Genomic DNA, 144,179 nt, shown 5'->3' with positions numbered 1-144,179 from the left:
AATCCACCTCTCAAGGGGAATAACAGCTCAAACATGCGACTTCCAAGGCTCCTTCGTAGGCGCAAAGAAATGATAACCAATCCTGAAATGCACAAACCTCGACCCGACATCAACAAATGGGGAAATGATCAAATAGACTCAAACTTCCCTCATCTGATTGAAGAAATGACCGAGTTGCTGGGGATCCGGGTTTAATATGGTGCAATCAAATTGTCATTCATCAGGAGAGAGCCTACTGAAGAAGAAATTGAAAATCCCAGGTACTTTATGAAAAAGTGGGGGTACAACAACTTCACCAGATATTTCTCTTAGCAATCTGTATGGACTAACTCCAATATACTTTTAAGAGAATCAACTAGACAGTCAGACTCAGTATTAACAAAAAGTATATCAAAGAGTTATATGTCAATTTCTCGATTCAATCCGAACTCAAGCAAATAGAAATCCGAGATCTGATTGAATACAAGAAAAATAACTTGAACGGTAACAAAGACCAATGTTCAAGGATCAATCAATTTCAATCAACAACCAAAGGTTGGATTTACCAATTGATCGATACAACGCACAACCTGTGATATTTCAATTATATAACAAAATATAATGCAAAAAAGAAATAACATAGACACCAGAAGTTTTATTAACGAGGAAACCGCAAATGCAGAAAAACCTCGGGACCTAGTCCAGATTGAACACACGCTGTATTAAGCCGCTACAGACACTAGCCTACTACAAACTAACTTCGGTCTGGACTGTAGTTGAACCCCAATCAATCTCACACTGATCCAAGGTACAGTTGCGCTCCATATGTATTTGATCCCAGCAGGATACTACGCACTTGGTTCCCTTAGATGATCTCACCCACAACTAAGAGTTGCTACGACCCAAAGTCGAAGACTTTAATAAACAAATCTGTATCAAACAGAAAAGTCTACAGGAATAGATAAATCTGTCTCCCACAGAAATACCTACGAGTTTTGTTTTGTCTTTTGATAAATCAAGGTGAATAGGAACCAATTGATATACTAGACTTATATTCCCGAAGAACAGCCTAGAAATATCAATCACCTCACGATAATCTTAATCGACTAGCGAAACAAGATATTGTGGAATCACAAACGATGACACGAAGATGTTTGTGACTACTTTTCTATCTTGCCTATCGGAGAAATTAATCTCGAGCCAATTTTACAACTGTACTCAATACGATAGAAACAACAAGATCAGGTCACGCAACTACAGAGAAAATAGTTGGGTCTGGCTTCACAATCCCAATGAAATCTTCAAGTCGTTAATCTACTGGGTCTCGATAGAAACCTAAGGTTAAAGGAGAATCGACTCTAGCTTACACAACTAGTATCACACAGGAGGGATGGGGATTAGGTTTCCTAGTTGCTAGAGTTTTTCTTTCTATAGTCTCAAAATCAGGGTTTGCAATCAATGCAACCTTGGTAACAAAGCAGTCAATATTCACCGTTAGATGAAAACCTGATTCAACCAAGCTAATATCTTTCAACCGTTAGATCGAACTTAGCTTGTTACACACAAATTAAATGTACCCTCATTTAGGTATATGTGACCGTACCTAAACGTGTACACCATGTTGGTTCACAAATAGTTAACCAAGGTTAGCCATATGATTACTCTCATATCAACCTTATTCATCTTAACCAGAACTAGTTCAAATGACTCAAATGAAACTAGTTAAAGAGTTGTTCAATTGATATATTCTCATGGATTTATACAAGAACACAATTGAATCAAAATCGGTTTGATTCACTCGAATCAATCATGAACATTATATCCACAGTTTGCAAAGATTGCATTCCTTATGATTAGATTCAAGCTAATATCTTTCAACCGTTAGATCGAACTTAGCTTGTTATAAAAACATGAAATGTAAATTCATTTAGGTTTGAGTAACCATACCTAAACGTGTACAAGTCGTTGGTTCAACAATAGTTAACCAATGGTTAGCCATATGAGCACTTTCATATCAACCTTATTCATCTTCACCATAACTAGTTCAAATGACTCAAAAGAACTAGTTAGAGAGTTGTTCAATTGCTGGATCCCATAGAAGTATACAAGACACAATCGAAGCAAAAACAGTTTTGGTTCACTCGAATCGATTCATGAACATTATAGCCACGGTTTGCAAAGATTGCATTCCTTAATTTATAAATGTCTTAGCTAAGGAATTAAAATGTTTTTATAAAATAACCCACTTAAGTACACATACCGGTACGCATACTTAAGTACCCGGACTGATCTTGTTTTCAGTTCACAAACTCCAACATAAATTCACGGGATGTGAACTTTCGACAATACGCGTACGGTTACACGGACTTAGCTCCGGTCATGCTGAACAAGCAAAGTACGCATACTTTGGTTCAAGGATTTTGGACTTACACAAGTATGAATACACATACAATGTTTATATCCAAACATGGTTATATATTCTAAACTCTCATTTCAATCATTGAAACATTCTTAGAGGAAGTGATATAGTGGTTATTCACACACTATTTTTCATCAAAGCGATTTTCAAGAGATTGAAATAACCATCATGACTTTCGTCACGAGTAAAGATGAACTTTGCCAAAGCGAAAGCTTACCAACGCATATTTAGAGAAATATATAAGCGAGATAAATTCGGATCGAAATAGTAAATGTGTATAATTGAAGTCTATATAGCAATACAACTTTTGTCTCAAGATAGTAGATAGACTTTTGAGCGATAGATAAGTTTAAGTCTCTACATACCTTTTTGTCGATGAAGGTCCACCAGTTCCTTGAGTAGTTCTTCGTCTTTGCATGATGAACGTCGTGGAGTCTAGAGCTCAACTATACTTTCTATCCTAGTCCGAGACTTATCTATAAGTAGACTAGAAATCAAGACTTATAGTTTTGGCAACTAAACTTGACAAACAAGCTTGAGATAACAACGCTTGCGAGTTCGACCGAGCAGTGCTCTAACAATCTCCCCCTTTGGAATACAAAATAAATAAACTTTGCAGCTTCTCATCCACATGCTTGATCTCCTTGGTTCTTCAACATTACTCGAAATCTTCGTCACTTCCAAGTACTCCAATGATTCCAAATATATTCAATGTAGCATCATCGTTGTTGAAGATCCGTAGCCATAACAATGAGAAAACAATAGCTCTCAATCATTGTTATACAGTGTCATAATATTATTACACAGCATCAAAGTTCAATTGTCTCACAACTTCGACAACAAAACTATGGTGATATGTATCACTCCCCCTTAGTCAATACTTCATCTAACATGAAAACAACTCCCCCTTACATAATGATCCGAAAACCATATGTATTTGTAGTGTGAACTACACATTAATTCTCCCATTTTTTGTCAATAAAATTGGCAAAGGTACAAAAAACTAGTGGGATCTTAATGAAATTTCCATAAAGACACTTCATGACGAAAAGAAAGTACATATAAACTTTTTTAGATGCAATCGTATAGTCGAAACTAAATGCATTCATCAAGGAGTTTATAAAGATACAAGACAACCCCTATAGTATTCCACATCCGCACTCCCCACAAATATTTGGAAATTAAGCACAAGTTCAATTAAGAACTCTCCTCCATAAAATATCATTCCCGAAAGAACAACAAGAGCGACCTTACTTTCACAAGAAAAGAAGGATTTCTTTGGACATTAACAAATCATATGAAACATGAATTTGTATCCAAAAATCTCAATTAAATTAACTACAAGAGAACCCATAAATAATTTAATCATCCTTTTCAAGACAAGTTCTCAAACAGATTCACATCCTTTAGATTCTTCATCCATCTCAAGATTCACAACTTCTTGAGCTCTTGAGGAGTTTTCCATACCTTATATATATATATATATATATATATATATTAGGGAAGGCAATAAAATATAAGATATATATATATATATATGTTTTTAAGTAAGAGAGTAACACCCTTGTTGTGGAAACCTTAAACTCCCAAGAGAGACCCGGACGTTCATGGACTGGTTGAAAATAACAAAATATAAGAGAAAAAAGAATAAAATACCTCTGTTTTCATATATCCCATATCCTCATGACTCAATAATTAAAAAATCAGAGTATAAGAGTGTTGATGGTGGATTTTCTACAAAGGATAAAATCGTAAAACCATAATCTTACATATTCGTGATCCAGCAATCAGATGAGTATTGGGGCTCATATCTCTCATTGAAGCATGAAAACTCATGCCACAAGAGTCTCTGACTGAGTATATTGTCTCTCAGAGCATATAAGAATATGCACTCTCAAATGAGGCAACGGCATATCTCATGAATACAGAGCGATTTCAGTAATCCTTGATTTCATGATATTTCCTTAAAATCATGAAAATAATATAAAATTAGGAAAAGTGTCATGGGACCGCCCTTATTGGTCGGACGACCATGCCTTAGCCGTAGCCGGTCCCACACTTTATGATTCCTTATTTTACTATTATTATTTTCTTCATCTTATGAAGTTCCTCAGTTTGAGCAAAACCTTGATTTCATCATATTTTCTCAAATGTTGCTCAAATGCGCATTTGAAAATATCAAAATTCTCAGGAATGAGACACGAACACTTTGGTGACATGGGCATATTACCGTGACCGACCAGGATTGGCCCTTTGGCTTGCAAGAAGCCGGTCCCACATATTTTCATAATTTGACCTAATTTGTTCACATTAGGTTGAAACTCTTCCAAACAACTTGGAATTTCATAAAACGATCGTCAGTCGGTCCCATGATCAACCAGGGCCGGTTCCATGACCCCTTGATCGGTCCCTCATCTCTTCATATTTAGGTTTTATTGCCTAACGCTCAGACGAGCATTATTTTACTAAAATGATTAAACCAGCATTTAATCATGTTTTCAGCAACAGGTCTTCAAGAGACTTTGGTATTTTCACAATCGAGCACTTGGGCGCTACATGGTCGACCCATCATCCCATGTAGCCAGTCCCTCCTTCATTCCTTGGTTGATTTTCAATAAATTACCAATTGATCAAAATTAGGGTTTCAAATCCAAGGTTCATAGTTCCATATTCAAACGCTAATAATTTTATGTTGATCCCGTAATCAACACTTTAATTATCATACTCGGTTCTGTGAGTATTTTAAATTAAATTTTTTTTTTGGTTTTGCTACCAATAATTCATCAAACGAGCAATATTTGCTCAGACTAAGGAATATTGGTTCAACTATCAATATTCAACAATTCATCAAATGAACAATATTTGTTCACCTTAACTATCAACATTTATTCGACAATGATACTTCTGTCTCAACATACACGTTCAATTCATGAGTTCCAGAACATTTGTTCGACTCAGAAATACAAAGACTCATCGTCTCATCAATACAACAACTGACTAATTAAAATCACGCGACATCAATCGTGTCGCATGGGGAGATATCAACTAGAGTTTTGGTCTGGCGGTCTATGACAAGTGTGTTCATACACACGATGAGAATGTGAGTAAGTCGTGCAAGCAGTTAGAGGAGTTATCAAAGTAGTGGGTAGAAAATCAACCAAGTCTTCGCACGATGAGCAACTGGTTTTAACACGATTTCTACTTTTCCACTCTTTGACTCCAGCAACTGTCACACTTCATGGGATCAAGGTGCCTACAATTCTTGCAATATAAATAAGTCTTTGAATCATGATTGAAACAACAGACAATCTTTCGTCAAACAGACAACAAGAGAACAAAAACTCAGCGTCTGAACAATTACTCTCAACAGAGCAAATTTAATCAATCAGAACTTATCTTATTTCTTCACGCAGAATACACAATACACCTGCAATTTTGATCACCATTGATCTTACACATTTCTCAGCTTTTCTCCTACAGATCAACCCATCCTCTCTTGTGATCGAATTGACTCTGGAATGGCCATTGTCTTGGTTTATGCCGGAGTCATACAGATTGATCTCTCGAATTCAAAGCATTCCCTTTTTGCAGTGCATCTGTGTGAGGTTAGACAGTTCGCTCGGTTCAAGGAGTTTCCTCCGCACGGTCGTCTCCTCAATTCTTTAAAAACCAGCAACTCGTTTTGCCCCATCTACAGATTGGCGACCACAGTGGGAGATTAATCTCTCGGTTGCAATCTCAATTTGTCGAGATGGTCGGTCTTAGGTCTGGTTCAGTTACCAATCCGGGTTCAACATCCAACTCTAACATTGCAAGTTCTAGTGGTACTGCCACTGCAAGTACTACTTCTCTCAACATTGCAGGCTCTAGTGGTACCGCTAACACCATTCTTCCGGCCAACAATGTCACGCCACATGTTACTACTACTCCTTCGAGTACTGGTGCTCCAGTGATCACTCCTGTCAATGCTGCAAGCAATGTTACTGGCACTATCAGCAATCCACCTCCTAGATGATCTCCTGAAGGAACCAAAAAAATCATCCTACCATAGTTGATCTCAAGAAGGTTCAGACCAACATGGCTTCAACGCAGAAGGAGTTGTGTGCTTATCTCAAAACTCTCAAGGACAAGCTTGTGTTTGAACAAACTCAGCCTCAGCGTGAGAAATGAAAAGCTAAAGAAACATCTTCAATTGTTGATCCTGAAATCTCTCCAATTTATGTTGTAGATGATGAAGAAGTCTGCAAAGCTGCAAATGACCCACCAATAAAGGAACCTGCAATTTTCATCACTCGAGAGGACCTGGAGCTATTTTTAGAAAATCGAGGAAAAGACAAGACATCATTTGTCCACCGTCACCAACCTCCATTCCCTTCTGCTACACAAAGGATTCCTCTTCCAAAGGGTTATACCTCTCCAACATTCACTCTCTATGATGGAACAGGAAATGTCGAGGACATGTTTCTCGATTTCTGGAATCACTGAACATGAGCACAACCATGTCGTCCGTTTGAAGGAATTCTCAAAGTCTCTAACACGCAGAGCATACACCTGGTACAACAACATTGCACCAGGAAGTATCACCAGTTGGGGAGAAATGGTTAATGCTTTCTACAGAAAATACTTCTTCGTGTCAGAGCAAGTCATTCTCTCTGATCTTGGAAGGATGTTTCAAAGGAGAAACAAACATCCTAATGATTAAGTGAAAAGGTTCAAAGTCCAAGCCCTGGAATATCATGATCCAAATGTCACAGAACAACAATTTGTAGACTTGTGCATCAACGGAATGATGCCGGTTTACAAAAATTTACTTTAATGGAAAATCTTTGGTTCCAGAGTTTCTCAGAATTTCATGAAGCATCTAAGAGATCAGTAATTACTACACCTGCATTAATAGAGAGAGCTAAAGCTACAAAAGCTGAAGAACCATGAGAAACTCGAGGTAACAGACGTTTCAACAAACAGTACTGCCTCCAACCTTCCACAAACGTTGCTGCAGAAGGCAGCAAACGAAAATCCGAGCCACAACGCAAGCATACTTCCTCAGCTCCTTCAAAAGCACAAAGGGAGGATAATCAAACCCCATACGCACAAGCTTCTACCCAATGCACGGGAACTGATCAAGAAGCACCCAATTTCCCTTTTTCTATCGAAGATGTGATTGAACGACTAGATGTATGGGTTCAGGACGGTGCAATCAAGTTACCGTATGTCAAGAAAGAACCAACTAAAGAGGAAATGGAAAATCCTCGTTACTGTCGCTTTCACAGATTCGTCAATCACCCCACAAAGGACTATAGAACTTTGAAGCGCATATTCCAAGAGAATGTCGAATCAGGAGAGCTTAACTTGGGGACTGAAGGATACCGATCAGAACCTTTACTCTCTCTGATCCACCTGTCAAAGAAACAAATCAATCTTTAATCGAACTTGTCTGTGAATTGTTGTACTTATCAAAGGCTCAAAGGAAGGATATGTTTGCTGTATTGAATCACATCGTGTCAGGGAAGCGTTTATCGATTCAGGAGACACTCCCTGAGCCTCCAGTAACAGAAAAGGAAATATATGACTGGGGACTTCTCACCACAGTCCATCTCAAAGGAAACGAGTTCAAACGAGCGTTGATTAATGTTGGCACTACTGTCAATGTTATCCCTCTGAAAACTCTCAGAACTGCTGGTATCACTCGGAAAAAAGCTATTCATGCTCCAATTTCAACCATAGATCATGAAGGGATGCCAGAGATGCTTATGGATATATTACCCTCAAGCTGAAAGTAAACTCGACCTGGACAGAAACCAAGTTCTACATAATCCGAGAAGATCCAGGATATGATATGATCCTTGGACGTACGTGGATTCATGTTGGAAAGGTAACTCCAACACCTTCAAATGCACATTTCTCTGTTGAGGAAAGCTCTGATTCGCAAGAAATAGAGAATACTCCATCGCTTGAGCATCTGAAGGAAGTCAAAACCTTGATGGAAATGACACAAAAACCTGGAAAAAAATGCGCATGCTTTCATCAAAAGGTTCCGCACTCAGGAAAGTTTTATTCATCTTCATACATCCATTTTATCAACTTTCAAATATGTTTCTTGGGTCTGAGGGCTTCACTCCACCAACAACTTAGCTATTTCAAAATTCTATGAATAGATAACCTCACCTCAACAATATTTCACCAAGTGGTTGGACGCGGAGCCTCTCCAAGTTGAGCATCTCGCGATACAGTCATTGCTGAAATAATGACTGAACACAACAAGCAATATCCTAGATATTCTACCTTGCACGAGTGCCATACGTACCGCAAGATTGGAAGGCTTCACAAACCTGGAATCACACTGCACGAGGACTAATGAACCAACAGAAGATACTCAGGGTCTCTAGCTTCGGCAAAAATATCTCAACGATGACACGCTGATTCAATGCCAAGATGGTCAAAGTGTGAACACCTCTGGGACGCACTGGGGACTTGATCTTATTGGAGAAATCGATTCTATTTCAATAAATTTTATCCACATAACAAGTTATTGCAACCTGATGTGATTCCACGAAACTTAATCGACGTGATCTCTCTACATCACAAGCGCCTGCACGACTGAGGAACTTCCTCTCTTCACCGATCACATCCAGAATGAAGACCGCTGCTGCTATCTTCCGCAACAATGTTGATTCACTGACGAAGCCAGTTCACAGTAAAGTCATACCTGTTCAGGAGAATTTGGGTTGAACTCCCGGTACATCATCTTAGGGATGCTCAACCCACCAAGTTCGTGAATGTAAAGGCTCACCGGATGGAGGATAATCATGGTTCTAACTTTTCGGTCTCTAAAGCAACTTCAACCATGGTATCAACATCAAAACTGATCTCTAGAGGAACTCCATCCATAGTCTCAACATCAACAAAGATCTATGGAGCATAATCATTCTGATCTTAGCATTTACAACGGTCTTACGAGCAACATTCTGCTCCATCAATTGTCCGTTCTCTACAACCTAAATCTTGAAGTGTTACTCGATGGATCATACTTCTCCAAGCACTAATGACTCATATCAAGACGTGTAGACATGAAAACATGTTAACATCAAAGTTTTCCCAAAGCCTGCACGATGGACGGGCACAAGACAAAGTCTTGTACAAGATGTTCTCATCACCTCTACAAATGAGATACAACACACTTCAGGCCATGGGTTTAAAGAAACGTACCAATGAGTGAGGAATGGGACAATACTTCCTTGATAAAATATGTTCGTCTATGTCTCTACTACAACATACCAAAAGGGCGCATCACTTAGACATACGAGCAGAAAGATATGGCTTCTACACTCAGTGTCTTAGTTTCGAAAGATGGCTCAATCATCGAATTCCGACATCGTATGAAGTTTTAATGGGTTTCAGAGCGGATGACATGCAAACAGAAATTTCTATACCGGATTCATAACACTCACAGTCGAGCGACGTCCCCCTAGGTATTTCCACAAAGTCTTTAAACCTCGCTATCTCTACCTTTCTGTAAATAAGAAAGAATAAAGAGAAGGAACGAAAGGAAGATCCCATCAATACTGGAGACTAACAGTCTACCACTGTAATACTGCAGTCCCTCCATGATGGCTCCATAAGTTTCGAAGACGCAAGCAAATGGATGTTTTTGCAGCAAGCTAGTCTATTGAAATTTTACATTGTCTTACGCAAAGCAGCATATTGGAGCAATTGATGAAGAATATAAAGGCAGGTCATTCTCTCCATACGGATGTCCATTACAACATATCCAAAATTCACAGTAATTGGATGAACCAGCTAAAATATTCTGAAGAAGAATTGTGATCTTCCACGCATACGGACTTTCGTCCACTTCATTCAATCAGAGTCAAAGAGACAAAAAAGTTTTCTGATATCCATGAAGAAAAAATTCTGAAATAATCAAGGGAACATCTACACCTACAAAAATCAAAAGGATGTTCAACTCCTACAGTAATTGATTGTCAGATTCGTCATCATCCTCGCGATCAGAATCTTCTTCAAGCCTATCATATTCGGAGTTTTCCTCAGAATCTATTCGAGATGAAATTCAGGATCATCATAGACTGCATCCAAATAGTGATTTTCCTTACATTCTGGAAATCGATCTTGACTAAACGTTCAACCTCCATACCGGGTGGATATATCTCAACTCTACAACTGATGGGTTCCTAGGTAGGTTCGACTTCATCTGAATAGGAGCTATGCCATCGACGAATGATCATGGCTCGTCCTCTGCCGCTAGTCTTGCTCCATGAATCAGACGTTGTTTCTGTCGATAAACATTCAACTTTTCTTCTTCTCCTCTCTTCTTCCTCAGCTGACCGAGAGGCGTACCACGAATCAACTCCCTTGTATTAGGACGATTCACCTCGGCATGAACATCTCCAAAAGCGCCATCTTTGATTTGGGGTTTCCATATTGTTTCCCAGAAGAAACAGAGACACAACTATAACCAGGGACTACCAGTATCTGTTACGAAAAGTGTGGAGTCAAACACATGGTAACAATATGCACAAAAATGGTAATTCTTAAATCTTACCTGTTTACGATTCCACTAACAGTAGTGATTGTGATATAAGAGTTAACACTTTAAAACTCGTTCGTTTCTTTAAAATTATAAAATGAGCAAAACTTTAGTTTCGAAAACCGAAACCTGATTTTTCATGAAATCATGAACATAACTTCCACTGTGTGAACATTCACCATTGAGTTATGAAAAACTCACACCAATACATTATTTTATCGCAAATAATTGTCTACTTTTAAAGATTACTCAAAATCAATTTTTGATTTTAACAAAATAATAAAATGTGAATTACTCACGTAAAATTTTCAAAAAAAAAAAAATTAACGTGAGAAAACTCACGTAAATAAAAAATATATATATGATATATTTTTCGTGAATATTCACATATTAAAAAAAATTCTCTTGTACGATCATACGTCTTTAAAACGAGGGTTTATTTCAATTTTGTGAAAACTCACACTTTTAAGGTAAAATTTTGGTTTTCACCAACGCTCATAAACAAAATTTTATCATTAGACACAGGTCTATAAGAAAAAAATTCTCTCTCCTAGGTTGGGGATTATTGCTCGTCTCTTAAACTAACGAACGAACGAACGTCCAAAACCTAATTCCACAAGGATTCCTTTTCTTGGGCCCGGACCCGTGAATCCTAAGTCGAGCAAGGTTCCATCACCAAATCAGTGGTGCTACACCAATTTACGCTCGTTAAACGATGCTCTATCGTGCCACTAGGATCTTCGTTTAATCCATGGCTCGCTCGTGCAATCGAAAATCCGGTAATATTCTTTCTTACGACTAAGTTCAATTACTTATTTCGTCTGTAACTAGAAAAATCACCATCTAGTGCTGACTGAGGAACATAAATGTCTCTCACTAAGCAGGGGACTTAATGTTGATGGTGAATTTTCGACAAAGGCTAAAATCGTAAAACTATAATCTTACATATTCCTGATCCAGCAATCAGATGAGTATTGAGGCTCATATCTCTCACTGAAGCATGAAAACTCATGCCACAAGAGTCTCTGACTGAGTATATTGCCTCTCAAAGCATACGAGAATATGCAGTCTCTCAACTGAGGCAATGACATATCTCATGAATACTGAGCAATTTCAGTAATCACTTATATATAGAATAGAACGATTGGACGGCTCCTAGACAACTTGCCTGCTAGTATAGAGCGATAACGTCTTCAGGATGTAACAACGGTTTCCCTGACTATACAAAAGACATGTGTATAGAATCTTAATGATTGGATGGCTCTTAGACAGCTTGCCTGCTAGTATAGAGCGATAACGTCTTTAGGATGCAACAACATTTTCCCAGACTATACTTAATAAATATGACGCTTCAACTAGCTCATATCGCTCAATTCTCGAATAATGAATGTTCCTAGATGACGTGCTAGTATAGAGACATCAATTAATTATTTCTAGTCACTAGATTCATTAACTGAATCCCTAGAAAATATTCTACGTTCTTCATAATATTTTATTACTTCAATTCATGGATTTTCCCAGCAGAATTCCATGGGTTAATAATAAATATTCAACGTACGGGCATCTGAGCCGCTATCGAGTAAGCCCCGACCAAAATGGTGCAAGTGTATTCAGCAATAATGCACTAACGAGCAGCTGAATGCACGAACGAGCATTCCCAAATACGAAGGAACGATGAACCTACGCAAAATAGGAAGAAAAATAATAATAATAAAATATTAGCTAAGGAACTAGGGACTGGGCCCACCGACTGTCCAGTCATGTCGTGGCAAGTCCCGCGCATAATTCTTTATTTTATTTTATTTTATATTTTTTTTTTCTTGATCTCATGAAAATCCCTTCATTTGAACAAAACTCTTTCGTTTGAGGAAACTCCTCAGTTTCATGGTGTTTCCTTCACACCAAGGAAATAATATAAAATTGGGAAAAGTGTCATGGGACCGGGTCTACTAGCTGCCCGGCTATGCCCTAGTTGTGGCCTGTCCCACACCTCATGATTCCTTATTATTTTATTATTATTATTTCCTTCATCTTATGAAACTCATGATATTTCCTTCAAATCATGAAAGTAATATAAAATTAAGAAAAGTTCATGGGACTGGGCCACTAGCCGGCCGACCATGCCCTAGCCATGGACGGTCCCACACGCATCTTATTTTATTATTATTATTATTATTATTGTTTCCTTCATCTCATGGAAACTCTTTCATTTCAAGGAAACTCCTTAGTTTTAATAAACTCCTTGATTTCATGATATTTCCTTAAAATCATGAAAATAATATAAAATTAGAAAAAGTGTCATGGGACCGGGCTTATTGGCCGGCCGACCATGCCTTAGCCATAGACGGTCCCACACTTTATGATTCCTTATTTTTTTAGTATTATTTTCTTTATCTTATGAAGTTCTTCAGTTTGAGAAAAACCTTGATTTTTTCATATTTTCTCAAATGTTGCTCAAACGCGCATCAGAAAATATCAAAATTCTCAGGACTGAGACACAAAAACTTTTGTGACATGGGCATATTACCTTGACCGACCAGGGTTGGCCCTTTGGTTTGTAAGAAGCCGGTCCCACATATTTTCATAATTTGACCTAATTTGTTCACATTAGGTTGAAACTCTTCCAAACAACTTGGAATTTCATAAAACGATCGTTAGTCGGTCCCATGACCAACCTGGGCCGGTTCCATGACCCCTTGGTCAGTCCATCATCTCTTCATAATTATGTTTTATTTCCTAACGCTCAGACGAGCATTATTTTACTAAAACGATTAAACCAGCATTTAATCATCTTTTCACCAACTGGTCTTCAAAAGACTTTGGTATTTTCTCACTCGAGCACCTGGGCGCTACATGGTCAACCCATCATCCCATGTAGCCGGTCCCTCCTTCACTCCGTGGTTGATTTTCAATAAATTATCAATTGATCAAATTAGGGTTTCGAATCCAAGGTTCATAGTTCCGTATTCAAACACTAATATTTTTATGTTCATCCCGTAATCAACACTTTAATTATCATACTGTTTGTGGGTGAAAACTGTTTCTGCTAGTTTTGGTAAATTTGGATGTGTGTGGATGAGAAACGAATCTAAACCCTAAACAAATGCACTACACGGGAGTATTTTAGATTCGAGAGATCAATCTGTACAATTCCGGCCTAAACCAAGAAATAGCCGTTCCAGACTTGCTTCAGTCACAAAGTGAAGGATATGGGGTTGATCTTAGGGAGGGAAGCGAAGAAGGTGTTGATATTGTGAAGGTGTTGGCTGTTTATGACTTGTATCAGAATGTTGAACTGGCTTGCATAATGTAAGCTATCAGTTCTGGGTGTTTTCTGGATACGTAGTTAAAAACACTTGGTTTTCTGTGTTGTGTTAAATTAGGTTGAAGAACCTATTTATACAAGTCATTTGAGCGCAACCTTCATCTCGTAGGAAGTGGAGGAAATTGAGTGATGGAGTAGTGGGGTCGTGTAGGTTATTGTCACGCGATCACGCCTTTACCCACCTCCCTCATTATTGTTAACAGTCCATGCCTCCTGACACGTTCTCGTAATGAGCGCGTTGCACGCCATACGTTTTAAACCGTCAGACCAATACCCCAGTAAGTATCCCCCAGTTTGTGACATGTTTGATGTCTCGAATGAGTGGGTCGAGTCGTGTGACCCGCCGCAAGAAATAACATACGGTGCTATCAGGTTAAATAACTAAATTATTTATGAAATTGATATTCATGAATTATCGTGTATGCTCGATGCATGTAATGCATCGCTTTTAAGCAAGAAGCTCGAACGATCGATATGTATGAAGCATCGTTGTTTTAAAGCTTGATTGAACAAGTCGCGGATTAAGCGTCTTAAAATGGCAGCACGTCCAACCATCTTCGAGTGATCGTTTGGAGGCTGCATGGGAGGGACACCATATGGTCGATCACTCCCTGTGCAGAGGGACAGACGTAATCATTGAGATGCTTCATTGATCGCCTAACTTTTAATCCAAGCCGTCCGACCAAGCTGGCAAAGTTTGACGGACGAGATGATTTACGACATATTTGCTGTCATTGATGGATTTTAGGGCTTTTTTTAGAGATGCGCAACATCCCCTCTTTGGCTTGATTGAATCCAAGCATACGTACTAATTTTGGAGGGACCGACCAGGCATTTGTGAAGACGGCACGCCGGCGTGCATGTCTACACCTCTCGGTCCCACAAAGATTCGATCTAGGCCACTTAATTCGACCGTCAAAGATGAGTGGTCGTGATTGATTTGCGACGAAATACATTGCCGCAAAGGTTTAAAAGCCGTGTGGCATGCCACCTTTGGGCGTGCGTTTCGAGGCGCCGGGCCCTAGTCTGCATATGCGGCTGATCACATGCAAAGGTGGGCCCACGGTGATCATGTTGACACCCTTGGGACCTCTTGAGTCTATATCTACACCCTACGTTTAGGCTGGCGAAGATGGATGGTCATGATCGAACTACGACAGATGTGCGTTTCCGCAAACCCTAATTAGAGTTTTGAATCAGTCACGCACACGTGACTTTGGCCAAGCTGTTTGGTACGTCGTGATCCTCCTTTGGAGAGATCGATTACGTGGGGCCCATGTTGGGCTGACGGTGAACGCATGTGCACCTTCCTGACGGTCCTAAATGCGATCTAAGTCATCCAAATAGGCTGGCTAAGTTGGATGGTTGTGATCGATTTTAGACACTAGTGGAATTGCGCGATCCTTAGAAGCATCACGCCTGCTATGGTTTGAGCAATCGTTTCATGGCTCCATGGCCTCGCCGTGAGAAAACCGATCGGGTGAAGGAGAAGTGAGACCGCCAACGTGTGCGTTAGCGCTTCCCTGATCATTCATGGCATGATCTAATCCGTCCAACCATGCTGGCGAAGTTGGACGGTCGCGATGGCTGTAAGACTGTCCTGAACAGTCTTGCTCGTTCGAGCCTCTCCCAAAACAGCGCTAGGGAATTATGTGTGGTGTTCGACCAGTTAGGGCATTAGTGGGCTCGCCAGTGGTCATCACGGTGATCTCGTATTCCTGCCAGGGTTTGGCTAGGCTAGTTAAATCATGCAGCCAACTTATGTGGTGGTGATCGTTTCTGAGACTGACATGTCTAGATTTCCCTTGAGGAATTTAAGCGCGTTCAATCGCGCAACTTTTAATTAAAGGGTGTGCGAACGCGCTGATCCCTTTGTCAGAGGGTGGTGTAGCCTATGTGAGTGTTTTCTTGCAGGTCTCAATACTGACACTTCGGGATATTCATACTACTCTGTTGCGAGCGAACATTTAATCATCATGTCATGCCAATATTGAGAGTTCGCTGGGGAACATATCATAGGAAAACACTAGGCAGGCCATGCATTAGTGAATAGTGCTGGGACAAGATAAAATTGATAGAATATTTGGGATTGTTGCTACATGCACCGTTCTGAGTAAATTTTATACACATAAATGTATTGAAATTCTCAATACATATATGAACGAAGAGGCTTACGCACTCAACACTTTTAAATGGCCCCATTTCATTAGTGAATAATGCAATTAGGAGCTTAAATACTTGTTAGGCTCTATACTAGTGAACAATTCATCTAGGAGCTTGAGTTTCAATACAATATGAAGAGCGACATAGGCACTCATCAGATTTTGATATATTCTTCTGGGTACATTAATTATATACCCCTAGTTTTCATGACCAACAAATATACCCCTACCACATAATAAATATACCCCTCACCTTATCTACTTAAAGATAGATTACAGTGATACACAAACATATTTCTTCATTTTAATTTTTTTTTCTCATTTCACAAGCAATCCACCACCACCACCACCACCGCCTCCACCAGTCCACCACCACTACCACCAGTCCACCACCGTCGCCACTAGTCCACCACCACCGACACCACCACCACCGCCACCACCACAACCATCATCGTCGCCGCCACCACCACCGTCACCACCACCGCGGGGGTGGTGTCAACAACCGAAGTTGATCAAAAACAAATCAGAAAATAATTAAAAAATAACATGGTGTCAACAACCAAAGTCGACCCCAAGAACAAAAATCAGAAAATAATAATTAAAAAAAAATGGTGTCAACAACCGAAGTTGATCCAAAAAAAATCAGAAAACAAGGGGAAAAAAATATACTGTCAACAATCAAAGTTGACTCCAAAAAAAAATCAGAAAATAAAATAATATGGTATCAACAATTGAAGTTGATCCAATCAAATTATATTTGGTGTAACAACCAAGGTTGATCCCAAAATCTGGTGTCGACAACCAAAGTTGATCCCAAAATGTGGTGTCGACAACCAAAGTTGATCCCAAAATTAACACTTCAGAAAATGTTCAGATTAGGTACGGTGTCAACAACCAAAGTTGATCCCAATATATGTATTAACAACTAAAGTTGATCCCAAAAAACTAGTGTCAACAATCAAAGTTGATCCCAAAAATTATTATACTAAAATTATTAGTGAACCTGGCGTGAATCGAACACGCATCTTCTGACATGGAGTCAGGTAGGTTATCATTACAACACAAGTTCATCAATCAAAGTTGACTCCAAAACAAATCAGAAAATAAAATAATATGGTATCAACAACCGAAGTTGATCCAATCAAATTATATTTGGTGTAACAACCAAGGTTGATCCCAAAATCTGGTGTCGACAACCAAAATTGATCCCAAAATGTGGTGTCGACAACCAAAGTTGATCCCAAAATTAACACTTCAGAAAATGTTCAGATTAGGTACGGTGTCAACAACCAAAGTTGATCCCAAAAAACTAGTGTCAACAACCAAAGTTGATCCCAAAAATTATTATACTAAAATTATTAGTGAATCTGGCGTGAATCGAACACGCATCTTCTGACATGGAGTCAGGTAGGTTATCATTACACCACAAGTTCATCAAATATAGCTACCTTAATGTTTCTGCAGTTCAATCGGAATGACTCTTCAGTAAGCATTTAGCTCCCTTAAAAGAAACTAAAACACGGAATTTTTTTTCGCACATGCGTTCTGAGTAGTAGGAGAGAGTATGAAACATCCCAGAAAATTAATTTACAAAAGAAAAACTAATGAGTGCTCTATAATCTAGTTTTACTGGAGGTGGAACATTACGTGAGTATATTGCAGATGGAACTACAACATATGAAGCTAACAAGTAAGAACAAGTTTCACTTACCCCAAAAACCAATAATTTCGTTTAGTTTCAAAGTAAAGTAGTTATATATGCGGTGAGTTAAGTAAGTTTTGTTTAGTTCTACTGTAGTAAACTAAATAAGTTGAAGATATTTGTTGTAAAGGCAAAAAATGGCCTCATATTGTGATCAACAAAACAGATGATACTCCAAAAATCATTAGTTAGCTTAATAAGATGCAACTATAACACAACCTATTAAAGATCTTAATTAAAATTGTTAGAAACATAATCGCTTCATTAAAAAAATAAAAGGAAGTATCTCTAGGTTGCTATGACAAAGCTACTTTCTCGACATACACTGAAAAGAAAAACTCCCCATGAGATTACAAAAAATAAATAGAAAAGAGACAATTAAAATGGTTTAGATTCTGTCCCTACTTTGCATTTCCACAATTGCCATTTTTTGTTCAATATGCTGCTCGACATATGGGCATGTCATTATTTTCCTCATGCATATGAGTTTCAGAAAAATCAAACCTTTCAAATCTCATTTCATTTTCTTATTGATTACACGACTGACTTGAGAGAACAACAAAATAGTTCACGTTGAGATTCGACTATTAAACCCGTTCATGTATCAGCCAGAACAAAAATCTGCTCCACAAAAAAAAAGGAAAATCTTAGCACAAAACACAGTAGGTTATTGGTGGAACAGTTGTACATTTTGGTTTTCCGCATCATAACTAAAAGAACAACAGCAGCAACAAGGGGTTTGGATATTAAAAGAAAATAAAAAAATCACCAGCCTTGACCAATGAGCTACATCCAATCAAGTGTTGCACCAAGAGTAATGCCTATAAGCAGGAATAGCGGAAACGATTTGAAAATGAACTAGCAGACCGGATGGTTTAAACGTTTACTCAACTAACTCATAACTAAACAAGTTGCTATCACCAACACCATCACTCTCATTACTGCAACAAAATCCATCACTGTTGCCTCCATTTGTTTGCACCAATTTTAGTTCTAAATTCAAATTTTCATCGCTCAAGTAACTAAACATTCAAGGAACTACACATTTTCATCACCCAAACAACACATATAGCACAAAGATTCGATGTTCACCCTGCATATAATGTATGAACCTAATGAGCATTCTTTAAACCCGAAATTTTAACTACTTCGATAAAATGTCAGCAATATAGAAGAAATTTGGAAAAATCTCAAATTGAATGGGGAATGAACCTGGAAAAGGATGGTGAGACGAGCAAAAGGAGTAGTATAAGTTTTACAAACAACATCAACAATGATACTAGCTATAGCAAGTGCGAAATAATTCTGATCCAAGAATGTTGTTGTTGATGATACTTTCTGACACCACCACTACCACCAGGATTTACAACACCACCTAGTCATCTTACTGGTTATATTTTGATACTCATTTTTACAAAACTAAAATGCATAAATCACTGAGACCCCTCCCTGCAGAAACACCACTATCATTAGTATCACCACCATATTATTATTCTGATTGACATCACCAATTCCAGATTCATATTACAACCACCATCTTCAACTATAGATCCAAATCTCTCAATAATCAATATCTTATGATCCTAATTTTTAGATATTAGTTGTTGTATCAAATGGAACTGAAATTCGAGTTTGTTGCTATATCAATTGAGAAGAAGAAGAACTCTTAATTGAGAAACTAAACCCATTAAATCTGTAACAGACATCAAAGATGGAGTAGAAATAGATTCCAATACATACCTCCTGCACCACCGCCGCCACCAACAAAACCACCATCACCATCACCATTAATTCCCCGTCTTCTATAATTCGAACAAGTTCACTTCTAATTTTACCAGAAATTGAAACTTCAAAATCAGATCTTGTATCTTCGAATCTGAATTTAATCGGTACAGTAAGAAGGTGTCTCAGAAAAAGAAGTCAAGAATCATCTTTGCTGGTAATAGTTTTCAACTGGAATAGCATATCAGTTGACGGCGGCGAAGGTGGTGGTAATGACAGAGGTAGTAATGGTGGCGGTGGTGATGGTTGCAGAGAGAGAGAGAAGAGAGACAGAATAGTTTTAGATTATATGTGAATTGATTAAAAAGAAGAAACAAGCAGCGACGGATAATATATGAAGGGCATCTGTGGGATTATTGATTAAATAGAATCCCTTCTAAAAAGGTAAGGGTATAATTATTGATAGATAAGGGTAATCGTGAAGCCCTTCAAAAGGAAGGTTATTTATATAATTTCCATTTCTTCAAATTTCTTGTGGAATATGAACATATCAAGGTCTATTACTTCCGATGTCGGGTCAGGTGGATAGACTTTTACAATTTTAGCCCTGAACTAAAATCCACCATCAACATTAAGTCACCTGCGTATCACATAATGGTTGCACTATTGTGGGGTAGGCATTAGATGGTGACAAATAAAGATAAAACTTATGAGACAAAGTTAGAAGTTACTAGGAGAGATGGGTCGTCCTTTCCTTGGAGCATGTCACGTTCAAGAGGCGTCCCGGTGAGCGTTCCCCTTGCATAATGTCGGTTGGCCCCAGGTAGATTAGGCATATGGTTGGTTGGATTCTCAAACTATTCATGACGATGTCGTAATCCTCGACTCTGATGAGGACGAGCCCTATCATGAGTAATATCCTTAAAAGGCTACTGAAGCAATTTCTGAAAAAAAATGTTGAAGCAGCTCCCAAAGAGAACGTTGATGTAGTTTCCAGAAAGCGTGTTGAAGCGGCTTCCGGAGAGCGCGTTGAAGCAGCTTCTGAAGTGAAGGTCGAAGCGGGTCCCGGAGAGAGCGTTGAAGCAGCTTCTGGAGTGAACGTCGAAGCGGGTCCCGGAGAGAGCGTTGAAGCAACTTCCTCTGGAGAGCGTTGAACTGCTGAAACGCCTTCTTCTGGAGAGAGAGCTGAAACACCTTCTTCTAGAGAGCGCTGAAACGCCTTCTTCTGGAGAGCGTTGAAGCGGCTTCTGTTGGAGAGAGCGTTGAAGCGGCTTCTTCTGGAGAGAGTGTTGAAGCGGCTTCTTCATCAGTTTGATTTCCCCTTGCGAATTACATGATTCTTGATTGACCATCTCTCTTGTGTTGAAGAAGTTCTTGACTGGCAGCGAAGGAATTTCATGCTGAGCCTCAGTCCCCAAGCTCAGTGGTCGGTGGGTTTACCATAAAGATATCACCATCTCGCCTCCATGACTCTATTACTTCTCCATGGGAAAATAAAATATGCAGAAGTTCGAATTACCTATGTCTGTAGCAGTTGTTTCTACGGTGAAGCTCGGGCTGGTATCAAAAAACGAGCAACAACCGTTCTTGGCAGCGGCTGTGATCAGAAAAGACCGGCAGGGAGAGGCGTGATAACTACGGGCACGAAGTTGGAAGTCTTCATATAGTGGTAGAGCTTGTCTCATTGTTATAGGGAGAAGCTAATGATGGAGCCGATAGCTTCCTTGATGTTTCCTCATGGAACGGAAAAGAAAGAGACAGTCCCCTGCCCACGAATATCCACTGAGCCTTTGGTTTGATAGATGTTGTCACGCTTGGTTCATGAGGTCGTGTTTACATCTGCGCTGCGTTTCATAGACGTCCAGGAATATCGCTGGTCTTTGACAATACGTCTGCTCTCTTGAGTATATCCTCGTCTTTGGACATCTTGGAATCATGATGATAGCGTGCTTGCATCTTTCTAAATTTAGCATCTTTGAGATAGGCAGTGCTAAGCAGTCCCCAGTAACACTCCTTTGCCATTATCATCTTTGGATCGTGTCTTTGGGGAGTAGGGAAGTTCCTTCACGCGAATGACTTAACTAATAGGCTCTGTAAATATGATGAAGCTCTTTTCATGGAGAATCTGTATGTACCTCTTAAGTCCCAGGTGCAATCTCCTTTGGTAACGCAACTACTTCTTCTACGGGAGACAAAATTCTGAAAGCGTCTCTCATTGATGTTGCAGACATCGCTATCTTCTTGAGGCTGCTCGCTCGAGGTGTCGGCTCTAGTAGATTTGAAGATGTCTCGGGCACTCTCTTGTCTGGGATGACATAATAGGCGAACTCTTTATGATGATTTGGAGATGACAATATTCGTTGAATCTTCCGAAACGCTTCCTTGCCCATGAAGCTTTGGGGTTCCTTCACAGTTCGCGGAGGCGGCATCGTGAGGATAGCTTGGGTCTTGGATGAGTCTACTTTGATTCCCTCAGCAGTCACCTAGAATCCCAAAAATTTGCCTGAAGAAACGCCGAAAGCGCATTTCAAAGGATTCATCTTCAACTTGTATTCAAGGCACTCGAACACTTGTCGTAAGACTCCTGTGTGGGCCGCCCGAGATTTTGATTTGACTACTATGTCATCCGCGTAGTCTTCAACTTGCTTATGCTTCATGTCTTGGAAGATTTCCGTCATAGCACGTTGATACATTGCACCAACATTCTTTAAACCAAATGGCATTACAGTATAATAAAAATTTCCGAGAGGAGTTTGAAAAGTTTTCTTACTCGCGTCATGCTCATACATCCTTATCTGATTGTAGCCGCTATATCCATCCATGAGGGAGAACACGCCGTGTCCGCTGGTGGCATCCACTAACATGTCGATGTTAGGTAGAGGAAAATCATTTTTGGGGAAGCATCTGTTCAAGTCTCTGAAATCCACGCAGCACCTGATCTGTCAATTTTCCTTTTTTACCGGAACCACGTTAGCCAACCAGGTTGGATGATGAATGGGTTTTATGAAGCCAGCAGCTAGCAACTTCTGAATCTCAGTCTTGATTTGCTCTTCTACCTCGTGTCTGAACTTCCTTGGAGACTGTTTAACCGGCTTGGATCCAGGTATGACATGTAGATGATGGGTGACCAATTTTTCATCTAAACTGGGCATTTCTTCATACGTCCAAGCGAATATGTCTTGGTACTCTTTGAGAATTTCCACGAGCTTCGTGCGTTCATCCGTACACAAGGTTGAGCTGGCGGAGATAGGCCTAGGAGATTCCTCATTCCCGATGTTAACGATTTCGAGCTCATCACTTGTGGAGTTGGTGCCATCTTGCATCTGTCGTGGAGTATCTAGCACTTTTTCTTGTGTCTCCTCGTTATTGTAGCATTCCATTGCGGGGAGAGACTGGGTAACAGTCTCCCCTGCTAATTTATAACAGCGGCGTCGGTACACGGTTTTCCCCTTCTGGTCACGACTTGCTACAAAAGTTTGTTCCCTCTTAGTGTGAGCGTGGGTCGCGGCTTCACATGATGATGAAGAATTGGGACATCTTGTCAGCAAAGATGCATCATGGGGCTTATCCTTCAATGATGCAAGTCGGTCCTCCTTCTGTATTGACGCCCACGTGGGGAGTGGGATGCAATGAACTTTGTCTGATTCTTCGCGTGGAGCTTCTCTTGGTTCAAACAATTACACTCCACATATTGGTGTGTAAGGAGACAATGATGCAGGAATACGAACGACTTCTTTATTCAACATAGTCTTCAGGCATTGGTGATACGTCGAGGAGACGATCCTATTGTCATGAAGCCATGGTCTCCCCAGTATCATATGGTAGTCCGACTCCTTTTCCATGACTTCGAATTTCACCTTTGATTGGACGGGACCTATAGATAAATTCATATTGACATACTCGTACGTGTTGGTTTGGTTTCCTTCAAAGTCTGTCATCGTGGTAGGCTGTCGCACAATCTTACTTGGGAGAACCTTGGACGTCCTGAGTGTCTTGAGAGTAATCACATTCGAAGACACTCCCGTGTCGATGAGGTCCCTCTTGAACTCTGAATCCTTGATGTGTGCAGTAACGTGTAGGGCCCGGTTGTGACCTTATTCCGCCATCATGTCTACTTCTGTAAATGTAACATTATTCACAGACATCTCTGGTGTTTTTGAGGCTTCTGGGCGCAAAGGAGTTAAATGCACGTCCAGGGCAATCTGGTTGATTGCAGCAAACGTCTCCGCCCGCTGATTCTTCGAGAGGTGTAAAAGTTCGTATAAACTTTCCACTAGAGAAAACGCTTACTGATCCACTGACCTCTGGTTCATAGTGAAACTATTAACTTGAGGAGGATCGTTGCGAGGATCAGTCCCCAGTGTAGAAATCTCCGTGACAGGAGAACCACTCATATCTGATGTCATCTTGATGAGGAGATCGAGTATTCCATCTATTGTTTCTTTGATCAGGTTCATGTTCTTCGTGTGAATCTTCTGTACCCGTGCTAACTCGATCAATGTTGGGATTCTTTCGGTTACACAATAGGATACACCGTTGGGAAGAGGGGTATCTTCATTGGAGGAACTTCGACCGGGATTTGAAATTGGTGGGGGATTCCTAAGACCAACCATATTGAAATTATCCAAATGGGATTGGGTATTGAAGAAATTGACTCCACAACCGAGAGATAAATATCCCACTGTGGTCGCCAGTTGTTTGTAGGTGAAAACTGTTTCTGCTGGTTTTGGTAAATTTGGATGTGTGTGGATGAGAAACGAATCTAAACCCTAAACAAATGCACTGCACGGGAGTACTTTAGATTCGAGAGATCAGTCTGTACAATTATGGCCTAAACCAAGAAATGGCCGTTCCAGACTTGCTTCTGTCACAAAGTGAAGGAGATGGGGTTTATCTTAGGGAGGGAAGCGAAGAAGGTGTTGAAATTGTGAAGGTGTTGGATGTTTATGACTTGTATCAGAATGTTAAACTGGCTTGAATAATGTAAGCTATCAGTTCTGGGTGTTTTCTGGATACGTAGTTAACAACACTTGGTTTTCTGTGTTGTGTTAAAATAGGTTGAAGAACCTATTTATACAAGTCATTTGAGCGCAACCCTCATCTCGTATGAAGTGGAGGAAGTTGAGTGATAGAGTAGTGAGGTCGTGTAGGTGATTGTCACGCGATCACACCTTTACCCACCTCCCTCATCATTATTAACCGTCCATGCCTCCTGACACGTTCTCGTAATGAGCGCGTTGCACGCCGCACTATGTAAACCGCCAGACAAATATCCCAATAAGTATCCCCCAGTTTGTGACATGTTTGATGTCTCGAATGAGTGGGTCGAGTCGTGGGACCCGCCGCAAGAAATAACATACGGTGCTATCAAGTTAAATAACTAAATTATTTATGAAATTGATATTCATGAATTATCGTGTATGCTCGATGCATGTAATGCATCGCTTTTAAGAAAGCAGCTCGAAACAATCGATATGTATGAAGCATCGTTGTTCTAAAGCTTGATTGAACAAGTCGCTGATTAAGCGTCTTAAAATGGCAGCACATCCAACTATCTTCAAGTGATCGTTTTGAGGCCGCATGGGAGGGCCACAATCTGGTCGATCACTCCCTGTGGAAGAGTGGCGGACGGTAATCATTGAGACGCTTCATTGATTGCCTAACTTTTAATCCAAGCCGTCCAACTAAGCTGGCAAAGTTGGACGGACGAGATGATTTACGACGTATTTGCTACCATTGATGGATTTTAGGGTTTTTTTTAGAGGTGCGCAACATCCCCTCTTTGTCTTGATCAAATCCAAGCATGGGAACTAATTTTGGAGGGACCGACCAGGCATGCATGAAGATGCCTGCCGGCGTGCATGTCTACACCTCTCGGTCCCACAAAGATTCCATCTAGGCCACTCAATTCGACCGGCAAAGATGAGTGGTTGTGATTGATTTGCGACGGAAATACATTGTCGCAAAGGTTTAAAAGTCGTGTGGCATGCCACCTTTGGGCGTGCGTTTCGAGGCGTCGGGCCCTAGTCTGCATAGGCTGGCCGATAAAAACTTGGTAGGTTGGGAAACCTACAATAAAATACTGCAAGTGCACAATGTCTAACTAGTAGAACAATGGCAAGTACAGGTCGTTCCCACGAGGAGTGTGAAATACTCTACCAACTAATACCAAAACTAAATAATCAAATAGATGATGTTTTAACGGTTTTCAGAAATTCGGAACAAAATGAAATAACAAATAATCGTAATAATAAACAAAGTAGGAGTGGGTTATTAGGGTCTTCGATTTCCACCAATTCAATCATATAAAACTCTACTAATCCCTATTTATTGCTCAAGGAAATTTCGAAATCAATCTCATCTCTCGGAAGATGGTATATTAAATTCTAAAATACAGTTTCTCCGTTGTAATTTCCTTCGCTTCATAGGTAGTGATTCTAAAGCATTACATATCAATCCTAAAGCATACCACGTCAAAGAACTTAACCCAAGCACGAAATATCAATTGAAAAGCATAAATAATCAAGAAAATCACATGAACTATTAAATGTCAAGCCATATTTGAAGAGAAATCACTAGTCGATGAATTATTATTAGAAATATCATCATACAGTTTATAAAATTAAATTGGCTTCCATCTAAACCCTAACATGGCTCTAGCTAGACATGGCTTTCTCAAAAGCCATAAACAAATTAAAATCAAAAATTCTAGCTAAGCGAAAATGGAATTGAAGAAATGCTGTGTAGCCATCTCCTCTGTAGCCTGGTCGGCTTCCTCCCTCTTCTGTTTCTTCTCGATTCCCATATAAGGTGTCGTTGGAACTCCACCTAAGACCTAGCAGAATTGCTGAGGCTCGGTACAATACCCACCATATTTAGGCCCATTGTCAAGTCCAACTTCTGTTTAGCCATCAGCCGCAACTTCTCTGGCCATCTCAATTTCGTCAACCACCGGCGTAATCAATTACTCCAGCTCCTTCCTTGACTGCCCACAACACAAGATTCCACTTCACACACCAGTTTCGAACCATGTAGGAACCCGAGTACCGATCTCTACCCTCTGATCCTTATCAGCCAAGAACATGGCCATTCCTACAAAGACCAGCGTCTCAAGTCTTTGTTTGCTGCAATTCGTTCTCCTACACACCAACTTTCATTCCCTGCTTATCTGACATCACCTCCACTACGAATTCAACTCATTCAACATAAAATCCATCTCAAAACCCATCATTTACAGCCACGAGTCAATGGCAGCAACACTCGTATCATCACCTTCTTATTCTCGTATCAACTCAGCCACACCCATCTTCTTCGCTTCAACTCCATTCCAGACCGACCACCTTCCGACTAATCAAACCATATTGCACTGCCATCTTCCAACAATATCAACAGCTCATACAAACTGTCCTCCTGAGAGACTTATTGACTTGGTTTCAAACAAATCTAACACAGCACTAAAGAATCAACGACAAAACCATTCTTCTTCATGCCTGCACGGCCATAACAACCACCGCCAGTAAGAGAGCTGCAGCCAACTGATGTTCCATGATCATCTAAGCCTCTTCCCGTTCTCATTTCCTTCTCGAGCTTCCATTTCTTCAGAACTTTCGCCAACAACATACATTTCATCTATCACAGAATGCAACCATCTCGATCACAAACCCAAGAGATTCAGTTGATCTAGTGCTTACAGTCCATCTTCATTCCAATCCAATCTGTGGATAAGAGAGATCACCACCATTTTTGTCCATCTCATGCTGACACAAAACCGTTCGAAGTAATAGAGAAACACTACCATTGTAATCATTTTTTCGACTCCAGCAGCTCAACTATCTACTCAATTTAGCTCCATCTTCTTTGAACAAAACACAAGCTGCAAAGTCCATCCATACCACCTCCGTGTACCGATGACAGCAACTCAACCATCTCTGCCGGTTCATTCTCGTTGCTGCAGTGTCTTCCCTTTGTAATCTTCCATCGCCAATTTCTCTGTAGATTACTATTTATCACCAGGAAGAAAATGTGATACCAGCTGCTTGGAAGAGAGTATAGGAAATGCATATTCTGCCTCGTAAGGAAATGAGGCAGTTGGGAAACTAGACACGTCTCCCAGATTCCCACTTCTTTAATCCTTCTCGGTTAAAAAATGCCACCTGCATGAGAATTCCTTTTGTCTCATATAAGAAATATGAAATATGATGTTGTGGTGGACACGTCACTTGCTTGAATTAAAGAATGCACTTCTCTGTTTCACCATTTACTATCCATGAAAATTGTTAGTGGTGCTAAAACATATTTTACTTGATAGCTCGTAATTAATTAAGTTGTCTCCCTCTGGTGCCTTGAGACGCTCCGGTCATTTTTGTTGCAAACGCGCTCAAGCTTGTAAATTTATCCGTTTATTTTTGGATGACGGTATTCGCTCGTACTTTTTACAAAAGCACTAAAATAGTGTTATTAGCCAAAATATCGAGTCCTAGTTAATATAAATATGGGTATAAAATGTAGCACATATGTGCTTATCAGCATGTCTACACCTCTCGGTCCCACAAAGATTCCATCTTGGCCACTCAATTCGACCGGCAAAGATGAGTGGTCGTGATTGATTTGCGACGGAAATACATTGCCGCAAAGGTTTAAAAGTCGTGTCGCATGCCACCTTTGGGTGTGCGTTTCGAGGCACCGGGCCCTAGTCTGCATAGGCTAGCCGATCACATGCAAAGGTGGGCTCACAGTGATCAAGTTGATATCCTTGGGACCTCTTGAGTCTATATCTACACCCTCCATTTAGGCTGGAGAAGATGGATGGTCATCATCGAACTACGACATATGTGCATTGCCGCAAACCCTAATTAGGGTTTTGAATCAGTCACGCACACATGACTTTGGCCAAGCGGTTTAGCACGCCGTGATCCTCCTTTGGAGAGATCGATCACGTGGGGACCATGTTGGGCTGAAGGTGAACGCATGTGCACCTTCCTGACTGTCCTAAATGCGATCTAAGTCATCCAAATAGGCTGGCTAAGTTGGATAGTTGTGATCGTTTTAAGACACTAGTGGAATTCCGCGATCCTTAGAAGCATCACGCTTGCCATGGTTTGAGCAATCGTTTCATTTCTCCATGACCTCGACGTGAGAAAATCGATCGAGCAAATGAGAAGTGGGCCCGCCAACGTGTGCGTTAGCGCTTCCCTGATCATTCATAGGATGATCTAATCCGTCCAACCAGGTTGGCGAAGTTGGACGGTCGCGATGGCTTTAAGACTGTCCTGAACAGTCTTGCTCGTTCGAGCCTTTCCCAAAATAGCGCGGCCACCCCTCTTTAGGTTGGCGTTTTGACGGCGCTGGGGAATTATGTGTGGTGTTCGACCAGTTGCGGAATTAGTGGGCCCGCCAGTTGTCATCACGGTGATCGCCTATTCTTGCCAGGGTTTGGCTAGGCTGGTTAAATCATGCGGCCAACTTGTGTGGTCGTGGTCGTTCTAGAGACTGACATGTCTAGATTTCCCTTGAGGAATTTAAGCGCGTTCAATGGCGCAACTTTTTATTAAAGGGTGTGCGAACGCGCTGATCTCTTTGTCAGAGGGTGGTGTAGCCTATGTGAGTGTTTTCATGCAGGTATCAATACTGACACTTCGGGAGATTCATGCTACTCTATTGCGAGCGAATATTTAATCGTCATGTCATGGCAATATTGAGAGTTCGCTAGGGAACATAGCATAGGAAAACACTAGGCAGGCCATGCATTAGTGAATAATGCTGGTGTAAGATAAAATTTATAGAATATTTGGGATTGTTGCTACATGCACCACTCTGAGTAAATTTTATACACATAAATATACTGAAATTCTCAATACATATATGAGCAAAGAGGCTTAGGCACTCAGCACTTTTAAATGACTCCATTTTATTAGTGAATAATGCAACTAGGAGATTAAATACTCGTTAGAATCTATACCAGTGAACAATTCATCTAAGAGCTTGAGTTTCAATACAATATGAAGAGCGACATAGGCACTCATCAGATTTTGATATATTCTTCAAATTTCTTGCAGAATATGGACATATTAAGGTCAATTACTTCCGATGTCGGGTCAGGTAGATATACTTTTACAATTTTATCCCCGAACTAAAATCCACCATGAACACATACTCGATTCTGCGAGTATTCTTTTTAAATTAATATTTTTATTTGGTTCTGCTACCAATAATTCATCAAACGAGCAATATTTGCTCAGATGAGCAATATCTCAGACTAAGGAATATTGGTTCAACTATCAATGTCAACAATTCATCAAATGAACAATATTTTTTCACCTTAACTATCAATATTTATTTGACAATGATACTTCTGCCTCAACAGACACGTTCAATTTTTGAGTCCCAAAACATTTGTTTGACTCAGCAATACAAAGACTCATCGTCTCATCAAGTCAACAACTGACTAATTAAAATCACGAGACATCAATCGTGTCACATGGGGGGATATCAACTAGGGTTTTGTTCCGGCGGTCTACAACACATGTGTTCATACACACGATGAAAATGTGAGCAAGTCGTGCAAGCATTTAGAGGTGTTAGTAAAGTAGTGGGTAGAAAATCAACCAAGTCTCCGCGCGATAAGCAATTGTTTTAACACGATTTCCACTTCCACACTCTTTGACTGCAGCAAATGTCACATTTCATGGGATCAAGGCGTCTACAATTCTTGCAATATAAATAAGTCTCTGAATCATGATTGAAACAACAAACAATCTTTCATCAAACAGACAAAAAGAGAACAAAAACTCAGCGTCTGAAAAATTAATCTCAACAGAGCAAATTCAACCAATCAGAACTTATCTTATTTATTCACGCAGAATACATAACACACCTACAATTTTGATCACCATTGATCTCACACATTTCTCAGCTTCCCTCCTAGAGATCGACCCATCCTCTCTTGTGACCGAATTGATTCTGTAACGGCCATTTTCTTGGTTTAGGCCGGAGTCCTACAGATTTATCTCTCGAATTCAAAGCACTCCATTTTTGCAGTGCATCTGTGTGAGGTTAGACAGTTCGCTCGGTTCAAGGAGTTTCCTCCGCACGGTCGTCTCCTCAATTCCTTAAAAACCAGCAACTAGTTTTGCCTCATCTACAAAGAGTGACATACATAGCAAAAAGGAGTCAAGTGACTCTACTTTCTCATCAAAAGAAAACAACATAGTCAAATATAATACAAATGGAAAAACTACAGTAGACTTGAGTATCTCCCAAAAGTCATTCTTGCATCTTTCAAGTTAGATACAAGAATAGAGATACCTAAGATTAGGCAGTCAAGTGAGATGTTATCCCACTATGATTTTTGAGAAACGAGTTGTAAATTCCATCTGAAGGTTTGAACCTTGTATTCCTTACCTTCTTTCGGTTATTTTATTCCATAAGAATTCAACATAACCTTGTCAGGTGATCCATCAGAAATATTTTTCTGAGGATTAAGTCTAGGACCTCTAGAAATTGGTTCCAGAGGATTAGAAGAGACATGTCTCCACCATCTAGGCTTAGATTTACCTGACTTATTCTCATAAATACTGGGAATGTATATTTTTGTGGTGTAAGAATTTGCACCATTCGAAGGAACACGATTCTTGTGGGGATTTCGAGATGAGTGATCATTGAAATCTATTTTATGAGAATCCTATATTTTTGCAGGGATGAAATCCATTGTAGTGGTCATTAGAGAATTTACTCTGTCGACAGTGAAAAGAAGTAGATTCTGAAGATCAGAAATCTGTTTCTTTCTAGCAAAACAATGATGAACATAGTGATTCTTTTTCTCATAGAAGGAACAGGTTCGTGGAGGAGAAACATTAACAGAAACCTGTTTTAAATTCATAGCCCTATTAGAAGATTGCAAGTCATGTAAACACTTCTTAGCAAAAACTTCCTTTTGAGAACATCTCTTCATGTACTGTAATTCTGTTTGAGAATTGATCATCGGTACAGAAGAATTTCTCATTAAAACACAGTTTTCCTTTTTCAAGGATTTGCACTGTTCTTGGTTAGAATAAAAGATGCACCAAGTTTCTATTTTTCAATACGAAGTCTGTTAAGATCAGATGAATACGTCTCGATCAAGTGTTTTTCTCTAACTGGGTCTTCTTTAACAATATTCTCAAGAACAGTAATCTTTCCACGCTGAACGGTAGTTTCTTGAATAAGTTTTTCGATATTTTTGGAGAAGGATTCAATGATACTATAGAGTTCTCGTTCTCGACCAAGAGACTTTTCAAATTCATCTATGAGCTGAGCATGATTATGAAAATCAATAGCCACAGTAGATTTTTTTTGAGATTCTAGTAAGATCCATTTCAGCTTTTGACAGAGTGTCAAATGTCTCATTTGAGGAAATGTATCAAAATTTGACAAAACATCCTTTATACCTCGGGATTCAGAAGAATCAGCTAAGGAATTATCCTTTGAGGCAATTCCAAGACATTTGGCATAATTGAAAGTTTTGGAAGACATTTTGCTGTGCTCAACAACAAGAGATAATCTTCTGTCCACAAATTCAGATTGCTACAAATACAGACATATGAGGTCTTTAAATGTGTTTGCCTGCTCTGATACCAATTGAAAAAATGGGAGTACAACAACCTCACCCAATATTTCTCTTAGAAATCTATATGGACTAACTCCAATATAATTTTAAGAGAATCAACTAGACAGTCAAACTCAATCTTAATAAAAAGTATATCAAAGAGTTATATGTCAATGTCTCGGTTCAATCCCAACTCAATCAAATAGAAATCTGCGAGTCTGATTGAATACAAGAGAAATAACTTGAACTGTACCAAAGACCAATGTTCAATCATCAATCAACAACCAAAGGTTTGATTTACCAATTGATCGATACAACGCACAACCTGTGATATATCAATTATATAAAAAATATAACGCGGAAAAGAAATAACACAGACACCAGAATTTTTGTTAACGAGGAAACCACAAATGCAGAAAAACCCCGGGACCTAGTCCAGATTGAAGATACACTGTATTAAGCAGCTACAAACACTATCCTACTACAAACTAACTTTGGTCTAGACTGTAGTTGAACCCCAATCAATCTCACACTGATCCAAGGTACAATTGCGCTCCTTATGTCTCTGATCCCAGTAGGATACTACGCACTTGATTCCCTTATATGATCTCACCCACAACGCTACGACCCAAAGTCGAAGACTTTAATAAACAAATCTGTTAGAGCATTGCTCGGTCGAACTCGCATGCATTGCTATCTCAAGCATGTTTGTCTATGTTAGTGATCAAAACTATAAGTCTTGGTTTCTAGTCTACTATAACTAAATCTTGGACTAGGATAGAAAGTGTAGTTGAGCTCAAGGACTTCATGGAGATTCATCATACAAGAAGAAGAACTACTAAAGGAACCGGTGGAACTTCTCGACAAAAAGGTATGTGAAGACTTGAACTTATCTGTCACTCAAAAGTCTATCTACTCTATCTCTTACTTCTTGAGACAAAAAGTCGTATGTTATATATAGATTTAGATTATACACATTTGGTATTTTGAGCCGAGTATACCTCGCCTATCTATATCTCGAAATATGTGTTGGTAACCGTTTCTCTTAGACCATGTTTATCTTTACCTAGTGGTGAAAGTCATGATATGTTTCAATTACTTTGAAAATTGCTTTGACGAGAAAATGGTGTAACAACTATATAACGTTCTCTAAGAATGTTTCAATGGTTGGAATGATAGTTTATATTACATAACCAATGATGGACATAAGTATTGTTGTGGAAACACATATGTGCATAAGTCCTATTCCTTGAACCAAAGTTTGCAAACTTTGTAGATCAAGAGAAACCAGAAGAATGGCTTGTTGCCAAGTACGCGAACTCAGTCCGCGAACTGCCAAACTTTTCATCCCGATAAATTATACTGGAGTTGACAAACTTGTTACGTCAGTACCAGTCCGCGAACCGACGGAAAGTCTTTGCCGATATTTTCTGCTGGAGTTTGTAAACTCTGCCCGGTTGCTTAAGTCCGCGAACCTAGTGTGCGAACTTAAGAAGGTTATATATCTGAAGATGATTTCTGAACTTAAACTTATAAATCCTAAGGAATGCAAATTGCAAACCGTGGCTATAAAGTTCATGAACCGATTCAAGTGAATCAAATCATCTTTGCTTCAATTGTGTCTTGTGTAGTACATATGATTTCCTTGCAATTGAACAACTCTCTAACTAGTTCATTTGAGTCACTTGAACTAGTGATGGTGAAGAAGAATACGGTTGGCGTGAAATGCTCATATGGCTAACCTTTTGGTTAACTATTGTTGAACCAATAATGTACACGTTCGGGTACGGTTAACAAACCTAGAAGCGTACATTTCATTTGTGTATAACAAGCTAAGTTTTCGATCTAACGGTTGAGAAATATTAGCTTGAATCTGAATTAGGTTTTCATCTAACGGTGGATATTGTTTGCTTTGTGACCAAGGCGAAACCCTGATTTGAAAGACTATATAAGGGGACATCTAGCAACTCTGCAAAACTAATCCCCACACCTCACTAGTTTGCGTGCTAGAGTCGTGTCTCCTTTAACCTTTGGTTTTCTTCTTCTAAAACCAGGTTAACGACTTAAAGACTTCATTGGGATTGTGAAGCCAGACTGATACTACTTTTATCGTAGTTGTGTGATCTGAGCTTGCATCTTCTATCGTACGAGTACAATCAGATTGATTGGCTTGAGATTAATATCTCTGATAGGCAAGATATGAAAAGTAGTCACAAACATCTTCGTCCCATTGTTTGTGATTCCGCAACATCTTGTTTCGCTACCATACGATTAAGATTGTTGTGAGGTGATTGATAACTCTAGGTTGTTCTTCGGGAATATAAGACCGGATTATCAATTGGTTCCTGTTCACTTTGATTATTATCAACAGACGGAACAAAAACTTTAGGTTTTTTCTGTGGAAGACAGATTGATCCTTTGATAGACTTGTCTGTGTGAGACAGATTTGTTTATTGTCAAAGCATGCGATTTTGGGTCGTAGCAACTCTTAGTTGTGGGTGTGATCAGCTAAGGGAATCAAGTGCGCAGTATCCTGCTGGGATTAGAGGCGTAGGGATCAGTGGGAGACTGGTTGGGGTTCAACTACAGTCCAGTCCGAAGTTAGCTTGGAGTAGGCTAGTGTCTGTAGCGGCTTAATACAGTGTGTGTTCAGTCTGGACTAAGTCCCGGGGTTTTTCTACATTTGCGGTTTCCTCGTTAACAAAATTTATGGTGTCTGTGTTATTTCAGTTTCCGCATTATATTGTTTTATCTTTATAATTGAAATAATACAGGTTGTCCGTTAGATCATCAATTAGAGTAATCCAACCTTTGGTTGTTGATTGTCATTGATTGATCCTTGGATATTGGTCTTTGGTACCATCCAATTTATTCCTTGTGTTTGATTAAAGACTCGTTCATTTCTATTAGCTCGAGTAAATCAAAACAAGAGAGAGATATTAACTCCTTGAGATACTTTTACCTAGATTGATTCTGACTGTCTTTTTCATTCTCTAGAAAGTATTTCAGAGTTAGTCCATACAGATTGCTAAGCGAAATATTGGGTGGTGTTGTTAGACCCCCGCTTTTTCAAAATCTGTATCACACAGAAAAATCTACAAGACTAGATAAATCTGTCTCCCACAGAAATACTTACGAGTTTTGTTCCGCCTTTATATAAATCAAGGTGAATAGGAACCAATTGATATACCAGACTTATATTCCCGAAGAACAGCCTAGAAATATCAATCACCTCACAATAATCTTAATCGACTAGCGAAACAAGATATTGTGGAATCACAAACGATGAGACGAAGATGTTTGTGACTACTTTTCTATCTTGCCTATCGGAGAAATTAATCTCGAGCCAATTTTACAACTGTAATCAATACGATAGAAACAAGAAGATCAGATCACGCAACTACAGAGAAAATAGTTGGGTCTGGCTTCACAATCCCAATGAAGTCTTCAAGTCGTTAACTTAAAGGGTCTAGATAGAAACCTAAGGTTAAAGGATAATCGACTCTAGCTTACATAACTAGTATCACACATGAGGTGTGGGGATTAGGTTTCCAGTTGCTAGAGTTCTCCTTTATATAGTCTCCAAATCAGGGTTTGCAATCAATGCTACCTTGGTAACAAAGCATTCAATATTCACCGTTAGATGAAAACCTGATTAGATTCAAGCTAATATCCTTCAACCGTTAGATCGAACTTAGCTTATTATACACACATGAAATATAGCTTCATTTAGGTTTGAGTAACCGTACCTGAACGTGTACAAGTCGTTGATTCAACAGTAGTTAACCAATGGTTAGCCATATGGGCACTTTCATATCAACCTTATTCAACTTCACCATAACTAACTCAAATGACTCAAAAGAACTAGTTAGAGAGTTTTCCAATTGCTTAGATCTCATAGAAGTATACAAGACACAATCGAAGCAAAAACAGTTTTGGTTCACTCGAATCGATTACCCAGTAGTTAACCAATGGTTAGCCATATGGGCACTTTCCGTTGCGTGTACTTAAGTACCCGTATTGAGCTTGTTTTCAGTTCACAAACTCCAACAGCAATTCACGGGATGTGAACTTCAGACAGTACGCGTACGGGTACGCGGATTTAGCTCCGGTCATCCTAAACAAGCAAAGTACGCATACTTTGGTTCAAGGATTTTGGACTTACACAAGTATGAATACACATACAATGTTTATATCCAAACATGGTTATATATTCTAAACTCTCATTTCAATCATTGAAACATTCTTAGAGGATGTGATATGGTGGTTATTCACACACTATTTTTCATCAAAGCGATTTTCAAGAGATTGAAATAACCATCATGACTTTCGTCACGAGTAAAGATGAACTTGGCCAAAGCAAAATCTTACCAACGCATATTTAGAGAAATATATAAAGCGAGATAAATTCGGATCGAAATAGTAAATGTGTATAATCGAAGTTTATATAGCAATACAACTTTTGTCTCAAGATAGTAGATAGACTTTTGAGCGATAGATAAGTTTAAGTCTCTACATACCTTTTTGTCGATGAAGGTCCACCAGTTCCTTGAGTAGTTCTTCGTCTTTGCATGATGAACGTCGTGGAGTCTAGAGCTCAACTATACTTTCTATCCTAGTCCGAGACTTATCTATAAGTAGACTAGAAATCAAGACTTATAGTTTTGGCAACTAAACTTGACAAACAAGCTTGAGATAACAACGCTTGCGAGTTCGACCGAGCAGTGCTCTAACAATCTCCCCCTTTGGAATACAAAATAAATAAACTTTGCAGCTTCTCATCCACATGCTTGATCTCCTTGGTTCTTCAACATTACTCGAAATCTTCGTCACTTCCAAGTACTCCAATGATTCCAAATATATTCAATGTAGCATCATCGTTGTTGAAGATCCGTAGCCATAACAATGAGAAAACAATAGCTCTTAATCATTGTTATACAGTGTCATAATATTATTACACATCATCAAAGTTCAATTGTCTCACAACTTCGACAACAAAACTATGGTGATATGTATCACTCCCCCTTAGTCAATACTTCATCTAACATGAAAACAACTCCCCCTTACATAATGATCCGAAAACCATATGTATTTGTAGTGTGAACTATACATTAATTCTCCCATTTTTTGTGAATAAAATTGGCAAAGGTACGAAAACTAGTGGTTTCCTAATGAAATTTCCATAGAGACACTTCATGACGAAAATAAAGTACATATCAACTTTTTTAGATGCAATCATATAGTCGAAAATAAATGCATTCATCAAGGAGTTTATAAAGATACAAGATAACCCCTATAATATTCCACAGCCGCACTCCCCACAAAGATTTGGCAATTAAGCACAAGTTCAATTAAGAACTCTCCCCATAAAATGCCATTCCCGAAAGAACAACAAGAGCGACCTTACTTTCACAAGAAAAGAAGGATTTCTTTGGACATTAAAAAATCATATGAAACATGAATTTGTATCCAAAAATCTCAATTAAATTAACCACAAGAGAACCCATGAATAATTTAATCGGAAATGCTCACATAAGAGAACTTACGCAGCCGCACAATATTTACATAAAATATATGGATCAGAGAAGATCCATACTGCGGAATAAACAAAGATTCATTTTATTTCTCATCACCATTTGCACAATGACATATAATATACTTAATCTTTGTAAACAAAAGCTCATCCTATCTTCCATCAATATTTGCATAATGACATAATAGGATTATCTTTTGTTTGTCAAAAATTCATTCAATCTTTTATCAATACTTTCATATCGACATATGAAGGACTTAACTTTTGACCACGTATGGGACACTCATAGTCCACGGACGCAAACACACATATCCCATAACAAGTTGCAATATATGAAACCATAAAGATTAATACTACAAAATCATCTTCCAAACAAACTTTAGAATTTAAATAAATAAATCTAAAAAGATTGAATATGAAAACCATTGGGCATATCTATGTGTAATCACAATAAAGGCTATTCCAAACCCTAGTTATCCATCTTAAAACACAAGAATAAATTCTCATAAGAAGTTTCCTAGACATAAAAGAATCAAGTTTCTTTGATAACATCATACCTTTGAAAGGATCCATCATAAAAGGTATCACTGATATCCTTGATTCTTTTGACCGTAGAAACCCCATGTTCATGTGTGAGAACACTGACTTTCCGATCAACAATGTGGGAAAGATGCCTAGGTTTGACACGGTCCATGATGAGCTTCTTCTGATTCCTGATCAAGGTGTTTTGATTATCAAGGATTTTGGCCTGACCATCAATAAGCTGATTTATTTGCAGTTGAAGATTTGCAAACTCGACCCTAGAGCCATTCTAAAAAATAATTAAATCCTTGAAAGATTCTCCAACCCATGAGTTGTACTCTTTCCTTTCAATCATCCTTTTCAAGACCTTCTTGAACAGAGTCGCATCCTTTAGAGTCTTCATCCATCTTAAGATTCACAACTTCTTGAGGTATTGAGGAGTTTTTCATACGTTATATATATATATATATATTAGGGAAGGCAATATATATGTATGTATATTTTAAGCAAGAGAGTAACACCCTTGTTTTGGAAACCCTAAACTCCCAAGAGAGACCCGGACGTTCATGGACTGGATGAAAATAATAGAACAGAAGAGAAAATAGAATAACATACCTCTGTTTTCATATATCCCACATCCTCATGATTCAATAATTAAAAAAATCAGAGTATAAGAGTGTTGATGGTGGAATTTTGACAAAGGCTAAAATCGTAAAACCATAATCTTACATATTCCTGATCCAGCAATCAGATGAGTATTGAGGCTCATATCTCTCATTGAAGCATGTAAACTCATGCCACAAGAGTCTCTGACTGAGTATATTGTTTTTCGGAGCATACGAGAATATGCAGTCTCTCAACTAAGGCAACGACAAAAATATTGCAACCTGATATGATTCCATGAAACTTCATCGACATGATCTCTCTACATCACAAGCCCCTGCACGACTGAGGAATTTCCTCTCTTCACCGATCACATCCAGAATGAAGACCGCTGCTGCTATCTGCCGCAACAATGTCGATTCACTGATGAAGCCAGTTCACAGTAAAGTCATACCTGTTCAGGAGAATTTGGGTTGAACTCCCGATATATCATCTTAGGGATGCTCAACCCACCAAGTTCGTGAATGTAAAGGCTCGTCGGATGGATGATAATCATGGTTCTAACTTTTCGGTCTCTAAAGCAACTTCAACCATGGTATCAATATCAAAACTGATCTCTAGAGGAACTCCATCCATAGTCTCAACATCAACAAAGATCTCTGGAGCGTAATCATTCTGATCTCAGCATTTACAACGGTCTTACGAGCAACATTCTGCTCCATCAACTGTCCGTTCTCTACAACCTAAGTCTGGAAGTGTTACTCGATGGATCATACTTCTCCAAGTACTAATGACTCATATCAATATGTGTAGACATGAAAACATGTTAACATCAAAGTTTTCCCAAAGCCTGCACGACGGACGGGAACAAGCCAAAGTCTTCTATAAGATGTTCCAATCACGTCTACAAATGAGATACAACACACTTCAGGCCATGGGTTTACAAAAACGTACCAATGAATGAGGAATGGGACAATACTTCCTTGACAAAAGATGTTCGTCTATGTCTCTACTACAACATACCAAAGGGCGCATCAATTATACATACGAGCAGAAAGATATGGATTCTACACTCAATCTCTTAGTTTCGAAAGATGGCTCAATCATCGAATTCCGACATCGTATGAAGTTTTATGGCTTTCAGAGTGGATGACATGCAATCAAAAATTTCTATACCGGATTCATAACACTCACAGTCGAGCGACGTCCCCCTAGGTATTTCCACAAAGTCTTTAAACCTCGATATCTCTACCTTTCTGTAAATAGGAAAGAATAAAGAGAAGGAACGAAGGGAAGATCCCACCAATACTGGGGACTAACAGTCTGCCACTGTAATGCTGCAGTCCCTCCATGATGGCTCCATAAGTTTCAAAGACGCAAGCAAATGGATGTTTTTGCAGCAAGCTCGTCTATTGAAATTTTACGTTGTCTTACGCAATGCAGCAGATTGGAGCAATTGATGAAGATTCTAAAGGCAGGTCATTCTCTCCATACGGATGTCCATTACAACATATCCAAAATTCACAGTAATTGGATGAACCAGCTAAACTATTCAGAAGAGTAATCATAATCTTCCACGCATACGGACGTTTGTCCACTTCATTCAATCAGAGTCAAAGAGACAAGAAAGGTTTCTGATATCCATGAAGCAAAAATTCTGAAATAATCAAGGGAACATCTACACCTACAAAAATAAAAAGGATGTTCAACTGCTACAGTAATTGATCGTCAGATTCGTCATCATCCTCACGATCAGAATCTTCTTCAAGATTATCATATTCAGAGTTTTCCTCAGAAGTCTATTCGATATGAAATTTAGGATCATCATAGACTGCATCCAAATAGTCATTTTCCTTACATTCTGGAAATCGATCTTGACTAACGTTCAACCTGTATACCAGGTGGATACAGCTCAACTCTACAACTGATGGGTTCCTAGGAAGGTTCGACTTCATCTGGATAGGAGCTACGCCATCAACGAATGATCATGGATCGTCCTCAGCCGCCAGTCTTGCTCCCTGAATCAGACGCTGTTTCTGTCGATAAACATCCAGCTTTTGATCTTCGGCTCTCTTCTTCCTCAGCTGATCGAGAGGCGTACCACGAATAAACTCCCTCGTATCAGGAAGATTCACCTCGGCATGAACATCTGCAAAAGCGCCATCTTTGGTTTGGGGTTTATAGATTGTTTCCCAGAAGAAACAAAGACACAGTTATAATCAGGGACTACCATTATTTGTTATAAAAAGTGTGGAGTCAAACACATGGTAACAATACGCACAAAAATGGTAATTCTTAACTCTTACCTGTTTACAACTCCACTAACAGTAGTGATTGTGATACAAGAGTTAACACTTCAAAACTCGCTCGTTTCTTTAAACCTATAAAATGAGCAAAACTTTAGTTTTCGAAAATCGAAACCTGATTTTTCATGAAATCATGAACATAATTTCCACTGTGTGAACATTCACTATTGAGTTATGAAAAACTCACACCAAGACAATATTTTATCACAAATAATTGTCTACTTTTAAAGATTACTCAAAATCAATTTTTCATTCTAACAAAATAATAAAACGTGAATTACTCACGTAAAATTTTCAAAAAAAAAAAATTAACGTGAGCAAACTCACGTAAATAAAAAATATATATATGATATATTTTTCGTGAATATTCACGTATTAAAAAAAATTCCCTCGTACGATCGTACGTCTTTGAAACGAGGGTTTATTTCAATTTTATGAAAACTCACACTTTTAAGGTAAAATTTTGGTTTTCACTAAAGCTCATAAACAAAATTTTATCACTAGACACTGGTCTATAACAAAAAAATTCTCTCTCCTAAGTTGGGGATTATTGCTCGTCTCTTAAACTAACGAACGAACGAACGTCCAAAACCTAATTCCACAAGGATTGCTTTTTTTTGGGCCCAGACCCGTGAATCCTAAATCGACCAAGGTCCATCACCAAATCAGTGGTGCTACACCAATTTACGCTCGTTAGACGATGCTCTATCGTGCCACTGGGATCTTCGTTCAAGCCATGGCTCGCTCGTGCAATCGAAAATCCGGTAACATTCTTTCTTACGACTAAGTTCAATTACTTATTTCGTCTGTAACTAGAAAAATCACCATCTAGTGCTGACTGAGGAACATGACTGTCCCTCACTAAGCAGCGGACTTAATGTTGATGGTGGATTTTCGACAAAGGCTAAAATCGTAAAACAATAATCTTACATATTCCTGATCCAGCAATCAGAGGAGTATTTAGGCTCATATCTCTCATTGAAGCATGAAAACTCATGCCACAAGAGTCTCTGACTGAGTATATTGTCTCTCAGAGCATACGAGAATATGCAGTCTCTCAACTGAGGCAACGACATATCTCATGAATACTGAGCAATTTTAGTAATCACTTTTATATAGAATCGAACGATTGTACGGCTCCTAGATAGCTTGCCTGCTAGTATAGAGCGATAACGTCTTCAGGATGTAACAACTTTTTCCCTGACTATATAAAATACATGTTTATAAAATCTTAATGATTGGACGGCTCCTAGACATCTTTCCTGCTAGTATAGAGTGATAACGTCTTCAGGATGTAACAACGTTTTCCCTGATTATACTTAATAAATATGACGCTTCAACTAGCTCATATCGCTCAATTCTCGAATAATTAATGTTCCTAGATGACGTGCTAGTATAAAGCCATCAATTAATTATTTCTAGTCACTAGATTCATTAAATGAATCCCTAGAAAAGATTTTACGTTCTTTATAATATTTCATTACTTCAATTCATGGCTTTTCCCAGCAGAATTCCATGGGTTAGTAATAAATATACAACGTTCGGGCATCTGAGCCGCTATCGAGTAAGCCTCGACCAAAATAGTGCAAGTGTATTCAACAATAATGCACTAACGAGCACTTGAATGCACGAACGAGCATTCCCAAATACGAATGAACGATGAACCTATGCAAAATAGGAAGAAAAATAATAATAATAAAATATTAGCTAAGGCGCTAGGGGACTGGGCCCACCGACCGACCATTCATGCCATGGCCAGTCGCACGCCTAATTCTTTATTTTATCATATTTTTATTATTTTTCCTTGATCTCATGAAAATCCCTTCATTTGAAGAAAACTCCTTAGTTCCATGGAGTTTCCTTCACACCAAGTAAATAATATAAAATTAGGAAAATGTCATGGGACCGGGTCTACTAGCCGGCCGGCTATGCCCTAGTTGTGGCCGGTCCCACACCTCATGATTCCTTATTATTTTATTATTATTATTTCCTTCATCTTATGAAACTCCTTAATTTCATGATTTTCCTTCAAATCATGAAAATAATATAAAATTAGGAAAGGTTCAGGGGACCAGGCCACTAGCCGGCAGACCATGCCCTAGCCATGGTCGGTCCCACACTCCCCTTATTATTATTATTATTATTATTATTATTATTATTATGAAAGGAGCCACTTAGGGCATTTTATTAGCAAAAAGAAAATATGTTCATTACACGGAGGTAGAAGGCAACCGAGCGACGAGCTGGGCGTCAACACCTTTTTGGATTGCCACTCCTATTCTATGAAATAAAAATCGTCCAGAGTTACAATCTGCATCATTTTTTGCAAGACAATTCTTGAGACGTTTTAGGAAAACCACAGTATCTTCACCTAACTCTCTCAATGTAGTGAAAGCTAGAACACCAAAGCCATATCCATGAGATTCGCATATAGCTAAGTATTTTTTGCGCTTGCGGAGAACATCTTTGGCAATAGCCTGGCCGGGAACAAGAGCGCGGATATCACTTGTAAATGGGGACACCCCTGTAACATCCATGCAAGTATCTCTCCAATTCTCCCAATTGTACACTAATAAATCAGCTGGAAGCAAAGTCCTGTTTCCATCGGAGCTAGTATCACTTATTATTATTATTATTATTATTATTATTATTATTATTATTATTATTATTATTATGAGAGGGGCCATGAAGGCTTTTATTAAAAGAGGAAATATACGGAAATTTACAATGATTTGGCAGGGAGACGCGCAACAAGTTGCTCCCCGATTCCTTTTTGGATAATGATGCCTAATCCGCGGAAAAGAAAACTACCTAAGTTATTATTGACATCATGATTCGCCATACAATTCTTCAATCTTTTTAGAAGGACTGTAATGTCATCACTCAATTCACCTAATTTTTTAAGTTATTATTATTATTATTTTTATTATTGTTTCCTTCATCTCATGGAAACTCCTTCACTTCAAGGAAACTCCTTAGTTTCAACAAACTCCTTGATTTCATGATATTTCCTTAAAATCATGAAAATAATATAAAATTAGGAAAAGTGACATGGGACCGGGCTTATTGGCCGGTCGGCCATGCCTTAGCCATAGCCGGTCCCCCAATTTATGATTCCTTATTTTATTATTATTATTTCCTTCATCTTATGAAGTTCCTCAGTTTGAGCAAAACCTTGATTTCTTCATATTTTCTCAAATGTTGCTCAAACGCGCATCAGAAAATATCAAAATTCTCAGGACTGAGACACGAACACTTTGGTGACATGGGCGTATTACCTTGACCGACCAGGGTTGTCCCTTTGGCTTGCAAGAATCTGTAAACTTTTCCAAACAACTTGGAATTCATAAAACGATCGTCAGTAGGTCCCATGACCAACCAGGGCCGGTTCCATGACCCCTTGGTCGGTCCCTCATCTCTTCATAATTAGGTTTTATTGCCTAACGCTCAGACGAGCATTATTTTACAAAAATGATTAAACCAGCATTTAATCATCTTTTCACCATCTGGTCTTCAAGAGACTTTGGTATTTTCTCACTCGAGCACCTGGGTGCTACATGGTCGACCCATCATCCCATGTAGCCGGTCCCTCCTTCACTCCGTGGTTGATTTTCAATAAATTATCAGTTGATCAAAATTAGGGTTTCGAATCCAAGGTTCATAGTTCCAGATTCAAACACTAATAATTTTATGTTGATCCCGTAATCAACACTTTAATTATCATACTCGGTTCTGCGAGTATTTTAAATTAATATTTATTTGGTTCTGCTACCAATAATTCATCAAACGAGCAATATTTGCTCAGACTAAGAAATATTGGTTCAACTATAAATATTCAATAATTCATCAAATAAACAATATTTGTTCACCTTAACTATCAACATTTATTCGGAAATGATACTTTTGTTTCAACATACATGTTCAATTATTGAGTCCTAGAACATTTGTTCGACTCAGCAATACAAAGACTTATCGTGTCATCAAGTCAACAACTGACTAATTAAAATCATGAGACATCAATCGTGTCACATGGGGGGATATTAACTAGGGTTTTAGTCTGGCGGTCTACGACACATGTGTTCATACACACGATGAGAATGTGAGCAAGTTGTGCAAGCAGTTAGAGGAGTTAGCAAAGTAGTGGCTAGAAAATCAGCCAAGTCTCTGCACGATGAGAAACTGGTTTTAACACGATTTCCACTTCCCCACTCTTTGACTCCAGCAACTGTCACACTTCATGGGATCAAGGTGTCTACAATTCTTGCAATATAAATAAGTCTCTGAATCATGATGGAAACAACAGACAATCTTTCGTCAAACAGACAACAAGAGAACAAAAACTCAGCGTCTGAACAATTACTCTCAACAGAGCAAATTCAATCAATCAGAACTTATCTTATTTCTTCACGCAGAATACACAACAAACCTATAATTTCGATCACCATTGATCTCACACATTTCTCAGCTTCCCTCATACAGATCGACCCATCCTCTCTTGTGACGGAATTGACTCTGGAAAGGCCATTGTCTTGGTTTAGGCCGGAGTATGACAGATTGATCTCTCGAATTCAATGCAATCCCTTTTTGCAGTGCATCTGTGTGAGGTTAGACAGTTCGCTCTGTTCAAGGAGTTTCCTCCGCACGATTGTCTCCTCAATTCCATAAAAACCAGCAACTCGTTTTGCCCCATATACAAAGAGTGAGATACATAGAAACAAGGAGTCAAGTGACTCTACTTTCTCATCAAAATAAAACAGCATAGTCAAACATAATACAAATGGAAAAACTACAGTAGACTTGAGTATCTCCCTAAAGTCATTCTTGCATCTCTCAAGTTAGATACAGAATAGAGATGCCTAAGATTAGGAAGTCAAGTGAGATGTAATCCCACTACGAGTTTCAAGAAACGAGATGTAAATTCTATCTGAAGGTTTGAACCTGGTATTCCTTACCTTCTTTCGGTTATTTTTTATTTCATAAGAATTCAACATAACCTTGTCAGTTGATCCATCAGAAATATTTTTCTGAGGATTAAGTCTAGGACCTCTAGAAATTGGTTCTAGAGGATTACAAGAGACATGTTTCCACCATCTAGACTTAGATTTACCTGACTTATTTTCATAGATACTGGGAATGTGCATTTTTGTGGTGTAAGAATTTGCACCATTCGAAGGAACACGATTCCTGTAGGGATTTCGAGATGAGCGACCATTGAAATCTATTTAATGAGAATCATGTTTTTCTGCAAGGATGAAATCCATTGTAGTGGTCATTAGAGAGTTTACTTTGTCGACAGTGAAAAGAAGTGGATTTTGAAGATCAGAAATCTATTTCTTTCTAGCAAAACAATGATGAACATAGTGATTCTTTTTCCCACAGAAGGAACAAGTTCGTGGAGAAGAAACATTAACAGAAACCTGTTTAAATTCATAGCCATGTTAGAAGATTGCAAGTTATGTAAACACTTCTTAGCAGAAACTTCCTTTGGAGAACATCTCTTCATGTACTGTAATTCTGTTTGAGAATTGATCATCGGTACAGAAGAATTTCTCATTAAAACACAGTTTTCCTTTTTCAAGGATTTGCACTGTTCTTGGCTAGAATAAGAGACGCACCAAGCTTCTATTTTTCAACACGAAGTCTTAAGATCAGATGAATGCGTCTCGATCAAACGTTTTTCTCTAATTGAGTCGTCTTTAACAATATTCTCAAGAACATTAATCTTTTCATGCTTAAGGTTAGTTTCTTGAATAAGTTTTTCGATATTTGGTTGGAGAAGGATTCAATGATACTATAGGGTTCTCATTCTCGACCAAGAGACTTTTCAAATTTATCTATGAGCGGAGCATGATTATGAAAATCAATAGCCACAGTAGATTTTTTTGAGATTCTGGTGAGATCCATTTCAGATTTTGACAGAGTGTCGAAAGTCTCATTTGAGGAAATGTATCAAAATTTAACAAAACATCCTTTCTACCTCGGGATTCAGAAGAATCATCTAAGGAGTTATCCTTTGAGGAAATCCCAAGACATTTGGCATAATTGAAAGCTTTGGAAGACATTTTGGCGTGCGCAAATGCAAGAGATAATATTCCGTCCACAGAGTCAGATTGCTACACACACAGACTTATGAGGTCTTTAAACGTGTTTGCTTGCTCTGATACCAATTGAAAAAGTGGGGGGTACAACAACCTCACCTAATATTTCGCTTAGAAATATGTATGGACTAACTCCAATATACTTTTAAGAGAATCAACTAGACAATCATACTCAATATTAATAAAAAGTATATCAAAGAGTTATATGTCAATTTCTTGATTCAATCCCAACTCAAGCAAATAGAAATCTGCGAGCTGATTGAATACAAGAGAAATAACTTGAATGGTACCAAAGACCAATGTTCAAGGATCAATCAATTTCAATCAACAACCAAATTTTGGATTTACCAATTGATCGATACAACGCACAACCTGTGATATTTCAATTATATAACAAAATATAATGCGGAAAAGAAATAACACATACACCAGAATTTTTGTTAACAAGGAAACCGCAAATGCAGAAAAACTCCGGGACCTAGTCCAGATTGAACACACACTGTATTAAGCCACTACGGATACTATCCTACTACAAACTAACTTCGGTCTGGACTGTATTTGAACTCAATCAATCTCACACTGATCCAAGGTATAGTTTCGATCCTTACGTCTCTGATCCCAGCAGGATACTAAGCATTTGATTCCCTTAGCTGATCTCACCCACAACTAAGAGTTGCTACGAACCAAAGTCGAAGACTTTAATAAACAAATCTGTATCACACATAAAAGTCTACATGAATAGATAAATATGTCTCTCACAGAAATACCTACGAGTTTTGTTCCGTCTTTTGATAAATCAAGGTGAACATGAACCAATTGATATATCAGACTTCTATTTCCGAAGAACAGCCTAGAAATATCAATCACCTCACAATAATCTTAATCGACTAGTGAAACAAGATATTTTGGAGTCACAAACGATGAGATGAAGATGTTTGTGACTACTTTTCTATCTTGCCTATCAGAGAAATTAATCTCGAGCCAATTTTAGAATTGTACTCAATACGATAGAAACAGTAAGATCAGATCATGCAACTAGAGAGAAAATAGTTGGGTCTGGCTTTAAAATCCCAATGAAGTCTTCAAGTCGTTAACTTAAAGGGTCTAGATAGAAACCTAAGGTTAACGGAGAATCGACTCTAGCTTACATAACTAGTATCACACATGAGGTGTGGGGATTAGGTTTCAAGTTGCTAGAGTTCTCCTTTATATAGTCTCCAAATCAGGGTTTGCAGTCAACGCTATCTTGGTAACAAAGCATTCAATATTCACCATTAGATGAAAACCTGATTAGATTCAAGCTAATATCTTTCAACCGTTAGATCGAACTTAGCTTGTTATACACACATGAAATGTAACATCATTTAGGTTTGAGTAACCGTACCTAAACGTGTACAAGTCGTTGGTGTCAACAGTATTTAACCAATGGTTAGCCATATGAGCACTTTCATATCAACCTTATTCATCTTCACCATAACTAGTTCAAATGACTCAAAAGAACTAGTTAGATAGTTGTTCAATTGCTTAGATCTCATAGAAGTATACAAGACACAATTGAAGCAAAAAAAGTTTTGATTCACTCGAATCGATTCATGAACATTATAACCACGGTTTGCAAAGATTTCATTCCTTAATTTAAAGATGTCTTAGTTCACGAATTAAACTGTTTTTAGAAAATAACCCACTTAAGTACGTATATCGGTACGCATACTTAAATACCTGGACTAAGCTTGTATTCAGTTTACAAACTCCAGAAGAAATTCACGGGATGTGAACTTCAGACGGTACGCGTGCGGGTACGTGGACGTAGCTCCGGTCATCCTGAACAAGCAAAGTACCCATACTTTGGTTCAAGTATTTTGGACTTACACAAGTATGAACACACATACAATGTTTATATCCAAACATGGTTAAATATTCTAAACTCTCATTACAATCATTGAAACATTCTTAGAGGATGTTATATAGTGGTAATTCACAAACTATTTTTCATCAAAGCGATTTTCAAGAGATTGAAATAACCATCATGACTTTCGTCACGAGTAAAGATGAACTTGGCCAAAGCGAAATCTTACCAACACATATTTCAAGAAATAGATAAGTGAGATAAACTCGGCTCGAAATAGCAAATGTGTATAATCGAAGTCTATGTAGCAATACGACTTTTGTCTTAAGATAGGAGATAGAGTAGATAGACTTTCGAGTGATAGATAAGTTCAAGTCTCCACATACCTTTTTGTCGATGAAGATCCACCAGTTCCTTGAGTAGTTCTTCGTCTTTGCATGATGAATGCCGTAGAGTCTAGAGATCAACTACACTTTCTATCCTAGTCCGAGACTTAGCTATACGTATACTAGAAATCAAGAATTATAGTTTTGGCAACTAAACTTGACAAAAAAACTTGAGATAGAAACGCTTGCGAGTTCGACCGAGCAGTGCTCTAACACTGTCACCTTCATAGGTTCATCAATCATCCAACAAGTGTCTGCAATATTGAAGCACATCTTCAAAGAGAAGGTTGATCCAGAATAGCTTCAACTGGGGACTGAAGGAGTGCACATGGACCCTCTCCCAATCAGGACATCAATCTCTCCGAGTGACCTTTCGACGAAGCAGTTTAACCCTTGGTCGAACATATATGTGAATTGCTCTATCTGTCTATGTCACAAAGGAGAGAAATGTTCACAGCACTGAATCACATCGTTTCTAGAAGTCCATTCGGGAAATACTTCCTGAGCCTCCAGCCATAGACAAAGAGATGAACTTTCGGGGACTGCATACCACAGTCAATCTCAAAGGAAATGAATTTGGGAGAACGTTGATCGATGCTGGCACCGCTATCAATATTATTCCATTGAAAACCCTCATAGCCGCAGATATCACTCTACAAGAAGTTACTCATGATCCTATCTCAATCAAGGACCTTGAAGGAACACTCGGCAATACTTATGGCTACATCACTTTCAAAGTAAACATAAGTTCATCATTACTCGTTTCTTAAAACGAACGTACGTTCGTTCCCAGAGCAAAACTTTTGTCAAATCACACATATTAAAAAAAAAAACAGGGTTATTTTCTGTTACTGGGCAGACGTCCATCTTAAAAAAAAAACTTTTTCTCTCGTATGAGCATCCACCTTTGAAACGAGAGTTTATTCCATTTTGTGAAATCTCACATATTTAAAAAATAAAATTTTAGTTTTCGTGAAAATTCATAGACAATATTTTTATCATTAGACGCAGGTCTATTAAAAAAAATCTCTCTTATGCTAGGGATTATTGTTTGTTTTTTAAACTAACGAACAAATGAACACCCATTCCTAAAACAAGGATTTCCTTTTTGGGCCCGGGCCCGTAAATGCTAAACCAACCAAAACTGGACGTCTGATCGTCCAAATCAGTAGTGCTTCATCTCTCCATGCTCACTATATAACACTCTATCATATACTGCCATAGTCCTTGTCCAGGCATTTGCTTGTACATGACATCATTGAAGCAAATCGGGGATTCTAGAAATGCCTTTGTACGAATAAGTTCAACTACTTATCTCGTCTACTGGAAAATCACCATCCAGTGCTTACCGCGGAACATGACTGTCCCTCACTAAGCAGGGGACTTAATATTGATGGTGGATTTTCGGGAAGGGAAAAATCGTAAAATCATGATACTGCATGTTTCTGGCCCTGGTTCAGGAATGTATGTGACAATTCATATTTTATGATTTGTGAACCATTTCACGATCTCTAAGTGAGCGAACGTTCCTCTCTAAGCTTGATGAATACGTTTCTCGAAGGTCCTCTCAGCTGAGCTTTCGATGCTTCACACATTTCATCGTCACCTCTATATAGAATCAAAATGATTGGGCGGATCCTAGACATCTTGCATGCTATCATAGAGCCTAATGCTTTCAGGACGTCACACTGCTCGTTGTTCCATGACTACTTAGAGAGACCGTGTATCGAATCTCTTAATGATTGGGCAGCTCCTAGACATATTGTATGCTAGTATAGATCCTAACTCCTTCAGGACGTCACACTATTCGTTGTTCCCTGACTATACACCCCCCTCAGAACGAGTATGATGCTTCAATTATCTCATATCTCAATTCTGCAAATAGGTTAATTCTAGCGTGTCATTCATCGACTGAATTCCTAAGAGATAATCCATCCATCTCCTTACTCTGTTTTATGCTGATCCTCAGCTGGATTCCGTGGATTAGTAATAGGTACTCAACTCATTTTATTACTCCATTTCATTAATCATTCTCAGCTGAATTAGTAATAAATAGTCAAATGATTTTATTACTCCCTTTCATGAATCATTCTCAGCTGAATTTCATGAATTAGCAATTAATATTCACCGATCGGGCATCTGGGCCACCACCGAGTAAGCCCCGAGGAAATGGTGCGAGTGTACTTAGGAATAATGCACAGACAAGCACCCGAACGCACGAACGATCATTCAAAAATATGGACAAACGAGGAAAACGGTGCAAAATAGGGAGAAAAAATAATATCAATAAAATAATAAAGAGGCGCCTAAGGGGACCGGGCCCACCGGCCAGCCGGTCATGCCGTCATGGCCGGTCCTACACCTCTTTCCATTATTTTATATTATTTTCCTCATCCCATGAAGACTCCTTCATTTGAGCAAACTCCCTCGTTTAAGAAAAACTCTTAGTTTCTCCATATTTTCCTTCAAACGATGAAAAATAGAAAAAAATAGGGAAAGGTGTCATGGGACCGGGCCACCTAGCCGTGACCGGTCCCACACCTTACAATTCCTTATTTTCTCATATTATTATTTCCTTCATCTCATGAAACTCCTTCGTTTGAGCAAAACCCCTAGTTTTTCAATATTTTCTCAAATATTGCTCAAACCATGATAAAGCCAAAAAATCAAATGGTCACATGACCGACTAGGCTTCTCACGTCAAAAATTAAAATATTATTATTTTAATATTCTCAAAATATTGGTCACACAAGCAAAGTTTTGCTTGCTCATTCGAGCAAAATTGAGAGTTTCAGTCAAGATCAAACTCTTCTGAAAATCCCAAATATTGCTCAAACGCGCACCAGAAAATACCAAAACTCCTAGGACTGAGACATGGGCATGCCACCTTGACCGACCATGGTCTGCCCTTAGTCTTGCAAGGAGCCAGTCCCACACTCTTTCATAATTTTGACCTAATTAGCTCTCAACAGTTCATAGTGGGTCCAAACTCTTTCCAACCAACTTGGAATTTTCTCAATCGACCACCAGCTGGTCCCACGACCACCAAGGACCGGTCCCATGACCCTTTGGTCGGTCCATCATCTCTCCATAATTAGGTTTTATTACCTAACGCTTAAACGAGCACTATTTTAATAAATGATTGAACCAACATTTGATCATCCTTTCACCAACTGGTCAACAAAGGAATTTGGTGCATGCTCACTCGAGCACCTGGGCGCTACATGGTCAGCCATATCCCATGTAGCCGGTCCCTCCTTCACATAGTGACTTATTTTCAGTTTGGCAATCGATCAAAATTAGGGTTTCGAACTGAATGATCTGCAAATCATAATTCTCAGCACGTTCAAACACTAATAATTTTATGTTGATCCAGCAATCAACATCTTGATTAATTATATAATATTTGGTCCAACTACCAATATATTAATTAATATTTTATTTGGTCATTCTACCAATAATTCATCACATGAGCAATGTTTGCTCATACGAGGAATATTGATTCAACTATCAATATTTAGTTATTCATCAAATGAGTAATGTTTACTCAGACGAGCAATATTTTCTCATACGAGGAATATTGATTCAACTATCAATATTCAGATTCATCAAATGAGCAATATTTGCTCAGACGACCAATATTTGCTCGAATATTGATTCAACTATCAATATTCAGTAATTCCTCAAATGAGCAATATTTGCTCCGAGAAATATTGATTCAACTATCAATATTCAGTAATTCATCAAATGAGAAATATTTGCTCAGACGAGGAATATTGATTCAACTATCAATATTCAGTAATTCAACAATTCATCAGACGAGCAATAGTTGCTCAGACTATCAATATTCATCATGCTCATCCAATTATCAACATTTATTCGAGAACTATACGTCCCAGCAGACATGTTCAATCCATGAATCATAGAGCATTCAACAATCATGCTCGACTGAATGATACTTAGACTCATCGTCTAATTAGGGCAACAACCGACTAATTAAATACACGTCTGCCTTGCAGACTCCACAAATCATGAGACATCAATCATGTCACATGGGGGGATATTAATTAGTGTTTTTGGTCTAGCGGCCTACGACGCGTGTGTTCATCCACGATGAGAAATATCAGTAAGTCGTGCAAGCAGTTGAGGGAGTTAGCAAAGTAGTGGGTGGACAATGAACCAAGTCTGCGCACGACTTGGAACTGGTTAAACCACGATTTACCACTTTCCCACTCTATCACTCGAGCACTGTCACACTTACTGGAGATCAATGTGTCTACATTCTAGCAATATAAATAAGTTTCTGAATCCACGATTGAGGACAAGATTGGTCGAATAGACAACATCCATTTTCTAACCAATATTCATCGTGTGAGCAACAATCTCTCTCAATTGAGCAGAATTCAAACTTATTCTTCATTTGCAGAAACCCACAACACATTCACAATCCTTGATCATCATTGATCTCACACACTTCTCAGATTCCCTCCTACAGATCAACCCTCTTTGTGACCGAATTGACTCTGGAACAAACATTTCTTGGTTTATGCCGGAGTCCTACAGATTGATCTTTCGAACTCAAAGCACTCCCGCAGTGCATCTGTTTGAGGTTAGGAAGTTTGCTCGGTTGAGGAGTCTTCGTCCACATGGTCGTCTCTCCACTTCCTGAAAAACCAGCAAGTCGTTTTTCCCCATCAACGGGACTAATGTCAGTATCCTCAACAGCCTCCATGTCCTAAGAATCCTCAGGTTCCTCTTCAATAGCTTTTGGATCCTCTTCAGACTCTTCTACATCAATCACAGCTTTCAACTTTCCCTTTTTCTTGGAAGACTGTAAAAGAGCACATGCACAATCTAAGGATCATGGACAAAATACCTAGGTACCTACATATACTAAGGTAGGGTAATAATCTTTACCTATGCATGTGTGTACTTCGTAGCTTTAATTGAAGCTTTCCTCTTCCTCGTACGAGTAGCTACGGAGTTACCAACGGAACCAGAAGTAGTCACATCAGAAGAAGCATGGGAAGGCTGCAAATAAAAGCATCAAAATTCGATGCAAAAGGCTCAACACAATGAAGATTGAAAAATAAAGAAATTTACTCAAAAGATACCTCGTCAGGAGCAGTAGGGTTGAAAACCCAAGGATGTTATCCATCATACTTAGAGGGAAAAAAAGAAGCACGACGAGGAACATTGGGATCTGCGGTAGTAAACCCGCGGGCCCAAGGACCAACCAAACAAAGAGGAGTACGTCCCCAACGCTTACCATGATCAAGACGAATACGATCAGACAGAGGAAGAAATAGCTTAGCTGAATAAGGGATAACAGTCATCCTCGTCCTGTCAATCTCCTCTAGCAAACGAAGGGTGTTACCTTCCTAATTTTCTTAGCAGTAACATGAATACGGCGCGGACCAACACACCTAGGAAGAAGGTTTCTCTTTAGAATTGCATCAACGTACATAGCTTATATACGAGGAAGGACTACATCTCCGTGCCAAGGCATGCCAACCATGCCAGCCGCACCACCGTGCCAATGACAAACCATGCCAGCCACGTCTTCGCGCCAAGGCATGCCGACCATGCCATCCGCACCACCGTGCCAATGGAAAACCATGACAGCCACGTCTCCGTGCCAAGGCATGCCAACCATGCCAGTCGCACCACCGTGGCAATGGAAAACTATGCCAGCCACGTCTTCACGCCAAGGCATGCCAACCATGCTAGCCACACCACCGTGCCAATGGAAAACCATGCCAGCCACGTCTTCGCGCCAAGGCATGCCAACCATGATAGCCACGTCTCTGTGCCAAGTCATGCCAACCATGCCATCTGCACCACCGTGCCAATGGAAAACCATGCCAGCCACGTCCCCGCGCCAAGGCATGCCAACCATGCCAGCTGCACCACTGTGCCATTGGCATGTCGTTCCAGCCAAATCTTCGCGCTAAGGAATGCCAACCATGCCAGCTGCACCACAAGTGCCAATGGCATGCCGTGCAACCTTTCCACTCCAAGGCATGCCAACCACACCACATGTGCCAATGGCATGTCGTGCCAGCCACATCTCCGCGTAAAGGCATGCCAACCGTGTCAGCTGCACCACCGTGTCAATGGAAAACCATGCCAGTCGCACCACATGTGCCAATGACATGCCGTGTCAGCCACATCTCCGCGCCAAGGCATGCCAATCATGCTAGCCGCACCACCATGCCGATGGAAAACCATGCCAGCCACGTCTCTGCACCAAGGCATGCCAACCATGCCAGCCGCACCACATGTGCCAATGGAATGTCGTGCCAGCCACATCTCCGCGCCAAGGCATGCCAACCATGCCAGCGGCACCACCGTGCCAATGGAATACCATGCCATCCACGTCTCCACGCCAAAGAATTCCAACCATGCCAGCCACACCATATGTGCCAATGGCATGCCGTGCCAGCAGCATCTCCTCGCCGAGGCATGCCGACCGTCCTAGCCGTCCTAACTTGCCATGCACAACGCAGGCTTTCAAAATGAAGAGTTGCAACAATCAACCACCACCCTTCCACCTGAGATGAAGATCCTAGCCGTCCAAGGTCGCCAACTAATGCGTGGTAATCTTTGGCCCAAGCCAGGCCCTAAATTTGGCCGCGCCCATACTTCACCAAAACCCTAGTTTTTACCCGTGCCTAAACTATGCAAAAATCCTAGCTTGTCCATGCCTAAACCATGCCAGCCTTTCCTTCACGGCTGCCAAAACAAAGGGTTGCAACAATCGACGGCTATCCTTCCATCTGAGATGCAGATCTTAGTCTTCCAAGGTCGCCAACTAACGCGTGGTAACCTTTGGACCAACTCCAAGCCCTAATTTTGGCCGCGCCCAAACTATGCCAAAACCCTAGTTTTTGGCCGTGCCTAAACTATGCCAAAACCCTAGCTTGACCACGCCTAAACCATGCCGGCCTTTCCTTCACGGCTGCCAAAACAAAGGGTTGCAACAATCAACGGCCAACCTTCCATCTGAGATGCAGATCTTAGCCATCCAAGGTCGCCAGCTAACGCGTGGTAACCTATGGCCCAATGCCAAGTCCTAATTTTGGTCGCGCCCAAACTATGCCAAAACCCTAGTTTTGGCCGCACCTAAACTATGCCAAAATCCTAGCTTGTCCACGCCTAAACCATGTCGGCCTTTCCTTCACGGCTGCCAAAACGAAGGGTTGAAACAATAAACGGCCACCCTTCCATCTGAGATGCATATCTAAACCATCCAAGATCGCCGCGACAAGACATGTCAACCATGCTAGCCGCGCCACATGTGCCAATGGCATGCCGTGCCAGCCGCATCTCCATGCCAAGACATGCCAACCATGCCACATGTGCGAATGGCATACCATGCAACCTTTCCGCGCTAAGGCATGCCAACCATGTCGCATGTGCCATTGGAATGCCGCGCCACATCTCCGCGCCCAAAGAATACCAACCATGCCAGCGCTCCACATGTGCCAATGGTATGGCATCTACATCTCCGCGCCAAGGAATGCCAACCATGCGAGCCGCACCGTTGTGCCAAAACAATGCCAGCCTTTCTTCCACGCCGTTGGCCGCCAAAATGAAGGGTTGCGATAATCAACGGCCACTCTTCCATCTAAGATACAGATCTTAGACGTCCAAGGTCACCAGCTAATGCGTGGCAACCTTTTGCCCAATGCCAAGCCCTAAATTTGGTCGCGCCCAAACTATGCCAAAACCCTAGTTCTTGGCCGCGCCTAAACTATGCCAAAATCCGAGCTTGGCCACGCCTAACCATGTCAAAGCCATGTCGGCCATGTTTTCATGCCGCTGGCTACCAAATGAAGGGTTGCAATAATCAACGGCTGCCCTTCCTCTTAAGATGCAAATCTCGACCGTCGAGGGTCACCACCGAGCCGACAAGTCTCCCAAGCTCAACTTACCAAACATCAGCAACATGCTACACGTTTTCTACGAAAACACTCGAGACATCAACACATGTCACAAACTGGGGGATGCTCATTAGGGTATTGGTTTGGCGGTTTACAGCGTGCGGCGTACACTACGCCCGTTACAAGACAGTGTCATAAGAATGAGGCGGTTAGTAAATACAGTGAGTAATGGTGAAACGCTTTCCTTCATTATGGAACATCAATTCCAGGCATTACCGGTTACCACCTCCTCCCATTTACTCATCCGTTTCTATTTCTTACGAGACCAGAGTACGTTTCACTTGGACTTGTATAAATAGGCATTACCTATTACCACCGAACAACAAGTTTTGGGTCAGGAGCATACAACACTAAGAAATCACTTGTTAGCTTTCCCATGTGTTAGCTTTCACTTTCTGATACAAGTCAAACAACTACTCTTCCAGAATCAACTATTCTGGTCTCAACAATCTGTTCGCTTCCCTCCCCAAACCAACCCTTATCCTTCACTTTGTGACAGAAGCAAGTCTAGAACGGCCATTTCTTGGTTTAGGCCGGATTTGTACAGATTGATCTCTCGAATCTAAAGTACTCCCTTGCAGTACATTGTTTAGGATTTAGACTCGTTTCTCACCCACAACACACGAAATTACCGAAACCAGCAGAAACTATTTTCACCTTCAAACAATTGGCGACCACAATGGGAGATTAATATCTCGGTTACAATATCGATTTCCAACTCCCAATCTCATACTTCAACCCAGACATCATGGTGGTAAAAGCAAACGATCCGCTCAGGGATTTGTGACACAGTTACCAGGCGACTCAGTTACCAGTCATAACACCACAAGAGGTGACTGGGGACTTTCATGGTGGTAGAAGCAAACGATCCTCTCAGGGATCGGCGACTCAGTTACCAGGCGACTCAGTTACCAGTCATAACACGATAAGAAGTAACTGGGGACTTCCAAGATGGTAGGAGCAAACGACCCGCCCAGGGATCGACGACTCGGTTATCAGGTGGCTCAGGGACGATTGGGGACTTTCCACAATCATGCGGTGCTTCCTACAAAACTCGGACTTACACCCGAAAGATTCATTTTTCGTCAAGAGATCCAAAAAAACCGAGTAAGTCTTGCCTAGACAAAATACATGGTTTACTACTTCAAGATTTCAAGGGAATGATAAAATCGATAGCCATGTTACGTTTCATCCCATGCTCTCTACCGACACGCAACACTCACGATTCCATGGTTTTCCTGGGATGTCTGCGTCACTTACAATCGTAATAAAGACAAATTATTCTAAAACAATTCATTCCAAAATAATAATCCAAAACCCTCGTAGATTACAGTTATCTATCAATTCAAATAAAATCATAAACCAGGCGCTTTGTTTGCCTTTCAAAAAAAAAAAAAAGAGGAGAGCCAACCCCTTTTATAGGCATAACAATTTTGGAATTTGAATAAGGAAAGGATTTCCTGTTAGAGTTACGTATGGAAAGAGACAACTGGTCCCGCAAGAACAAGCCTCACGGTGCCCAACAGTCCGCGCCATGCCAAGCCAGCGTCGTGCCAAGCCAACAATCCGCGCAACGCCAAGCCAGCGTCGTGCCAAGCCAGCGCCGTGCCAAGCCAACAGTCTGCACCATAGTCAGCGTCGTACCAAATCCAAGCTAGCGCCCACGCCAATCCAGCGCCCATTCCAAGCCGATCCAGCGCTAACAACTTGCATCCTTCCAGCGCCGACAACTTGCATCCTTCCAGCGTTAACAACTTGCATCCTTCCAGCACTAACAACTTGCATCTTTCCAGCGCCAGCAACTTGGATCCTTCCAGCGCCATCAGCTTGCATCCTTTCCAGCGTTAAAAACTTGCACCCTTCCAGCCCCATCTTCTCCACTCCACAACCAGCCAAAACAGCGCCATCCTCACCCTTCGAAACAACGCCATGGCTCCAACACTCCGTGATCAAAACTGCGCCATCTCTGCACGATACACCTATGATCACCAGAACCAGAGCCGCTCCCACCACCCCAACGTTTCTTCAAGTATGACCTCTCCAACTGTCACCAGATACGCCGCTACTCCACCATCAGGGCAAGAGACTGGAAGATCCGGAAGAAGCCGACCTCCTTTTACCACTGTTGATTTGATGGAAAGGCAAAAGGTTCTCGTAAGACTCAGACAGACGTATTTATAACTCATAAAGAGATACCTATTTCCTCAAGACACTGACGGAGCGGCCAACATAAGAGTCACGTCAAACCAAGAGGGAGCTGACAAGGAATACTTTTAACATCCGCCGCAGGCACTTCAGCTGGACGTGCGTTTATAAATGAAGGGGCTCGCGTTGCTCTTGAACGCCCAGTAGAAGGGAATCAGCAATCCAATTTCATCACACATAAAGATCAGGAACGACTTCTCCAAAATCGAGGAAAAGGAAATCAACAACCATCCTGAATTCATAGAGACCCTCTTCCCGTCAAGAGATGCATGATTTCTGGGACTTCGCCCACAAAATCGTGCATTCTATGACGAAACAGTTATGTGAGATTCTATATTTCTCCAAGGCATAGCGTCAAGTCATATTTGCATCCCTCAACCGCACTGCATCAAGAAAGCAGTTGTTTCTAGCCAGGGAAGCCGTTCCCAAACCTCAACCTCTCCTGGAAAGCACGATCGATATATGGAACTGGGGACTCCTAACCACTGTTCACTTGAGGGATGTCTAGTTTGACAGAACGTTGAGTGACGCAATCTCCGGCTTCAACATTGTAACCGTCAAGGCTCTGAGAGTTTCAAGGCGCCGTTTCGACGTTCTCTCCAGAAGTGGCTCCGCTTCAACGTTCTCCAGCAGCTGCTCCGCTTCAATGTTCGCTTCAGCAGCCGCTCCGCTTCAGCGATATCTCCATAAGCTGCTTCAGTATCCGAAACAGCATTTGGCTCCTTAAGTTTCAACGTCCTCTCCAAGAGCAGAAGCCGCTTCAACACCACTCTTTCCTGCAAAGGGTCGTGCCACCATAGTCCCCATGTCAAGGATCATGATCGCAGCCAGCCAATCTTCATAGTCATGGCCACCTTTTGATCCATCCCGCCAAAACTCGTGACCATGGACAGTTTGCTCGCTTACGCATCCAACCAATCCTTTTACTTCCATGGATGCCCGTAAAATTCTAGACAACCTACTTTTTTCCCACAACAATGTAGTCTCTTCTGATTACATCTGCTACCAAGAACTGTTGATGCTCATTTTTTGATACCATCCAGAGCTTCACCACAACATCAATCACTACAAAGGTAACCCGTACTCCTCCATATTTTAGTTTCACGTGGAAGAAGTAACAAAATCACCAGTGCCAACGCACGATGGTGATGTCTTTATCATGGTCAACCCACTGACCATACAAGATGGAAACATGTAAAACCATACTTGGAGACTGAGGATCTACACGGAATCCTTTCACTGTCAAAGTTCAGAAGACACAGTCAACCAAAAGGCCACAACCGCAACAAAGTCACCTACTCTTCAAGGGTGTAGCGCAAGAATATTATCACCTCTCTGTCTACAAGAAGCTTTCAACACTTTACGAGGCCGCGACGGATCCCAAGCCTTCTCAGAGGAAAACAACTTCAGAAACTAAAGAAAAATGTGACTGGGGACTGCTCATCGCAGTCCATCCCGACGACCATCAAAGACTCATGAGATAACTCCAGAGACGTGGATGAAACATTTTCTTGAAGAAACAAAGGGAGCCACGATAAACAACATAACTCTCTCATTCCTGCCTCTTTACTATCCAGAATATTTCGTCCATGTGCATCCCAGCGTCACATCCAGAATAGTATAATAAGCTTGTATCAAATCCCGTGGACATGGATTCAAGGCGATGCAATGAAAGTAGGCTACACGTCGGGACTGCCAGCATGAGACGCTTTCACTCCCCTCAACCTGGTTATTTCTGATTTCAACATCATCACTGCCGAAATTTTATGAGCCGCGGGAACTTCTAAACATGAAGCCGTACATGTGCATCGAAAACTCCAAAAGCACGCCACAAAGATACATTCACATATTCGGACATGCCATCGGATCTAACATAAATACAATTGGGGACTGCTCACCGCATACCATTCCATACGATAGTCCAAGATTCAGAAGCTGGTTCGAAGGATGTCTCTTGAAACAAGGCATGCCAACCATGACAGCCGCACCACATGTGCCAATGGAATGTCGTGCCAGCCACATCTCCGCGCCAAGGCATGCCAACCATGCCATCCACGTCTCCGCGCCAAAGAATGCCAACCATGCCAGCCGCACCATATGTGCCAATGGCATGCCGTGCCAGCAGCATCTCCTCGCCGAGGCATGTCGACTGTCCTAGCCGTCCTAACTTGCCATGCACAACGCAGGCTTTCAAAATGAAGGGTTGCAACAATAAACTACCACCCTTCCACCTGAGATGAAGATCCTAGCCGTCCAAGGTCGCCAACTAATGCGTGGTAATCTTTGGCCCAAGCCAGGCCCTAAATTTGGCCGCGCCCATACTTCACCAAAACCCTAGTTTTTAGCCGTGCCTAAACTATGCCAAAATCCTAGCTTGGCCATGCCTAAACCATGCCAGCCTTTCCTTCACGGCTGCCAAAACAAAGGGTTGCAACAATCGACGGCTATCCTTCCATTTGAGATGCAGATCTTAGTCTTCCAAGGTCGCCAACTAACGCGTGGTAACCTTTGGCCCAACTCCAAGCCCTAATTTTGGCCGCGCCCAAACTATGCCAAAACCCTAGTTTTTGGCCGTGCCTAAACTATGCCAAAACCCTAGCTTGGCCACGCCTAAACCATGCCGGCCTTTCCTTCAAGGCTGCCAAAACAAAGGGTTGAAACAATAAACGGCCACCCTTCCATCTGAGATGCATATCTAAACCATCCAAGATCGCCGCGACAAGACATGTCAACCATGCTAGCCGCGCCACATGTGCCAATGGCATGCCGTGCCAGCCGCATCTCCATGCCAAGACATGCCAACCATGCCACATGTGCGAATGACATACCATGCAACCTTTCCGCGCTAAGGCATGCCAACCATGTCGCATGTGCCAATGGAATGCCGCGCCACATCTCCGCGCCCAAAGCATACCAACCATGCCAGCGCTCTACATGTGCCAATGGTATGGCAGCTACGTCTCCGCGCCAAGGAATGCCAACCATGCGAGCCGCACCGTTGTGCCAAAACAATGCCAGCCTTTCTTCCACGCCGTTGGCCGCCAAAACGAAGGGTTGCGATAATCAACGACCACTCTTCCATCTAAGATACAGATCTTAGACGTCCAAGGTCACCAGCTAATGCGTGGAAACCTTTGGCCCAATGCCAAGCCCTAAATTTGGTCGCGCCCAAACTATGCCAAAACCGTAGTTCTTGGCCGCGCCTAAACTGTGCCAAAATCCGAGCTTGGCCACGCCTAACCATGTCAAAGCCATGTCGGCCATGCTTTCATGTCGCTGGCTACCAAATGAAGGGTTGCAATAATCAACGGCTGCCCTTCCTCTTAAGATGCAAATCTCGACCGTCGAGGGTCACCACCGAGCCGACAAGTCTCCCAAGCTCAACTTACCAAACATCAGCAACATGCTACACGTTTTCTACGAAAACACTCGAGACATCAACACATGTCACAAACTGTGGGATGCTCATTAGGGTATTGGTTTGGCGGTTTACAGCGTGCGGCGTACACTACGCCCGTTACAAGACAGTGTCATAAGAATGAGGCGGTTAGTAAATACAGGGATTAATGGTGAAACGCTTTCCTTCATTATGGAACATCAATTCCAGGCATTACCGGTTACCACCTCCTCCCATTTACTCATTTGTTTCTATTTCTTACGAGACCAGAGTACGTTTCACTTGGACTTGTATAAATAGGTATTACCTATTACCACCGAACAACAAGTTTTGGGTCAGGAGCATACAACACTCAGAAATCACTTGTTAGCTTTCCATGTGTTAGCTTTCACTTTCTGATACAAGTCAAACAACTACTCTTCCAGAACCAACTATTCTGGTCTCAACAATCTCTTCGCTTCCCTCCCCAAACCAACCCTTATCCTTCACTTTGTGACAGAAGCAAGTCTAGAACGACCATTTCTTGGTTTAGGCAGGATTTGTACAGATTGATCTCTCGAATCTAAAGTACTCCCTTGCAGTACATTGTTTAGGATTTAGACTCGTTTCTCACCCACAACACACGAAATTACCGAAACCAGCAGAAACTATTTTCACCTTCAAACAATTGGCGACCATAATGGGAGATTAATATCTCGGTTACAATATCGATTTCCAACTCCCAATCTCATACTTCAACCCAGACATCATGGTGGTAGAAGCAAACGATCCGCTCAGGGATCAGTGACTCAGTTACCAGTCGACTCAGTTACCAGTCATAACACGACAAGAGGTGACTGGGGACTTTCATGGTGGTAGAAGCAAACGATCCGCTCAGGGATCGGCGACTCAGTTACCAGGCGACTCAGTTACCAGTCATAACACGACAAGAAGTGACTGGGGACTTCCAAGATGGTAGGAGCAAACGATCCGCCCAGGGATCGACGACTCGGTTATCAGGTGGCTCAAGGACGATTGGGGACTTTCCACAATCATGGCGGTGCTTCCTACAAAACTCGGACTTACACCCGGAAGATTCATTTTTCGTCAAGAGATCCAAAAAAACCGAGTAAGTCTTGCCTAGACAAAATACATGGTTTACTACTTCAAGATTTCAAGGGAATGATAAAATCGATAGCCATGTTACGTTTCATCCCATGCTCTCTACCGACACGCAACACTCACGATTCCATGGTTTTCCTGGGATGTCTGCGTCACTTACAATAGTAATAAAGACAAATTATTCTAAAAAACTTCATTCCAAAATAATAATCCAAAACCCTCGTAGATTACAGTTATCTATCAATTCAAATAAAATCATAAACCAGGCGCTTTGTTTGCCTTTCAAAAAAAAAAAAGAGGAGAGCCAACCCCTTTTATAGGCATAACAATTTTGGAATTTGAATAAGGAAAGGATTTCCTGTTAGAGTTACGTATGGAAAGAGACAACTGGGCCCGCAAGAACAAGCCTCACGGTGCCCAACAGTCCGCGCCATGCCAAGCCAGCGTCGTGCCAAGCCAACAATCCGCGCAACGCCAAGCCAGCGCCGTGCCAAGCCAACAGTCTGCACCATAGTCCGCGTCGTACCAAATCCAAGCTAGCGCCCACGCCAATCCAGCGCCCATTCCAAGCCGATCCAACGCTAACAACTTGCATCCTTCCAGCGCCGACAACTTGCATCCTTCCAGCGTTAGCAACTTGCATCCTTCCAGCACTAACAACTTGCATCTTTCCAGCGCCAGCAACTTGGAAGATCTGGAAGAAGCCGACCTCTTTTTACCACTGTTGATTTGATGGAAAGGCAAAAGGTTCTCGTAAGACTCAGACAGACGTATTTATAACTCGTAAAGAGATACCTATTTCCTCAAGACACTGACGGAACGGCCAACATAAGAGTCACGTCAAACCAAGAGGGAGCTGACAAGGAATACTTTTAACATCCGCCGCAGGCACTTAAGCATGACGTGCGTTTATAGATGAAGGGGCTCGCGTTGCTCTTGAACGCCCAGTAGAAGGGAATCAGCAATCCAATTTCATCACACATAAAGATCAGGAACGACTTCTCCAAAATCGAGGAAAAGAAAATCAGCAACCATCCTGAATTCACATAGACCCTCTTCCCGTCAAGAGATCCATGATTTCTGGGACTTCGCCCACAAAATCGTGCAGTCTATGATGAAACAGTTATGTGAGATTCTATATTTCTCCAAGGAGTAGCATCAAGTCATATTTGCATCCCTCAACCGCACTGCATCAAGAAAGCAGTTGTTTCTAGCCAGGGAAGCCGTTTCCAATCCTCAACCTCTCCTGGAAAGCACGATCGATAGATGGAACTGGGGAATCCTAACCACTGTTCACTTGAGGGATGTCTAGTTTGACAGAACGCTGAGTGACGCAATCTCCGGCTTCAACATTGTAACCGTCAAGGATCTGAGAGTTTCAAGGCGCCGTTTCGACGTTCTCTCCAGAAGTGGCTCCGCTTCAACGTTCTCCAGCAGCGGCTCCGCTTCAATGCTCGCTTCAGCAGCCGCTCCGCTTCAGTGATATCTCCATAAGATGCTTCAGTATCCGAAACAACATTTGGCTCCTTAAGTTTCAACGTCCTCTCCAAGAGCCGAAGCCGCTTCAACACCACTCTTTCCTGCAAAGGGTCGTGCCACCACACTCCCCATGTCAAAGATCATGATCGCAGCCAGCCAATCTTCTTAGTCATGGCCACCTTTTGATCCATCCCACCAAAACTCGTGACCATGTACAGTTTGCTCGCTTACGCATCCAACCAATCCTTTTACTTCCATGGATGCCCGTAAAATTCTAGCCAACCTACTTTGTTCCCACAACAATGTAGTCTCTTTTGATTACATCTGCTACCAAGAACTGTTGCTGCTCATTTTTTGATACCAGCCAGAGCTTCACCGCAACAGCAATCACTACAAAGGTAACCCGTACTCCTCCATATTTTAGTTTCACATGGAAGAAGTAAAAAAATCACCAGTGCCAACGCACGATGGTGATGTCTTTATCATGGTCAACCTACTGACCATACAAGATGGGAACATGTAAACCATACTTGGAGACCGAGGATCTACACGGAATCCTTTCACTGTCAAAGTTCAGAAGACACAGTCAACCAAAAGGCCACAACCACAACAAAGTCACCTACTCTTCAAGGGTGTAGCGCAAGAATATTATCACCTCTCTGTCTACAAGAAGCTTTCAACACTTTACGAGGCCGCGACGGATCCCAAGCCTTCTCAGAGGAAAACAACTTCAGAAACTAAAGAAAAATGCGACTGGGGACTGCTCATCGCAGTCCATCCCGACGACCATCAAAGACTCATGAGATAACTCCAGAGACGTGGCTGAAACATTTTCTTGAAGAAACAAAGGGAGCCACGATAAACAACATAACTCTCTCATTCCTGCCTCTTTGCTATCCAGAATATTTCGTCTATGTGCATCCCAGCATCACATCCAGAAGAGTACAATAAGCTTGTATCAAATCCCGTGGACATGGATTCAAGGCGATGCAATGAAAGTAGGATACACGTCGGGACTACCAGCATGAGACGCTTTCACTCCCCTCAACCTGGTTATTTCACTCCCCTCAACCTGGTTATTTCTCCGCGCCAAGGCATGCCAACCATGCCAGCCACACCACCGTGCCAATGGAAAACCATGCCAGCCACGTCTCCGTGCCAAGGCAGGCCGACCATGCCAGCCGCACCACCGTGCCAATGGGAAACCATGCCAGCCACGTCTCCGCGCCAAGGCATGCCAGCCGCACCACCGTGCCAATGGCAAACCATGCCAGCCACGTCTCCGCGCCAAGGCATGCCAACCATGCCAGCCGCACCACCGTGCCAACGGCAAACCATTCCAGCCACGTCCACGCGCCAAGGCATGTCAACCATGCCAGCCGCACCACTGTGTCAATGGCATGTCGTGCCAACCACATCTCCGCGCCAAGGCATGCCAACCATGCCATCCGCACCACATGTTCCAATGGCATGCCGTGAAACCTTTCCACGCCAAGGCATGCCAACCACGCCACATGTGCCAATGGCATGCCATGCCAGACACATCTCCGCACCAAGGCATGCCAACCATGCCAGCTGCACCACCGTGCCAATGACAAACCATTACATCCACGTCTCCGCGCCAAGGCATGCCAATCATGCCATCCGCACCACATGTGCGAATGGCATGCCGTGCCAGCCACATCTCCGCGCCAAGGCATGCCAATCATGCCAGCCGCACCACCGTGCCGATGGCAAACCATGCCAGCCACGTCTCCGCGCCAAGGCATGCCAACCATGCCAGACGCACCATATGTGCCAATGGCATGCCGTGTCAGCCACATCTCCGCGCCAAGGCATGCCAACCATGCCAGCCGCACCACCGTTCCAATGGCAAACCATGCCAGCCACGTCTCCGTGCCAAGGCATGCCAACCATGCCAGCCGCACCATATGTGCCAATGGCATGCCGTGCCAGCCGCACCATATGTGCCAATGGCATGCCGTGCCAGCCACATCTCCGCGCCGAGGCATGCCAGCCACACCACATGTGCCAATGCCATGTCGTGCCATCCCATCTTCTCGCCGAGGCATGCCGACCATGCCAGTCGTCCCAACTTGACATGCACAACGCAGGCTGCCAAAACGAAGGTTTGCAACAATCAACGGCCACACTTCCACCTGAGATGAAGATCCTAGCCGTCCAAGGTCGCCATCTAACACGTGGTGACCTTTGGCCCAACGCCAAGCCCTAATTTTGGACGCGCCCAAACTATGCCAAAACCCTAGTTTTTGGCCGCGCCTAAACTATGACAAAACCCTAGCTTGGCCACGCCTAAACCCTTGCGGCCTTCCCTTCACGGATGCCAAAACAAAGAGTTGCAACAATCGACGGCCACCCTTCCATCTGAGATGCATATCTTAGCCGTCCAAGGTCGCCAGCTAACGCGTGGTAACCTTTGGCCCAACGCCAAACCCTAATTTTGTCCGCACCCAAACTATGCCAAAACCCTAGTTTTTGGCCGCGCCTAAACTATGCCAAAACCCTAGCTTGGCCACACCTAAACCGTGCCGTCCTTTCGTTCACGGCTGCCAAAACAAAGGGTTGCAACAATCGACGGCCACCCTTCCATCTAAGATGCATATCTTAGCCGTCCAAGGTCGCCAGCTAACACGTGGTAACCTTTGGCCCAACGCCAAGTCCTAGTTTTGGCCGCGCAAAAACAATGCCTAAATCCTAGCTTGACCACGCCTAAACAATGCTGGCCTTTCCTGCACGGCTGCCAAAATGAAGGGTTGCAACAATCAACGGCCACCCTTCCATCTGATATGCAGATCTCAACCGTCCAAGATCGCCGCGCCAAGACATGTCAACCATGCCAGCCGCGCCATATGTGCCAATGGCATGCCGTACAACCTTTCCGCGCCAAGGCATGCTAACCACGCCACATGTGCCAATGGCATGCCATGCCAGCCGCATATCCACGCCAAGACATGCCAACCATGCCACATGTGCGAATGGCATACCATGCAACCTTTCCGCGCCAAGGCATGCCAACCATGTCGCATGTGCCAATGGCATGCCGATCCATATCTCCGCGCCCAAAGCATACCAACCATGCCAGCGCTCCACATGTGCCAATGGCATGCCAGCCACATCTCCGTGCCAAGTCATGCCAACCATGCGAGCCGCACCGCTATTCCAAAACCATGCCAGCCTTTCTTCCACGCCGTTGGCTGCCGAAACGAAGGGTTGCGACAATAAACGACCACCCTTCCATCTAAGATACATATCTTAGCCGTCCAAGGTCACCAGCTAATGCTTGGAAACCTTTGGCCCGACGCCAAGCCCTAATTTTGGTCGCGCCCAAACTATGCCAAAACCTTAATTCTTGGCCGCGCCTAAACTATGCCAAAATCCGAGCTTGGCCACGCCTAACCATGTCAAAGCCATGCCGGCCATGCTTTCATGCCGCTGGATACCAAACGAAGGGATACAATAATCAACGGTTGCCTTCCTCTTAAGATGCAAATCTCGACCGTCGAAGGTCACCACCGAGTCGGCAAGTCTCCCAAGCTCAATTTTCCAAACATCAGCAACATGCTACACGTTTTCGACGAAAACACTCGAGACATCAACACATGTCACAAACTAGGGGATGCTCATTAGCGTATTGGTTTGGCGGTTTACAACGTGCGGCGCACACTACGCCGTTACAAGACAGTGTCATAAGAATGAGGCGGTTAGTAAATAAAGGGAGTAATGGTGAAACGCTTTCCTTCATTATGGAACATCAATTCCAGGCGTTACCGGTTACCACCTCCTCCCATTTAGTCATCCGTTTTTATTTCTTACGAGACCAGACTACGCTTCACTTGGACTTGTATAAATAGGTCTTACCTATTACCACCGAACAACAAGTTTTGGGTCAGGAGCATACAACACTCAGAAATCACTTGTTAGCTTTCACTTTCTGATACAAGTCAAACAACTACTCTTCCAGAATCAACTATTCTGGTCTTAACACTCTCTTCGCTTCCCTCCCCAAAACCAACCCTTCTCCTTCACTTTGTGACCGAAGCAAGTCTGGAACGGACATTTCTTGGTTTAGACCGAATTTGTACAGATTGATCTCTCAAATCTAAAGTACTCCCTTGCAGTATATTTTTTAGGGTTTAGACTCGTTTCTCACTCACAACACACAAAATTACTGAAACCAGCAGAAACTGTTTTCACCCTCAAACACCAGTATACTGTATCACCCATTGAACCTGAGTCTTGTTCATTGGATCATCCCTAGCGTACAAGACATTATAATAAAAGGGATCCTTTCTGCTATAAAAAGGAAGAAGCATGCATGCGGCTAACTGACCGACACTAACCAATAAATTGTTCTCGTCATAAGAAAAACTCATGATCAAAGACTCAATAAGAACGTCAGGACCATTAACGAAGTAAATCTCGAACTTGTTTAGTCGAAAAGACTTAGAGATCTCAGTAAGGGACCATTTGGAGAAGCTATCTTTTTCGTGCAGCTGCAACCTCTGTAGATCATAGTGGGGCGAAGGTGGGGGAGATTTTCAATAGCAACCTCCTCTACCTCAGGCACCTCAGCGATCTCAGGTATCTCAATATCCTCACCAGCTTCAGGAAGAGAAGAAGGCGTAACATCAGGACGATCCATGTGTGGAGGTGGCTCAACAGAAGATTTAGGCCTGAAATCTTTGCGCGCAGGTTTCTTCGGAATCCTCATAATCACTAACATCAGCAGAAAATAGAGTTCATCAAAAATGGTAGGAAAAACTTGCAGTTGACCCAAAACTCGATTGGGGCAAAACCAAACGGACTTTGGGCTTGGGTTTTACTTAACCAACCAAAGGGAATCAAACGACGAAGCATTTAACGAGTTCTGATGGAGCGACGGAGATTAGTTGATCCTCAGATCAAACTTGCAGTCAGAAATCATCATGGTGAAAATCATAGGTAAAACCACAAATGAGGAGTAACCCATGTTCTAAAATAGCATGAAGAAGAAAGTAAATATCAAAATTCATACATGCAAGCGCCATAACAACTTCAATGACAATCAAGGATAGAAAAACCGAACCAAACATGGAGAATACTCAAGCAAGGGTAAAGAAAAACAAAAGATTACTAACCTGTTGATGAAGATCGAGTGAAGACAAGAGCTTTTTGGAATCGATGGGAAGACCAACAGTTGGAAATGGAAAAGAAGAAATTTCTGTGAAAGAGACAGAGATGGAGAGCAACAGTAAAAGAAGAAAAAGGAAGTTAATGAATATCCTTCCTTAAATTTATTCTTACAGGTGGCTGGAGAACCCAAAAATCTAGTTGTCGCGAAATTCAAGGGGCCGTTATTGCAGGAAAGGATACATGGGGACCATCGAATCCGTGCGTGCAAAAATGGCAGCGTTATGCAAGGTTTTTCTTCCAATCTTACTGATTGGTAGAATATGAAAGAAAAAGGACAAACGGTGAATACCAATATTTTCTTGGGCACGTGTCATGGTTCTCTCGGTCGCGTGCAAGTTAACAAAGTATCCCCAGCGATGCATGGGTATCTGAGAAGAAACAGGTCCCTTCCTGATCTACTTTATCTCAACTCGAGGAAGCATACCTCGACGTCTTAGATGGTAAAGTAGACTCTAGCATAGGAAGGTGGAAGTTGTCCAAGGGACAAAGACAGCTGACATATCTAATCAACATTTAATGCAGCGATCCCTTATCTACACGCTTGGTCAAAGCACGTCAAAGAAAGTAAGATGGCATTGCCTGACTGGCGAAGGCTCACGGTGAACGAAGGTACAACCTGTACCAAGGTTAGGTAGTTCTCGAGGGAACGCGGGCAAGCTGAGGTTGCAGATATCGACTGGAGAAAGCGTGCGGCCAACAAAGTTACTATTTGTACGGAAGATACATCAGTATACGACAGTCCCAAAGACAGCGAATATGTTTGGAGCAGAGGGGAATTTAAATACCAAGCTTCACCAACAAAGAAGGGCATTCAATACCCGAAGGAAGATGTAGTCTTAAGCTTATACCTCTTTAATGTTTAAAACTTAAGTATTTACTACAACTTGAATTTTCTCTTTATTACTTTGGGAAGCATTTAAGATCTTTGTAACAACCACACTAAATAGAAACAACCATTCATTCCCTCGTGGACGTAGATGAAAGTCGAACCACGTAATCTCTTGTATCTCACGATAACTTAGTATCATTTACATTACCTCAATATTGTTCGTTATTATTGTCTTTATATCATTACCACTTAGTATTGGATTCTCTGAGCTGTTTACATTACGTAGACTATGGGTAAAATAGTAGTCACACTTTATTTTACCGCATTATAATTGTTTTATTATAATTAAAGTAAATTGCACTTTACGTTAACTCTGTAATACTTGATAGTGATCCTATAGAGTTTGGTTATTACCGAACCTATTATCAAGTAACACACTTTGTTGTCATATTGTCTCGATCTTGTATCCGTAGTAAATCACACAAGTTATCTTGTAGTTGTATTGTCTCGATCTCGTATCCATAGACAATCACACGAAGTATGAATCGAATTGTCGTATTGTCTCGACTATATCCATAGATGATCACATTCGGTAGAGGAATTATAGGTTGAAACAAAAAAGATTGTGGTGTATTTGGGTACCTTCATCTTTTCAGTGTTCTTTAATGACATCTTGATCTACATCCCTAGTCATGAAGAGCATGAGAAACACTTAAACATTGTATTGTCACTACTAAGACAACATCAACTCTATGCCAAGAAATCAAAATATTGCTTTGCTCAAGAGGAGTTGGAGTACTTAGAACATCTTATCACATTCAAGGGTTAGTTGCAGACCTCACAAAGATTTATTGTATGAAGCAATGGCTAGTACCAAGAAATGTCCAAGAATTAAGAGGGTTTTTGGGGATGACAGGCTATTATAGGAAGTTTGTGAAGGGGTATGGAAAAATCAGCAAGTCACTTACAGAATTGCTTAAGAATAATTCATTTCAGTAGTATCCTACAGCCTTGTAAGCTTTTAATGCACTCAAGGAAGCAATGTGCCATACACCAGTTCTAGCCCTCCCAAACTTCAACAAGGAATTCATAGTTGAAACTGATGCTTGTGCCAAGGGGATTGGTGCAATCCTTATGCAAGAAAGAAGACTCATTCCTTACTTTAGTAAAGCTCTGGGAACCAAATATATGGGACTATCCACTTATGAGAAGGAGTTCCACTTTATCTGAGAGTTGTTTGTAACGCGTTGGAGTGTGTAGACTGCGAAAAGACGCGTGAAGGAGTTAATAAGGGAAGTTGTTCCCGTTAGCTGCAGAGAGAATAATACGATTTTTTGTTTTGTATTAAACTCGTAAGATTTCAGCGTTGTTGAGTATAAAAGGAGTTGGGTGAAGTCATAGAATGACGATGGAGAGTTAAGGGAGATTATAGAGCAAAAACTTGGAAGTTACAACGTAATTCTGCACCAGAAGAGAGAAGAAGAACATACCACATGTTTGGTTTGTCGTTTATAAACTGTCACAACTTCTTCTCTTTACGACTATTTTTCTGCGACAATTTCGAGCTATAGTTTTTTGTAACAGTCATTCTACAACGTATATTTTTAATTTAAGACATTTGGTTTGTAATAGTGAGTCTGTAGCGGCTATAAACCTTTGTAAATTCTATGTGTTATATTTTTCTTCAATAAAAACACCTTTTGAGCTATGAATTATATTTTTGAGCATGTTTTCACCATAAGGAGCTAAATCCTATCACTGTGACGACGGAAGAAGCCTGTTTCACATTGATTGGTAAATATATTTGATTCTTTTGACTATTTGCATTGTTATTAACCGATTTATGATTTTAATTAATTAGTTGTAATTTAGTTTGATGGGTCACGCTTGGCTTAAGTGTTTTGATGGTCTATGCTTACCATTTACAATTAACCTTTTGAAAATCTATCTTTGGCTAAGAAATATAGTCGAAATTCTCACTGAATGAGTAAATAAAAAATCTATAATTGTTTAAGAATTATTGCATGCATCACTCAATATGAATAATGTTGAAATCCTGAGTCCAGTAATCTCTTCATCCTGTTACCATCATTTGTATATATTTTCTGCTAGCTAAATTAGAATTTAATACTTGATCAACCTTTACCAGTCTGAGTTGAACAAAATTTTCTTACCACTATAAATATCACATCAATAATCTCTCATACCTGAATTGAACGATGCACTTCTTCTTAGATGGGAGAGCGATATTGAATTCTTGTTTCAGAGTCCTTGTGACATCTAGTTTGACCCGTGGTTTAGAAAATTTTCCAATTTTGCTTGTTTATTTGCAGGAATCAGGTATGAGTTCCAATTTTCGATATTATAAACTCCACAATTTTTTATTTTTGAGCACTCAATAGAAGCTCATGAAATTACACTGTGAAATCAACATATTTGAACTCGTACTCATAGGGTAGTTTATTGGGATCACACGCCTCCATGAGAACGAGATATTCATTGATATCCCATAAGGACCTGGTAATGAATATGTTGAAATCACATCCCAACTCAACTTGATTTTGTATATTGTGGGTCCAAAAACATAGGGAAAGAAAGACAACTGAGAGACACAAATGAAAGAAGAAAAAAAAAGGAAAGAAAAACAGAAACTTGAGGTGATTGAAAAACACACTAAGAAATCTTAGATCTGATAAAGAGAAGAAAAGAATCATCCTTCTAACGAAAAACAAATCATCCTATAGATGAAAGAGAAAATTGTCTTATTGACGAAAGAAACTTGGTTTTCAAAAATTCATAAAGTTGGTATTGGAAATTTTGGGAAATTTAATCATCGTAAAAGAAACCTTTCTGCCATCGTAATAGGGGTAACAAGACTTTGTTAATAATATTTCATACCCTTTATTTCCAATCAAATGACTTTATCGTTTGTGATCATTAAAAACCAATATGATCACAATTGACATCACAGATACACATAAATCCCAATTTATGCGAGTGTCGTACCAAATAATAAAGTAAAAACTTATACTTATCAATTATTGTTGAATATCTTGTTCAAATAAAAACAAAACTAGTTTTATAAAAATAAAATTTAATTTTTGTTTTAAAAGAAAAAGTTGGGATAAAATATAACAAATTAACTCCATAGGAATTAGGTATTGAATTAGTAAAAATAATTAATAACAAGTTGATCGAATATACAGGGAGATGTATCTAGCATCTATGTATTCTACTTATCTCATTGTAGTAGAATCTACGTGGTGATAACGTGTTATAAACTAAAGAACTGGAAGATGATAAAGATAAACAAGTGTAGAGAAAAGATAAGAGACCATTTTATATTTATATATATATATGAGTTGTCTGTATTACAAGAACAATAACACCTATTTACAAGATTACAAGAGAATGGGTGTTAAATGTAACTTTTAGGAGAGAATTAAGTACATGCACCCATTAGTATATGTTAGAGCATTTCTCGGTTGAACCCACTAGCATTGGCATGTCAAGTTAGTTTTAAATTTTAATTGCCAAAATGCATTCTTGATTTAGTATACTATAGATAGTTTCAGACTAAATTAAGTCTAAGAAGTAGAATCGAAGCTATCCTTGACGGATGAAGTTTGAAGACTACAAGAACACATCAACAAGGACTTCATAAAAAAAGGTATGTGATATTTGATTTCATGTGTATTCTTGTTAAATTCTACCTTTCTAATCTATCGAAACAAATGCTTGCTCTATGGAACAATTCCTATGACGGTAAATGTACACTTATGCATATACAATTGAGGTTATTTGAGACACGACTTTTGTGACAATAACCTTTATCCCTGGAAAGGTTCTCATGTTATAGTGAATGAGCTTACGAATTCAAGGATCCAAGAATCACTCAATTACGAGTTATAACGATGAAGTTATGAGTGATTTATTAAAGTAACAGTTATAAGTGTTGATGTAACTGCTACGGTTCGTTAGTAGGAAACAATCCATGGACTGCTTGTAACGGTTAACGGACTTGGGCCCAATTACATGACTAGAAGTCTTTTTTAGTCAAATTGGTGATGTTTCCTTATCTAGGCAAGATGGCTATTAATCCAAACATATTTGATTACCATATTAAAGTGTTTGTGATAACTCTTAATTCTTGCCTAAGTTAAAATGTGATTTATTCACATAAATATAATATTTGCTAATTAATTATTTATTTAATTATTTTGGCAAGAGTTGTAACTTAGGAAAGACTCCTAAAATTAGGAGAGTCTTGAAAAAGGAAAATAGCTTTCTTTAGCTTTCAAGCTACCTTTCACTATAAATAAAGGGTTCGTGAATTCTACACATTTTTTATCCCCATTGGAAAATTGGTGTAAGCTCATAAGGTTGTTTTACATGTCTTCTGTTCTTCGTGAACAAGAGTGAGATAAAAGTATTTGTTTTGGGGATCACAAAGCCAAGTTGGGTTTAATCTTCGTGATTGATTATACAACTTGTAATCTAGGTTTTTCACCTCTTGTATATTCTAATGTTTTCTCTTCTGATATAAAACCATTCAAGAGTTGTTGATCATAAATCCTAGGTTTTGATAGATTTCAGTTTCCGATCATATACCAACAATTGTTAGTCGAAATCGGAAGCCAGAAAGAAAAAATCAATTAAGGTATCTCGTAAAAATTCTTAGTAAGTTTTAAACAAGATATCTCTAGATTTATTCTAGTTGTTCTTGTTGTAGAATAACTAGGTTTCTCTTCCTTTATTGAAGAGTATAATAATCCCTAATCTGCAAGTTTGTTTTGATATTACTTTTACCTAGTAATTGTTTTTATCAAAATAAACACAAGATTTCCAAAACCTTGATTCATATCTAAAGGGAAATCAAACCGGTGTTTTGTGCAAACAAAAGATCGGATCGTACCAATCGTGTTGTTGTATCTTCTAAAGAGAGCCTTGGCTTCTGCTATAAGATTTACAAGAAGAATTCCTAAAGACAATTGGTGTTGTGCTAGGAGTTTTATAAGTTCTTGAATACAACTGAAGTAAGTATTACATCTAGTCTGAATAGGTAGTAGGAAATTGGTGTAACAATTTATTATCACTGTGTGTTTATTCTGGACTAGGTCCCGGGGTTTTTCTGCATTTTCGGTTTCCTCGTTAACAAAATTTCTGTTGTCTATGTTATTTCTTTACCACATTATATTTTATTTATATAATTGAAATAATACAGATTGTACGTTAATCAATCATAGTTGTTAAATCCGACCTTGTTTGTTGGATACGACTTGATTGATCTTGAACAATTGATTTTGTTATTTTCACATTGTTAGACCTGTCTAGACTAACCCTGTTTCAAGTGGACACTGTGTTGAAATATTCCTTTAGTGATTGCTTAAAGAGGTTTATACACAGTGGATATTGAATAGGTTGTGATTAACACAAAAGATTTTGTTTCAAGAGCTTCACACTAAAATCAGGTTTACGGACTTGTTTCTGTTTAATTCTGATTGTGTTGAAATAGAGATATACCTATTTGATATACTTTCCCATAGATTGAGTATAACTGTCTAGTTGATTCTCTTGAAAGTATATTGGATTAAGTCCTTTCATATTTCCAAACGAATTGTTGGGTGTGGTTGTTAGACCCCCACATTTTCAATTGGTATCAGAGCAGGCAAACACGTTAAAGACCTTATAAGTTTGTGTTTGTAGCGATCTGATATGGACAAAAATGCTATCTCTATAAACGTACCGCCAGCCTGCAATGGAACGAACTATTTATGGTGGAAAATTTCTATGCGTGCTTTTATTCAAGCGCGAGATTTTCAATCATGGGTTCTTATTGTTAATGGCTATAATCCTCCATTAGTTACACTAGACGGTGTAACTGTTGAAAAGGATATTGGTGATTATAATGATCTTGAGATTCTTGCTGCAAAGCACAATTCTGAAGGATTAAATGCTATCATCCATGCGATTACCCCAGATCTTCAGCACCACGTTACTACGTGTTGTAAGTCTAAAGATGCTTGGGATATCTTAGAAATCGTATTCGAAGGGAATGCCGCAGAGAAAGAAGCAAGGCTTCAAAATCTAGCTTCTGGCTGGGAAAACCTTCGCATGTCTGATGATGAAACCTTTGATGAGTTTAACCATACACTTTATCAAATAGCTAACTCCTCTTATTCATTAGGAAGAACTATTCCAGAGAAATTTATTGTGTGCAAAATTCTCAGGTCTCTACCATCAAGATACGAGTCTAAGAAACATGTCATTGAAGAAGCAAACGATCTTTCTACACTCTCCAGAAATACTCTTGTTGGAAATTTAAAGATCTTTGATAATGAACACGTATTTAGAAAAGAGGTGATTTCTCTTAAAGCTGCAAACAATTCTGAATCCTCTAAGGATAAATATGGTTCGTCAGATACTAAGGATGTTACTCCATGATAATTTAGAAAACTCTTGAGAGACGGGAAAAAGAGTTTTTCTAAAGTTACAATATCTCCTAATGATGATGTAAAATGCTATAACTGTCGTGGTTTCGGGCACTTGTCTTCAGCATGTCCTAGCTGGAGCCGTAGACAATCGGCATGTGTAGTAGCTTTGCCTACTCTTGATGATGGACCTGATTATGATCACCAAGAGTACAAAGGCGAGGTTGCATTAGCTTCTGGAAAAATTCCTTTGGATACTGATTCTGATTTAGACGAAGAAGTGTTCCATATAGATCCAGTTGCTAATAATCTTCTTAAAGAATGTCATCAGAAACTCTCAGAAGCTGAAAACACTATTTTCAGTGAGAAAGTTAAATATGACAAACTTCATAGTTGGAATAAAGACTTGAAAGACCAACTTGGTCCTAGTGGTGCAAGAGATTATCGCAACGAAATACGAAAGCTTAAAGAAGAAACTACCGGAGGTCGAGATCAGGAAATTACTCTTCAAGCAAAGCTAGATAACTTGGAGAACATTGAGATGAACTAGTTATTTGATTCGAAACGAGAAGATCTCAAAGTTCAATATGAAACATTCAAGATGATCTAGTTATTGCGCTTGAAAAGGTCAAAATTTTGGAAGAAGAGAACTCGAGCTTAAAAGAGAGCTTGTTTAGAAATAACAGCTCAGATAAATTAACCTCAATATTTGGGAGCATGTAGAATTCATCGTGATACACGAAAATTGGGTTACGAAGGAATAGACGCTCCTGGTATTTGCAAAGAGGTAAAATTTGTCAGAGCTAAAGTTTCTTCTCAACCAAAACCTTCCAAGGTTGACAAAAGTGAAGTATCTCTACCAACTGCCAATGACGAAAAGAGGAAATTATGGCAAGCTCCAAAGCAAGCACATACACATTCAGGTAACACTAAACGTAACTTTTTCCATTATACTAAACATTGCTTTTATTGTGGAAAACCAGGTCACTTGCAAAGAAATTGCAGATATCTTAAACGAGATACAACCAGGTCTGATTCTGTTAAGATGACAAGATATGATGTTCCAAACTGGAGAAAAACTGAGTCTAATAATATCAGTTCTTCTAGTATTCCTCTAAGAAATTTCATAATTATATTGGGGAGAAAAAGAAATACGTTGCTCAAAAAGCTACTCAGAAATGGGTACCAAAGAAGATCAATAAAGCAACGAGTACTCTAAAGAATGATCTCTCAGAAAAGAGTTCGACAAGGGATAACATCTTAAAAAGGTATGGAACAGTTATTGAAAGTTTCAAGGAAGTTGTTAAATTCCTAGAGTCCATGCATGATTTTGTTTCGAATACCTGTGGTGAGCAAGATTTTGTTCACCTCAACACAACCTGATTGTGTTGAAAGTGCATCCTCACCAAGAAGCCCTTAAATGTGGTGAGGATTGCAAAAGAATTGGGCACACATATTCTGTTGGGTATTGTTGTGTGGAAGCTTTTTGCTTTATCCAAGTTCATCTTTACTCGTGACGAAAGTCATGGTGATTATTTCAATATCTTGAAAATTGCTTTGATGAAAAATAGTGTGTGGATAACCTTTATATAACATCCTCTAAGAATGTTTCAATGATTGAAATAAAGAGTTTATAATCGTGTAACCTTCTTTGGATATAAGCATATATAGTGTGTTCGCACGTTAGTGTATAAATCCATAAACCGGGAGCCAAGTGTATGCATATGTGTGTATACGAAATTGGTGAAGGAGACAAGTTAAGTATGCGTACTCGTACGCATACTGGCGGAAGTTCACGTCCGTGAATTTCTGCTGAGTTTTGGAATTGAAAAACTCTTAACTAGTCAACTTAAGTATGCGTACCCGTACGCATACTGGCGGAAGTTCTCGAACCAAAAATTTCTGCTGAGTTTGGAAACTAAACAAACTCAAATCCGGTTGCTTAAGTACGTATACCCGTACGCATACTTAAGTGGTTACTTTATAAAATCGGTAGTGTACATGAACCTAAACATTTATTAATAAGGAATGCAATCTTTGCAAACCGTGGCTATAATGCTCATGTATTGATTCGAGTGAATAAAACCGACTTTGCTTCAATTGTGTTCTTGTATAAATCTATGAGAATATAGCAATTGAACAACTCTCTAACTAGTTTCATTTGAGTCATTTGAACTAGTTGTGGTGAAGATGAATATGGCTAAAATACCACGTGTATAATTCTTAATTACCTAACTTGATTTGTGATTGAAATACTTAAATATAACAGGTTAGAAGCAATAATCAAAGCCATTGGATGTTGGTTTTTATTGTCAAAGAAACTTTTTCATACACTTATGGTAACCATTCTTCGTGTAAATCCTTGTGGAAAAAGTTATTCTTCCTTCTAAGCATATCAATTCTTATTTATACAAGTTTGTATCTTGGAAAAGATGATCACAATACTTGATCTTCATGATTACATATTGTGTATTGTTTACCATGAGATAGTTCTATTTTTTTTTTATTTTTTTTTGTAACATGATCTCATGAGAAACTTTCAATGATTGGTCCTTAGCTTGTATGTCCTTATGGGATGTCTAAAATCCAATATATAAATCTTTCTCTATGGAATAAGGTCACTCTTGTTGTTCTTTAGGGAATGACATTTTATGGGGGAGAGTTCTTTTTGAACTTGTGCTTAATTGCTACATATTTGAGGGGAGAAGCGATTGTGGAACATGTAGGAGTTTTCTTGTATCTTCATTAACTCCTTGATGAATGCATTTAGTTTCGGCTCTATGATTGCATCTAAACAAAGTTGATATGTTGTTCTCTTTTGGTCATGAAGTATCTCCATGAGAATTTCATTAGGATCCCACTAGTTTTCATATCTTTTCCAACTTATATTGACAACAAGGGGGAGAATTATTTTGTATTCACACTACATATACATATGGTTTAAGAATCATTATGTAAAGGGGGGTAGTTTTCATGTTGAGATGAAGTATTAACTAAGGGGGAGTGATACATATCACCGTAGTATTATTGTCAAAGTTATGATACAATTGAACTTTGATGCCGCGTAATAATACTATGATGGATCTTCAACAATTACATGATGAACACACGCATAGTTGAAGAATCAAGGCAATCAAACATTTCGGATTTTGGAGTTGCAATGATTTTAACAAGTATAATCCATATGTAAAATGGTTTTGTCACTAAAATTAACAAATGGGGAGATTGTTAGAGCATTGCTCGGTTGAACCCATGTCAAGTTAGTTGTCAATTTTAGTTTCCAAAATGCATTCTTGATTTAGTATACTATAGACAGTTTCGGACTAGATTAAGTCTAAGAAGTAGAATCGAAGCTATCCTTGACGGATGAAGTTTGAAGACTACAAGAAGACATCAACAAGGACTTCATAAAAAAGGTATGTGGTATTTTATTTCATTTGGATTCTTATTAAATTCTACCTTTCTAATCTATCGAAACAAATGCTCGCTCTATGGAACAATTCCTATGACGGTAAATGTACACTTATGCATATATAATTGAGGTTATTTGAGACACGACTTTTGTAACAATAACCTTTATACCTTGAAAGGTTCTCATGTTATAGTGAATGAGCTTACGAATTCAAGGATCCAAGAATCACTCAATTACGAGTTATAACGATGAAGTTATGAGTGATTTATTAAAGTAACAGTTATAAGTGTTAATGTAACTGTTATAGTTCATTAGTAGGAAACAATCCATGGACTGCTTGTAACGGTTCACGGACTTGAGCCCAATTACGTGACTAGAAGTCTCTTTTAGTCAAATTGGTGATGTTTCCTTATCTAGGCAAGATGGCTATTAATCCAAACATATTTGATTACCATATTAAAGTGTTTGTGATAACTCTTAATTCCTTCCTAAGTTAAAATGTGATTTATTCACATAAATAAAATATTTGCTAATTAATTATTTATTGTTATAGGACCCATGGCCCATGGATGTGCGGACCATTAGATGATTAGGTTTTCCCTTACATGTATATAAAGAACATTATGTGTATGTAATATCCTGATGCCCTTTTATCAATAAGAAGTTCTTCTCCTTCTCTATCTTTTCCTCTAACCTAATTGTTACTCCAACATGTTATCATGTCCGATGCTATACCACAAAGCGATTGATTTTTTTTTCTTCTAAATGGATGATAAACAAAAATTGTTTGAATCAAAAGTTGGATTTGGATATACATCGAGAAAATTATGGAATCATCATTAAGCTAAGTGTCCGTCTTCTTTTTCGATTTGATTTAGTTTAACGAAGAAAATGAAATCTGTTGATTTGGTTTGATTTGTACTGATACGATTGATTTTATTTCATTTTATTTTAGCATAATCAAATTGATTTGATCATTATCCAATTTGATAATTATTTATGCAAATCCCATCCCGTAATTACTGATTACATTTCATATTATATTTTTTTCTTTCCGCCTTTGATTGCACTAAATTTTAATGAGTCGTTGGATCTGTATCTCTGCTTTATTCTCGACCAAGAGCAGTACTTTGCAGCACGAGCTCATCCCCTTTTTCCGACGGTTTGCCCATTCCCTTTTGGATCTTTTTCTTTTGGTCAAATACATCACGTGAAGAGGTATGCCTAAACGATTCTATAATTACATCCTATAATTACACAATGGAAGATTTGAAAATGTATTTGTCTTTACCAAGTCGTGATTGGTTGAATATTTTATTATTATTGTATTATTTTATTTTTGATTTGATATAGAGTATGCTAACTGTGATGTCACCCTGTTTTTGTTTTGATTATAAACCAATAAATAATAATAATATGAATATTTTTTTATCTGTTATGAAAACTGTTTTGTTTTGTTCTACCTTAGGTATATAAATGGTCACAGGGCGTCTGTTCATAGGCAAAAGTTCCTCTTATATTTTATTTTATTTGTTTTAGTCCACTTTTGTCTGCTTATACATGTCATGATGATTGTAATAATGATTACCTAGTTTTATATATATTTTTGTTTTAAAATCAGTATGCACTGTGTGAACGTGATGATGGTTAACCTCTTTTGAAAAAGAAAGATGAGAATAATTTGATGCATTGTATACCATATATTATTAGTATTTAATATATGTTAGCATAGATTAGTACTATTGTGCATAGTAAAAACATGATCTAAAAATTTGGTAGCATCGTGTACTCTGTTTATTTCTCTTTTTCCTATATATATCCTCAACATCATTCGGTAACGCCTTTTCAAATAATAATAAAATAAAAATCATTTTGTAACGTATGCTTTCTGACATTACACATTTGCGTACTATCTGTTTGTGAACTTTGAATCATTGATGACCTTTTATGGGTTGTAATCTTGACGTTATTAACTTGATGAGATTCTCTTGACCAATTGAGATAAAGAAATTTCTCAAATTAAACTAAATGTAACAAAATTGAAAATGGAAAGAATCCCAAAGTGATAAGGGCTAGACGTAATGACTCATGTAAAGCATAGGGAAATATATATCATGAGATGTAAATGTATTTTTTTTCCCAGTAGTAATGACACCAAAGTACCGGTATCAGCTGAATATGGGATGAAGCTAAGATATAATTCTAGCTCCCATCATAAATGAAATAGTTGGAAATGCACCTGGTCATAGGTGTTGATATATACAATGTAATGTGTATCATAGTAGCAACCAATTTTCACATCAACTTTAATGGCAACAAGAACTTTGCCTGGCCAATTGACTATTTAATTGAACTAGATCATATGTCTTCCCTTACAGTGAGAATGGATTTGATTGCATCTATAAATTATTTCTAATGAATGTGGAAGGAAACATATTCTTAGAAAATTAATGTGTCAATCTAGTGAATTGTAAATCACTTGAACTTGAATTACTGAATCCTTATTAACCCCAAAAATGAAATGATTGGGATTGATTCATAAAGACTTTTACATTACCTAAGGCACATTGGTTGTGACACGATGTTCCGTTTTGAAAGTACTAACACGAGCATCACTTAATTTGAGTGTATAAGAAAATGAACTAATAGAATGCGAAGTTACGACGTCTATCATAATCAGTGATTTCTAAAGTTACTAGATTTGCACTATCTGTCCCCATTATGCTTTAGAGTAACTCATCTTACAAAGTCTCTCTTTAGTGAAACATGATTGAGACCATCTTGTTTTACTTAGATGCAAATGCTAAATAACTCATTCTCCAAAGAAACAATAAAGTGTTGTTAGTAAACATATATACACGCAGAATGCGGACCATTCAAAGTGATTTATGGCTCTGGTGGATGATTCGACGCATTGAATCAGTTATTGTTCCTAACAAACGATGCGTTTAATATTTGTAGAATTCCTAACTCATATTACACAAAGCAAAGTGGAAAGGCTCACCACCCTTGTCAATGCTAGAGAATTTACATCAAAAGGACTTGATGAATATTGCATGTTTAATAAGATCAATATAGAACATCTTATACTCAATGGTCTCGCAGAGGCTACCATCAAAGGTTACAGATGGTGTCTAAGGAATAGGTTATGCGTACCAACCTAATTTTTATTGCTTTGGGGATATGCAATATTACGCGCATCTTTACTTAATTCGTTTTAGAACCCAATATTAGTCAACTTTTTCTGCGTACCAGTTGGTAACTGAATTTAAGCCTGACATTTGTGTTATTATGCATTTTTGGTTGAACTATATATGTGCCATTACGAGTCCACATCGTCCTATGATGGGTCACGAAAATGATTAAGTAATTTTGCTGGATATTTACTCTCAACAATTTTCCGCATTTTAAAAACCTTTGGCAGAAGATCTTTTACTGATAGATTTGCAGGTTATCACTTTAATGAGACAGTCTTCCCGTCGTTAGGAGGAGATAAGAAAAAGTATTTTTTAAGGTAACGACATGAATTTTTGTGGTGTGTTCCCACCGTGTGTCATATTGATTCTTGTACTCCATAAATGTAAATATGAAGTGACAACGAATAATCAATTTTTAGAATGTACACTGATGTCGCTAAAGTGACAAGATCACACATACCAACTGCAAATATTCCTGCAAGGTTAGAAATCCTCGGTATGGGGTACACCATAGACTAAGGTGTTACAACTACACTTGGTGGAAGTGTAGTTGAGGCCGTGTCTCCATAAAGGAAGATGGAGAGACCATCAGGTTCGATCAATGCTCACCTAGAAAGGAATTATATGAGTAAGGCACAACCTAATTTGTATCATCAATGAAATCATATCATTTGATTGTCTCTGACTATGTTCATGAATCAATACTGGAGGACGCTCCGAAGTTTTAAATGATTCTAGAGAACAATGAAATCCTGACGGATTATGAGAATGCACATGAGTCAATGGAAGGATCATGCGTGCACAATGATGATATAATCTATAAATAGCTGCTCCAGAAGTAGAGCACAATGAGATCGAACCATGCTTTATTTTGATTAATTTCAAATAAATTGCATATTTGGCTTACACAATCTAGGTAGAACTTAGTTCTTTGGCAAATATACAAGTATTTGGTGTGGTAGTGCTAACCAACCAAGTGTAAGGCCTATTGGACATACATAATTAATTTGTCATAAAGCATAATGAGAAGAAAGTAGTCTTAAAGTAAAAAGACTCGCCTTGTGGCACGAGGTTTTTCACAAAGCCCTGGAATTGTTCTCTTGTAACGAACGTTATAGAGTTCCGCTACCTAGTTAGCTTGGTAATTTCAAAAGGACTTGAAATGCAGCATATGTATGTGGTTGTTACATATCTCTGAAAGAATCATGAGATAGAAGATATTTACAGAAGTACTTGATAGACTTTTGTTGCCCAAATCAAATGACTCTAAACCACGGAGTGCGTTTACAGTTAGATAGAACGCTCACTTATAGATTCAAGCAATCAGACGGATGTGGTATACCCTTCTAAGTGACTATTTGATTTGGAGGGGATAGACAAGTAAGTTATTTTTCCTTGCGTCTTCATAAAAAAGTTCCTGATTTGAAATTGTAGCTATTTATGTTGATGGTACAGACATGATGTGTACTCTTGATGTGATAAGATACCTTAAAATCTATTTAAAATCCGAATTTGAGATGAAAAATCTAGGGAAAGCTCGATCGAATATTGAGATTGTGGTATATTATTCCACCAGTTTGCATATGTCTAAAGTTGTCAGGCAATTTAACAAAGACATGCATTCTGATAGCACTGCCATGATTAGTCGAGGTTCAAATGTAAGTAAGTAACAATTTCGTCTAAAGGAATATGACGAAGCTGTGTCGGGAGATGAAATTCCCATATCTAAGTACAATAGATGCATTGTTGTACTTAGTATAATAATGTACTCGATTAAATTTTACATCCTTAGGGAACTTGTTAGCTACATATAGCTTCGCGCCAATGAAACGTCATTGGAATGGTATAGTGAATGTAATCATTTACTTAAAGTAACCATTGACATAAATTTGTTTTATCCCTGTAAAGACATAAAAACAAATGCTAATGAAAGTGCAATCCAAAAGTTGTTGATTATGAAGGAACAATAATCTCTTATCCAATGAAAGTAATCACAGGGAGATATGGTAGATTATTTTCTAGGTTATTACCGATATTCAGTTTCGAAAAGTACATGACTAAAGGAACCGTGTGGAACAACTCTGAAAGTAATCAGTGGGAGATGCCGACATCAGGGGGAGGATCCAAGGATATGATGTCGACATATTTTACTTCGAAATTGAAGTTGTGTTGTACTCTTTTTCCCTTCGATCGAGAATAGTTTTTCCGAAAAGGGTTTTGTCACTCGACAAGGTTTTTAGCGAGACAACACTAAAAACATAAAGTATGTTGAACGTTGAAGACATAAAGATCGTGTTGATATTACTGAAAATATCTGATCAAAGAAATGAAACGCGATAGTCGGTTAAGCAACGTAACTTCCAGAATCAACAACAAGGTCTTATAAACATTCAACTCACTAAAGTAATGTGTGATAAACTCCTTTTGACCGCATTAGACTAATGAAAATTGTCTAACATCAGGGGGGGAATCTAATGGTGTGTTGAATTCTTTTCCTTCATCGAGGTTACTTTTTCCCACAGGGTTTTTTTGCTCGGCAAGGTTTTTAATGAGACAACAACAAATACCGGGAATGTGATTTCCCAGCTAAGGCTATTGTCTTTCCCACGAGGATTTTCTTCCTTAGGAGTTGTGAAGCAACTAGTCAACTTCAACGGAGAAAAGTGATCATCTGCAATAGATCACCTTTACTTGCATTTGTCACATTATACTCTTTACTCTTCATCAAGGTTTTATCCCACTGGGTTTTTTCTTGTCAAGGTTTTAATGAGGCAATGTATATGCATCCAACTATGTTCTAAGTTTTATTAATATTGTACTTTTTTTCTTTAATTCAGGTTTTGTCCCTATGGGTTTTCCTGACGAAGTTTTAATGAGGCAATTAACTTAGACTCGTCAATCTTTGAAAATTGTATTACATGTGATGAACTATATGTAAAGTACGAGACAACATGTGAAGAGTTGTACCAAGGTTTTATCCCACCGGGTTTTTTCTTGTCAAAGTTTTAGTAAGGAAATTGTTTTTGGCACAACTCATCAAGGAGACAACGACATTTGAAGAACTACATTCGAAGCACTATATGTGAAGCACTACATCTAGAGTTCCATTGTTGAACCGCACAAAGGGGAGTGTTATAGGGCCCATGGCCCATGGATGTGCGGTCCATTAGATGATTAGGTTTTCCCTTACATGTATATAAAGAACATTATGTGTATGTAATATCCTGATGCCCTTTTATCAATAAGAAGTTCTTCTCCTCTCTATCTTTTCATCTAACCTAACTATTACTCCAACATTTATTTAATTATTTTTGCAAGAGTTGTAACTTAGGAAAGACTCCCAAAATTAGGAGAGTCTTGAAAAAGGAAAATAGCTTTGCTTAGCTTTCAAGCTACCTTTCACTATAAATAAAGGGTTCGTGAGTGCTACACGTTTTTTATTCCCTTTGGAAAATTTGTGTAAGTTCATAAGGTTGTTTTCCATGTCTTTTGTTCTCCGTGAACAAGAGTGAGATAAAAGTATTTGTTTTGGGGATCACAAATCCAAGTTGGGTTTAATCTTCGTGATTGATTATACAACTTGTAATCTAGGTTTTTCACCTCTTGTCTATTCTAAGGTTTTCTCTTCTGCTATAAAACCATTCAAGAGTTGTTGATCATAAACCCTAGGTTTTGATAGATTTCAGTTTCTGATCGTATACCAATAATTGTTAGTCGAAATTGGAAGCTAGAAAGAAAACTTCAAGTAAGGTATCTCGTAAAAATCCTTAAGAAGTTTTAAACAAGATATCTCTAGATTTATTCTAGTTGTTCTTGTTGTAGGATAATTAGGTTTCTCTTCCTTTATTGAAGAGTATAATAATCCCCAATCTACAAGTTTGTTTTGATATTACTTTTACCTAGTAACTGTTTTTATCAAAATAAACACAAGATTTCCAAAACCTTGATTCACATCTAAAGGGAAATAAAAGCGGTGTTTTGTGCAAACAAAAGATCGAATCGTACCAATCGTGTTGTTGTATCTTCTAAAGAGAGCCTTGGGTTATGCTAGAAGATTTACGAGAATAATTCCTAAAGACAATCGGTACTGTGCTAGGAGTTCTATAAGTGCTTGAATACAACTGAAGCAATAATTACATCTAGTCCGAATAGGTATCAAGAAATCGGAGTAACAACTTATTATCAGTGTGTGTTTATTCTGGACTAGGTCCCGGAGTTTTTCTGCATTTGCGGTTTCCTCGTTAACAAAATTTCTGGTGTCTGTGTTATTTCTTTTCCGTATTATATTTTATTTATATAATTGAAATAATACAGGTTGTACGTTAATCAATCATAGTTGTTAAATCCTACCTTGTTTGTTGGATAAGACTTGATTGATCTTGAACAATTGATTTTGTTATTTTCACATTGTCAGACCAGTCTGGACTAACCCTGTTTCAAGTGAACACTGTGTTGAAATATTCCTTTAGTGATTGTTGCTTAAAGAAGTTTATACACGGCTGATATTGAATAGGTTGTGATTAATACAAAAGATTTTGTATCAAGAGCTTCACAGTAAAATCAGATTTACGGACTTGTTTCTGTTTAATTCTGATTATGTTGATATAGAGATCTAGCTCTTTGATATACTTTCATATAGATTGAGTCTGACTGTCTAGTTGATTCTCTTGAATGTATATTGGAGTAACTCCTCTCAGATTGCCAAACGAATTATTGAGTGTGGTTGTTAGACCCCCGCATTTTCAGTATAGAAATTACAAGAAGGTGTAAAGGTTGTGAGGGATATGTAAAGATTGGGGGTGTAAGTGAGGTGTAAGTGTGGTGGATATCCATTATGGTTTTATTTACAACAAAGATTAATTTTTTCAGGGTAATATAAACCGAGAAATAAATGCAAAACCATCATAAATTTCATCAGAAATTGTTGTGGTCCCTTATGAAAAGGATGTGTCGCGTAGATTGATGTTGGTGCATACTCCAAGTGTGCGAACCATTCCCATCGTATCCGCACTGGTAGCAAATTCTATGGCCCATCCCGGAAAAAAAAAGAAACAGCCCCTAGTGTCTCTCCTATTACAACATCTGACAATCCGACCAAATATAGGATGGTAGCAAGTTCTATGGCCCGTCTAGGCTCATCTGCATATGCAGGTATTCCTTGTTTTTCATTGTATTTTGGTGCTTCTACGAAAGAAGAAGAAGACAATTACAACTTTTTCCTTAACAAAAAACAAAAAACAAAAAGCCTCTCAATGGACCAAATCCGAGCGAGGATATTATTTTTTTTCTATGGGTGTTTTGTTTTCGTCTTTTTGTTATTGCTACTGCTGATGATAGCCATGGATCCTTTTTTATTCACCCCCAATTGATTTTCCAAACCCTTTAGTTTATGTAGTCAATAACAACAGTTTCTCTTTGAAATCTTTCATTTTGAGCTTATTTGCGATGGTTCTTATGGCTTTGCTTCTGCTATACTTGGATTTTTATAGGATATTTTAGAAGAAAAAAACATTAGGCGGTTTTCGACGAACCCTATATCTTCTCCTCGAGTGTCTGGTTTGATTCAAGTTGTAGTTTGTTGAGAATCCATTTCAATGGGGTTGTTTCAATTTATGGAATTTTTTTTACAGATTCAAAGTTATGATACTCGGTTGGGATTCATTTCAACTGTTATTTCCATGTTTCAAGGGCTTGGTCGTTTGCTAATGTTGATCTAGTTTTTGGTGGCTTTCATGGGTGGAGAAACGACAGCGGTGGTGGTATCAGTCAATGGTGGGAGACATCAATAAGTGGTGGTGGTCTTGGTGGATACCTCTCTATGACTGTTGATTTTAGGGTTTTGGTTTGAAAACGGGTTGTGGACTTGGGTGTGTAGGCTTACATAGACAATGTTGTAATGTTGGGTAATTGGTCTGAGTATCTTTTGTGTGGATTTTATCTATTTAAAAAACTTTTTTTGGGCTATTAGTATGGTTTTACCTATTTCCGATCCTTATTTTCCGTAAATCCCATCCAAATCATATAAATCATTTTTTGTTTAACTCTTCTAGGTATGGTGAACAGAACTTATCCATTTATTTTCTACGGGTAATTTTTATCTTTATCCACTACCGTCTCCCTTCTTCCCCCCTCACTCAAATCTAACTCTAAATCTGTGATAGGTGTCTAAAATACCTTGATATTTATCTATTGTTGATGCTTTCTTTGCTAAGTTTTCTTGTAAATTATTTATTTTATGTTTAATTTTGAGTATTAAGTACTTTTGAGCAAAATAAGAAGAAACGTCGCTTAAAAGGGCTCAAGTGTCATTTCATGTGCAACTGCTGTTGGAGGCCAATTATCTCTCATTATTTGCTTTTATTTCTTCATCTCTATCTGAAAGGCATGTCGGCTTTAGTGATGCAAGTTATGTCTGAAAAGCATGGCAGCCTCAGTGATGTATAAAAATTAAAGAAAAGAAGTGGATATGAGAGGTAAAGATGGCTGCTTGAGAAACTACTAAAGGCACCCCCAGAAATGACTCGGAGGAGTTGATAAAGGAACCCAAGGAGTTTTCACTATTCACATCCCAAAATTACTCCTTATACCCCACAAATTGCTATTCGTGCCCCTGGAATTGCTAAATGTACCCCAAATTGCTAAAGGGACGCCGCTATTGGATAAGGGGAGGTCATCTTCAGTCTTTTGAATTTAAATTTTCGCGGGAAAACTGGTAACAGATTTAGGGTTTGGATTTTGGGTGAGTTCTAATGAGACTAAAGTGCTGAGATTCAATGGGTTTGCTCTAGTATGATATACAGGTATAGATGGTGGATTTTCGACAAGGGCTAAAATCGTAAAACCATAATTATACATGCTCCTGATCCAGCAATCAAATGAGTATTGAGGCTCATGTCTCTCATCGAAGCATGAAAGCTCATGCCACAAGAATCTCTGACTGAGAATACTGTCTCTCAGAGTATATGTAGATGTGTAGTCTCTCAGCTGAGGCAACGGCATATCTCATGAGTACTGAGCAATTTCAGTAATTACTTCTATATAGAATCGAACGATTGGACGGCTGATAGAAACATTTTTGTGTCTAAGTTTTTCTCAAGTTTCTCTATGTTGGTACTCGATTTTGTACTTATTATGGTGTTTTGTGTGTTTGTAGGTATTTTTGGGAAATAAACATTTTTGGAAAATTCGGCTTGAAAAACTGCTAAAGGCACCCCGGAGGACATTTTCTATACGGACCCCAGATTTGGCTAAGGGGCACCCAAGGTTATGCTTAAGCCCAAATTCATCCTCAGCACCCACGTCTATGTATAGCCCAAATTCATCCTTAACACCCATCTTCTTCTTTTGAATTTCATTTTGGCGGGAAAATGAAGAACAGAACTGTGTGATTTTCGATCGAAGTTTGAAGGAGTTCTGGGTAGACTAAATGGCTGAAATTTGTTGGGTAGTTGTGATATGTCCCAACAAAACTATCATGAGTGATTTGATCGATTAAAATTGGCTGAATTCTCGCCTAGAAGTAAACAGAGCAGCACTTTCTCAGGAAGAATATTTCACGGGTTTTGGAGAGTTTGAACATGTTCTGATGACTCGATCAACATTCGGGAACGTGTATTGACCTGTTCAGAGTGTGCTGGAAGAGAATCAACGCGTGAGGAGGTAAAATAGGGAAGAAAATATTCCCGAGAATATGTTTTTCACTGGGGAGTTATGAAGAGATCTTCGGAGTTAATGCAGAGATTAGATGACCCTGTTGAGTATAAAATAGGTGCTCGGGCACCAGAAAGGGGTACAGAGAGTTTGGGGAGAGTTTAGAACACCATAGTGCAAAGAAAGATCGAGTTGCAGAGCTACCATTTCTGCTGCTGCATAGCTGAAGAACACGAAGAACAACCAAGACACTCGTTTATCAACAATGTTAACGACACAGAGGCATGGGTCTTAGAAGCTACAGTAACAACGACAATTTCCTTTTATCGTTCTCTGTAACAATGTTTTGCAACAATTAAAAACGTTGCAAACACCCGATTTTCATCATTTTCTCTCTATTTCATCTTTGTAAAAAAATTTTGAAGCAATGAACAAATATTTTGAGCATGTTTACACAATGATGAGCTAAACCCATCCTCTGTGGCGAAGGAGGAAGCTATTTCACCAATGGAAAGTGGTATTCTCTAATTTATGCAATTATTATATGATTATTTTCCTAGATAAATAAATTGATAAAATGGTTTTTGTTAAACAATTGTCATTTCAACTGATGGAGCATGCTAGCCTAGGGTTTTGATGTCCCATACTTTCGATCTACAATTGTTATTTCTCAAAAATCAACTATTGCAATATTAAGAATCAATTTGAATGCATGATTTGCGTGATTATAATTAGAGAATGTAAATCACTTTGATATTGGTAAATAGTGGATTCCATAGCCCCAGTCTTCTCCATGTTTTTCATATCACTTTTATTTAAGTTTCCTTTTAATTTTTAGTCTCAAAATTAAATCTAGAATCTTTTGCTTTCACAAGTATCAACGAACCTATTACTATAACAACTCAATTGAAAATACCATCAACTTTTAGTGCCGCCGACGCGGACTTGTCTTTAGGCTAGAGTTTTTATATTTTGTTTTTAGGTTTTGATTTGTTCTTCTTTACGTTTTTGGGTTTTTGTCTTTTCCTTATAGATTTTGGAATTTGGAGCGAAGGAAAAATTTTCCAAAGCTTTTGGTGAATATTTAAAGATTTGGAGTAAAAGCAAAGCGAAAGGAGCGAAGAGAAGAAGAAGAAAAATTAATTAAAAAAAGAGAGAGAGACATTTTATTTTGTTTTTATTCTTTAGAGTTATTTTATTTTATTTTATTTTTTTAGACTTTCCTTTTCTTTTGCACTATATTTTTGGACTGTGGACTGTGGACCTTGGGACTTTATTTTTATTTTATTTTTTTAAAACCCTACGGAAGGGTAATTTAAATGTAAACTGTTTGCATAGAAGGACGGCGATTACGATACATCCTCGGCCCCTCGAGTTCGTACATGACATATGAGTCGTGGCCCGAGTTGACTTCAGCGGTTCATCCCCCGTCTGGAACGGGATGTAAGTTTATCTAAACACCCGCGAATCCCCTGTCAGCGGGTTTACTGTATTCCTTCGTTTGCATATATGCTGAGGAATTGAAAACAACTGCTTTAAATTCCTAGTAAAGGGCAAGGACTGGCCATACAAGATAAGGGTTCAGATTTCATCACCGTTCTCTTCTTGCCCACCTTAGGAAAACGAAACCAAATGCGAACCTAAGCCTAAAATTTTGACTAGAACGAGAACTATAGGGTAACGAGCTTAATAGGAAAGTCGTTCGAAAAATATTGGTTACTCTTTTGAGCATACTTTGAAGTTCATGATGGTTTCTGTTGAATACGCCGCCTTGTAATGCCGGTGAGGCCTTGGGTATCAAAGCTCCACTGAGATTCCCTCGTCTCTATTCAACTTACTTTAACTCAGACTGATTCCAGAGGAATAAATTGTAACGAATTCCCTTTCGAAGGATTAGAAGCTGGTCCAGAAACAATCTAAGTGGAGCCATCATGCTTTTTGTTTGCTAGAAATCAGTAGGTTTGCTTTGGTGGAGTCATCCTTGTTTGTGTTTGCATAGAAATTCCCTTCCTTTTAGGACTTTTCTTTTTGTTTTTATTTTTTCTAGTGTATGACAGAGGTCATTAGAGAGCAGGTTTGGAAAATAAACACTCTAGGTCGTTTGATTAGCGACAAACCTAGTAGTTCTTCTTGTGAAGACGGGGAGATCGAAGACTCTTCTTTTGAGAGCCATGTCTTTGGAAATTTCTGCTTTGAAAACTTGACAATTAGTGAAGAAAGTACTCCTAGTCCTTTGGCAGTGCCAGAAATGGCAACTTTGAAAGCTTTATTAAACCCAACTAAGACATCTCGTCCGTCTTGTATCAAGTTAGATGAAACCGAGGCAAATTATGAACTCAAACCAGCCGCGCCACCGTGCCAATGACAAACCATGTCAGCCACGTCTTCGCGCCAAGGCATGCTAACCATGGAAGCCGCACCACCGTGCCAATGGAAAACCATGCCATCCACGTTTCCGCGCCAAGGCATGCCAACCATGCCAGCTGCACCACCATGCCAGCCACGTCTCCGTGCCAAGGCATCCCAACCATGCCAGCCGCACCACCGTGCCAATGGAAAACCATGAAAGCCACGTTTTCGCGCCAAGGAATGCCAACCATGCCAGCCGCGCCACCGTGCGAACGGCAAACCATGCCATCCACGTCTCCACGCCAAGGCGTGCCTAAGCCATGCCGGTCTTTCCTTCACGGCTACCAAAACGAAGGGTTGCAACAATCAACGGCCACCCTTCCATCTGAGGTGCAAATCTTAGCCGTCCAAGATCGCCAGGTAATGCGTGGTAGCCTTTGGCCCAAATTTTAGCCGCGCCCAAACTATGCCAAAACCCTAGTTTTTGGCCGCGCCTAAACTATGCCAAAATCCTAGCTTGGCCACGCCTAAACCATGCCATACCGACCTTTCCTTCACGACTGCCAAAACGAAGGGTTACAACAATCAACGACCACCCTTCCATCTGAGATGCAAATCTTAGCCGTCCAAGGTCTCCAAGTAACGTGTCGTAGCCTTTGGCCCAAATTTGGCCGCGCCCAAACTATGTCAAAACCCTAGTTTTTGGCCGCGCCTAAACTATGCAAAATCCTAGCTTTGCCACGCCTAAACCATGCCATACCGGCCTTTCCTTCACGGCTACCAAAACGAAGGGTTGCAACAATCAACGACCACCCTTCCATCTGAGATACAAATTTTAGCCGTCCAAGGTCTCCAAGTAACGCGTGGTAGCCTTTGGCCCAAATTTTGGCCGCGCCCAAACTATGCCAAAACCCTAGTTTTGGCCGCGCCTAAACTATGCAAAAATCCTAGCTTGGCCACGCCTAAACCATGCCAGCCGCACCACATGTGCCAATGACATGCCGTGCAACCTTTCCGCGCTAAGGCACGCCAACCGTGCCACATGTGCCAATGGCATGCCGTGCAACCTTTCCGCTCCAAGGCATGCCAACCATGCCGCATGTGCCAATGGCATGCCACGCCACATCTCCGTTCCCAAAGCATACCAACCATGCCAGCGCTCCACATGTGCCAATGGCATGCCGTACCAGCCACATCTACGCGCCAGGGAATGCCCACCATGCAAGCCGCACCGCTGTGCGAAAACCATGCCAGCCTTTCCTCCACGCCGTTGGCTGGAAAAACGAAGGGTCGCGACGATCAACGGCCACCCTTCCATTTAAGATGCAGATCTTAGCCGTCCAAGGTGACCATCTAATGCGTGGCAACCTTTGGCCCAACGCCAAGCCCTAATTTTGGTCGCGCCCAAACTATGCCAAAACCTAGTTCTTGGCCACGCCTAAACTATGCCAAAATCCAAGCTTGGCCACGCCTAACCATGTCAAAGCCATGCCGACCATGATTTCATGCCGCTGGCTACCAAACAAAGGGTTGCAATAATCAACAGCTACCCTTCCTATCAAGATGCAAATCTCGACCGTCGAGAGTCACTACCGAGCCGGAAAGTCTCACAAGCTCAACTTGCCAAACAGAAGCAACATGCTACATGTTTTCCACGAAAACACTCGAGACATCAACACATGTCACAAACTAGGGGATGTTCATTAGGGTACTGTTTTGGAGGTTTACAGCGTGCGGCGTACACTACGCCCGTTACAAGACAGTGTCATAAGAATGAGGCGGTTAGTAAATACCGAGAGTAATGGTGAAACGCTTTCCTTCATTATGGAACATCAATTCCAGGCGTTACCGGGTACCACCTCCTCCCATTTACTCATCCGTTTCCATTTTTTACGAGATCAGAGTACGTTTGACTTCGACTTGTATAAATAGGTCTTACCTATTACCACCGAACGACAAGTTTTGGTCAGGAGCATACAACACTCAGAAATCACTTGTTAGCTTTCCCAGCTGTTAGCTTACGCTTTCTGATACAAGTCAAAACAACTACTCTTCCAGAATCAACTATTCTGGTCTCAACACTCTCTTCGCTTCCCTCCCAAAACCAACCCTTCTCCTTCACTTTGTGACTGAAGCAAGTCTGGAATGACCATTTCTTGGTTCAGGCCAGATTTGTACAGATTTATCACTCGAATCTAAAGTACTCCCTTGCAGTACATTGTTTAGGGTTTAGACTCGTTTCTCACCCACAACACACGAAATTACCGAAACCAGCAGAAATTGTTCTCACTCTCAAACAATTGGCGACCATAGTGAGAGATTAATCTCTCGGTTATAATATCAATTTCCAATTCCCGATTTCATTCTTCAACCCAGATTCTAAGATGGTGAAAGCAAACGATCCGCTCGGGGATCAATGGCTCAGTCACCAAGCGACTCAGTTACCAGACGGCCCAGTTACCAGTCATAACACGACAAGGGGTGACTGGGGGACTTCCAAGATGATAGAAGCAAATGATCCGCCCAGGGATCCACGACTCAATTATTAGACGACTCAGGGACGACTGAGGACTTTCCACGATCACAGCGGCGCTTGATAGGTTCGGAAACCTACAATAAAATACTGCAAGTGCACAGTGTCTAACTAGTAGACAATGGAAAGTACAGGTCATTCCCACGAGGAGTGTGAAATACTCTACTAACTAATACCAAATCAAAATAATCAGATAGATAATGTTTTGACGATTTTCAGAAATTCGGAACAAAATGAAATAATAAATATATTTAACGATAAACAAAATGGATAACAGGTTGTTAGGGTTTTCGACGTCCACCAATTCAATTCTATAAACTCGACTAATCTCTATTTATTACTCAAGACAAATTTTGAACTCAATCTCATGTCTCGAAAGATGGTATGTTAAATTCTAAAATATAGTTTCTCTGCTGTAATCTCCTTCGCTTCATGGGTAGTGATTCTAAAGTATTACATATCAATCCTAAAGCATATTGCGTCAAAGAATTTAACCAAGCACGCTATATCAATTGAAAAGCATAAGTAATCAAGAAAATCACATAATCGATTAAACACCAAGCTATATGAAGAGAAATCACTAATCAATGAATCATTATTAGAAATATCATCGTAGAGTTTATATAAATAAATGGTTTCAATCTAAACTCTAATAAATAACTTACCAAACCATGGAGAAAAGAAAATCAAAACAGCAAACCCCTGTGGCTTCTTCTCTCTATATGGCTCTGCGACCGCTTCCTCCAAAGAACCCCAGTCCGCCCCCCCCCCCCCCCCCCCCCCCCCCCCGTTCTCTTTTATGTTCGTTTTCTTTTATATCCGTGTTGCGGCGAATAAGAGACCTAGCGAATACTAATTGGGCCCGGTCAAAAAACTGACCACAATTTCAAAAATCAGGTCCATGTGTTGTTGACCACACCTCCAGTTTCTGTCTCGCTGACCAACTGAATCCCGTCACCGATCAGCTGCCATCTAGCCATCACCACTGGCCCGTGCAAATTTCTTATTCCTTGAGCTGCAAACTCGCGTCCATTACCTTGTTCCACAAGCAGCACAGCTCCAAACAAATCAAACCATTTCATCTTCTAACCAATAACGACAACAACAGCATCATCGAAACAATAATGCACACCAGCTTGAGAATATAAACTCCTCCATTGCCTATGCTTGACCAGATGAGAACCCCACACAGAGAATTTTTCTCCCAACTCCGGCCACAACACCAATCTCGTGAACTTCCCAGCCACCATTTCCTATTCTCGATCCAAGCCAAACACACTGACCCTAACTTAGCTGCTGCCATTTCTCTGACCATCTCGCTGTATCATCACTTCCTTTGTGTCCTTCATTGTCTTATCTCCACGAACCAACAACACATCTCTTCAGTCATCCTTTCGCCGTATAAATCAATCTAAACACCATCAACCAACTAGTCCCATGTAATCCGTGTTGCGTCTCAGTCATCACCAGCCACAACTGCACTTCTTTGCTCCATCAACACCTTCATAACCAGCACCACGTTCTCTACTCATCTCTGCAATTGCAAGATTATCATCTGTCTTTGAACCAGCACAAAAATTCCAAGACTCCATACATCCACCAGTCGACAAGCTCCTTGTCACGCTGCCATCTCATCCAACTACCATGTCCATCTCAGAAATGAGCTTGTGCTCATTGTAAGTGTTCATAGTACTAACCATCATCACCACTTCCCATTATGTATGCTCCTGACCAGCTAGAACATCACCGGCAGTAAGACCACATCATTCGGTCCATCTCAGAACCGAGCTCCATAACACAGCCAGCCATACGACAACAATTTTTCACAATTCAAACCCATTAGAGATAACACCCTTGCCGGCAGACGAAACCCATCATCACCTGCATAAATCCCCATAAATCAATCCCATTTTCATTTTTGCAGGCGTCTTTACTTTCCATGTTCTCTTCATGGTACTCTAGCCACGGAAATTGTCTCCACCATCAGCACCATCGACGAAACCCAGTTCACTTCTAAGTCCCAACTCGGGCACGACCAACTACAGAAATCGTGCCAGCAACACCTGTTCACACACCTTTACGAATTCATACCGTTCATCTCAGAACTTAGACCCATCGGCATCGGCATCGGCATCGGCAGAGAGATTGCCATCTCTATTATTTAACAGTTAAACTAAAAACCTCTCTTGAAAGAACACATGTTGCTGCTTGGATATAAAATGCAAACGAGACTTTCTTCAGTTGATAAATATAAGATATTCTTCCTTTCATAATCAAAATTCCTCTGTAAAGCTTTCATCTCCACCGTGAAGAATTGATGACAGCACTATCGGAATGTGATGGAGAGAGTGCCACGTAGTCAACTTGTTACACGAGTCATGAGCTTGGCAAACAGAAGAATTTGTTAGCCCACTATGATGAAATGTCTACTTAACATTTCAATGCTGTTGATATATAAATACCAGGCCAGCCACATTTTATCATTTTTGTCACAAATATTTCCGCTTAATCTGCTTATACACCAATGATCGAATTCACTCGTACTTCCTATAAAAGCATTAAAATAGTATTATTAGTCAGAATATCAAGTCTTAACTAATGTAAATATGGGTATATAATATAAGACTTACGTGTTTATCAACACCCCCACACTTATATTTTGCTAGTCCTCGAGCAAAACAAAAAACTGACCCGCTGCACAGCTGGTCATATCATAAGAGAGAGTTAGACCCCCTACACAGCTGGTCATAAAATGAAAATTTTAAATACCATACCAAGAACCGCTACACAGCTGGTCATAAACCTAAAAATCATAATGATAATAATAATTTATTTTTTTTAAGACCTGCTACACAACTAATCATCTTTTTTTTTTTTTTTAGACCCGCTACACAGCTGGTCATAAATTTTTTTTATTTTATAAATCATAATTCCTAAAGAAAACGCCACTCCCCGCACTTAAACATTACATTGTCCTCAATGTAATTGAGTCATCCAACGTAGAAATTAAAGTGGGAATTCTAAAATATGATATGCAAAAACTACATAAATAAAAATAAAAGATAGAGTGAAGGGAACAAATCTGATGGGTTGACTCCCATGAAGCGAAATGTATTTGTTTCCCGACATGCCAGTAGCACGTTCTTAAACAATATGGGGTTGGTACCCCAAGGTAAGCTGCGAATTATATATATAAAGCCTGAAGAATTGGGGATCAAACCAAATAATCTGATTAGTTGAAAACATGAACCTACAGTAAGAAAGATTAATACCCAGAGAGATAAAACTGAATTCAATCTTATTTAAAGCATAATTTGAACCTTTATTATGAAGTAAATCAGGTTCGCAGATGATTACTAAAGATTGTCTAAAGAATTGAACAGTTATTGTACTCCCTAAATCTGGTTCTAAGTCAGCGGAAATAACTTCCACGACTGATATTTTTTCAAATTCACTCGCTAAACAAGGCCTCAATAGAACAATAATATCACGACTCTTAGACCCATTATCATTTAAAACGGTTTCATTATGAATATCATCAAGACGAAAAAATTCAGAACTTAATGGCTTATGGGTCAAGGTAGGAGCATTCTCGACTGAAAGAACTAGTCGAGACTCGGGCATAACAAGAGGTTCTAATTTGGGCTTCCATTTATTAGTGTCTAACAGCGGTGTGGAGTCTAATAAGGCATTGACTTCACAAATAACACTCTCATCATCAAAATCAAACCCAAAATGAGCTAAGCAAACTCTAGTGGATCTTCCAAGTAGCTCTTGCAAAAACTTTGCGAGTGCATCTTTTCGCCTGTAGCACTTCAGACTAAGGTACCTGGAAAATATTCAAACAAATCTAAAAGAAAAGAAAAATAAATATATACAAAAAATAAAAATAAGCTATATACAAAAATTGATATCAATAAGAGGGTATTATGCAACCACTCCCCGGCAGCGGCGCCAAAAACTTGATAGGTTCGGAAACCTACAATAAAATACTGCAAGTGCACAGTGTCTAACTAGTAGACAATGGCAAGTACAGGTCGTTCCCACGAGGAGTGTGAAATACTCTACTAACTAATACCAAATCAAAATAATCAGATAGATAATGTTTTGAAGATTTTCAGAAATTCGGAAAAAAATGAAATAATAAATATATTTAACGATAAACAAAATGGGTAACAGGTTGTTAGGGTTTTCGACGTCCACCAATTCAATTCTATAAACTCGACTAATCTCTATTTATTACTCACAAATTTTGAACTCAATCTCATGTCTCGGAAGATGGTATGTTAAATTCTAAAATATAGTTTCTCTGCTGTAATCTCCTTCGCTTCATGGGTAGTGATTTTACAGTATTACATATCAATCCTAAAGCATATTGTGTCAAGGAATTAATCAAGCACGCTATATCAATTGAAAAGCATAAGTAATCAAGAAAATCACATAATCAATTAAACACCAAACTGTATGAAGAGAAATCACTAATCAATGAATCATTATTAGAAATATCATCATAGAGTTTATATAAATAAATGGTTTCAATCTAAACTCTAACAAATAACTTAGCAAACCATGGAGAAAAGAAATTCAAAACAACAAACCCTTGTGGCTTCTTCTCTCTAATGGCTCTGCGGCCCCTCCTCCAAAGAACCCCAGTCCGGCCTCTGGCTCCCCCCTTCTCTTTTCTGTTCGTTTTCTTTTATATCCGTGTTGCGGCGAAGAAGAGACCTAGCGAATACTAATTGGGCCCGGTCAAAAAACTGACCACAATTTCCAAAATCAGGTCCATGTGCTGTTGACCACACCTCCAGTTTCTGTCTCGCTGACCAACTGAATCCCGTCGCCGATCAGCTGACATCTATCCATCACCACTGGCCCGTGCAAATTTCTTATTCCTTGGGCTGCAAACTCGCATCCCTTACCTTGTTCCACCAGTAGCACAGCTCCAAACGAATCAAACCAGTTCATCTTCTAACCAATAACGACAACAACAACATCATCGAAACAATAATGCACACCAGCTTGAGAATATAAACTCCTTCATTGCCTATGCTTGACCAGATGAGAACCCCACACAGAGAATTCTTCTCCCAACTCCGGCCACAACACCAATCTCGTGAACTTCCCAGCCACCATTTCCTATTCTCGATCCATTCCAAACACACTGACCCTAACTTAGGTTCTTCCGTTTCTCTGACCATCTCGATGTAGCATCACTTCCTTTCTTTCCTTCATTCTCTTATCTCCACGAACCAACAACACATCTCTTCAGTCATCCTTTCGCCGTATAAATCAATGTAAACACCATCAACCAACTAGTCCCATATAATCCGTGTTGCGTCTCAGTCATCACCAGCCACAACTGCACTTCTTTACTCCATCAACACCTTCATAACCAGCACCACGTTCTCTACTGATCTCTGCAATTGCAAGATTATCATCTGTCTTTGAACCAGCACAAAAATTCCAAGACTCCATACATCCACCAGTCGACCAGCTCCTTGTCACGCTGCCATCTCATCCAACTACCCTGTCTATCTCAGAACTGAGCTTGTGCTCATTTTAAGTGTTCATAGTACTAGCCATCATCACCACTTCCCATTATGCATGCTCCTAACCAGCTAGAACATCACCGGCAGTAACAGCCACATCATTCGGTCCATCTCAGAACCGAGCTGCATAATACAACCAGCCATACGACAACAATTTTTCACAATCCAAACCCATTAGAGATAACACCCTTGCCGGCAGACGAAACCCATCATCACCTGCATAAAGCCCCAGAAATCAATCCCATCTTCATTGTTGCAGGCGTCTTCACTTTCCATGTTCTCTCCATGGTATTATAGCCATGGAAATTGTCTCCACCATCAGCACCATCGGCCAAACCCAGTTCACTTCTAAGTCCCAACTCGGGCACAACCAACTACAGAAATCGTGCCAGCAACACCAGTTCACACACCTTTACGAATTCATACCGTTCATCTCAGAACTCAGACCCATCGGCATCGGCAGAGAGATTGCCATCTCTATTATTTAACAGAAACGAAAAACCTCTCTTGAAAAGAACACATGCTGCTGCTTGGATATAAAATGCAAACGAGACTTTCTTAAGTTGATAAATATGAGATATTCTTCCTTTCATAATCAAAATTTCTCTGTAAAGCTTTAATATCCACCGTGAAGAGTTGATGACAGCACTATCGGAATGTGATGGAGAGAGTGCCACGTAGTCCACTTGTTACAGAGTCATGAGCTTGGCAGACAGAAGAATTTGTTATCCCACTATGATGAAATGTCTATGTAACACTTCAATGCTGCTGATATATAAATACCAGGTCAGCCACATTTTATCATTTTTGTCATAAATGTTTCCGATTAATCTGTTTATTCACCAATGATTGAATTCACTCGTACTTTCTACAAAAGCACTAAAATAGTATTATTAGTCAAAATATCGAGTCCTAACTAATATAAATATGGGTATATAATATAGTACTTACGTGCTTATCAGCGCTTCTCACAAAAACTCGGACTTACACCCGAAAAATTCATTTTTCATCAAGAAATCCGAAAAAACCGAGTAAGTCTTGCCTAGACAAAATGCATGGTTTACTACTTCAAGTTTTCACGGGAATGATAAAACCGATAGCCATGTTATGTTTCATCCCATGCTCTCTACCGACACGCAATGCTCACGGTTCCGTGGTTTTCCTGGGATGTTTGCGCCACTTGCAATCGTAACCAAGACAACATTATTTTAAAACAATTCATTCCAAAAGAATAATCCAAAAACCTCGTAGATAACAGTTATCTATCAATTCAAGTAAAACCATAAACCAGGCGCTTTGTTTGCCTTTCAAAAAAAAAAGGAGAGCCAACCCCTTTTATAGGCATAACACTTTTGGAATTTGAATAAGAAAAGGATTTCCTATTTGAGCTACGTATGGAAATACACAACTGAGCCCGCAAGAACAAGCCTCACGGTGCTCAACAGTCCACGCCACGCCAAGCCAGTGCCATGCCAAGCCAACAATCCGCGCTAGGCCAAACCAGCGCAGTGCCAAGCCAGCGCCGTGCCAAGCCAACAGTCGGCACCATGCCCAGCTAACAGTCCGCGCCATACCAAATCCAAGCCAGCGCCCACGCCAAGCCAGCTCCATTCCAAGCCGATCTAGCGCTAACAACTTGCGTCCTTCCAGCGCTAACGGATTGCATCCTTCCAGCCCTAACAACTTGCATCTTTCTAGCGCCAGCAGCTTGCATCCTTCCAGCGCTAACGGCTTGCATCCTTCTATCACTAACAACTTGCATCTTTCCAGCGCCAGCAACTTGCATCCTTCCAGCGCCAGTAGCTTGCATCTTTCAAGCGCCAACAGCTTGCATCCTTTCCAGCGCTAACAACTTGCATCCTTCCAGCGCCGTCTTCTCCGCTCTACAACCAGCCAAAGCAGCGCATCCTCACCCTTCGAAACAATGCCATGGCTCCAACACTCCGTGATCAAAACCGCGCCATCTCTGCACGATACACCTACGATCAGCAGAACCAGAGCCGCTTCTGCCACCCCAACGTTTCTTCAAGTATGACAGCTCCAACCGTCACCAGAGACGCTACTACTCCACCATCGGGGCAAGATACTGGAAGAGCCGGAAGAAGCCGACCTCCTTTTACCACTGTTGATTTGATGGAAAGACAAAAGGTTCTTGTAAGGCTCAGACAGACCTGTTTATAACTCGGAAAGAGATACCTATTTCCTCAAGACACTGACGGAGCGGCCACCATAAGAGTCACGTCGACCCAAGAGGGAGATGCCAAGGAATACTTTTAACATTCGGCGCAGGCACTTCAGCAGGACGTGAGTTTATAGATGAAGGGGCTCGTGTTTCTATTGAACGCCCAGTAGAAGAGAATCAACAATCCAATTTCATCACACGTAAAGATCAGGAACGACCTCTCCAAAATCGAGGCAAAGGAAATCAGCAACCCTCCTGAATTCACAGAGACCCTCTTCCCGTCAGGAGATACATGATTTCTGGGGACCTCGCTCACAAAATCGTGCAGTCTATGATGAAAAAATTATGTGAGATTCTATATTTCTCCAAGGCGTAGCGTCAAGACATATTTGCATCCCTCAACCGCACTGCATCAGGAAAGCATCTGTTTCCAGCCAGGGAAGCCGTTCCCAAACCCCAACCTCTCCTGGAAAGCACGATCAATAGATGGAACTGGGGACTCCTAACCACTGTTCACTTGAGGGATGTCTAGTTTGAAAGAACGCTGAGTGACGCAGTCTCCGGCTTCAACATTGTAACCATCAAGGATCTGAGAGTTTCAAGGCGCCGTTTCGACTTTCTCTGCATAAGTGGCTCCGCTTCAACGTTCTCCAGCAACGGCTCTGCTTCAACGTTCAGCTCAGCAGCCGCTCCGCTTCAACGTTCGCTCCAGCAGCCACTCCGCTTCAGCGATATCTCCATAAGCTGATCCAGGATCCGAAACAGCATTTGTCTCCTTAAGTTTCAACGTCCTCTCCAAGAGCCAAAGCTGCTTCAACACCACTCCTTCCTGCAAAGGGTCGTGTCACCACACTCCCCATGTCAAGGACCATGATCGCAGCCAGCCAATCTTCGTAGTCATGGCCACCTTTTGATCCATCCCGCCAAAACTCGTGACCATGGACACTTTGCACGCTTACGCATCCAGCCAATCCTTTTACTTCCATGGATGCCCATACAATTCTAGCCAACCTACTTTGTTCCCACGACAATGTAGTCTTTTCTGATTACATCTACTACCAAGAACTGTTGTCGCTCATTTTTTTATACCAGCCAGAGCTTCACCGCAGCAGCAATCACTACATAGGTAACCCGTACTCCTCCATATTTTAGTTTCATGTGGAAGAAGTAACAAAATCACCAGTACGAACGCACGATGGTGATGTCTTTATCATGGTCAACCCACTGACCAAACAAGATAGAAACATGTAAGCCATACTTGGGGACTGAGGATCTACACAGAATCTTTTCACTATCAAAGCTCAGAAGACACAGTCAACCAAAAGGCCATAACCACAACAAGGTCATCTACTCTTCAAGGGTGTAGCGCAAGAATATCATCACCTCTCTGTTTAGAAGATGATTTCAACACTTTACGAGGCCGCGGCGGATCCCAAGCCTGCTCAGAGGAAAACAACTTCAAAAGCTAAAGAAAAATACGACTGGGGACTGCTCATCGCAGTCCATCCCGATGACCATCAAAGACTCATAAGATAACTCCAGAGACGCGGTTGAAACATTTTCTTGAAGAAACAAAGGGAGCCACGATAAACAACATAACTCTCTCATTCCTGCCTCTTCGCTATCCAGAATATTTCGTCCATGTGCATCCCAGCGTCACATCCAGAAGAGTACAATAAGCTTGTATCAAATCCCGTGGACATGGATTCAAGGCGACGCGATGAAAGTAGGTTACACATGGGGACTACCAGCATGAGACGCTTTCACTCCCCTCAACCTGGTTATTTCTGATTTCAACATCATCACTGCCGAAGTTTTACGAGCCGCGGGAATTTCTCAACATGAAGCTGTACATGTGCATCGAAAACTCCAAAAGCATGCCACAATGATACATTCACATATTCATCCATGCCATCGGATCTAACAGAAATATAACTGGGGACTGCTCACCGCATCCCATTCCATACGATAGTCCAAGATTCAGAAGCTGGTTCAAAGGATGTCTCTTGGAACAAAGTCCTTGAAGACTTGATAACAGCACATCGACAACAAAATGTCTCCCAACTCATCTATTGCATCCTTTGTCTTCGGAATATTTCTACCACACAATCATCCACAATATATCAATCATCGCTAGAAGGTCCAGACACTGAACAACCTAAAGTCAAGGATGAACCGACAATGCAACAACAATCTCCAAGATTAGCCCTGACATGATCGTTGTCGAGCATATATTTCATCCATCCATCCCAAGAATGCAGTGGAGTTTTGGTAAATTTTTGAATCCACTTGAGAGACACTGCAGACGAAAGCACGGATCCAGACGAGCAACATAAGAGGGTCGATACCTCTTTTCATGCGGACGGAGTTTTTAGAGTTTGAACAGAATGAAGATTCCTTCTTGCTCCATGAGCGGGAATAGGTGACTGGGCGCGACTAAGCCACCTCGGGCCCGCAACATCCCTCCTGAATTCTTCCTGAATTTTACTGTCGAGCTGTTTTCACCTCCCCAACGAGCTCAAAACCTAAATATTTCCACTCTAAGAGATAGGAAATTCTTTTCCATTCAGAATGGAGGGGCGGACAGTCAAAATCCGAGTCTTTACGAGAATTCTACAACGATTCTAGTAAAGGGCGCTAATTATGGTTTCGACATGCCAAACCCTAATTTAGACAAAGTTTCCATCATTCCACGGAACTGAAATCGGTCGTCATCCTTCCACGGAACTGAAGCCAGTCGCCATCCTTCCGAGGAACGCAAGATAGCTCCACTCCAAGCCGCGCAACGCAAACAGCCCCATTCCAAGCCGACCAATGCTGACGGCTCCATTCCAAGCCGACCAATGCTGACGGCTCCATTCCAAGCCTACCAATGCTGAAATGCTAACGGCTCCCTTCCAAACCGATGCCAACAGTCTGCATCCCGGCCAGCAATCGTCTCTACCACCCCACGGCCTAACCTGCAGTGCCACGAGCAGAATTTACGCAAAGCCGCCAAATGCAAGGATCACTGATTCTCCTTATTTCTCGAAAAAGGTTAGACGAATCTTCCTGAACATCTTTCATGACTTGCTTTTCGTTTTCGTCCTTGCCTGTCACCATCTTATGCTTACCTCGCAACAATGCTCCTGTTCCGAGCTAAGCAGGGGACTTAATGTTGATGGTGGTTTTTAGCTTAGGGTTAAAATCGTAACACCTTACATCTGACATGACGTCACTACGACCACTAGCGCATTTATTGAATTAATCAACATGCCTACGTAAGAATTACCAGGGTACCTTTTTTTTTATATACATGTGTCATGTTCCACGGCAGAACCCTTAGTATTGACCGACATCATCTTCGTACATACAAAACCCTGATTCTCATGCCACCGTGCCAATGAAAAACCATGCCAGCCACGTCTCCGCGCCAAGGCATACCGACCAGGCCAGCCGCACCACCGTGCCAATGGAAAACCATGCCAGCCACGTCTCTGCGCCAAGGCATGCCGACCATGCCAGCCGCACCACCGTGCCAATGGAAAACCATGTCATCCACGTCTCCGCGCCAAGGCATGCCAACCATGCCAGCCACGTCTCCGCGCCAAGGCATGCCAACCATGCCAGCCACCTCTTAGCGCCAAGGTCAAACCATGCCATCCACGTCTTCGCGCCAAGGCATGCCAACCATGCCAGCCGCACCACCGTGCCAATGGCAAACCATGACAACCACGTCTCGGCGCCAAGGCATGCCAACCATGCCAGCCGCACCACCGTGCCAAAGGAAAACCATGTCAGCCACGTCTCCGCGCAAAGGATGCCAACCATGCCAGCCGCACCACCGTGTCAATGGAAAACCATGCCAGCCACGTCTCCGTGCCAAGAAATGCCAACCATGCCAGCCGCGCCACCGTGCCAATGGAAACCATGCCAGCAACGTCTCCGCGCCAAGGCATGCCAACCATGCCAGCCGCGCCACCTTGCCAATGGCAAACCATGCCATCCACGTCTCCACGCCAAGGCGTGCATAAACCATACTGGCCTTTCCTTCACGACTGCCAAAACGAAGGGTTGCAACAATCAACGGCTACCCTTCCATCTGAGATGCAAATCGTAGTCGTCCAAGGTCGCCAGGTAACGCGTGGTAGCCTTTGTCCCAAATTTTGGTCTCGCCCAAACTATGCCAAAACCCTAGTTTTTGTCGCGTCCAAACTATGCCAAAATCCTAGCTTGGCCACGCCTAAACCCTGCCATACCGGCCTTTCCTTCACGGCTGCCAAAACGAAGGGTTGCAACAATCAACGACCACCCTTCCATATGAGATGCAAATATTAGCCGTCCAAGGTCGCAGATAACGCGTGGTAGCCTTTGGCCCAAATTTTGGCCGCGCCCATACTATGCCAAAACCCTAGTTTTTGGCCACGCCTAAACTATGCCGAAATCCTAGCTTGTCCACGCCTAAACCATGCCATACCGACCTTTCCTTCACGGCTGCCAAAATGAAGGGTTCCAACAATCAACAACCACCCTTCCATATGAGATACAAATCTTATCCGTCCAAGGTCGCTAGCTAACGCGTGGTAGCCTTTGGCCTAAATTTTGGTCGTGCCCAAACTATGCCAAAACCCTAGTTTTGGCCGCTCCTAAACTATGCCAAAATCCTAGCTTGGCCACGCCTAAACCATGCCAGCCGCACCACATGTGCCAATGGCATGCCGTGCAACCTTTCCGCGCCAAGTCACGCCAACCGTGCCACATGTGCCAATGGCATGCCGTGCAACCTTTCCGCGCCAAGTCATGCTAACCATGCCGCATGTTCTAATGGCATGCCGCGCCACATCTCTGAGCCCAAAGCATACCAACCATGCCAGCGCTCCACATGTGCCAATGGCATGCCGTGCCATCCACATCTCCGCGCCAGGGCATGCCAACCATGCCAGCCGCACCGCTATGCCAAAACCATGCCAACCTTTCCTCCACGTCGTTGGCTGCCAAAACGAAGGGTTGTGACAATCAACGACCACCCTTATATTTAAGATACAGATCTTATCCGTCCAAGGTGACCATCTAACGCGTGGCAAACTTTGGCCCAACGCCAAGCCCTAATTTTGGCCGCGCCCAAACTATGCCAAAACCCTAGTTCTTGGCCGCGCCTAAACTATGCCAAAATCCTAGCTTGGACATGCCTAACCATGTCAAAGCCATGTTGGCCATGCTTTCATGCCGCTGGCTACCAAACGAAGGGTTGCAATAATCAACGGCTACCCTTCCTCTCAAGAAGCAAATCTTGACCGTCGAGAGTCACCACCGAGCCGGCAAGTCTACCAAGCTAAACTTGCCAAAAAGAAGCAACCTGCTACATGTTTTCCACGAAAACACTAGAGACATCAACACATGTCACAAACTGGGGGATGCTCATTATAGTATTGGTTTGGCGGTTTACAACGTGCGGGGTACACTACGCCCGTTACAAGACAGTGTCATAAGAATTAGGCGGTTAGTAAATACCGGGAGTAATGGTGAAACGCTTTCCTTAATTATGGAACATCAATTCCAGGCGTTACCGGTTACCACCTCCTCCCATTTACTCATCAGTTTCCATTTCTTACGAGATCAGAGTACATTTCACTTCGACTTGTATAAATAGGTCTTACCTATTACCACCGAATGACAAGTTTTGTCCAGGAGCATACAACACTCAGAAATCACATGTTAGCTTTCCCATCTGTTAGCTTACGCTTTCTGATACAAGTCAAAACAACTACTCTTCCAGAATCAACTATTCTGGTCTCAACACTCTCTTCGCTTCCCTCCCCAAAACCAACCCTTCTCCTTCACTTTGTGACCGAAGCAAGTCTGGAATGGACATATCTTGGTTTAGGCCGGATTTATACAGATTGATCTCTCGAATCTAAAGTACTCCCTCGCAATACATTGTTTAAGGTTTAGACTCGTTTCTCACCCACAACACACGCAATTACCGAAACCAGCAGAAACTGTTTTCACCCTCAAACAACAGGATGTGCATTGAAGATCATCAATTAGATTACCCAACCTTTGGTTGTTGATTCAAATTGATTGATCCTTGGATATTGGTCTTTGCTACCATCCAAGTTATTCCTTGTGTTTGATTAAAGACTCGCTGATTTCTATTAGATCGAGTAAATCAAAACAAGAGAGAGATATTAACTTCTTGAAATACTTTTACCTAGATTGAGTCTGACTGTCTAGTTGATTCTCTAGAAAGTAATTCGGAGTTAGTCCACTCAGATTGCTAAGAGAAATATTGGGTGGTGTTGTTAGACCCCCGCTTTTTCAATTGGTATCAGAGCAGGCAAACACATTCAAGACCTCAAAAGTCCGTGTTTATAGCGATTTGACTATATGGACCATAAAGTCTCAATTGACGCTTCACCAGATTCAAAAACAAAACGTAGAAAAAAGTCTGATAAACTGGTTACTCTTTAAAAGGGGTTGGATGAACAAATCCGGATCAACTCTGGTCTTGTTGCAGAAATTGCAATTCTTATGGATTTGATATATGGTAATAGTCCCTTGGTGAATCTGAGAAACTCCAGTTGTTCCTCTTTAAAGAATAGTCGTAGATTAGATGGTAATCAACGACCGGTTGGTTTGAAAACTGATATGACTAGGAACCACTCAGACAAACTTCAAAGTTTTGGCCCGCATTGTTTTTGTGATTCTTCCAATCAACTTCAACAAGTTTGTATGTCGTTTAAAAAGAGTCTGAATGTTGCAAGTAATCTCTGTAAGAAAACTAAAGAACTTTTTGATACTCTGAAAGGACATACAAAACTATCAGGAAACTCTAAACATAGAAGTACTAATAGTATGGGTGCCTTTGCTTTAAGATATACGTCTCCTTTTCAATGGTTTCTTGATAGTGGATGTAGTAGACACATGACATGCGATCTCACATGGTTTGTTTTGTCTATTGACTATGAAGGAGGTCCTATAACGTTTGGAGATGGGAGTTGTTGCTACATAAGCAAGAAGGGAACGATGAAACTGCCCGGTGTTCCAGAAATTCATGATGTACTATACGTAAAAGGGATGATTGCTAATCTTCTTTCTATTAGTCAAATTTGTGACAAAGGCCATCGAGTTATCTTCAATGCAAATGGATGTGACATTGTAGACAAAACTGGGAAAGTAATTTTTCAAGGAACTCGTAGTAAAAAAAATTGTTATCTACTTGATACTTAGTTTAGCAACCGTTGCAATTTTACTAAGGTGGAATCTACACATATTTGGCATGAGCGTTTTGGTCACATCAATTATCGTCTTCTTACTAAGATCATTAACAAAGAACTTGTTAGAGGCATTCCCAAAATCAATGCAAAGATTGAAGGTGTGTGTGGTGCCTTTCAAAAGGGTAAGCAAACGAAAGTTTACCACAAATCATCTCGAGATATTCTCACTAAAGTTCCACTTGATTTAATTCATATGGATCTCTTCGGACCAATTCAACAACCCACTGTTGCTGGTAAGAAGTATACTTTAGTTATGGTAGATGATTACACCACATTCACTTGTGTTGCATTTCTATCTCATAAAAATGAAACTTTTGGTGAATTCAAGATTATTGTTAAAATCCAGAACGAGCAAGGTCGCAAACTAAAGAACATTAGAAGCGATCGTGGAAATGAATTCAAAGACACCAAGGTATTTGAATTCTGTGACGAACTATGGATTATTCAAAAATATTCACCACCCATCACTCCTCAAGCTAATGGAGTTGATGAAAGAAAGAATAGGAATATTCAGGAATGGCCAGGGTAATGCTCCATAACAAAAACTTACCATTAAGGTTTTGGGGAGAAGCTGTTTTTACAGCATGTTACTTGATCAACCGTGTGTATTTACGGTCTAAAACCCTTAACACTCCTTATGAGTTATGGTACGAAAGAAAACCCAACCTACACTATCTCAGGGTGTTTGGAAGTAAGTGTTATATTCTGAAATATCGAGAACATAAAGGGAAATTCGACACCAAAAGTGATGAAGGTATCTTTCTGGGCTATGCTTCTGATAGTCGTGGTTTTCGAGTGTTTAATCTCAGAACACAAGTCATGATAGAATCTTTTAATGTTATAATCAACGACATTAGTAACTTTCGTCATGATAATCCTCATGCTGAATTTCCTCCAACCGAGACAATTGAGAAAGTCAAAGAAATCCCAGAATCAATTGAAGTTATCCCAACTATTGCTGATCCTGACATTTCTAGTGACGAGGAGAAGAGCACTGATCAACCCATTCCTAACGAACAAGAACGTGTCCCTCCATGACATCTATGGGTTCAAAGGAATCATGATCCCAACAGTATTGTTGGAGGAAGGGATTCTACAACCAAGACAAGAGGAAAACTTAAAAATATGTGCAATTTTTGTTGTTATCTTTCGCAAGTAGAACCGAGAAATATTGATGAAGCTCTGAACGATCCCTTTTGGGTGAATGCAATGCATGAAGAGTTAAATCAATTTCAAAGACAAGATGTGTGGGAACTTGTACCTTTTCCCTCCAATATCAATGTTGTTGGTACCAAATGGATATTCAAGAATAAGTCTGATGAATTTGGCACGATTGTCAGAAACAAAGCTAGACTTGTCGCTCAAGGTATTCACATATTGAAGGGATTGACTTTGACGATAACTTTTCTCCTGTAGCACACCTTGAGTCCATTCGTCTTTTGTTAGCTCATGCTTGTTTTCTTAAGGTTAAGCTGTTTCAAATGGATATAAAATCTGCGTTCCTAAACGAAATTTTTAAAGGAGGAAGTCTATGTCGCTCAACCTAAGGGATTTGAAAACCCTGATTTCCCAGATCATGTGCTAAAACTCAAAAAGACATTGTATGGGTTAAAACAAGCACCTAGAGCCTGGTTTGAAAAACTTGCCACTTCTCTCATTAGAAAAGGTTTTTCAAGAGGCAGAGCTGGTAAAAAACCTTATTTACCAAATGGAGTGGGAAAGATATTGTCATTGCTCAAGTCTATATAGATGATATTATCTATGGATCAACTTCTGAAAAATTTGCAAAGGACTTCCAAGTCTCTCTTGCTAAAGAATTTGAAATGAACAATGTTGGTGAATTAAAATTCTTCTTAGGATTACAAATTCAACAACATAAGGATGGAATTTACTTGTCCCAAGATAAGTATGCTCGAGATCTTGTGACAAGGTTCGGCCTGGATAAGTCTTCTCCAAAATTGACACCTATGCCCACTACTGGTAAACTACATAGAGATTAGAAAGGAGCAAAAGTGGATCAAAAGATTATCGATCTATTATTGGTAGCCTTTTATATCTTACATCTACTAGACCTGATATTTCTTTCGGTGTTGGTTGTTGTGCTAGGTTTCAGGCGAATCCAAAGGAATCTCATCTTGCAGCTGCAAAAAGGATCATTCGATATATTAATCACACTGCTAGGTATGGTCTACCTTATACTTTTGATACTAACACTGACCTTTCTGCTTATTCAGATACCGATTGGCAGGATGTGTAGAAGACATAAAAAGTACATCAGGGGGGTTTTACTATGTAGGATTGAATCTTGTATCTTGGCGTAGCAAGAAGCAAAATTCTCAGTCCCTGTCTACATGTGAGGAAAAATATATTGCTTCTGGATCATGTTGTACTCAACTTCTATGGATGAAAGAAATGCTAGCTGATTATGGAGTTGATACTGGAATAGTGAAGATCTTTTCTGATAACTCTAATGCGATTCGAATCACTGAGAATCCAATTGAGCAATCAAAAACAAAGCACATTGACATAAGGTACCATTTTATTCGTGATCTATATGAAAATGGTATCATAAGTATGGAATTTGTGCCTTCCGAACAACAATTGGATGATATTCTTACCAAACCATTAGACACTGCTACGTTTCAACACTTGCGGCAGTCTATTGGTGTTGTTTTGGTTCATTAAAACGTTTCCATAACTCTTGCCCCTATGCTTATCTCTATCTTTTGGGCAATTGAGTTTGAAACTCCATAGTTCTACTCCAGTTCAGTCACTGTAGAGTTGTTTTTGTCTTGTTAGTGTCATTTTTGTTTCAAAATCCTTCTTTTCTTTTGAAATTAAGGTCGCTCGTTGTTGTTTTTTCGGAAATGACATCAAATTGGGGAGAGTTCTTTTGAACTTGTGCTTAATGGTCATATCTTGAGGGGTGCGCGGCTGTAGAATTTTAGAGGGGTTATCTTGTATCTTTAAACTCCTTGATGAATGTATTTAGCTTTGGCTTTATGATTGCATCTAAATTAGTTGGTATGTATTTTTTTCTTTTAGTCATGAAATGTCTCTTTCGGAAATTTCATTATGATCCCATTCTTGTACCTTTGTCAATTTTATTGACAAAATGGGGGAGAATTAATATGTAGTTCACACTACAAATACATATGGTTTTCGGATCATTGTGTAAGTAGGAGTGGTTTCCATGTGAGATAGAGTATTAACTAAGGGGGAGTGATACATATCACCATAGTATTATTGTTGAAGTTGTGATACAATTGAACTTTGATGCTGTCTAATAATACTATGACATTGTATAACAATGATCGAGACCGATGCTTTCTCATTGTTATAGATACAGATCTTCAACAGCTGTGATGCTAAACTTACAACCTTTTGGATCATTGGAGTACTTGGAAGTGACGAAGATTTCAAGAAATGTTGAAGATCAGACATGTGGAATTGGAGCTATTAAAGTTTCTTGATCTTTTTTGTATTCCGTATGTATTGATAGTTTTGTCACTCAAATTGATAAAGGGGGAGATTGTTAGATCATTTATCGGTCGAACTCGCATGCATTGCTATCTCAAGCATGTCTGTCAATGTTAGTGATCAAAACTATAAGTCTTGATTTCTAGTCTATTATAGCTAAGTCTCATACTAGGATAGAAAGTGTAGTTGAGCTCAAGGACTTAATGGCGATTCATCATACAAGAAGAAGAACTACTCAAGGAACCGGTGGAACTTCTCGACGAAAAGGTATGTGAAGACTTGAACTTATCTGTCACTCAAAAGTCTATCTACTCTATCTCCTACTCTTTGAGACAAGAAGTCGTATGCTATATATATAGACTTGAATTATACACATTTGGTATTTCGAGCCGAGTATACCTCGCCTATCTATATCTCGAAATATGTGTTGGTAAGCTTTTCGCTTCGATCAAGTTTATCTTTACCTAGTGACGAAAGTCATTATATGTTTCAATCACTTTGAAAATTGCTTTGACGAGAAATAGTGTAACAACTATATAACGTCCTTTAAGAATGTTTTAATGATTCAAATGAGAGTTTAGATTACATAACCAATGGTGGACATAAGCATTATTGTGGAAACAAATTTATGTATAAGTCCTATTCCTTAAACCAAAGTTTGCGAACTTTATTGATCAAGAGAACTGGAAGAATGATGTGAGCCAAGTCCGTGAACTCAGTCCGCGAACTGCCGAAGTTCTCAAACCCGAGAATTTCTGTTGGAGTTGACAAACTACTTGCGTGAAGCTAAGTCCGCGAACTTAGTCCGCGAAACCAGTCCGCGAACCGGAGAAGTTCTCAAACCCTAGAATTTTTGTTGGAGTTTGTAAACTCTGCCCGGTAACTTAAGTCCGCGAACCTAGTCTGCGAACTTGAGAAGGTTATATATCTGAAGATGATTTCTGAACTTAAACTTAAAAACACTAAGGAATGCAGTTTGTAAACCGTCGATATAAAAGTTCATGAACTGATTCAAGTGAATCAAATCATCTTTGCTTCAATTATGTCTTGTGTAGTACATGATATTTACTTGCAATTGAACAACTCTCTAACTAGTTCATTTGAAGTCATTTGTACTAGTTATGGTGAAGAAGAACATGGTTGATATGAAATGCTCATATGGATAACCTTTTGGTTAACTATTGTTGAACCAAAAAGTGCATACGTTTGGGGTACGGTTAACAAACCTAGAAGCGTGAATTGTCAAGTGTGTGTAACAAGCTAAGTTTTCATCTAACGGTTGAGAAATATTCGCTTGAATCTAAATCAGGTTTTCATCTAATGGTGAATATCCAATGCTTTTTTACTAAGCTAACATTGATTGCAAACCCTTATTTGAAAGACTATTTAAAGGAGACATCTAGTATTATGCAAAACTAATCCCCACACCTTACGTGTGATACTAGTTTGCGTGCTAGAGTCGATTCTCCTTTAACCTTTGGTTTTCTTCTTCTAAAACCATGTTAACGAATTAAAGACTTCATTGGGATTGTGAAGCCATACCGATACTATGTTTATCGTAGTTGTGTGATCTGATCTTGCATCTTCTATCGTACGAGTACAATCAGATTGATTGGCTTGAGATTGATATCTCCGATAGGCAAGATATAAAAAGTAATCACAAACATCTCTGTCTCATTGTTTGTGATTCCGCAAGATCTTGTTTCGCTACCATACGATTAAGATTGTTGTGAGGTGATTGATAACTCTAGGCTGTTCTTCGGGAATATAAGACCGGATTATCGATTGGTTTCTGTTCACCTTGATTATTATCAAAACACGGAACAAAACCTTTAGGGTTTATCTGTGGGAGACAGACTGATCCTTTCATAGACTTGTCTATGGGAGACAGATTTGTTTATTATCAAAGCCTGCGATTTTGGGTCATAGCAACTCTTAGTTGTGTGTGAGATCAGCTAAGGGAATCAAGTGCGTAGTATCCTGCTGGGATCAGAGGCGTAGGAGCATAACTGTACCTTTGATCAGTGGGTGATTAACTGGGGTTCAACTACAGTCCAGTCCGAAGTTAGCTTGGAGTAAGCTAGAGTCTGTAGTGGCTTAATACAGTGTGTGTTCAATCTGGACTAGGTCCCGGAGTTTTTCTGTATTTGCGGTTTCCTCGTTAACAAAATTCTGGTGTCTGTGTTATTTACATTTATGTATTATATTTTTTATCTTTATAATTAAAATAATATAAGTTGTGCGTTAAAGATCATCAATTAGAATATCCAACCTTTGGTTGTTGATTTAAATTGATTGATCCTTGGATATTGGTCTTTGGTACCATCCAAGTTATTCCTTGTGTTTGATTAAAGACTCGATGATTTCTATTAGCTCGAGTAAATCAAAACAAGAGAGAGATATTAACTCCTTGAGATACTTTTACCTAGATTGAGTCTGACTGTCTAGTTGATTATCTAGAAAGTAATTCGGAGTTAGTCCATACAGATTACTAAGCAAAATATTGGGTGGCGTTGTTAGACCCCCGCTTTTTCACAATCAGTTGGAGGAGTTAGCAAAGTAGTGGTTGGAAAATCAACCAAGTCTCCGCACGACGAGCAACTGGTTTTAACACGATTTCCACTTCCTCACTCTTTGACTCCGGCAACTGTCACACTTTATGGGATCAAGGTGTTTACAATTCTAGCAATATAAATAAGTCTCTGAATCATGATTGACACAAGACAATCTCTCGTCAAACAGACAACAAGAGATTAAGAACTCAACATCTGAGCAATTACTCTCAACAGAGAAAATTCAGTCAATCAGAACTTATCTTATTTCTTCATGCAGAATACGCAACACACCTACAATCTTCGATCACCATTGATCTCACACATTTCTCAGCTTCCCTCCTACAGATCGACCCATCCTCTCTTGTGACCGAATTGACTCTGGAACAGACATTGTCTTGGTTTAGGCCGGAGTCCTACAGATTGATCTCTAGAACTTAAATCACTCCCTTCTTGCAGTGCATCTGTGTGAGGTTAAGCATTTTGCTAGTTTCAAGGAGTTTCCTCCGCACGGTCGTCTCCTCAATTCAGTAAAAACTAGCAAATCGTTTTTCCTCATCTACATATTGGCGACCACAGTAGGAGATAATTCACTCGGTTGCAATCTAGTTCTCACAAAGATGGTCGATCTTAGGCCTGGTTCAGTTATCAACCCGGGCTCAACACCCAATCCTAACATTGCAAGCTCTAGTGGTACTACTAATACCACTCTTCCGGCGCAACCTGCCAATACTACTCCTCCGAATACTGGTGCTCCAGTGATCACCCCTGCAAACGACGGTACTGGCGCCATCAATCCTCTCTTCGGACGGTCTCTTGAAGAAGCCAGAGAAAATTCGCCTACCATAGGTGATCTCATGAAGGTGCAAGAAACTCTTGCCAAGAATCAGGTTGACATGGCTGCCACTCACAAGTAATTATGCAATTATATCAAGACTCTTACAGACAAAATGTCAGAGAAAACTCAAGACAAAGGAAAATCCAAAGAAACCTCTTCGGCTGCTGATCCTGAAGTCACTCCAATCCATGTAGTAGATGATGAGGAAGTTCCTAAGGCTGCAGACAACCCACCAACGAAAGAACCGTCCAGTTTCATCACTAGTGAAGACCTGGAACGCCTCTTGGAGGATCGTGGAATAGATAAGACGTCATATGTCCTCTGTCCCCCATCACCAACCTCCATACCCTGCTGCTACATAAAGGATTCCTCTGCCAAAAGGTTATACCTCTCCAACGTTCACCCTTTATGATGGAACATGCAATGCTCAAGGTCATGTTTCTCGGTTTTTGGAATCACTGGGTGAACATGAGCACAACCATGTTGTCCGTTTGAAGGAATTTTCAAAGTCTCTGACAGGTAGAGCATACACCCGGTACAATAACATCGCACCAGGAAGTATCGCCGGTTGGGGAGAGATGATTAATGCTTTCTACAGAAAATACTTCTTCGTTTCAGAGCAAGTCACTCTCTCTGATCTAGGAAGGATGTATCAAAGAAGCAATGAATATCCCAATGACTATGTGAAAAGGTTTAGAGTTCAAGCCTTGGATTGCCACGACCCATATGTCACAGAGCAACAACTTGTAGACTTATGCATCAACGGAACGATCCCGATCTACAGAGACTTAATGGAAAATCTCCGGTTCCAGACTTTTTCAGAACTTCATGAAGCAGCTAAGCGATCAGCAACTACCACACCTGCTTTACTGGAAAGATCAAGCTACAAAAACTGAGGAACCATGAGAAACTCGAGGTAACAGACGTTTGATCAACAAAAAGTACAACCTCCAACCTTCCACAAATGTTGTTGCAGAAGGGAGCAAATAGGAAGCTGAGTTACAACGCAAACACGCTTCTCCAGCTCATCTGAAAGCACCAAAGAAAGATAACCGATCTTTAAATGCACAAACCTTGACCCGGCATCAACGAACGGGAAAATGATCGGACATACTCAAACTTATCTCTTCTTATGAAGGAGTGATCGAGTTACTGGAAGTCTGGTTTCAAGTCAAATTGTCGTTCATCAGGAGAGAGCCAACTGAAGAAGAAATGGAGAATCACAGGTATTGTCACCTTCATAGATTCATCAATCATCCAACAAGCAACTGCAATATTTTGAAGCACATTTTCAAATGAAGGTTGATCCACAATAGCTTCAACTGAGGACTGAAGGAGTACACAAGAATCCTCTCCCAATCAGAACCTTTACACTCTCTGAACAACCTATCAAAGAGGCAGTTCAATCCTTGGTCGAACGTGAATTGCTATATCTGTCGAAGGCACAAAGCAAAGACATGTTCACAGCGCTGAACCACATCGTGTCAAGAAGTCCATTACGGAAATACTTCTTAAGCCTCTAGCCACAGACCAAGAGATGTACGACTGGGGACTGCTTACCACAGTCAATCTCAGAAGAAACAAATTTGTAAGAACGTTGATCGATGTTGGCACCGCCATCAACAATATTCCACTGAAAACCATCGGATCCACAGGCACAAGAAGCTACTCATACTCCTATCTCAATCAGAGACCTTGAAGGAATGCTTGAAAATACTTATGGCTACATTACTCTCAATGTGAACATAAGTTCAACCTGGACAGAAACCGAGTTTCACATAATCAGGAAGATCCAGGATATGACATGTCTTTCAGACGAGCGTGGATCCATGCTGAAAAGATGGGTACTTACAAAGCGCCTTTGGTTACACATCTCTCCAACGAAGAAAGTTCTGATCCAGAAGATTTAGCGGACGTTCCATCATCAGAGCACTTGGAAGAATTTCGAACTTTGACGAGGTTGAAACAAGAACCTGCAAAAGATGCATAGACATTCATCAAAAGGTCCTGCACTTAGTCAAGTCTCATTCCTCCCATGTCTATGTCATTTATTTTCTCACATGTTATTCTAGCATGGGGACTCAATTCTCCTAGCATCTCTGCTATTGCAAGACGCTATAAGTGGGTAATCTCACTTCAGCAATATTTTACCAAGTGGTTGAATCTGACATTTCTCCGAATCGAGCATCTCACTGAGACATTCATTATTGAGATGATGTTCAAGAACGGCAAAGAACAATTTGGGCATTTCTCCATAGCCTTGCAGGAGTGTTCATGTGTGCCACGAAATCAGACAGCTCTGATGTCTGCACAAGTGTTGAATCCCACTACCGCGACTAAAGGAATGCTGAATCAACAGAAGATAGTTGGGACCCAAATGATCAAACCTAAGACATGCTCAAGGGATATGACGCTTCAACGCTCAAGAAGCCTTCAAATTCTACTCCCAATCAAAGAGTATACCTCTTATAACGGCGCATCTAGCTTCAGCACAAATATCTCGACGATGACACACTGATTCAACACCAGCGCAATCAAAGTGTAACTAAATTACAATCGCTAATTCTTCATTATCCCATGATAAGACTTCTGAAGCAGATGCAACATCATTCATCCATGGATGGCCCAAACTCCTTCAACATACACTGGGGACTTGATCTTATTGGAATTTGCAATCTAATGTAATTCCATGAAACTTCATCAACGGAACCTCTGTACATCACAATCCTTGCACGAACAAGGAACCTTTTCTCCTCCCATCCAGAATGGAGACTGTCGCTGTTATCTGCCACAACAACATCGAGTCCCTGACGAAGCCACTTCACAGTAAAGTCATATTCAGGAGAATTTGGGTTGAAAACCTAGAACATATTCATCTTAGGAATGCTCAACTCACCAACTAGTTCGTGAATGTAAAAGGATCACTGGATGAAGGAGCAAAGGCTATATCGATAATCATGGTTCTAGCCTTTTTCGGTCTCTGGAGAAACTCCAACCATAGTATAGGCATCAACAAGGATATGTGGAGGAACTTCATTCATGGTCTCAGCATCAAAAATAATTTCTGGAGAAATTTCAATCGTGATCTAGCATCAACAACGGTCTCAAGAGAAACATCCTCATGACAGGGCTTCATCAATTAACCATTCTCTGAAGTATTTCTCGACGAAGCGGACTTCTCCAAGCACTAATGATTCATATCAATGTGTGTAGACATGAAATATGTTCACATGAAAGTATTTCCGAATCTTGCATGATGGGCGGGCACAATCCCAAGTCTTCTACAAGATGTTTTCATCACCTCTACAAATGAGATACAACACACTTCAGGCCATGGGTATAGAAAAACGTACCAATGGGTGAGGGATGGGATAATTCTTCCTTAACGAAAGATGTTTTTCTATGTCTATTCTACAACATACCAAAAGGGCGCATCAATCGAACATACGAGCTGAAAGATATGGTCTTTACCGTCAGATATACGAAATCTGAAAACTTTATACGGGATTACAAATTACAAATTTGCACGCTTCGTTGGATGACCTATACAACTCCAAATTGGGTGATTCTTGTCTCACGATATAACTTAGTCTCTTATCTTCAAAAGTTGGGGTCAAGCATCAAATTCCGACGTCGTATGAGGTTCCTGCAGCTTCCAGAGCATACAATATGCAAGCAGCAATTCTTAGACGAGATTCATAACTTCCACAGTCGATCGGTGTCCCCCAGGTCTTTCCACTAAGTCCTTCATCAAGGTACCTTCAACTTCGACCACCTAGGTCTTTATATAAATTTTTCTACCTGGGTCCTCTATCCAAGTCTTGTCAGAAGAAGAGAAAACGAAAAGGAGAGATTTAACAAAATACTGGGGACTGACAGTCCACTGATCATGATGATCAGTTTCATAGTCCAAGACCCGTGACACCGGAATATCATGTGCTAATCATTCATCATAAAAGGAATGATACCACCAGAACATGCTGCCATGGTCATTACATCATCCCCTCTTGAGAGCAACCTCAGTTATGGTCCCGTGACCAGGGTTTCAGAAGTGATGTTTCTACGACTGACAGAAACAAGATGGCACTGCAAGCACCATGCTCATGTATCAATCAAGGAGTCCTGATCTCAAATGAATCAATGGCATTAAAATCCTTCACCAACTGTTCCAGATACAAGCGAATGGTATAAAGACACAACATGAGTGTTTTACAACAAGCTCTCCTGAGATGATTTTTTATAGTCACGCACAAAGCAGCGATCTGGGAGAAATTGGTGAAGAATATATGGATGGGTCATATACCATTCTCTTTGTATGTATTTCCTCTACAACATATTCAAAATTCATAGCAAGCGGATAAATGAGCAAAATTATGTGGCCAAAACATTGGACTACATACCAGCTGAAAAATTTCTGGAAGTCTCCTGGAAGTTTAGTGTTTCACCTATTTGGGCCCCTAAATATGCTCAAAACTCAAAAATCTCCCTTAATCAAGCTTGTAAATTTCCTGGGCATGAATAAACATGGGTAGATCGCGAAAATCCGACATCAGACAAAGATTCTACAACATTTTCAATGAAGACCTAACTTCTGAATTTTCTGATGACGGAGTTCATCATTGATCCACGTCAGGATCTACACCATCAACGCGAGGACACACTTCATCTTCAGTTGATAGTCTCACTTGCTGAAGTCGATGGTGTTTCTGCTGATGAGATATGAGCTTTTCATCCTCAGCTCTTTTCTTCTGTGACATTTCATTACGTCTCTGCTTTCTCTCTGTATCTGCTAATACCAAGAAAGCATATATCTTAGCACAGACGACTCCTAGATGATCGAGAGACATACAATGTATCATCTTTCCAGCATATCTGAAAGGTTGATTTACCTCGGCATGAACATCTGATCTTTGACTTGGTATTTCTGGAGCGTTCCCCAGAAGAGCCAGAAGAGTGGATATAACCAGAAGTCACCACTATCTGAAGCGAAAGACATGGAGTCATGGATATACCAATAACAAACGCGTAACAAAAATGGTAACAATTCAACTCTTACCTATTTACAGTTTCACTAGTTGTAATGATTATAACGTCAAAATTTCAAAAACTTGCTCGTTTTCAAAATCTGCAAAGACGAGCAAGTTTCATTATTCAAAATCATTACTTGATTTTCATAAAAGCGTGAACAACCCACGTGATGTTTAACATCCACTGGTTTTTCAAAAATTGGGCAGACGTTCATTCTACAATTGTGAAAACTTACATACAAATTTTATTTTCACCATGTATAATTGTCTATTTTCAACCGTTGTTCAAAATCAAAACATTGGTTTTACAAAAATACATATATTTAACGTGAAACTCATGTAAGTTTGGAAAATAACATATATATATATATTTGCTCCCTTGTGCGATCATATGTCTTTGAAGCGAGGGTATATTTTCAAAGATTTCTGAAAGCTCGAAGATAAAAATTTTCATGAAAGCTCATAAACAAAATTTTATTACTAACAGACGCACGTCTGTTCAAAAAAAAAATTCTCTCGTACGAGCATCCACCTTTGAAACGAGAGTTTATTCTACTTTGTGAAATCTCACATATTTAAAAAATAAAAATTTGTTTTTCGTGAAAGCTCATAGATAAAAATTTTATCATTAGACTCAGGTCTATTTTGTTTGTTTCTTAAACTAACGAACGAACGTCCACGCTAAAACAGATTCCTTTCTTGGGCCCAGATCCGTGAATCTTAAACCGACCAAGGTTCCATCACCAAATCAGAGGTGCTACACCACTTTACGCTCGTTATACAATGCTATATCATGCCACTGGGATCTTCGTTCAAGCCGTGGTTCGCTCGTACAATCGAAAATCCGGTAACATCTTATCTTACGACTAAGTTCAATTACTTATTTCGTTTATGAATAGAAAATCACCATCCAGTGCTGACTGAGGAACATGACTGTCCCTTACTAAGAAGAGGACTTAATGTAGATGGTGTATTTTCGACAAGGGCTAAAATCGTAAAACCATAATTATACATGCTCCTGATCCAGCAATCAGATGAGTATTGAGGCTCATGTCTCTTATCGAAGCATGAAAGCTCATGCCACAAGAATCTCTGACTGAGAATATTGTCTCTCAGAGTATATGTAGATGTGCAGTCTCTCAGCTGAAGCAACGACATATCTCATGAGTACTGACCAATTTTAGTAATTACTTCTATATAAAATCGAACGATTGGACGGCTCCTAGACAGCGTGCCTGCTATTATAGAGCAATAACGTCTTCAGGATGTAACAATGTTTTCCCTGACTATATAAAGAAAATATGACGCTTCAACAAGCTCATATTACTCAATTCTCAGATAATTAATGCTCCTAGACAACATGCATGCTAGTATAGAGCCATCAATTAATTATCTCTAATCCTTAAATTCATCAACTGAATATTCAGGAATATTCTACGTTCTTCATAATATTTCGTTACTTCAATTCGTGGTTCTTCCCAGCAGAATTCCATGGGTTAGTGATAAATATTCAACGTACGGGCATCTGAGCCGCTATCGAGTAAGCCCTGACCAAAATGGTTCAATTGTACTCAGCAATAATGCACTAACGAGCACCTGAAAGCACGAACGAGCATTCCAAAATACGAAGGAACGATGAATCTATGCAAAATAGGAAGAAAAAAAATAATAATAATAAAATATTAGCTAAGGCGCTAGGGGACTTGGCCCACCGTCCGGCACGTCATGCCATGGGCATTCCCACGCCCAAATCTATATTTTATCATATTTTTATTATTTTCCTTGATCTCATGAAAATCCCTTCATTTGAACAAATATCCTTCATTTTAAGGAAACTCCTCAGTTTCATGGTGTTTCCTCCGTATAGGAAAGGTGTCGCGGGACCAAGCCTACTAGCCGGCCGGTCATGCCCTAGTTGTGGTCGGTCCCACAACTTGCATTCCTTATTATTTTATTATTATTTCCTTCATCCCATGAAATTCCTTGATTTCATGATATTTCCTTCACATTAAGGAAAAGATATAAATTAGGGAAGACTCGTGGGACCGGGCCCTAGCCGTCCGACCATGCCCTAGTCGTGGCCGGTCCCACATGCCCTTATTTTATTATTATTATTATTATTATTATTTGTTTCTTCATCTCATGGAAACTCCATCACTTCAAGTAAACTCCTTAGTTTCAACAAACTCCTTGATTTCATGATATTTCTCTAAAATCATGAAAATAATAGTATAAAATTAGGAAAAGTGCCATGGGACCGGGCTTATTGGCCAGCCGGCCATGCCTTAGCTATAGCCGGTCCCACACTTCATGATTTCTTATTTTATTATTATTATTTCCATCATATCATGGAAATTCCTTAACCTTATGAAACTCTTCAGTTTCATGGTATTTCCTTTACATCAAGGAAATTACATAAAATTGGGAAAGGTGTCATGGGACCGGGCTCGCTAGCCGGTCGGCCATGCCCTAGCCGTGGCCGGTCCCACACTTTGTAATTCCTTATTTTATTTATTATTTCCATCGTCTCATGGAAATTCCTCAGTTTCAGCAAAACCCTGAATTCTTCATATTTTCTCAAATATTGCTCAAATACGCATCAGAATATATCAAAACTCTCAGAACTGAGACACGAACGCTTTGGTGACATGAGCATATTACCTTGACCGACAGGGTTTCTTTTTGGCTTGCAAGAGGCCGGACCTGCATATTTTCATCATTTGACCTAATTTGTTCACATTAGGCTCAAACTCTTCAAAACAACAAATTTCATAAAACGATCGTCAGTCGTTCCCATGACCAACCGGGGCCGTTTTCATGACCCCTCGGTCGGTCCTTCATCTCTTCATAATTTATTAGGTTTTATCACCTAAGGTTCAGACGAACATTATTTTAATGAAGGATTAAACCAGTATTTAATCATCTTTTCACCAACTGGTCTTCAAGAGACTTTTATATTTTGCTCACTTGAGCATCTGGGCGTTACATGGTCGACTCATCATCCCATGTAGTCGGTCCCTCCTTCACTCCATGGTTTATTTTGAATAAATCATCAATTGATCAAAATTAGGGTTTCGAATCCAAAGCTCTGCAAAACATAATTCTGAGCAGATTCAAACACTAATAATTTTATGTTGATCCCGTGATCAAAATTTTAATTAATTATACTCGGTTCAGTTGCCAGTATTCTAAATTAATATTTTATTTGGTTCTGTTACCAATAATTCATCAAATGAGCAATATTTTCTCAGACTAAGGAATATTGGTTCAACTATCAATATTCAACAATCCATCGAATGAGCAATATTTGCTCACCTTAACTATCAACATTTACTTGAGAATTATACTTCTGTCTCAACAGACACGTTCGATTCATGAGTCTTAGAACATTTGCAAATCACGTTCAACTCATCAAGACAAGGACTCATCGTCCCATAAAGTCAGCAACTGACGAACTAGATACACGTCTGCCTTACAGACTCCACAATCACGAGACATCAATCGTGTCACATGGGGGGATAATAACTAGGGTTTTGTTCTGGCGGTCTACGGAACGTGTGTTCATACACACGATAAAAATGTGAGCAAGTCGTGCAATCAGTTGGAGGAGTTAGCAAAGTAGTGGATGGAAAATCAACCAAGTCTCTGCACGATGAGCAACTGGTTTTAACACGATTTCCACTTCCCCACTCTTTGACTCCAACAACTGTCACACTTCATGGGATCAAGGTGTTTATAATTCTAGCAATATAAATAAGTCTCTGAATCATGATTGAAACAAGACAATCTCTCGTCAAACAGACAACAAGAGATTAAAAACTCAACATCTGAGCAATTACTCTCAACAAAGAAAATTCAATCAATCAGAACTTATCTTATTTCTTCACGTAGAATACACAACACACCTACAATCTTTGATAACCATTGATCTCACACATTTCTCAGCTTCCCTCCTACAGATCGACCCATCCTCTCTTGTGAATGTATTGACTCTGGAACGACCATTGTCTTGGTTTAGGCCGGAGTCCTACAGATTAATCTCTCGAACTTAAAGCACTCCCTTCTTTCAATGCATCTGTGTGAGGTTAAGCATTTCGCTCGGTTCAAGGAGTCTCCTCCACACGGTCGTATCCTCAATTCCGTAAAAACCAGCAAGTCGTTTTTCCCCATCTACAACAGGGATGGTAATGTCCTTAGAAGCAATCAGAATTGGCGGGAAAATATTGTTCTTCACTGCAAAATTAGGGCTCGATTTATGAAGGTGTTTTAACGAGGTTCAATGACTGAAATCAAATAGGTTTGTTTATAGGACCTAAATATATATGATATGGCTCTTTGTTTCGATCGGAATTGGCTGGAATTACAAATTTGAAGCAATTATGATTCTCGGGTTTATTTTTCCAGGGAAAGTTCTGTAAGCAATTTGGACGAGTTTTTGTTGGACACTCTCATGATTTTGGGTTGGTTTGGTCCTGTTAAGGCTAAACAGGGTTGGTATGGTCGTTTTAATTGAAATAATTGGGCTAGACATCCCTATAAAGCGAAACAGAGTGTGGAGAAAGATATCAGGTTGCTGGAAGTGATTACCAGATATTTTCTCGAGATTTTCTTGTTGTTTTTGTTGGAGAATGACTTGTCACGATCGAATAAAGATGGTAATAGCTTTGGATTCAAGAAAGAAGGAGTTAACACGGACTTTCGTTAAAACAGGGGGTGGAGTTATTATTCGGAAGTTTTGGATTTCTTCTATGGAAGTTACGTGTAAAAATGGAGAGGATATCTTTTGGAAGCTATTTTATCGAGTTAGAGAGTCGGATTAATACCAAATACATGTAAAAAAAAAAAAGGAAAGAAAATCTCGAGACTTTTGGGAAAAGAAGAGAAGGGATTCAATAGATTTTCTCGATATTTCAAACCTTGTATGTATATATAGAGGTGTTGGGAAGTTCAGGGAGGGGAGACGTAGAACCTAGGAGAGAATAGATACGGCATAATCGAAAAAAATCACAAGTTTCAGAAAGTTACCTGCTGCTGCAATACTCAAGAACAGAACATAGCCTGGCAGAGACAGTCGCAGAAACTATCGTATTACTACCGCAGGCTGCATATATCGTTTCATCATTCAGTTGCGAAAAACTTTCAGCAACTGAACTGGCTGAGCAGTTTTCCTTGTTGTATAACTTTGGCGACCAAAAATCGTTGTAAGCAGAATTTATTATTTTCAATACAATGATTAATCAAGTTTTCTCCATTTCTCGATTCATGAGTAGCTAAATATCTGTTCTAGGGTTTTGGAAGAAGCTATTTTTGATGCGTAATTCTTAGTAATTATTTTCTTTGACATAAATACTCCAATATTGTGCTTTTAAATTATTAAAAAATTCCTCTTCTTTATACGCTTCGTGAAAACTGTTTTGGGTAGTTTCTACCGATCTTTTATAATCGAAGGAAAGTTAGGCCTTAGAATAGAGACGAGAGTCATAAGAAAAGAGCTTGTAGTGTTATATCTTCCAAAGCATGAGATTGAGTTTGAAAATTGTTTTGAGTAAAGTAGGAGTATTTGTCAAAGAAATTGTTATTGAGTTTACAAATATTGGAAGTAGTGGAATCCAATACCCTAGAATCTTCTCTCCTTGATAAAAAAAATCAATTTAATTAGTGTTTCTTTAGTTAACCTTAAAACAAATCTTTAAAAATATTCCGAGCAACGAATCTTTTCTTACCAGAATCAAAACTACATCAGTTTTTGGCGCCGCCGATGCGGACTTTCCCTTAGGTTAGGTTTTAGATTTTTTTTCTATTAGTTTAGTTTATTTTCTTTGATTTTACTTGGGTATTTTCTTGTTTTTATTGTGCAGGTAATATTCTACATTTATTGTGGAGTTGCCTACCAAAAGAGATAAGTAACAAAACCCTATCTTTTTTATTTTATTTTTTATTTCCTTTTATATATATTTATTTTATAAAAAAAATCAAAAAATACACGTTGCACACACCAATTGCATCATCAGATTACCGAATTTAGGAAACTTGTGGAAAAGTACGCTGAACCCGTGCCTTGGGCCATTTGGGAGTTACCAGCCGAAATTCCACAAGCCTCAGCCTCGTAACTTTAGGTATATTTTGCTGAGGTAGCCCAAGCTTACCTAATTTAGTAAACCTTGCATTTGCATGTGCACGGTTTTCTTGCTTCACTAGTATTCTTGCTTGTGTATGCGACGTTGGAAATGGGTAGGAGATAGACTTGAGGAGAACGAGCTTTTTAATTTGACACCGACCCGTTACACCGATTTAGGCAGTACTTCTATTTTTGCCGAAATGGTTAATGAAAATGATGATATGGAGGCTGAGGTCCCAGTAAAAACCCTTAGGGACCGTTTGAACCCGTCTAGAGTGATACGTGAACCTGGGGTTGTTTTACCGGCCACTACTTTTAATTTTGATATTAAACATGAGACATTTGCCATGCTACGTAAGTTTAGGGGGGTAGAGAATGAGAACCCGTATACCCACATCCGAGACTTTGAGATGATTTGTGACAACATGAGTTATCCAAATGTCACCAAAGATGTTCTTAGGTTGCGTCTGTTCCCTTTATCTCTTGTAGAGAGGGCCGGTGAGTGGTATCATATCATTCTTTCTAAAAAAATCACTACCTGGGATGGACTTGTAGAGGTTTTCGTTAAGAAATTCTACCCACACCATAAGACTGCTGTTGTTCGAAAGTCTATCCAAACCTTTAAGAAGAAATTAGGTGAACACCTACACGATTATGTAGAAAGGTTTAATGAGTTATTATACCAATGCCCACATCATGGCTTTAATAAAGCCCACATGGCCCAAATCTTATATGAGGGCCTTGATAGTGAAACCCGAATGCAGGTAGAAACAATGAGTGGTGGAGAATTTACCCATCAAGACCCAGATGATTGTTTTGACGAGTTCATAGAGTTAGCTGAAAAGACTCGTCAATGGGTTTCAATGAGGGAGCTCGAAATAACTAGGAACCCTATCCATAAGGTCAATAGAGTTGATAATGGGTATGATATCCTTAGGCGTCTAGAGGCCTTAGAGATGAACCATGGGTCAAACCAGACTATGAGCTGTAACAGTGAGCCCAGACCTTATCCATGTACCATTTTTGGTGATCAAAATCATATTGGACCGCACTGTCCACTGTTTTTGGTGATCAAAATCATATTGAAACTACCCATGACCAGGTTAGTGTCCTACATGGTGGTATGAACCCTAAATATGAAGGTCGACCCAAGTTTGACCCATACTCTAATACCTATAACTCTGATTGGATACATAACCGGAATTTCTCGTGGTCAAAAGGTACCCATCAGGGTGGCCTATCTAGCAACCCACCACCAGGTTTTTCTAGGAACCAAGCTCAAGTCCAAGAACTGAGCCCAGTTGACAAAAGAGTGTCATCTCTAGAGGAAAGTATAAGACTCTTAATTGAGGGTAATGCTCTAAACAATTCCCATACTACCCAAAATATCAACCATTTAAGTCAGAAGCTCTATGACTTTGTCCTGACGAGTCAGCGTAACCAACAAAACAGTGACCGGGTTATTGCCAACTTAGAGACTCAAATAAGTCAACTTTCAAACAGGTTAAATGACAGGGATAATGGGACATTTCCTAGCTAAACCACTCCAAATCCTAAAGGAGTAAACCAGGGTAATAGGTCAGGTAATTCTAACCACAATGAACATATCAAAGCAATTATCACCCTTAGGAGTGGCAAAACTCTAGAGAACTCGGTAGAATCACCCAAGGATAGTAGTCCAACTGAAAAAGAGACTGAAGTTGACCAAACTTTGTCTAAAGACCCTAGTGGGCCTGATAGTACTAAGAATCCAAGTGAGGAATATATCCCTGAGAGAGTGTACATACCACCTGCACCATTTCCTCAAAGACTCGCTAAGAAAAAGCCTAGTACATATGCTGAAATCCTAGACATCTTTAAGCAAGTTAAGGTCAACCTGCCCTTGTTAGATGCAATAATACATGTATCGGCTATGGCCATGTTCCTAAAAGAGATGTGAACTGTCAACAGAGATGCGAGTGTCCATAAAAAGGCATTTTGACCCACCAAGTTAGTTCTATAATCTCACAAAAGTACCCAGTCAAATTTAAAGATCATGGTTGTCCTACTGTCACATGTGTCATAGGTAAACAAATGATAGGCAATGCTCTATTAGATCTTGGGGCTAGTGTGAATCTTTTACCGTTCTCGGTATATGAACAACTTGGACTAGGTGAGATGAAACCAACTAGGATAACACTATAGTTAGCCGATAGGTCAGTCAAAATCCCACGTGGAATTATTGAAGACGTTTTGGTTCAGGTAGAAAAATTTATCTATCCAGTTGACTTTGTGATTTTAGACACTCAACCTATCTTTAGTCAAGATATCAATATCCCAATCATCCTAAGTCGTCCGTTTCTAGCCACTGCAAATGCAGTCATACATTGTCAAACTGGTCTAGTAGAATTTTCCTTGGGAATCAGAAAATCTCGGTCAACGTTTTTAAGGCCTTACAAGCCCCACCGGACCCTGAACACTATGAGTCCATATGCATGATTGATTCTCTAGTTGAGAATACCTTTACCACTAATAGTATTAGCGATCCTTTGGAGGCGTGTTTGTCCCACTTCGGAGCCTATTATGATGAGGATAAATATTTTGAAGAGGTTAATGGGTTATTAGATTGCACGGCAGTAACGAATTATGGAAAATGGCAACCTAACCCAGAACCTCTTCCACCGACCATAGGTAAACCCCTACCGTCATTAGTTAAGGCACCCACCCTTGAATTAAAGCCGCTACAAGATACAATGAAATATGTATTTCTTGGTAATGAAAATACTCTTCCTGCCATAATTGCCTCTGACTTAGATCCCGATCAGGAAAGTAGACTAGTTAGTGTTCTCCGAGAGCACAAGACTGCAATAGGGTGGACCATATCATACTTGAAAGGAATTAGTCCTGCTGATTGTATGCACCACATCTACCTAGAAGAAGGTTCCAAAACCTCAAGAGAAATGCAGAGACGTCTGAATCCTAATATGAAAGAAGTTGTCCGCACTGAGGTGCTCAAATTGTTAGATGTGGGGATCATATACCCCATATCTGATAGTAAATTGGTCAGTCCTTTCCAGGTTATCCCAAAGAAGTCTGGGATTACAGTAGTTGCGAGTGAGAACAATTAATTGATTCCTAACTATGTTATTACCGGGTGGAGAGTTTGTATAGACTACCATAAGCTGAACTCATCCTCTAGGAAAGACCACTTTCCTTTACCATTCATCGACCAGATGTTAGAAAGATTAGCTGGCCGCATCCATTATTGTTTCCTATATGGATATTCTGGTTATAAACAAATACCTATACCACAGGAGGACCAAGAGAAAAAAACCTTCACATGTCCATTTGGTAATTTTTCCTACAGGCGTATAACTTTTGGGTTGTGTAATGCACCCGCAACATTCCAACGTTGCATGCTAAGTATCTTCTCGTACATGGTTGAACGATTTCTCGAGGTCTTTATGGACGATTTTTCGGTTTTTGGATCCTCTTTCGATGAATGCTTGCACCACCTTACACTAGTTCTAGAATGTTGTAAAGAAAAGAACTTAGTCCTTAATTGGGAAAAGTGTCATTTTATGGTTAAATCTGGAATACTGTTAGGACATGTAGTGTCCTCTAAGGGAATAGAAGTTGATAAGGCCAAGGTTGACCTAATTTCAAAACTAAGACCACCTAAGAATGTAACAGATGTTAGATCTTTCCTTGGCCATGTTGGATTTTATCGTCGTTTCATCAAAGACTTTAGCAAGATTGTGTTACCTCTTTCGAACCTACTTGCTAAAGATACTGCCTTTGTATTTGATGAAGCATGTGTTCATTATTTTGAGAAGCTAAAATCATTGTTGACTTCTGCCCCTATCATTCAACCACCCGATTGGAACCTCCCATTTGAACTTATGTGTGAAGCATCCGTTGATGCGGTTGGTGTTGTCCTTGGCCAACGACGTGATAAAATACCTAGTGTAATTTATTATGCAAGTAGGACCCTAAATGATGCCCAGTTGAACGACACAACCACTGAGAAACAAATGTTAGACATCGTTTTTGCTTTGGAGAAATTTAGATCATATCTTCTAGGGTCTAAGGTCATAGTTTATTCTGATCACGCCGCACTCAAATATCTTCTTTACAAGAAGGTCTTCAAACCTCGGCTGATTAGATGGTATTATTGTTCCAAGGTTACTCTAGATATTCGTGATAAGAAAGGGTATGAAAATGTAGTAGCTGACCATCTATCCCGTATCCTTGATGAGACTAGAGATGATGAGAGACCGATCCTTGACACGTTCCCTGACGAATAATTATTTTCCATCTCTTTGTTACCATGGTTTGCTGACATTGTCAATTATTTGGTAACTGCTCAAATGCCCGACCATTGGTCTAAACAGGATAGACCTAAATTCTTGTCTGGGGTTAAATACTTTTTCTGGGATGACTCGTACTTATTCAAATACTGCCCTGATCAGATCATCCGTCGTTGTATTCCTGACAACGAAATCTCCAGTGTTTTGACTTTTTGTCATTCTGGAGCTTGTGGGGGTCACTTTAGTTCTAAGAAAACAACTGTGAAGGTATTGCAATCCGGTCTTTATTTTCCAACTCTATTTAAGGACTCCCACCTATTTTTTCAAAGCTTTGAGAGATGTCAAAAGTTAGGGAAGTTGACTCGACGTAATATGATGCCACTTAGTCCTATACTAATAATAGAAATATTTGATGTGTGGGGTACATATTTTATGGGACCTTTTGTCAATTTCTATGGAAACTTTTACATATTATTAGTTGTTGACTATGTTTCTAAGTGGGTTGAAGCAATTGCTACCAAGACAAATGATCGTCACGTCGTGATCAAGTTTGTTAGAGACAATATTTTTTCTCGATTTGGTATGCCTAGAGCAATCATTAGTGATGGAGGTTCCCAATTTTGTATTCGGTCTTTTGAGTCGCTCATGAAGAAGTACTCCATTACCCATAAGGTTTCTACACCTTATCACCCACAAACTTGTGGCCAAGTATCAGTGTTTAATAGGAAGATTAAACAGATTTTAGAAAAGACCGTAAATCCTACCCGAAAGGATTGGTCTTTGCGCTTAATAGAAGCTTTGTGGGCTTACCGAACCGCTTTTAAGACTCCACTAGGGATGTCTCTGTATATACTTGTCTTTGGTAAAGACTTCCACTTGCATGTAGAATTGGAACACCGAGCTTATTGGGCCATTAAACAGCTAAACTTTGACCTATCTACTGCTGGTGATAACCGTAGACTGTAACTCAATGAGTTAGAAGAAATTTGTAATGATTCTTACTAGAGTGCGAAAATTTACAAGGAGAAAACAAAAATATTTCACGATAAATCGATTATTCGAAAGACATTTGAACCAGGTCAAAAAGTTCTCGTTTACAATTCTCATCTACATCTTTTCCCTGGTAAATTAAGGTCTCGGTGGTCCGGACCATACTTTTTCAAAATTGTTTTTCCTCATGGTGCAGTTGAAGTTGAAAATCCTAAGAACGGAGAAACTTTCAAAGTTAACGGTCAACGGTTGAAACCATACTTAGAGTTACCTAGTCATGCAATTGAAGAATCGGAGCTGAGAGATCCTGTCTACCAGGATTAATTTTAACGGGTTACAATGTCTGGCTGAAGACACTAAATTTAGCGCCTATTGGGAGGCAACCCACACATGGTGATTTTATGGTCCCTCTGAAGGACCCTGTTGTACATTAGTTTGTTTTTGTTTTTATTTTCTTTCTTGCTCCCCATGGAAGGATTGTTACGCTTCATCCAGGTACTATCTTTCTGACTTCTCTCTTTACCGATTCCTCTTGTTACTTACATTTTTGGTATTGCACTTTAATTTGAAACATTGAGGATAATGTTAGATTTAAGTTTGGGGTGAGGCAAAAACTTTTAGTTAGAAAAATAATAAAAATATAAAAATAAAAATAAAAAATAAATTAAACTCCAGAGCCTAGAAATTTGTGTGAAATCAGGATGGCACTAACCAATCTAAGTGGATGGAAACATCTTGGTTGTAGGAGTTGAGGAACCCAATAACAGAGTCTATTCGTAAAAGACAGAGTTCAGGTGTTATAATGGAATCATCACACTACGTTCATCACATTATGTTCTATTTTTATTTTGCAAACTTATATGTTTCTTTAAGTGATTTGGTGGGTCCCACACACCGAATTGTTGCCACTACCGGATGAAATAGAGAGATTGAGTTACTAAATAATAAATAGACCATACTAATCAGACCAAACGGAATAATTGGAAAAAAAAAAGAAGAAGAAGAAGATTAACACTTGGATAACAATATGTGTGTGTTTTCCCTGTCTCTGTCGCCTACACAAGCGTGGATCGCAGGATCCATGGGAACTATCATGTAATCTGATGATAAGAAGCACGCGCTTGGATCCAAAAGATCAAATCATGCAGTTAAAAAAAATTAAAAATAAATAAAAATGAAAAATTAAAAGTTTATTATTGTTCAATAAAATCGACTGCTGGTTCCCTTGTATATGCCAGTTGAGTTGATCTAGAATTATATTACCGACCGTTGGTTCCCTTGTATATGCCAAGCTGTGTTGATATTAGTCCAGACCGGTATCTCAATCCATTAGGATTCATAGGTTCATCGTGGTGGAGGCCTTTATATAGATATGGGAAACACCGTTCACCTTAGTCAACATCGATTTAAACTATATATCTCTATAATTATCTATTCACGTGACCTGTGTGATTCCAATATTGATGTCCATTGTGTGACTATCTAAGTAGATCTCTGTCACTTATATATATGAATATGATTCGCATCCGGGTACTTCTTTTTGTAACCACTGAAAGTATGCCAACCAAGGAGATTCTTTAGTGTCGTTCCTGAGTTCTTTATAGATAGCTAGAGTTTGGAGTAAAAGGTTATGTGGGTAAACCTCTGGTAAATCCTCCCGAGACTATAACTCGGCCACTAGGGACACCTAGGGGTTTAAAGGCTTGTTATACATGCTAAGTGTGACCGTATCCTCAACGAGATGGAGTTGTATGTTATAAAATTACTTTAGTTTGATTTGCTCGAGGACTGGCAAAGTCTAAGTGTGGGGGGATTTGATAGGTGTCTAAAACACCTTGATATTTATCTATTATTTATGCTTTCTTTGCTAAGTTTTCTTGTAAATTATGTACTTTATGTTTAATTTTGAGTTTTAGGTACTTTGGAGCAAAAGAAGAAGAAACGTCGCTTAAAGGGGCTCAAGTGTCATTTCATGTGCAACTGCTGTTGGAGGCGAATTATCTCTAATTATTTTCTTTTATTTCTTCATCTCTATCTGAAAGGCATGTCGTTTTTAGTGATGCAAGTTATGTCTTAAAAGCATGGCAGCCTTAGTAATGTATAAAAATTGAAGAAAAGAAGTGGATATGAGAGGAAAAGATGGCTGCTCGAGAAACTACTAAAGGCACCCCCAGAAATGACCCAGAGGAGTTGATAAAGGCACTCCATGAGTTTTCATTATTCACAGCCCAAAATTACTCCTTATACCCCAGAAATTGTTATTCGCACCCTTGGAATTGCTAAATGCACCCTAAATTGCTAAAGGGACGCCACTGTTGGATAAGGGGAGGTCATCTTCAACCTTTTGAATTTAAATTTTGGCGGGAAAACTGGTTGCACATTTAGGGTTTGGATTTTGGGTGAGTTCTAATGAGACTAAAGTGCTGAGATTCAATGGGTTTGCTCTAGTATGATATACAGGGATGGTAATGGCCTTAGAAGCAATCAGAATTGGCTAGATGATCGGTATTTCATCAAATCAGAGTTCTTAGTTTGGCGGAAAATATTATTCTTCATGGAAAAATTAGGGCTCGAGTTCTGAAGGTGTTTCAATGAGGTTCAGTGACTGAAATCAAATGGGTTTGTTCATAGGACCTAAATATAGATGGTATGGCTCTTTGTTTCGATCGGAATTCGCTGGAGTTACAAATTTGGAGCAATTATGATTCTCGGGTTTATTTTTCCCGGGAAAGTTCTGTTAGCAATTTGGACGAGTTTTTGTTGGACTCTCTCATGATTTTGGGTTGGTTTGGGCCTGTTAAGGCTAAACAGGGTTGGTATGGTCGTTTTAATTGAAAGAATTGGGCTAGACATCCTTATGAAGTGAAACAGAGTGTGAAGAAAGATATCGGGTTTCTGGAAGTAATTACTAGAGGTTTTTTCGAGATTTTCTTGTTGTTTTTGTTGGAGAATGACTTGTCACGATCGAATAAAGATGGTAATAGCTTTGGATTCAAGAAAGAAGGAGTTAACACGGACTTTCGTTAAAACAGAGGGTGGAGTTATTATTCGGAATTTTTGGATTTCTTCTATGGAAGTTACGTGTAAAAACGGAGAGGATATCTGTTGGAAGCTATTTTATCGAGTTGGAGAGTCGGATTAATACCAAATACACGTAAAAAAAAAAGGAAAGAAAGAAAGAAAGAAAGAAAGAAAATCTCGAGACTTTTGGGAAAAGAAGAGAAGGGATTCAATAGATTTTATCGAGATTTCATACCTTGTACATATATATAGAGGTGTTGGGAAGTTCAGAGAGGGGAGACGGAGAACCTAGGAGAGAATAGATACGGAAAAATCGAAAAAAATCACAAGTTTCAGAAAGTTACCTGCTGCTGCAAAACTCAAGAACACGAAGAACATATCCTGGTAGAGACAGTCGCAGAAACTATCGTATTACTACCGCAGGCTGCATATATCGTTTCATCAATCAGTTGCGAAAAACTTTCAGCAGCTGAAGTAACTGAGCAGTTTTCCTTTCTGTATACCTTTGGCGACCAAAAATCTCTTGTAAGCAGAATTTCATTATTTTTAATACAATGATTAATCAAGTTTTATCCATTTCTCGATTCATGAGTAGCTAAATATTTGTTCTAGGGTTTTGGAAGAAGCTATTTTTGATGCGTAATTCTTAGTAGTTATTTTCTTTGACATAAATACTCCAATATTAAGCTTTTAACTTATTAAAATTTTTCTCTTCTTTATATGCTTCGTGAAAACTGTTTTGGGTAGTTTCTACCGATCTTTTATAAGCGAAGGAAACTTAGGCCATAAGAAAAGAGCTTGTAATGTTATATCTTCCAAAGCATGAGATTGAGTTCGAAAATTGTTTTGAGTAAAGTAGGAGTATTTGTCAAAGAAATTGTTATTGAGTTTACAAATATTGGAAGTAGTGGAATCCAATACCCTAGAATCTTCTCTCCTTGATTAAAAAAAATCAATTTTAATTAGTATTTCTTTAGTTAACCTTAAACCAAATCTTTAAAAATAGTCCGAGCAACGAATATTTTCTTACCACAATCGAAACTACATCAATTTGTAATCTACCATTACTAACCTCTCTTTACTTATGCCACCACCATTGCAAATACCTTATATATTACCCTAATTACTGCTATATGTTGTACTGTCCGTAGACTTGGTATCTAATGATTTGATAATAAATTTAGGGCCATTTACAAAATGGTCATACCTTTTTGTAATTTGGTTACAAAATGATCATATTTTTCTAATTTGGTTGCAAACGATCATATTTTGGGCGACATAATGGTTTTCCAAAAAAAAACGGTGTTCTTCTCAAAAATATACGCATCCTAACTCGAGCTATTTAACAGCATTTAACCTATCGCTGACGTGGTTGGAAACTGGATGACGTGGCAACTAGATGGCGTGGAAACAATTTTGTGGACAGAAAATCATACTGCTCCCAACGGTATAATTTCACTTTATTTATATACCTACACACATTCATACTCACCTTTTAATTCCAACAACCATAACAGATAACATTTTCAAACAAAAAATGGGTGGAGGAAAATATGAATGGTGCAGCAACTTAGATGAGACATCAAGTAGCAGGGTAGTAGATGAATCAAGCAGCAGCAATATCATTTATTGTTTATGTGATAAAGGTATGCATGACCTATTGATTTTCCATGGATATATTCAAGGTGTAAGATTATACCTTGCAATGGAGTGAGGAAGTTGTTGAAAGATCAAACTGAAGATCATGTTGCTGAGAAATTATTGCGATGCTAAATCTACTCATACTTTGAGTGGTTTGCAGATGCCACAAACTAAAAAAGAGCAATGAAAGTTCAACTCCCAACTCAACATTCCTGCTTTTCTTGTGGTGACAAGAGCCATATGTACAACAATTTTCCATGGAAGAACAAACTCAGTAAGAAGAATAAATGTAAGAGAACAATGATGCTTTTGTTATGGCATAGTGTATACAACTATAACATTTCTTACCTCAAATGCTCCAACTGTCTTGATTTTCAACGGTTGTCTGGTGTTGTCTTCAATGCAGCAAAATCCAAAGTAAAACATACATCTCTGAAAATGACAGAGTTATGCAAGCAAATAGGAGATCTACAAATGTAATGAGCTACGGTTTCAATAAAAATAACATTTCATGAATCTGACACAATCGATATAACATAAAATATTAACATTAACTTAATAACAAAAGTGAGTTCATCAATCCAAAAGATAACTAACCAACTGCTGCAAACAAATGAAGTAACAAAGGAAGTGTCTTAAAAAACATATAACTAGGACCATAATCAAGAACTAACAACAGACTTATTGAATAGCAGGAACTGTAACCTTATTTTTTCATTTTGGTTTTGGAACTGTGAAAGTCTGAGTCAGTGTTTGACTCAGCCCACCAACACATACAATTCTTTGTGATAGTGTTTGATGCACCTGCAGTCCTCTGCCAGACCTGCCTATACCACCTCTTGAACCTCTACCTCCTCTTGAACCTCTACCACCTGTTGAACCTCTAACACCTGCAATTGTTGATGATGATGTTCCAGCAGCAGCACTATTTGTATGTTGATAGAATGATGCAGCAACAACAGATGAAGATGAAGCAACTCCTCTTCCACCTCTTCCTCTTGTTCCTCTTCTGCCTCTCCTACTGGTACTAAGCTCATCTGGATCTGGATAACAAGTAGAGTGAGATCCTCCTTCAACCATGGTTCTCTACCTTTATTCTTTTGGATTAGATCCAACAGGTACACCAGCATTTGTTCTCCTGGTGTGCCCAATTGTCTTGCATCTTGTACAACTTGTAACCTTCTTCTCAATGTGACCTTCATCATAATCTATCTTCCTTTTCTTGCATGGGCTTCCTGGTTTTTTGATGTCAATAGAAGGTCTCATTTTGACACAGTCTTCTGGATGCATAATAAAACAAGGGAGAAAGAGGTAAAAGAAATGATAAAGAAGAGATAAAATTGGACAATAAGTAGTGCAAGGAAACCCTAATTATTAAAAATTATTTTCCATAAATTGTTCCAAAAAAAATGTGAATTACATAAAAGGACATGGAAAGTAAGGGTAAAGTTGTTAAGTACCTCATCCCAGTCTTCTCTGTCTAGTAATAAACTCATCTCATGAGCATAAGTTTCTCTCAAAGCATCAACCAGATAACACTTGTTGCAATAACTACCTCCAAAAACACAAAAACATTAATGTTGTCTGAATCAGTAATAAATGACCCATTCAACTTGAATGCAAGCACATTATATATGAAAAATAAAAAAAAATGGAAGAGAACTCACTCAGCCCAATTGATTCTCATACCCATCAATACTCATACAACATGTATGCAAGGTATTCCTATAACTTGCTGGTAAATGCAACTACAAATCTTGTCGACAATATCAACTTGAAACAGAGCATTGTTTTCAATGTTCTTCACCTCATATAACCTTACATAAACTTCTTCATTAGGTCTCAAGTGAGCTTTGCATTTCTCCATATTATAGATCAACTTCAAACTTATGGCACCAAGTTCCCAAGTTCCAACTTATCAGCCTCAGCTCTTCTTTCATAAAACATATCTATAATGAGTTTACCATACATCGTTTCAAGAGTACAAATGGGATTGTATCTCATTGGGCCAATCATATTGTTGAAGGACTCACAGAATTTGTTGTTAGTGTGCTCAGAACAAGTGGATTGATCATAGAAATCCCTATACCACTGTCTTGGGTTTTCCGTCATCATATATTCTGTTGCTGCTGGAGACAACTTCAAAATCTCATCCATGTGAACCTAATCATAAAAATAACATGATTAACTAACCAAGGAAACAAAATCTCAAATAAAATAGAATAAAGAGTATCACTTACCTTCCGATGTCTTTCCTTATAACATAGTGCAGCATTGTATACCAGTTGATGTAGCTTTGTACCTTTGTAGTATCTTTTAAAATTTGCATACAAATGTCTGCAAAACATAAGAAAACAATTTAAACCATTTGTAAACATGTGACATTATAATAAACCAACTGAAATTCGCAAACTGAAACAATTACCTAAAACAGTATCTTTGGTTATGATCTGGAGATAATTCAGAAATGGTTTCGAACAACCCTTTTTGTTTGTTGATGAGCACGAAAGTGCGGCGCATTTTCACCCATAACTATATTATCTAGGCCTCATTTTATTACTAATAAACTTGTTTTATGTCTTTTCAAGGAAATAAGCTCTTATGGAGAAAGTTGCTCGAAAAGTGTTTTTTGCACCCCCGGAGGACACTTGCTAAACGGACCCCTACTTTGGATAAGGGGCAACTTAATTACTAAGGGGCACCTTCTTTACTAATCATCACCTATTGCTATTCACACTCCAGCACTCAGGATAAGGGGAGACCTTCTTCTTCGTTTGAATATTCAATTTTGGCGGGAAAAATGGTGGCAGAATTAGGGTTTGGCTTTTGGAGGTGTTCGAGTGAGACTTAATGGCTGAAACTGAATGGGTGTCTTCCTTTTGGTTAAACAGGCTTGGGATATCAAGTTGTTTAAACTCGAAGAATCAGGAGGTTACGTGGAGTTGAAAGAAAAACAGGTTAATGCACGTGCCCGTGAGATATTTTTGGAGTATGGTTGTATTTTTGGGAAGACATTATTGCAGATTTTTATGGGATTTGAAAAAATATTATATGGTCACTATGTACACATGTCTTTTACGTGTTGTGAAGAAGCAAACTCGGTTATTTTCGGTAGTTATCCAAAACAGGGCAAGGAAGATACTATCGGGTGTAATTGATTTGATTCTCTGAGTTAAAATAGGAAGTTAGGGTTGAAGAGAGGATATTCTCTTAGGATTTTTCTGTCGGATGGAAGTTTTGGGGATAAATCAAACAACTCAGAATCGCGTGAGAATAAAGAAAATATTCTCGAGTTTAATGTCATTACTGAGGAGATTATGAGCATTTATTCGAAATATTTCTTCACTGTTAGGTATATAAATGATTCCTAGGAGTCAGAGAGGGGCATCGAGAGTTGGGGATAGGCTACAGAGAAGAATAAGAAGCTGCAGAGCAGATTTCTCTGCTGCTGCAGAGAAGGAGAAGCTGAAGAACAATAAACTGATAAGAACTGTCGTTCTTGACCGTCACATATCCAATCCATAAATGGAAGCTCTTCTGCGACACCATATAACAATAGTTCTTCGCAAATTTTGTAACAGTGAGTTTTGTAACGACCTTGCAGCGTCGGAAACTCCTGGTTTATATTATTCTCCTCACTTTTCTTCTTTGTAAACACCATTTGAGCTATAAAAATATATTTTGAGCGTGTTTTTCACTATGTGGAGCTAAACCTTTCTCTGGGACGACGGAGGAAACCAAAATTCGTCATGTGGTAAATTCATTTAATTATTTATATGACTA

The sequence above is a fragment of the Papaver somniferum genome, chromosome 4 (assembly GCF_003573695.1).
Source record: "Papaver somniferum cultivar HN1 chromosome 4, ASM357369v1, whole genome shotgun sequence".
Classification (NCBI taxonomy): Eukaryota; Viridiplantae; Streptophyta; class Magnoliopsida; order Ranunculales; family Papaveraceae; genus Papaver; species Papaver somniferum.
Note: the sequence above shows the minus strand (reverse complement) of the source record.